Source organism: Musa acuminata, chromosome BXJ1-6 (genome assembly GCF_036884655.1).
Source record: "Musa acuminata AAA Group cultivar baxijiao chromosome BXJ1-6, Cavendish_Baxijiao_AAA, whole genome shotgun sequence".
NCBI lineage: Eukaryota > Viridiplantae > Streptophyta > Magnoliopsida > Zingiberales > Musaceae > Musa > Musa acuminata.
Window position 1 is genome coordinate 15,401,337 of NC_088332.1, and position 122,085 is coordinate 15,523,421.

The window sequence follows — 122,085 nt, forward strand, 5'->3', positions numbered from 1 at the left end:
ATTTCATAGGGGAGTTGGTTTGTAACTGACCCGAACTGCCTTCTAGTTTTTTGAAAATATTTCTTCGAATATTCTATAAGGGAATCGGCTTGTAATTGACCTAAATTGCCTTATGGTCTTTTATGAATAGTCTTATAAATATTTTGTATGGGAGTTGGTTCATAATTGACTTGAACCACCTTTTGGTCTTCTAGGAATATCCTTGTGAATATTTTATCGAGGAGGTAGCCTCAACAACTTGATAATTGACCCGAGCTATCTTTTGGGCTTTAGGTGCTTTGAGCATTCTTCGCTTCATACCTTTGTTGTGAGTTTCGTCGAGTGTGGGTTAAGTTTTTGTACCTTATATATCTCGAGTATTTTTCTAGGTTCAGTTTTTCACTATAGCAGATTTCTTCTTACGCGGGTTGGGTATGCTTGACTCACGCACCTTAGGTGCCTTCCTCGCCCATTTTTTTATCGTAGCAAATTTCTTCTTTTGTGTTTTCTTGTGCAGGTTGGTTGTGCTCGACTCACATATCTTGGATGCTAGTTATATGTGTCCTGCAAGCCAATCACGTGAGTGATAACACATGTGACTTGATATGTAGTCATAGGTGCCCAGTAAGCCAATCACGTGAGTGATGACACGTGTGACTTGATATAGAATCTTTTTGCTTATTATATTTTAGCATATATCACTTTATAACTATTGCATATATGCATATATATATATATATATATATATATATATATATATATATATATATATATATATATATTGTGATGTCCTTGGACCTATGCAATGAGAATCGGATCGTGTTGAGATCACGATAATGAGACTGATTCACCTTTAAACACAGATCCTTAATAATCACAATCATAGGTTTCTCGAGAGGGTTATCGAGATAACCCGACAGACTGGTGTGCTGTATACCCATCCATATAATGGATGCAACTAGTCTCATAGCTACTCGTGTAGGGATACAGTACAAGTGCTCATTGGAGAATAAGTTCACTGATTGATCCGCTTATAGAATGCTGGATGGTAGATGATGCCTTATTGTCAGATAGTGATTTTGTGGTCCCAGCGGTATATCTGGTCCTTAGACTTAAGACACCAAGGATGTCGTGTATAAGTGCTCCACTCTTTGATACCGGACTTATAGGTTTGGAAGTCCCAGATCTAACACAATCAGTCTTCGAGAGTGGTAGTCAATCTTACGAGGGCTATTGAGAGTCGATAGAGGATTATCCACTCTCGGTGTCATCAAAGGAATGTCCCATGTGTTCTTGCTCAGACAAATCCCTAGCCAGGGTCATTTGGATTGAGAGAGAAAGAGTTCTCTGGAAGAATCCGGTTAGAGCGAGACTCGAGTAAAAACCATATGGGTCTGACAGCACCATGCCTGGTATATGGTCTTTGGGATATTAGATGGATGAGAGACTATAGGTACATGGTAATTGAGGATAAAAATAGGTCTAATGGATTTGATTCCCCTATATCGTCTAGGGACTGTGGCGTAGTGGCCTAGTACGTTCACAGTCGATGAATCGAGTGAATTATTATGAAGATAATAATTCACTAATTCTGATAGGTATAACTCACAGCTAGCTCAATATTGGGCCTAGAGGGTCACACACATATGGTAGGCGTTGCGATGAGTAGAGGTTCGAATATGAGATCCGTCGGAGACCCTATCTTATTGGATATCTAATATACCACTGAATTATTAGATATCATGGACGAGAAGATTCAATAAGAGCCCATGAGAGATTATTGGATAAATATCATTAATCTAAGAGGCTTCGGTAGTTGGAGGAAATCAGTGATTCATAGGCTAGAGCTTTTGCTTTCCTCTCATATTCTTCTCCTCCTCTCCACCTCAAAGTAGGTTTGGAGTTTTAAGGAGAGATCACCGCTAGAGAGGAGCGCGTTTTGACCTCTTTCACCATCTCCTAGAGATTTGTAAGAATTTAGGGATATACAATCTTCCTAGGTAATACAATCTACTCTATACAGTTTTAAGTTTTACAAAATTTAAATTTTTGACATCAAAATCGTTGACGCAAAAGGGCAGCAATAGTTGCCCTTGCTGCCCTCGATATGTGTGTGTGCAGCCGCCAGTAGCGGAAGCCGGCAGCACAGCGCCGGCGCAGGCGCTGCGCCTGTAGAAGCCGGCCGGCGGCCAGCATGCAGTAGGCTTGCGGCAGGCGGGGCTGGCAGTCCGCGGGTGCCCCACCCGCGGGCGCTGCCTGCGGCCACAGCGCCCGCAAGGGCAGGCGGCGCCGGCAAGCAGGCCGCCTGCGCGCAACATCTGTTGCTGCGCGCAGTTGCAGCCGCAGGCAGTCGGCCGCCCGCAGGAAGAGCCGCCTGCGGTGCGCAGGCGGTGGCACCCTCGGGCGCTGCCTGCGCGCACAGCGCCCGTAGGCGAGCGGCCCGCAGGGGCGGCCGCCACCTGCAGCGCCGACCGCATGGGCAACCGCCCGCACGGGCGGCCGCTGTGGGAGCAGCCCCCGCGGGCAGAACCGCCCGCAGGGGCGCTCACCCGTGGCGGCGCCCAACCACCCGCGGGCGAGCCGCCCGCAGGCAGGGGCGGCGCTCCCGCAACCCACCGCAGAGGTGGCAAAAGACAATTTTGCCCATCGAAATTTAGGAAATTCTAGTTCTATCCTTTGTCTAAATTACGAAAATACCCTCTCATAATTTAGAAAATTAACGGCATGTTCCTGATTTTAGAAAATATTAATTAATTAAAAAGTTTAATTGATTATTATTATTTATTATCTAGTAGTCCTACATTATGATGATTTATATATGTGATGTATAATGTGTGAATAGATGATCATGGACCGTGTGATGTGTATACTTGTGATTATTATTATTGAGGCCTACGAGTCTCTATTATATTCTTATTTATTGCCGGGCCTATGTGCCTATGATTAAGTTGTAATCACACGAGGAGGCGCAGCGGGAGAATGGATGCGATAGCGGGACCCACGAGACGAACGATCGTGATGCATGGAGATGCGTCGAGATACCAACGGAATCGACGAGCACGAGATGGACGATCACATGGCATGGAGATATATCGTTGCATACATAGATCTTGATATGAGTGATTAGGCCTATTAGCTCAGGTTTGATCACATTAGGTTGTGGTCCATGATCATCTGGTGTGATTGCTCATGTGATGTGTGATTGCTTATACATATACTAGATATGTATATATATTTGCATGCGATGTAGATATATATTAAATATGTATATGTGTGACATGTCGAGACCAAATCATAGAAACCCCTCTCTCGATAATATTAAGTCGGTAAACGTGAGGTAATTAGATTGACCCACGTGGCCTTCCATCGTTATAGGTAGGGATCGATTCCCAATGTAGGTTGAGTTGGTCGAGTTCCTCAAGGCTCACCTATATTGTGATTCGCTATCTTGCATACAACATAGAGATGTCACCGGTGACCTAAGGACATGGTATGCTTGGTCGAGTCCCTTAAGTGTATATCATCGAATCAGACTCATCTTATAACGATGGTGTTGACTTAATTGAACATCATAGTTGGTCGAGTTCCTTGAGACCATGGTGATTCGAAGGCCGAACAAGACGGGAATCACAAGGAGTTGTGATCGACAAGAATTGTCTACCTTTTAGGCTTAGTGTGATTGGTCGAGTCCCTCGAGGTTACACTAAGATACTGATTGGATCCTGATCCTCACTAGAAGCCTACCAGAGACTTCCGTTTCATGCGCTAAGGGTGTTACATGACACACTAGTAAAATAGTGGAAGCAGATTAAGATAGAAACTCATATCTTGATTGTTTAATTTTGTAAAATCTGCATGTTATTTATTTCTACCGCATATTTATTTTTAGAATATGTCATTTTCAAATCTCTTACATGGCATACTTGAAGTCAACCACCTCACTGGTCCAAATTATACGAATTGGCTCCGTAACTTGAGAATTGTTTTTACGGCGGAAAAAATCGTGTACGTCCTTAATATAGTGATGCCTATACCCGAGAAAGGGGCAAGCAAGTATGAGATTGCTCGCTACGTGAAGTATATTGATGACTCCACTCTTGCTCAGTATTATATATTGGGCTCTATGACTCCTGAGTTACAAAGACAACATGAAAAGTTGGATGCTAGATCTATTCTCCTACATGTCTGCAAACTATTTGAGGAACAGGGAAGGACTAAACAATATGAGATATCCAAGAGACTCTTCCGTGCTAGGATGACTGATGGGATACCGGTTCAGAACCATGTCCTAAAGATGATTGAGTGGATAAAGAAACTGACATGTTTAGGAATGATCCCAGAGGATAACTTATGTGTGGATATTGTGCTTCAATCCCTACCAAATTTCTTTTCACAATTCATAATAAATTTTAATATGAATAAGCTTGAGGTGAATCTCCCGGAGCTCCACAATATGTTGAGGGAGGCAGAGAGTACTATCAAAAAGGAGAAGCCGGTTCTCTACACTAGTGAGACCATAAAGAAAATAAAAGCAGAAAAGTCCCTTAAGAAGGGCAAGAGCGAGGACAGACCAAGTAAAGCAAAGGATGCTAAGAAAAACCCAAAGGACAAAGGCCAATACTTCCACTACGAAAAAGATAGGCATTGGAAGAGGAACTGCAAAGAATACCTTGCAGAAAGGGTAAAACAGAAGTTTAGAGAAGCTTCAGGTACATTCATGATCAATCTCCAATTGTCAAATTTTTATAATAGTGCATTGGTATTGGATATTGGCATTACTTATCACATCTGCAATTTGTTGTAGATTCTGGTAAAGCTGAGGAGATTGGCGAGAGGAATATTGCATAATGGTTTGTTTATACTAGACACTACTCCATATATCATGAATGTATGTGTGTCCAAGAGAAAATGAGATGAGGTGAATAGTGCATACCTATAGCATTATAAGCTAGGTCACATTCATGAGGAAAGGATTCAAAAGTAACTAAAGGATGTATATCTAGATTCATTCGACTATAAGTCATATGCAACTTACGAGCATTGCCTTCATAGAAAACTGACCAACTCTCCATTTAGTAGAACTGGAGAGAGAGCCACTGAGCCGCTGGAACTCATATATAGTGATGCATGTGGACCCATGTCAACTCATGCCATTGGTGGTTACTCCTACTTCATTACATTTACTGATGATTTCTCAAGGTATGAATATGTGTACTTAATGAAGTACAAGTCTGAGATATTTGAAAAATTCAGAGAGTATAAAACTGAAGTGAAGAAATAGACTAGAAAGAGTATAAAGGCTCTTCAATCAAATCGAGGAGATGAGTATTTAAGTACATAGTTTACTCAGTTCCTCAAGGACCATGAGATATTATCCCAATGGACACCTCTTTATATATCTCAGTTTAATGGTGTGTCTGAAAGGAGGAATCGTATACTGTTAGATATGGTACGGTCCATGATGAGTTTCGCTGACCTACTCATCTCATTCTGGGGATATGCCCTAGAGACTGTAGCTTACTATCTGAATAGAGTTCCAACTAAATCGGTAGAGTATACACCATATGAGATATGGAAAGAGAAGAAACTCGAACTTAAGGTTGTTAAGATTTGAGGTTGCCCTACCCATATTAAAAGACACAACTCTGATAAATTGGAATCAAGGACGGAGTGGTATAAGTTCCTAGGATACCCCAAGAAAACTTGTGGATATTATTTTTATCATCTCGAGGGCCAAAAGGTCTTTGCAGCTAAGAGAACGATGTTCCTTGAGAAAGAACATATTCTTGGCAGAGATAGTGGGAGCATGATAGAGTTGAGTGAGGTTGGAGAATCTAGCTCAAGCACCACTCTACAGCTCGAGTTTGTTCAAGTACCTAATATACAAGTTTCAACTTTATGTAGGTCCGACAAAGTATCTTATCCTCCTGAGAGATATGTGGGACATATTAAAGGAGAGAATGTTGAGGATATTGATCCTCAGACCTACGAGAAGGCTATTATAAGTATAGACTCCGGGAAGTGGCAAGAAGCAATGAATTCTGAGATGGATTCCATGTACTCCAATAAGGTTTGGAACCTAGTTGATGCGCCCAAGGGTATTGTACTCATCGGTTGCAAGTGGATCTTTAAGAAAAAGATCGGAGTAGATGAAAAGGTAGAGACCTATAAAGCAAGGCTAGTGGCTAAGGGGTATCGTCAAAGACAATGTGTTGACTATGACAAAACCTTCTCACCCGTAGCAATGCTAAAATCCATCCGAATTCTATTGGCTATTGCAACACACTATGATTATAAGATCTGACAGATGGATGTGAAAATCACATTCCTCAATGGGAACCTCGAGGATGTGTATATGATACAACCCGAGGGATTCGTATCTAAGGACTGTATAGATAAGGTGCGCAGGTTGTTTAGATCCATTTATGGACTAAAGCAAGTTTTTCGAAGTTGTAACATAAGATTTGATGAGACAATCAGATCTTATGACTTCGTTAAGAATGAAGATGAGCCTTGTGTGTATAGGAAGGTAAGTGGGAGCGCTATCACTTCTTTGGTATTATATGTGGATGACATCCTGATCATTGGTAATGATGTAGGAATGTTGTCTACAATAAAGGCTTGGTTAACTAAACACTTCTCCATGAAGGACTTAGGGGAAGTATCTTATATCTTAGGGATTCAGATTTATAGAGATAGATCTAAGAGAATGCTTGGCTTATCCAGTCCAGGTATATAGACACAATTGTTAAAAGGTTTGGCATGAAAAATTCAAAGAGAAGTTTCATATCGATAAGACATGGGATATTACTTTCTAGAAGTATGTCCCCAAATACTCCTGAAGAAAGGGCGAATATTGATAGGATACCCTATGCATCAATAATAGGATCTATCATGTATGTAATGCTATATACCAGGCCTGATATAGTGTATGCTCTGAGTGTCATGAGTAGGTATCAGGCGGATCTAGGCTTGGAGCACTGGAAAGCAGTAAAGTGTATCCTTAAGTACTTGAGAAGGACTAAGGATCTTTTACTAATATATGAAGGTAATAGCCTCAGGGTTGAAGGCTACACGGACTCGAGTTTTCAGTCTGATATCGATGATAGCAAGTCAAATTCAAGGTATGTGTACACCTTGAATGGAGGAGCAATGTGCTGGAAGAGTTCCAAGCAAGATATTACTGTTGACTTGACCGTAGAGGCGGAGTACATTGCTGCAGTAGAGACAACAAAGGAGGGAGTCTGGATGAAGAAGTTCATCACAGATCTGGGAGTTATGTCAGGCAACGAGGAGTCGATTCCCTTATATTGCGACAACTACGAGGCGATTACTTAAATAAGGGAACTCGGGTCTTTTCAGAAGTGTTCTAAGGATGTTTTAACTTATTAGAGAGATCATGACCCAAGGAGATATAGTAGTGGAAAGAGTTCCATCCAAAAATAACATTGTAGATCCACTGACAAAGTCGTTGTCTCTGATTATCTTTGAGCGTCATAGGGGTCTAATGGGGATTTGGTGATTGACTTTAGGTCAAGTGAGAGATTGCTAGTAATATGTGTCCTGCAAACTAATCATATGAGTGATAACATGTGTGACTTGACACGCAATCTTTTTGTTTATTATATTTTAGCATTTTATCATTTTATATCGACTATTGCATATATGCAATATATATATTGATGTCCTTGAATCTATATAATGGGAATTAGATCGTGATGATATCACGATAATGAGACCGATTTACTTTTAAACACATATCCTTAATAATCTCAATCATAGATTACTCGAGAGGGACATTAAGATAACCGGACAAACTAGTGTGTTGTATACCCGTCTATATGATAGATGTAGCTAGTCTCATAGCTACTCATGTGGGGACACTAGGGATATAGTACAGGTGCTCATTGGAGAATGAGTTCACTGATTGATCCGCTTACGAAATATTGGATGGTTGATGATGCCTTATTATTAGACATCGATTTTGTCATCTCAATTGTGTATTTGGTCCTTAGACTTGAGACACTAAGGATGTCATGTATGAGTGCTCCACTCTTTGATACCGAACTTATAGGTTTGGATGTTTCAGATCTAGCACAACTAGTTTTCGGGAGTGATAATCAATCTTACGAGGGCTATTGAGTGTCGATAGAGGATCATCCACTCATATTGTCATGAGAGGAATGTCTCATGTATTCTTGCTCAGACAAATCCCTAGGCAGGGTCATTTGGATTGAGAGAGAAAGAGTTCTCCGAAAGAATCTGATTAGAGCGAGACTCAAGTAGAAACCGTATAGGTCTGACATCACCATGCCCGATATTCGGTCTCTAGGATATTAGATAGATGAGGGACTATAGGTATATGATAACTAAGGATAAACAAGTCTAATGAATTGGATTCCCTTGTATCGTTTGGGGACTACGGCGTAGTGGCCTAATACGTTCGTGGTCGATGAGTCGAGTGAATTATTATTTCCATAATAATTCACTAAGCCAAAAGAAGTTCTGATTAGTATGACTCACGTCTAGCTCGATATTAGGCCTAGAGGGTCACACACATATGATAGGCATTGCGATGAGTAGAGGTTCGGATATGAGATATCCGTCGGAGATCCTATCTTTTTTGATATCCAATAAGCCCCTGAATTATTGGATCTCATGGACGAGATCCAATAAGAGCCCATGAGAGATTTATTGGATAGAAATCTAATAATCTAAGAGGCATGGGTAGTTGGATAAAGATCCAATACCCAATAGGGGAGGATCCATTAGGGTTAAGATGACAAGGGACATCGATAAATATGAGGAAATCAGTGGTTCATAAGCTAGAGTATTTGCTTGTCTCTCATATTCTTTAGGCCTGGAGTTTTGAGGAGCATCGTTATAGCCTTGCTGTGTGAATCACCGCTAGAGAGGATGACGCTTGACCTCATTCACCCTCTTCTAGAGATTTGAAAGAATTCAGGGATATACGAACTCCCTAGGTAACATAATCTACTCTATATGCAGTTTTAAGTTTACAGAATTTTGGGCACCAATCTTTACACGACAACGAACATCTTTTTGGGAAATTAGGGGTTTTATTTACTATAATGAATTTCTTCTTATACGTATCGAGCATGCTCGACTCACTCACCTTATGTGTCTTCCTAGCCCGTTTTTTCGTCATAGTGGATTTCTTGGTGGAATGATCCCAAGGAGGTGCTCTATCTTGATCAAGGAATGTGATTTTATGGTGAGTGGGAGGCCGCCTTGTCTTGATTGGGGTTTATGAAGTTGTTGGCTAGATCCCACAAGCGATATTAAGAGTATCTTTTTATATCTTACTTGATTGATATTTTAATAAATAAAAGAGAAATAGGAGAGAGGGAGAGAGAGAGAGAGTTATGTGAGCATGGAGACCCTTGATGACCCTTTTAATGCTAGACGATAGAGGAGTATTATCTCTTATCCTCTTTGGTTAACATCCTAAAGATAGAGGAATTTCTTTATATTTTCTCACACCCTATGGTGGATGGAATAGATTTTTTTTTTTTCTATTTTGACCATCAATCAATTAAAATACATACATTAACCTCCAATAATCCGAGGCCAGGTAGAGGAGCAGGGGACTAAAGGCTTATAGACCTATAACATCATCTTTATCATCAACAACATTTTTTGACGTCCACCTCGAAAATATAAAATCATATAGACTCATCCAAAGTGAATAATTCACTTTCCAAAGTGAATAATTCACTTTCGTGCTCACAATGATAAAATTTGACAAGACTATTATACTTAACATATCTCACCATCTTAATTATTAACATATATTCTCAGAGATTGTATTAGGTTCAATTGTGATTTGAATATTAGCAAAACGAAGTGATTCCAACATTTATTATTATTTTTTTGTTTTTTATTGTTATTTTCTAAAATGGAGGACACGTTGGCTAATGAAAAGAAGAGCAAGCAGGTTTCGGAGCTTTGCATTGGATTGCGGCTTCTCTTGTAGGGGCGTGCAACGCACGTGGCCACTTTGAGAAAAGACGATCCATGTTAAGCGGTTCGGTTCGATCAAATGGCTTAATTTACCAGAGCTCACATTGCCTCGTTAACCCTGACCCGTATGCATCATATCCATCTGTATCGGGTCAAAAATCTCACGATCCGATCCATCGGATTCGGATCAAAACTCCCTCAAACCGGATCGGGTTGGAGGCAGCGCTCGTGGAAGTGCTGCCGCTGCACGCCATCTCAGTCCTCTCTGGCCCCACAAGAGCAGTGGGTCCCCGTGGTGATGGCTTGGGACATGCACCTAAAAGAATTAAGCCTTCACTTTTGCTCAGCTTTTTTTAGCATAAGAAGTCCATATCACTCACTAGAGGGGAAATGTAGCTTTCTTGATTCCTGTGTACACAAACTGTGGTGGCTGGTGGCAATACATCAAAGGTTTTGTAGACCAAGTTGCTCATGGAATCCGTCATCTTGACGATGATGCCAATAGTTTGCAGTTTGCAATTTCAAATGATGTCATTTGGTTCCTCGGATGACACTGTTCGACAGCCAAATTGAAGAAATATTACTTTTAATTACTTGATTTCTCTCTCTCTCTCACTCACTGCTTTTATTTGTACCCATTCTGCTACAACAGTTGAATTTGATATTTACAGTAAACATAAAGAAAAAAAAATTGAATCCGCTATCTTTTTTTTTTATAAATATTTTACAGCACCACTTTGAACTAAAGGAGATAAGATAGGTTGGATGTTCGAATCTATTGTTTCCATCATCTAGAAACAGTCATATGATTGGATGGCTTATGTAGCTAACAAATAAGTGGATTTATATTAACACCTCCAGATAAGGATTCTACAATGGATTAGATCTTTATTTTCCTCCACATAAATATACGTGTTAGAGGCGACAATGTTGCGTTGGCCACTTCAAATCATGATAATGATGGTGATGGAATTAATATCAAACCAATCTTGAGCTGTCCAGACTGTGGAAGCTCTATTACAAGTCAATATGTTGAGGCCCATCACTTGAATCATGGAATGACTAAGGAAAAAGCTTCCGTGATGAGGCAACCCATTTCAATATAGATGATGAAAGGGACGACCAACATATTTGATTGAATTCTATATGAGTTACACATCTGTGCAAGGTAGAAGAAGATTTACAATTGGATAAGGAAAGAATAAGAAAACATAATGCCACCATATGCCGATCGTTTGGTTGGTCACGAGGACTAGCATCCCTGTAGTATTTCTTCATGTTCGGTGGATGGATGCAATATTAGGTTGGTAGGCCAACATGTAGACCTTCCTTTCAAAGGTTTGAACTACCGCATGCAATTATTTCAGGAGCGTCATTTGAATTAATAGAATGATCATTTATCTTCTCCTTCTTAAGAAGGAGAGAAAGAAGCCAGGGGAGTAAATTGATCAGGCTCTTCAAACAAATGTGGCTGGCTAATGTCTCCTTTAACATGTTGAAGGTTTTACTTGTTTGCACTGAAAGAACAGATTCCCTAGTTTCATTATATGTTTTCTAGACATATCTAAAGGGTCAAGTTAACTGTGTGACCTGATACTAAATGGTGTCATGCTTGGATCATTTGGAAAACTTTTGAGACCATAAGAAAGCAGCACATATTAGAATTGGAGGCTGTGATCCTAAGATAGATGGATCTTTTAACATGTTTTGCCATGAAATGGCATGTCGTGGTACAAATTAATCAGCAACATGCAAGCTATATTTAGAGACATATAAATCAAGACTAAAGCATTATTAATCTGTGAATTCATTTGTTCAAAGGGTCACAAGGTTCCAAGTCCTGAGTAACCCAAAAGATAACTAATAAGTTTTATGATTGCTACAAGATTTTAGACGTGACAGTATCTCTAAATTTAGTATAAGAAGACCATCTCTACATCCAGAAAAATAAACAAAGGGCAGATAGGTTGCAAAAATATGAAGCAAGCAAAAGCAGTGTCATCCATGTTTAGAAGGCCATCAATTTTGATCAGCAACTCACATCTTACACAGAACAGGTTGGTCTCTCTTGGTGATGTATTATTAGATGTGCACAGAGCCTCCTGATTCTGGACCTAATCACATTTGATGTTTCTGTATATCCTTCTCACAAACATGGTAGAGCCGAGATATCCCACAGCACCTACAAATTTAAGTGAACACGACTTTAAATACAGTGGAAGAGCAAAACTCTTGACAGGTAAGAACTGACGGATGATTGAATAACAAATACTCACCACATAGTATACCTAAACCCAAACAAAACATCAATGTGTAACCAAAATAGAAGCTGGTCTGGAAAAAGCCTGACATCTTGGTCTTCATGTAGTAGTAATACACAGAGTAGAGATACACATACACAGCTGTTGAAGCGGCAGAGAAGAATGAAGTCCACTGCCAGTGATAGTTCTCAGCATTGAGCAAGAAGTATGTGCCAACAATTGTTACACACATAGTGACGATGATTAGGATCAGGAAAACCAGCAACATGAATCCATAGACATAGTACACCTGACAAATATGACCGTAGCAGAGAGGATTGAGAGCAACTCATATATTGGTCTCAGATGAGGTCAAGTTAATTCATATGAATATCTGGATAACATGGAGAATCAAAATAAAATGGTCCAAGTAACAGATGCCTAGACCAATAAGAATTGAAATATACAAGTAACCAAAAGCTAATAGTAGATAAGACAGCAATTGTTGATATAATAATCTATTTCTATGGAAAACAAAGACCTTAAGGCAAGGGATACCTTGTAATTCCAAAAGGATGTGAAGACAAAATACATCTCGATGAATATGCTACCAAAAGGAAGCAACCCGCCCATAAGTGAGATTATGGAGGGTGTAAGATACCATTTCTTTTCAGGAATCAGACGAGGAATTGTTTTCACACGGCAAGGATTGTTTGGAGAACCACTCCAGTTTCTACCAACAACAGTGCCAAGAAGTGCCAGTGGAAATGAGATGAAGGCCCAAATTATAAACACAACTACCATAGTGCCAAATGGAATAGCAGCTAGTGAACCATAAAAGATAGCAATTGTGTTAAGTATAAAGCCAATCCCAAAGCACATAAATGGGAACAAGGATGCAGCAAGGATCATCGACTTTATCCAGCTTTTACCTGAGAAAAGAAAGCCATGCATCAAACAAACAATAACAGCAGCAAAGATGAATGAGCAATCACACCAAAGAAATACACAATAGATCATGCTATATATATCGTGAGAACACTGTACAGTGGGAAGCTTGTTGAGAATCATACCACCATTTTGTGAATAAAGACCGCCACTTACATAGCCTGAAATGAAAGATGTAAGAGCATAGCACACAATGAAAGTAGTAGCAATAGCTCCTCGCCTGGCCAAAGAACATTTAACTTTTGGTAGTGAATCAACAATGACGAAAGATACATATGTTACTAGAGGAAAATGAAAAAAAGGTGAGATAAAAAACTAAACAGAAACAATGATCCACAATAGGACACAACTTGCATTAAAAAACATCAGATTGATGGATCAAAGTTTAGTAAACAGGGTGCAAAAGAATCTGCAACCAGAAGTCATTCCTTGAAAAAGGTATTGATTTAGCTGAGGCATAAATAGGCTTAGAAAAGGCTCATTTTATAATCTGTGTTTTTTCTTCACAACTTAAGCTCATATGATCAATAAAAGAAGCCCATCTTAAGTGACAAGATTTACTAGGGAGCAGCCAAAGCAACAAATGCAACAAGTCCAACACTCTATGATTCTTAAAAAACCTGTATAAGTATTTCAATGGTATTCGGAAATGTATGAAGAATACCATAGTTTAGAGATTTCATATTAAGCAGCACAAGCTCATCCTATAATAAGTAGGAAAGAAGATGAAAAATCCAATTACAACTCTTTTACTGTTTTCAAGGCTATCTTACAGAAACAAGTTTCAAGACTATCTTGATAAAATGTTAAACCAAGCCTTTCACACAAAGTATTTATTGTTTACTCTTTAAATTTAACTTTGGTGTTTGCATGGGCATGAGTCTCAAATTCAGGTATGTCTCCAAGCAATCAACTCTGCAGATCAAGATAAAGGCACACAAATGGAAACATAAAATTGAACAGACAATAACCATGTATTATCACAGAGTGGAGACAATTGAGAAGAGAATATTCAATAGCTTCTCTATGTTTTCTAATTTTCAGATCGCTTCTTTCATCATTAGCCTAGTTCCTGATAGTTAATAACATCAACATATTGACATGCAACTACCGATTTGTTTGAGGAAATCTCCTGTGTCGTATATGTGTATATATTATTTTGGAAGTCTAGGGGATTCTGATTGGTCTGTGGATAACAGGTACTGTGTGTTTGACAAGGACATCTTTTCAGGGGTTCTTGTTGACATAATTTATGTGATCTGGGACTCCTACATCTCACCCTTGAATATTCTCAACATCACATCTAAAAACACATTCCATCAATGATTGAGTAGAATCTGCCTTCAATCATGCCCTCTAAAGGTTAAGATACATAGAGATCTAACTTTTGGAAGTCATATGTTTAATAATCTAGTGATTGATTCTCTTTTTCTAAAAGCCAACAGCTGCTGAAATTATGTCAAAATCTGTTCTTTATCAGCAAAAGATTTACTGGATTACTGGCATGAAAATTTTCATATAGACATTGAAAAAATACGTTTACAGGGACATTTTTAATAAAGAATCCAGATACAAGGAAAAAACAATTATTACACAGAAATATCATTACAATATCAAAAATATAGAAAAAAAATTCCAAAATATAACATAGTAAGAATTCCAATATGTTATCCCACTCTCACTTGGGCAAACAACATGATTGAAAATATATGCTTAACACAATAAGAATTTCAAAACTTGTTATCAGAATCATAGAGTCAATAAAAAAAGGAACATTCAACTACAAATTAAGATAAAAAGTGACAAATACGTACCCAACATACAACATCCCGATTATTGCCAACAAAATGACCAAGAGGACAAGCATAGCCAACTGAGCACCAGTACCAACAACTGCTGAAAGAAGAACTAGATTACACGGGGGGCGAAAGACATCACCATGAACAAGCTTCCATCCAGACTCTTCACTCGCATCTCTTTCCTAATAATTATGCACAAAAACAATAATCAATAAATTGCCATGAAAAGTATAAAACTGTCTTCAGGCTTACTCATGGATATACAAATAAAACAATTCATTGACACCTCAAGGATTGTAAACTAGGCACACAGTCTTGAGTGCAACTGTAACTAAACACAATCAAAAACTCACCAGAGTCTCCAAATCATCATCTTCACGAGCATATTTTGCGTAATCGTTTCTAAGAGTTCGCATCAAAATCATTGATACAAGACCAGTGAGGAATATAACCATCATGAAAGAATTGAAAATCGAAAACCAGTGAATCTGCAAATGGTCAACACAAATCAGTTCAATAGTTGTAAGTAGAGAATATAAGTTTTCAAACATGTTATAACAAAACTAGCAAAAGCTTCTGGAAGGAAATGAAGACATCATAATAAATGATGTTTCAGAATCTAAGTTATGAATTGCACTCCAATTATAAATTACATTCCACATGACAGAGACCCAAATTTGAGAAAGAAAAAGTACCTGGTGCTCAAAGAAAGGATAATCCAAGTATACATCAAAACGTCGAGCAAATTTTACATCAGTTTCTATCCATTTCACTGAGTATGTCATGTCTAAGCTTTTGCCAGCTTCCAAGAGTTTAGGAGATTCTTGGGTGAGATTGACATGAATAATCTGCAAGGAGTTAATAAGGAGTTAAAGTATTATGGAGACTATTTATTTGAGATCCTTAACATCTAAAAAATTGCCAACCTGATCAGCATTGTACTTTACAACAATATCCTTGTGAGTGAAAAGATAGTGTCGATTTTCATTGGTCTTATCAGTCTCCCCAATGAAACCTGAATATTGGTAGTTGTATGTTACAAAAGAATTAGCATAGATATCTCCCCTTCAAGAAAAATGTGATAGACACATACCCCATAGAGGCAAATCATCTGAAGTCGTCATGTAGGCATGGAACAGGGACAAAGAAAAGTGAAGAGTGAAAATCAACAGATAAGCATATGAAACAAAACATCAGCAATCAATGGAGACTGTACTATGTAAGAATTAAGAAATCTTAAAAAATTAAATACATAACATGGTTCACAACATACCAATGAAGAATTCAAACCAATACGAACTCTCTACTGCATCTTTGAATTGTTTTACCTTAGCAGCATCAAGATTAATAGCACAGATAGAAGCCTTATCAACATTTTCTGAAAGAAACAAAATCACAGATTAATTTTAACCTTAAAAAAATTACGTTTAATCATATATTATTCTCATGGTACATGGAATAAAGAAAAATCTAAAAGACAGTCCACGTACTTCGAAACTTTATCTCAATCTGGCTATCAACAAGTTGATTACCACCTAGAACCTCCCCGAGCCCACCCCACTTATGGGCAGCATTCCCTGGTAGTTGGCAAAACGGAAGGATATAATAATTGTATGTCTCTTGAGGATTGTTATATGGCCCAACCTTGTTTACCCAAAGAGTAACATGGTCATCGTTTTGGTACTGCAAAATAAAATGTAACTAAATCAGACAATTTGCGAAGGCAATATTGCATCTCTTCTTAAATATAATACAAAAAAACAAATCATATATATATATATATATATATATATATATATATATTGAAGCAAAAAATACTCTAAATTCTTTCAATGATGTTGACACGAGATTTTTCAGAGATAATATAGATACAGCTTGACCAAGAAATCAAGATTCTAAAAGAAGAGGTCAGCTTTAGAGACACATTTTTATAATACAAGAACGGAATTCAGTATAAAAAAACTTGTACAGTCACATGAATAGGTGAACAATAGAGATTATTTATAAAAGTGAATGACTTGAGTAACAAAATTGGAGATTTTATAAAGAAACAGCACAGCATCTATGGTGTAAAGAAAAGTAGTTCAAACAGTGGTCATGATTAGATTGACATGAGTACTAGAAATACTCAGGGTAAATTAAATGAAATTAAACCAGAATATCAGCATTAGGTACTATTTGACAAGAGAGTACATTTTCCTGTGAGGAAATTTCTCAGAGAAAACTTTTGCATAGTGTTAGAGTCATTTGTGTGAGAACTAAGAAAATCTGATATTTGTTCCATCTATAACAAACATGTTGAGAACAGTATCTAAAAGTTTCAATATCCTAGCTAAATAAACCATAAATATATAGACCTTATGTAGCTGTGGATTTACAAAGAATAAAGGAAAACAAATCAAACAATTGTTTCATCATTCCACCATAAACTGATAATAATCTAATGGACAGACACCCCAACCCAGGTAGCTGCATTTATTATTTGTGCCACCATTCTAATTAAGTCTCATATTATAGAGCTCAGGAAACTCTTCAAACAATGATGAGTATGTTTGATGTAATGCAAAATTGCTTCCTCTTTGCCAATGTAAACAAAATTGCACTTAATTTTTAAAGGCAAATATGCTTCCAATACTTTCAGGTCTGGTACCCAAATAAACGGGATCGGCAATGGGAAAAAAGGGCTTAAGCCCAATTTTCATTTTTGTATATATACTTAGCAATATGTGTACACTTGCCGAAGGTCTAAATCACAATGATAGAACCACTATAAGTGCTACCAATGGTTCTATCCAATGTTTGATGTTTTGCCTTAATCACTTTGACACGGGCAATATGTATTGACTAGGTATGAACCGGTATGTGGATGGGCCTATTTCGTACAGTCTGGATCGAACCATTTAAAAAAAATTAATAAACATGTTCGTGAGCCCTTTTTCCTCATCCTGCCGCCCGTCGCACGCTATGCGCCACCGACAGGTACACTTCCTCCTCCTCTTCCTCTTCCTCTTCCTTCTTCCTCTACTTCTTCCTCCACTTCTTCTTCCTCCACTCCTTCCTCTTCCTCCTCTTCCTCCACTACCCTATTCTTCCTTTCTCCTCCTTTTCTTCCTTCCTCCTCCTCCTTCCTCCTCTTCCTCCACTTAGTCTTCCTCTTCTACTTCTTTGTCTTCATAACATCAGTACGTACCGATGTACCCTGTCCAAGTACCAACCAGTATGTTATGTTTTGATATGTACCGATGTACCACATACCGACTGATACATACCGGTCTGGCTGAAGACCAATACAGGTCCAGTACCAATATGGGTCTGGTGCATGAAATTACTACTCTTGGTTCTATCACAAGCATATAAAAAGATTTCTAACAACTTCCATCCAGGTTAGATTTCCCTCCATTCTGATTCCACCATAACCCACCTGAGTTTTAAGATATCTTTACCACAGCCATATCATTTGTCCTTGCAGATCACCAAAATATCTCAAATGATTCTCCATTTCATATGATAAATTGACCCTACATCTCTAACACATTCTTCCACACTTGGTACCTCCAGTTGACCAAATATTCATGCCAATTCTTATTCTTGCCACAGACACTTGTTTCATTGAACATTCTCTATATAGGTAAGTTTTTAGATTTTATCCTTGTTTTTGAATTTTGATTTCTATTGCAATATGAAAAAGTTGCAAGTAGTAGTGCTATGGCTAAAGATAAACCAAAAGCATTATTAAATATATTTTTTTTACTTTGCCATCACATGATGTGTTGTATCAAATATCAGTCACTGAATGATTTATATTAAAAATGGTGCTTTTCAAACTGTACATGTGATAAGGTCCAGACATTTACTTAACGATGTATGAACTCGTTTCAAAACATATCATAGAATTTGTGATAGAAGAACCCCATTCAAAGTTTCTCCAAGCTCGATAATGAACATAAGAAAAGCCTCCAACTTATAACCGAGGGCTTGAGAAAACAGCTTTTCAAAAATTAGAGCAAGAGATCTGGCAATTGAAGCATGCATTGGTAGTAAGAATCCTAATAACATTAACAGTGAGAAGAAATCCTAAGTATGAATCATTCAGTTCAATCATGTGGATCAATTTCCATTATTTGGCAAAACCTAGTATGCTTGTCCTTAAAAAGTTCAATATCCAGGCAACTAAATGATAGATAACTGATGTTACCGAGAACCAATAAAAAGTTTAGACAAAGTGACAATGGAGGCAACAAAGGACTCTGCTTTCCAAAAGTTGACTTTATGGTGATTCAAAAATCACTCAGAAAGAAAGCTTAAAAGATTACAGGTTCTAGATCCTGTGCAGTCAGTACAATTGAAGAAAACAATCATGACCAAACAACATTACCATTCAAACACAGAGTGTAATGACCTCAATATATGTCCTAGCAGTCTTCATGCAGCTTGATGACTGCCATTGAGATGATAAAAATCATAAACAATACGTATCCAAGAATAAAAAGAGAAGCTATAATTTCTGGGAGCTCTTCTTCAGCTCATGCTAAATGTGATAAAGAGAGAAATTAGATTCTCTTGAATACATGAAAAACCCCTTGTGCATTAGAGTATAATTCTCACTGTGATTATCTACATAGATCATCTGTAAATGTTCTTCGACACTTAAGGTGTAAATCATCCACATCCGTGATTTCTCCCAAACACCACAATTACCAATTACGTTCTTCTCTCTAGTCAGTTTAACCAAATAAAAAGAAAAGGTGAACTAAGTTAGATCATGCAAAGGCAGTTCGAAACATGATTAATAGATCATCTCAAAGAACAAAAATCTATATGCATCTTAGATCTATAGCACGAAAATCTCGGAACAGAAGAGCTAAATAGATACAACAGAGCTACTTTATTGCCGTCGCATCAAGAACAAATCTAAGTGTAATGAACAAAACGGTCAATTTTATGCTCGGGAACAACAGATCGATCCATCTGCGTCACTTAGAGTGATTCCGTGGCAAGCACTAACAGGAAAGACCAATACGGATCAAGCTGGGCAGGAGACGCAGCGTGGGTAACCGATTCGAAACAGGAAAATTGGTTCTAAACATCTGCGTTTCCAATTGGCAAGATCCATGGTTAAAGAACGATCTAGAAGCGCACCGTATGGTCGGACTCCGAGGCGGACGCCGGGGATGCGGCGGCTACAACGAGGAGGATGAGGAGGAGGGGGGCGAGGGATCGGGCGGTGAGGACCATCCTCGCGGCTGGATCTACGGAGATCGGAGGGCGAAAGAGGTCCTTCCGCCCCTTCTCGATCTCTCTCCTCTATCCGCACACGGGAATTCGGAGGGAGGTTTTTGATTTATTTGGAGGAATGGAATGCACTAAAATATGTTTCACCTCACTGCGAACGTACCCCTGAATCTTACCTTCATCGGTATTGGTTATCATCAATGACCCACACCAACTGAGTTTATTCTTCTGTCAATGCGGTAGGCACGGGTCAATACAAGAAGTACGCAAACTCTTCCGTGTAAACTAATTGGGTTATTGCAGCGAAGTCGGCGACGGTCTCTCTTGGAGGACACAACAGTATCATTCGTGAGACGATCCATCTGACCACGGTGATAAGCGATCCCCCTTTCTGATGCAAGTGGCGAAGCCGAGTCAACGGTCAAAATCTTTGACGTTAATTACATTTGTGGTGAGGTGTAGGTCCGGCTCAATCGCCCGCTGCGTGATCCAATCTGGTTTGGCCCCATGATGATCTGATATGGAACCTTTCGCGAACCCCCGTGATTGTTTGCGAGCACCGCAGTTCCTACTAGTCCATCGCTCAAATAGGATAGGAAAGAGGTACAGCAACAATAACCACTCATTAATATCCCAACGACCACTTTGGGTCAATTCAGCGTTGCACGACAATCAAAATCCATAAATGCCAACAGCAAAGCAAGCCCAACAGAATGGTAAGTGTTTATGCACCGTTTCTTTTCTCGTTGCCTTCGTGTCATTGATCAGATAGTCAATATGATACCTGATTCTATCCCAAAAGTATGGATCATCTTAGAAGCCCAAGCAAACTCCGTGCAAGGTTAGGGAGATAGGTGGACTCCCGAGGCTATGCTAATTTGTGATGATCGACCCGTGATCCTTTCGAAATATGGTTTATCTATTGAAGGAAGTTTAGAGTCTCTTGAGGTGCATTTTGGTCTTGTATGGTAATGCTCTATATTGTCCCGAGATACTCCTTAGATGCATCAGGTTCTGCATGATCGGTCAACGTCAGGGGATATCTCGACCCAACCCATTCGATGCTTAAGTCAGTATAAAAAGTAGAGAGAATTTAATAAAGCTGAAGAAAGTTTAGATTGAGTATGTTTGTGGTTTCGAGGACCGACCTTTATACTTGATTTGTTGGTGGAGGGTAGTCGATTGCTCATCCTTCCTTCAACTTCTCGTACGGTCAATGGTCTATTTATGTCAACGATTAGTGAATACATTTTCATATTAGTTATGTCAAAGAAGGACGACCGGGGGTATGTCGTCTATCATAGTAGGGACATGCTTGAAACAGATAGAGAATGGGGATCGATGTCAAGTGCCCAAAGAGTCAGGCCACGTCATCAAAAATTAATGATTCCTACGATTAAATGTCCAAACCCTTCCGAAATCATGGCCGAGGGTGATCGTTGGTGATCGATAACACAACCTAGGGGAAGTTTAGAGGTTTTATGGTGCAATCATGGGGAAGTTGACAAGTCAGTCTGGTTGCCATGTACCGATGGTCAACTCGTTCGACTTCCCTGAGGATCGTCCTCCAGTCGACGACCACGTGAGGGGATGGTGCGAGCTCTTGCATGCATGTTAACTCCAAGTGGTGGCTCATGATCGGGTGGATCAAAAGTACATTGCATGTGCCATTGCTTTTCCTATCACTCTTCACTTTATTGACATATAGTCGAGGGAATACATTTGAGAGGAACAGAAGGGCGGTTGATAATAGTGTGCCAAAACCTGGTTTGGTCATATTAAAAACACTTAAACTTAGAGTCAAATAAGGATTTGCGTTATACATCAAAGTATACATGAATAACAGCGGCATGAACCTTATCACTCATTTTTAAACTACGAACGATATAATATATGAACACTCGAAAACTCATCTTCAGAAAATATATCACAAGTCAGCTTGTATGATTAATAGGCCACATGCGCATGCATTTCCTTATTTGTTTTGCTTCTCATCGAGTGTCCCCAAAAATCGTAAAACTTTGTTGCTTCTACTTCTTCGATGGTTTATAGTTTTATCCATATTAATTCTATTAAGGCAAGAAGTAAAAGTTGGTAAAAGTCCAGCCATGTGGTCGCCAACAAGGAAGGTCAAGGCTGATGTGGTATGATGCATCAACATGATATCTCGAACTCGAATAGGACAATCGCATGCTCCCGCGCTATCTGGCGTTGTACAAGACAACGCCACAAAGCACAGAGCCACTTCGGAAAGCTCGAAATGACGCTGCGCAGTGTGAATCCATGCCGGTCGATCAATGCTCGCACAAGAGGTACATGCCAAACCACCCAAGGGGTCGACTACCATTACTCGTTCGTAAGTATAAAAGCCGAACCTCTGATTGGTGCCAAAAGGAAGACTCGAACACTTCGACTCCACTTAACTCCACCCAGCACTGACTTAATCTTCTGAGGGTTCGAGTCAAAAATTCTTCCCTCCCCGTCTCTAGTATTTGTGTACAAACATGATAAATAAATAATAGCCTGCTAAGGAAAAGACCACACTCGGGTGACATAGTTTTGATCTGACCTGATCCGACGTCGATCTGTTTGGCTCAAGCCTCCGTGTGGGTGACCGTACGCACTCGGGATCAAACCAAGCCATGACACCTCGACCCCGACATAAAGTTCCCCAATAGTAGTTATTATAGAAGAGAAAAATCAACTGGTTCTTATGCTATCGAATATTGATGTAGTACTTAGCACATATTTCTCTCTCTTGTCGTGGAGCTTCTCTCTCCTTAGCTCATGGCGATTTGGGATAATATAGCCCCTAGAATTCCTCCTCGCCTTTCGCTATGTTCGCTCCCCAACCACCTGCTCCTCCTGTCATTGGCCCTAGTGCTGGTGTTGTTTCTTACCTTTAAGACCCCTCTGTTGCAGCATCTTTGTAACAATCTGAGTTTATCTTCACTAATATCTACTTGGCTTTATTTTTTAATATTATTTTTTTTTTCTATTTTACACTACTCTCTAATGGTTTTTTATCATGGTCTTTTAAGTGTTTCTACTTTATATTCTAGTTTGCATAATTATATTTTTATTTGATTTCAAAACTTTTGGACTGAGTATCATGAACTAAAGATATTAATTAGGGATAACTAGACAAAAACAGTTGGCATAATGAACCCTTTTATAAGATTTTCTTTAACCTTCAAAAATTAGACTTGTTTGAACAAAACTTGTTTGGGTAGGCTTGAGGACCTGCATACTTTCACCCAGATAGAGATCCCTTCTTTGGAAGTCAGAGACTCTTCTATGGGCTTCACTAATTAGGAAACTATTAAGTTGTTGTATTTACAAAATAAATTATTGTCGACACTAGCCAGATTAATCTCCCGCCGTCGAAAAAGTCTAGGTGGGTTGGTCAAGGTGATGGTAAATTGTTAATACCATATACTATCATAGCCTTGTGTTCATATGTCTTAGAGCCAATTCTATTACGAGTGATTCTATCACCGAGCAAAAACTTATTATGAATGAATTTGTCAACTTTTATTGTAATATTTGGAATCATGAGCCTATTTACTGTTTTATTATACTCCTCCTAATTGGTGCTAATTGGGGTATCAAGCAATGTTGAAAACTTTTCTATCTTAATTTTTCTTGGTTTTAGTAGAAACTTAGACCTAACAACTATCTTATCAAATTTTATTGAGCATAATAGGATATTATCCAAGAGCCTATAATGAAGGTTTTTCAATAATTTCACTCTACTATTAATCTTTCCCAATTGGACTAATATTCACAGTTTTCATTCCCAAAAACCAATACCCCAAGAGTAATTAAATTCTTGTAAAAGTTTCGGCCAACCTTTTCTTAACTCACTTATTGTAAAGAGTAATCAACCTTTATCTTTTTCAATCATAATATCCGAAATAACATCGTAACCCAAGAAATTATGTATTTTATATATGATTCGAAAGATAAAAATCTATATATTCTCATTTGACTTGACCCCGAGTAGGTTTACGATCATCAAGAGACTCTTGCGAGCCATTCACAGAATGTTTATTAGTTAACTTTTCTAAGCATTAATTGTATTCATTGGATTATGTCTTGCATAACTTGCCCTTCTTATGCAAGTTTGATTAATGGAAAGCTTCTCACTTTTTAGGGGCCAACAAGATATTGGATAGGGATATTGTTTTGCCAAGCTTTAATGGTCTTATCACTCCTCTGTCTTAAACAATTTCATGAGTTTTATCATCTGCTTGCTTTATACTGATAATATTCTCCTATATTTTAGGGCCAACAAAACTACTGTCTCTTGACTCTTTTCAAGTGTTAGTTGAATTCTCCAATCTATCCTTAATGGCATTAACAAACATATTATGAGGTTTTTGTGGTAAAAAGCTGAGGGGTTGCATCTACTTGTTATTGCTTCTAAAGCTAGTGAGGAGTTAGGAGATAGGGATATTAATATTTCTAAATATATTTTACAATCCAAACATATTGAAACAATATCTCAAGAAAAAGAATGATGGTATTTGAGTCCATGTTTAAGATAAATATGACATCTTGAACCCGTGGTCGAGTAGATCTAAATCTAACATGAATTGGAGTTGAAAGGTTATTTCTCTAAACCTTCCACCAGCTTAAATCTCAAGTCCTAGATATTGTTAATAATGGAGCCTCTGCTAATCTTTTCACTCATACTTAGATTTTTGATACTTTCTTTCATTTTAAGTCTACTTATTTTATTGTTAACAATGTAGAGGAGCTCCTAATTGATCATGCTTAAAGAGGTGAGCGTAGTGTTTTGCCCAAGTACTTGCTTAAGTCCAAGTGTTTTGTGTGTCAAGCGAGCACTCAAATGTAGATGGGTTTGGGTTCGTACCTAGTTTGATTATGAACTAACTAATTTGTCCGAAACTCACCCCCTAAAGTTTATCTTCAAAGTAAAATCATATGTCCACTGCAGTTTGTAGCTTTCTCCTCTGCTGATAGGGGTAATAATGACGACATGACATGTCACGATGTCGGCCTCACATGGGCGCCACTCTGCCCGAGGAGGAGGGCAATAATGCTGACTCGACACGCCCTGATGTCATCCGCTCTCAGATAACGACTTCATCGTTGTCTGACCCCGCGCGCTTGACCGAGGCAGAGGAGGACGACAACCAACCCTCGCCCATATCCTACGGCAAGTCGGTTCTCTACGCAACGTCAATAGCAATGTCAAACGCCATCAGAGGTACGATCCTGCCTCCCGCAGGCAGGCATATCAGGTAATACTAAACTGCCCTATAAATACCCCCGAGTTCTAAACGAGGGGGAGGACACTTCTTCACTAGAAAAACTCCCTTCCACATCATCTGACTTGATCGTCGGAGGGGTCGGGCCAAGCTTCCGACCTGACCTGTGTGCAGGAACAAAGGCGAGGTCCCTCCTTCCCGGTGCCGCGGCGAGGCTTCGCTCCACACGCAACGTCCCGCCCGGACCATTGCAACCGGCCACCCCGGCTGTCCCGAGGAACGCCGCGCGAGATCCCCCCGCATTCGGACCCGAACCAAGCCGCGACGGCCCCGAGGCCACGACATACAGTTGTTTCCCGCAACATTTTGGCGCTAGAAGGAGGGCCGAATGTCGAGCGATCAGCAGATCCACTCTGGCGAACCCGCAGCCATGGGGTCGCGTCCGATCAACACCCTAGAAGAACATCCCCTGCATGATGAACCCGGCGAAGAACGCCCTGCCACGACATCGGAGCGCTACTGGCGGCTATTCAACGACCCGGGTTTGTCGCCACCCGACGTCCCCGTCGGCCCACCGCCTGTTTCGCCCGAAGCCTTCCACGATCTCGCTCACCAAGTCCGAGCACTGGCGGGCATGATGCAGACTATCATCCCGCTCGTCTCCCAGCCGACGCCCCCACATGCAACCCAGCCTTTGCAACAGCGTGAGCCCCTCGCCCGGACACACGCGTCGCTCCCCGAGCGCCCTACTTCGCCTCGAAACCAAACAGCCCAGCTCGGGGACCGAGAGGTGGAAGGCACGTCGAGTCGTCCGGAGCCTGAGGTGCCATCCGCGGACTCGACGAACGCCCTGCGAGCCTAGTTGCGCCTCTTCAATCAACGCCTCGACGAAGTACAATAGGAGGTTCGCAGGTCAAAGGGGGAGCTCGGAGTGGACGGATACCAAGGGTCACCGTTCGCACCCGAAATACAAGATCAAGTGATTCCACCACACTTCCGGCTCCCATCCCTGGACGCCTATGACGGCGCCACTGACCCCGCGGATCACGTAGCTGTGTTTCGCGCCCAAATGGCGCTATATGGGACTTCTGACACCTTGATGTGCAGGGCGTTCCCAACGACCTTGAGGGGACCGGCCTGTGCATGGTACATCGGCCTGAAGACCGGGACCATCTCTTCCTTCGATCAGCTCGTCCGAGACTTCGAGCTCAACTTCCTCGCCTACGCCCGTCCGAAGCCGTCCGTGGCGTTGCTCCTCGGACTCAACCAAAGGGAGGATGAGCCCCTCTCCCACTTCGTGAACCGTTTTACGACGCAAATCCGAGGACTCTCGGACGCTCACCCTTCTCTATTGATGCAGGCATTCATGATAGGCCTGCGGCCCTCCAGGTTCTTCTGGTCTCTGGTGGAGCGACCTCCCATGACGGTACCCGAGATGCTCCAACGGGCGAGCCAGTTCGTCGTCGCGGAGACGTGGATGGCCGGGAGACGCGAGGAGCACAAGAGGATCAAGTCGGAGCCACCCCGGCAGCAGCAACCCGCTGCGTCTCGGCGTAGGTTGGACAGAACCGACCCGCCGGCATCAAGGCCCCCTCTCCCAGCCTTGAACTCATCCCGAACGGAAATATTCCTCCACATAAGGGAAAAGGGACTGCTCAAAGAACCTTACCCGATGAGGAGTCCGCGGGCGCTGGCGGACCAATCGAAGTACTGCCGCTTCCACCGGCAACATGGGCATGATACTGAACAGTGTCGGGAGCTAAAGAGGCAGATCGAGGAGCTTATTCGTAGGGGACACCTCGGCCAGTACCTCCGACCGGACAAGGAACCTTCACCACGCCCGGAGGGTCCCATCGAATGACACATCGACGTAATAGCTGGCGGCCCCACGTCTGGTGGGGATTCCATGACCAGAAGAAAGGCGTACGCTAGAGCCGCTTCGGTCGAAGCTCCCAGACACGGGCCCGAGCCTAACATCACCTTCCCGGCCGGGACATCCGAACAAACCGAGCACGACGATGCGCTCGTGATATCGGCCAGAATAGCCAATGCGCAAGTAAGAAGGATCATGGTCGATACTGGGAGCTCGGCCGACATACTCTACTTCGATGCCTTCCAAAAGCTCGGCTTAGCTGGAGATAACATGAAGCTGATATTCTCGGCACTCACCGGATTCACCGGTGATTCAATCTCGCCGCTAGGGGCGATCACTTTACCCTTGACCCTGGGAGCCCCGCCGAGGTCGAAGACGGTGATGACCACCTTCCTGGTAATCGACCTCCCCATTGCATACAACGCCATTCTCGGCCGGTCGACCCTCAACAAAATCAGAGTTGTCGTCTCAACCTACAACCAAACTGTGAAGTTCCCGACCCACGCCGGGACCGGAGAGGTCGCAGGAAGTCCCCGAGAATCCAGGCGCTGCTACTTGACCATCGTTTCGTTACACAAGAGGGCCAGGGTCGAACCACCGTTGGCGGACCCCCGGGAGACGAAGAAGCCAGCCCCCCATCCTGAGCCGAGGGGGTCCACCATCGACGTGCCGCTACTAGAGGATCGGCCAGAGCAGACGGTTAAGATCGGGTCGGAGCTACCCGAGCAAGAACGAAGACAGCTCGTCGGCCTCCTACAGAAGAATGTCGACGTCTTCGCCTGGTCGCCATCCGACATGACGTGCGTCGACCCGGAGGTCGCACAGCATCACCTCAGTATTTCACCCGACACCCGCCTGGTAAAACAAAAGCCCAGGCAGCAGGCCCCTGATCGGTAGCTGGCCATACGGGAAGAAGTGGGCCGACTTCTGGCGGCGGACTTCATAGAAGAAGCCAGATACCCACAATGGCTATCCAATGTAGTCCTCGTCAAGAAAGCTAATGGAAGCTGGAGGATGTTCGTTGATTACACCAGTCTCAACAATGCATGCCCGAAGGATTGCTATCCCCTTCCAAAAGTCGACCAGTTAGTCGACGCTACGGCCGGACATGCCCGCCTCTCGTTTATGGATGCCTTCTCGGTATACAACCAGATCAGAATGGCACCCGAAGACCAAGAGCATACGACCTTCCTCACCGATCAAGGGGTCTACTTCTACAAGGTCATGCCCTTCGGATTGAAGAACACCAGGGCTACATACCAGAGAACAATAAACAAGATGTTCGCCCACCAGATCGGGCAGAACATGGAAGTTTACGTCGACGACATGATTGTCAAAAGCCAAGAGGCGGGAGCCCACCTGGCCGATCTGGCCGAGGCATTCGCCACGCTGCGCAAGTACGGCATGCGGCTCAACCCCGCGAAGTGCGCCTTCGGCGTTACCTTGGGAAAGTTCCTCGGGTTCATCATACACGAAAGAGGAATTGACGCCAACCCGGAGAAAGTCCAGGCGATCATCAATATGCAGTCACCTCGGACGATCAAAGACCTACAACGCCTTAACGGGAGGCTTGTCGCCATGTCCCGTTTCCTTGCCCGATCAGGTGATCGCTGCCTCCCCTTCTTCAGAGCATTGAAGAACACGAAAAATTTTCAGTGGACGGAAGAATGCGAGGAAGCCCTCAAGCAAATGAAGCAACACTTGGCCAACCTTCCCCGACTTGCCTCAGTCTCTCCGGGGGAGAAGCTAGGCATCTACCTGGCTGCCTCCCAGCACGCAGTCAGTTCCGTCCTGGTCAAGGAAAATTCCGGCGAACAGCTTCCAGTCTACTATGTCAGCCACGTCCTGAACGGGCCCGAGGAACGATACCCACCAATTGAGAAGCTGGCACTTGCGCTCGTGATGTCCGCCCGGAAGCTACGCCCCTACTTCCAGGCTCATCCGGTGGAGGTCATTACTGACCAGCCGCTTCGGTAGATCTTGTCTAAATTTGATGTTGCAGGACGTCTTCTCAAATGGGCGGTGGAGCTCGGCGAGCATGACATACAATACGTGCCCAGGACCGCTATCAAAGCCCAGTCCGCGGCCGACTTCATCGCAGAATTAACCCAGATCGGGGACGAAGGTCTCGAACAACCTCCCTAGGCCTGGGTCCTGCACGTCGACGGATCGGCCAACTCAAAAGGCGCTGGCGCGGGGCTGGTGTTGCAAGCTCCCGACGGGCGGTCGTTCGAGCGTTCCCTCCGCTTCGGGTTCCAGGCCACTAACAACGAGGCGGAATACGAGGCGCTCCTAGCAAGACTCAGGTTGGCCCTCGAGATGCAGGTGGTCACCATCCGCGTCCTCACCGACTCGCAGCTGGTAGCCGAGCAACTCAGCGGGGGATACGAGGCCCAGGACCCGACCATGGCGAAGTACCTGGCATAGGTAAAGAACCTGACCGCCAAGTTCCCTCATTTTACATTATCTAACGTCCCAAGGGGAGAAAACGAGCGAGCCGATGCGCTAGCTAAGCTGGCATCGAAGCCAGCCCCCGAAGTCGGGCCTGAGGTCAAGGAGCTCCCTGCCCGTGCCATCGAAGTCGCAACGGCAACCTCGGGCGGCGCGCCTTCCACATGGGTACAAGAATTATTACGCTTCAAACGGGACGGGACTCTTCCGCCCGACGAAGCGACGACTCAGTGCCTGCGTCGCACGCATGCGTGGTATACTGAGGTGAGTGGACGGCTCTACAAGCGGTCCTTCACATACCCCCTCCTACGGTGTTTGGAGCCCGACGAAGCTCGGACAGTTCTGGCTGAGGTCCATGAGGGAATCTGCGGGGAACACATCGGCGGGCGAACCCTGGCACACAAAATACTTCGCCAAGGTTACTACTGGCCGACCATGTGCCGGGATGCGAAGGCCCACGTGCAACGGTGTAGTTCGTGCCAAGAACACGCCCGCACACCCCGGCAGCCCGCGGTCCCGCTCACCCCCATCGACTGCGCATGGCCGTTCGCGCAATGGGGGCTGGACCTGCTCGGCCCTTTCCCCCCAGCCTCGGGACAACGAAAGTACCTCGTCGTAGGTGTGGATTATTTCACAAAGTGGGTCGAGGCCGAACCATTGGCGACGATCACGGAGCGGCAAATAGAAAAGTTCATATGGAGGAACCTGGTGACTCGGTTTGGCTTGCCCAAAACCATCATCACCGACAATGGGCCCCAGTTCGCCAGTAGGAGGTTCCGGGAGTTCTGCGCGAACCACGGAATCCAGCTAAGGTTCAGCTCGGTGGCTTACCCTCAGACGAACGGGCTAGTAGAGGTAACCAATCGGTCCATTCTGGACGGACTCAAAAGAAGGGTATCCGCAGCCCGATCGGCTTGGACGAACGAGCTCCCGAGCGTCTTATGGTCGCTACGCACCACCCCCAAGACCGCGACTGGAGAGTCCCCTTATAGCCTCGCGTTTAGAACCGAAGCTGTCCTGCCGCCCGAGGTAGCCATTGCCACCCTTCGGACAGGAGGCTATGACGAGAAGGTCTCGAACGAAGGACTTCGAGCCAGCCTCAACGTGCTCGAGGAGCGACGCACCGACGCACACGTGAAGGCTCTCTCTTATAAAAGGGCCGTCGCAAGGGTCTACAATAAGAAGGTACGACCCCGACCAATTAAGTTAAGCGACCTAGTCCTGCGAAAGACCGAAGTTAGCGACCCGACCCGAGCGAGGGGGAAGCTGGCCCCCAAATGGGAAGGACTTTATCGGGTTATCGAGGTGATCCGACCGGGTACATACCGGCTCGCGATAATGGATGGTTCTTCTTTGCCGAGAACATGGAACGTCCAGAACCTTAAGAAGTTTTTCATTTAAATGAAGTTATTCGTCTAAGGGAAGAAGTCTCCGTCTAAAGGAAGGAAGAAGAAAGCGACACACGAGAGGAGAAAAAGTTTTTTTATTCAAGAAAACAAACTTACAGGACTCAACTTACAGGACTCGACCCCGACTTACAAAACCAACTAGCAACTTAGAAAACAAAAATACAACACCTTTATTACAGTGGAACGTCCAGGCGGTCGTCGAAGGGGACCTCCTCGGGCATGTCTACCCCTTGATCCTCGGGGTGGGGAGTGAAGGGGTCCTCCTCCACCTCAAGACCAGGGTGGCGAGCGGGAAACGGGACGTGGCGATTCGGTATCCATACTCAAAGGACACCCGCCCCATCCGCGTTTGCCCGAGTACAAACCCCTCGGACTTCTTGTACGCCTCGAGGAGCTCGTTGTCTCTGGTGGGTCGAAGACGGGCCTCCTCCGCTAGTGCCTCCGAGGCTGCTCTCGTCTCGGCCTTCGCCTCCTCCAGCTTCTTGCTGAGGGCGCTCGCCTCCGTCTTCAACAGGCGGAGTTCGTTCGCTCCACCCTTATTGTTTTCTGGAGCTCCTCGTTTGCTTTCTTGGAGGCTTTGAGCTCCGACCGGAGGCGAGCCACCTCCGCCTCAGAATCCGCCACGCGCTTCTCGGCGGCCGCCACAGCCTCTGGGCCGTCCCCGGCTCGGACCTCCTCGACCTGGCGGTGAAGCTCGGCGTTGCAGTTGACGAGGCCCCCGATGACCCGGCCGGCGTCACGCACCCTGTCCATCAGGGCCGTCGCATAATGGAGGCCCTGCAAAAGGAGAGATGGGTCAAGAAGGTCAGCGTCGGACAGACGAAACCAAACAGGAAAAGAGGAGATGTACTTACCCAGGTCAGTGATTGGGCGGACTTGTTGAGCAGCACCTCCGAGGGTAGGACGTACAAATCCCGAGCCATATCGGGGTGAAGCGCGCCTCGGAGGAACGCTGCGGAGAGATCCCCTTCGGCCCACACTCTGTCCCCCCGGGACAAGCCCCCCCAGCGGGCTGTCACGGACAAACTTCGAAATAGGATGTTTGATGTAATGCTTATGTATGTCCGTGTCTTTTGGCATGTTCATGCCTTGTACAACATGTAGAGGGACGACCGAAAGCTTAATAGTCCCATTTTAGTTGGGTTGGTGGCCTCTTTAGGCTTGTAAATAAAGGTTGTGTCATGTGGACACGTACGAGAGATTTTCGATCTGTAATGGACCATTTTACCCTTTGTTGTGCCACTGTTCAGAGCTTGTAAAGTCTGTTTGTAATTTGCATTGTCTATGAAGTGTTTTTCAGAGATGTTTGCTTGTGAATCCCGATTGAGGCGTTCTCTCTAACTCGTTCTCTCTTTTGTTGGTCCTAAGGGACAATGGGAGGCTTCGGGGAGGCTGACCTTTACGGACGGACACGCAAGGGTGCCGCACGACTTAGGCAAAACCAGCTAAGTCCTTGACAGATGGTATCAGAGCGGGACAAGCACTCATAGAAACACTTAGCATGCAAACGTGGGGGACCTAGCGGGGCTGCATTGAGGGCAGTCAGCATACGCGTCACCGTTTGGGGAAAAACGGGCATGGAGATGTAGGGAAAAGGAGTCACTTGGAGGAGCGTGCATCTGACATAGGCATTCAGAGGAATGGCCAACCCTTCGTACAAGAGGCACCACGAGAACAGGCAAGCTTGGAAGAATTTGGAGCGCACAAAGTTTGGGATGGCTGAGTTTGAGCTGCAGCTCAACGTTGACAACTATACTTGATGGTGCTAAAGGCAAGCGAGGCGCTTGGTAAAGGATGAGACCATCCAAGGTGGAATGAGTTGCTCGACGACCAAAAGAGTTATGCAAAGCTCACAAAGGTGAGGGGAATTGCTAACTCGAAGAATTTGGTACTCATGCATGGGCTTGTATGCGGACGATGGAATGTTCGTGGCCATCCCAAGGCGACCGAAACTCGGCGTCATGGAGCATTGAAACTTTATCTTCGGCATGTGAAGGATACGTCCGTAGAAGGCTGAAGTGTGCAACGAGTTCAGCATGTTGCTAGGCCTTGAGTGGTGCAGCGAGGGCTGTATTGACGTGGAGTCGCAATCTAGCAAGTGCGTTTGCAGGAGGCAGAACAATGCATAGTTTGTTCAGCAGATCGGAGTAGTCTAAGGGGATGGTGGTCTCCGAAACGAAGAGAGATGCTGCTCCAATGGGACAGTTATCCAGGAGGGATAAGTCCCAGCTCTCCAGAGGGAGAATCATGTGAGACGAACCTCACATGTTGAGGAGGAGTACCTCAACAAACAATAACTCCACGAAGCTCGATGGACTGAGCAAGCAGCGAGGAGTCGTCACATGATCTTGCTTAAGAGAATGCATTGGTGGATGCATTGCGAGATCAAGTGGGGGACCGACCCAAAGCAACTTAAATGAAGGCACACTTGGAGTCGATATGGAGATCGAACTCAAGGGAGGGCTGACCCGTGGAATGGTGGGCGTGAGGGCTACCATCGACTCAATGCAAAAACGAGGAGCGGAGCAACTTGGGTGTAACTTGGCGAAGTACCCAAGCCGCATGAAGGGAGCCATCATAGAAGTTGGAACATGGAGCAGAGGCGCAGTGCTTTCCTTAGACAGAGGTCAAAGACATGAACTCTTGTAGAGGCAAGAGTAGGATCATGTTGTTCCATGGGCCATTCATTCTATCAGAGAGGACTCATCTTGCATGGTGCCAAAGATGAAGGGAGCTTCTGGGCACATGCACCTTATCTCGGAGGAGCATTTGATGGAGGAACTAAGGTGATTCAATTTACAGAGGCGAAGTTGGGTTCAGAAGGCCTTAGCACGGGGCAAGATGACTCAAAGGTGGGTACTCTTGAAGAATATGCCATAGTGTTGCCATTCAAGTTATCATGAAGGAAGCAGTGCGCAGCGGAGATTGTGTTGGTAGGGGCAGAGGCCCAGGATCCAGACAATGGTGCACAAATTACAGTGAAGTAAGTGGACTTTGGGAGCTACTAGGCGACGGACTATCCTAGAGCGGTGCTTCATCTAGGTGTGACCCAAGAGTGGGTGGATGAAGGTCGATTGCCAAAGGAGCGAACAAAATCGAAGGTGGAAGAGACCCTGCGATGTATTGGCAGAGGCCACACATGGAGGGTTCACAATTCGAGTTTATTCCACAAGGATCAGAATGCAATGGAGATGTCACCAGGAGGCGACATGGTGCAGCGGATCGTGGTGGGATAGTTCGTGGTAATGCGATACACACAACATAGTCCCGTGAGGGACTAGATCATATGGAGGTATGATCGGGAGCTACTGGAAGCTCCACTTCGGTGAACAACACGACGGTAAGAAGGGCTATGGATTCAAGGAGTGAAGGCCATGGTACCGCAGAGGCGGGTCTTCCGTGCGTGCATCGGATGAAAATCTTGGTCATCAGCATATGGGGGCTGAGTTCCACTAAGGGAAAAGTTTGAATGCAAGTACCAGTGAGTCAGTGAGTCCCATGGGAGGGACTTGATCATGCAGAGGTATGATCGAAGCAGCTGGAGAGTTGGACTACTCCAGAGCTCATATTCGCTTAAGGGAGCCCTGCAAGTCAGACGACAAGACCGAGTAAGCGAACGTTGCTACCAAGGAAGCTAAGGAGAACATAATCGGTGCAAACTCTACAACGTGATGGCAGAGGCCATGCATGGGAGTTGCAGTCTGTCTTTCCATCGACCAAATGGATTGCTTGGAGAACACAGAGGTGTTGAAGCAGGGGGTCGAAAGGGGCGAGGAAGCAACGACGAGTCCAGAGGGACTTAGCTACCCAAAAATCAAGCAATCAGTTAGAATGGAGGTGGACTCGGAGGAGTGTCACGGAGGCATATCTACTGATTATGAAGAAAAGGGATGTAGATGCGAGGCGACGGATAATAGTGCCATGGGCATGGCAGCGCCATGGTACCATAGAGGCGGGACTTCCGTGAAAGTCATTGATCCCTTGCTCTCATGAAGGGAGAGTGCTTGGTCGTGAAAGGGGCCGAGGAGGTGGAGCATACAGAGGCAATCTCCAAGTACCGAGACAAGGCTGAAGGGCAGAGGCCGAGGAAATTCGTAAGACCGGTGTCAATGTGCTTCTCATTAAGATAGCTGAAAGTGAAGGACTTCGGGTCATGCAAGAGTGCATAACCAAGGAACGAAGCAGGCAGTACGCAGTGCTGTACCTTCGCTACTTAGGGGAGTAGGCTACAGGGTTGATGGAGAAGACGGTACAATCCCAGAAGTGACCAAACCTATGAGAGAACTACTCCAAGTTAGGGTGAAAACTTCCTACATTCCAGAAGTTCAATGGCATTAAGAAGGTGAATCACAGTAGCTAACTCAATACAAGGAGTGCAAACACTTCAAGTGCTTCAGAAGTGTGAGCAAAGAGCAGGCGAAGGCCAGTAACCAGCTCGATGCATGGAGTACAACCTCGAGGAGGCGGGCGAAGTCAAGTAACCTTTACCTTCTCAACTCTTAAGAGAATGGGCGAAACCGAGTACCCCAATTCTCTTATTTATCCAGCAGAGGAGCTCTGCATATGTTCAAAGACCCTTTGAAGATAATGGAAGATAATAGTTGTCAACTCCTCACCAACGGTGATCAGTGCTACTGAGACTAGATTGTCCGCTTCATTTCCCAACGAAATGCCAATCGAAAGCGAAAGTGATACGAACCTATTTGGATGTGACAACTAAGTGAAAGAAGAGTCAATGAGCAAATTTTGTGGAGAAAGGACCCAAAACTTCAGAAGTTTGCGAGACGATGCTCGTTAAAGCTCCAACAAGCATCCACCCAGTTCAAGCAGCATGAGGAATTTGAGAGACTGGCGTAGTAAGGATGGTCTTTTCCTTCATCTGGGGGATCCGCAGGAATCAACAATGATCAACACAACTCAGCCAACCCCACACCAGAGTCAGAGTCATTGGTGAGTTGAAGCAGCATGGCGGATCAAAGGTTCGACTACTCAAAAATAGCAACGGAGAGCAGCCAGGAGTCAAGAGACGCATTGTAGCTGGAGCAGAAGATTGAAGACTCAGCAAAGGCGAGGAGTTGCAATGGCAACAAAGGCTTCAACGAGGACGTTGAAGGAATAAGTGGGGGAGAATGTCACGGACAAACTTCGAAACAGGATGTTTGATGTAATGCTTATGTATGTTCGTGTCTTTTGGCATGTCCATGCCTTGTACAGCATGTAGAGGGGCGGCCGAAGGCTTAATAGTCCCATTTTAGTTGGGTTGGTGGCCTCTTTAGGCTTGTAAATAAAGGTTGTGTCATGTGGACACGTGCGAGAGATTTTCGGTCTGTAATGGACCATTTTACCCTTTGTTGTGCCACTGTCCAGAGCTTGTAAAGTCTGTTTTTAATTTGCATTGTCTATGAAGTATTTTTCAGAGATGTTTGCTTGTGGATCCCGATTGAGGCGTTCTCTCTAACCCGTTCTCTCTTTTGTTGGTCCTAAGGGACAATGGGAGGCTTCGGGGAGGCTGACCTTTGCGGACGGATACGCAAGGGTGCCGCACGACTTAGGCAAAACCAGCTAAGTCCGTGACAGGACGACCGGGGGCTTGCTGGACTCCACGAGTGGGATCTCGCTCACCAGCCGCATCAGGAACGACTCCCCGTCCCCGGCTGGCAGTCGGCACAGGTCGCGTACGGAGATAGGGTGCGGACCCTTCCCAGCCGCCCGCCGACTAGGCCCGGCCACGCCCCGACGGGGGCCCGCCTCAGGCCCCTTCAAAGGTGTTGTCTTTGCCTTCTTCAGAGGGCGCCCGGCCTCGACCTCCAACGGGGCGTCCTCCGAGCCGGGTTGTGGGTCGACCGGCGGAGCTGGGGGAGGAGCTTGCGACGCCTGACCCCCCAGAAGCGATCGGAGGTTCACCATTTCTGTAAGAGATAGAGAAAATGTTAGTACCAAAAATGAACCACGCGAACACCCGAACCAAACGTCACTAACGTACCCAAAGGCATTGGGCTGAGACCCGCCTCGACCAGCCATCGCTCGGTCATGTTTTGGATGGCCTGCGACCTGGGGAGAATCTCTTTGAGCCTCCCCAGATCTTGACGCTTTGCTTCGCCCAAACATGGGGTGGTATTGTCGATCGCCCTCGCGGACCACCGAACCCCAAAACCCCAGTCCCGTGCACGGCAAATGTAAAAAAACCTCCCCTTCCACCCTTTATTACTGGAAGGGGCCCCTCCGACTCGAAAGCCCGTCCGGGCAGACAGGAAGTAACCCCCCGAACCCTTGGAAAGGCGGTAACAGGAAAGAAAGAGGTTGAGGGTGGGTGTGATATTGGCGTAGTGGCATTCCCCTAGGAATACCACTAGGTAACGCCAAGAGTTCGGCGCCACTTGGGATGGCGAAATCCGCTAGAAAGACAGACAGGACACAATGAGGGGATGAAGGGGAAAGTGTAGACCCGCCTCCAGGGCATCCAAAGTCAGCGCAAAACCCTTCGGGACAGGGTCGTACGCCTGTTGTCCCGGCTCTGGGGCACTAAGGATGTGATCCTCCGGGATGCAATAGCGCTCCTGGAGTCCCCCCAGCAGAGATCCACTCACGGTGGAGTCAATATCATGCAGCCACATCAAGGCCTCTAGGGCACGCGCCGCTTCCCCATCATAGGATTCTACGGGGGGCGTCGAAGGACGTCCCCCCTCAGCCACACGGAAAGGGGAAGAAGGGGAAGGAGGAAAGGACGACATCTCAACTGACCTTAACAAGGAGGTGCTACGGAGAAGGGGAGGACGACGCAGGAAGCAGAAGATTGGAAAGGGGACAGCAAGGCCAGAAGAGGGAGACTCAGCAGCAAAAGATAGAAGTAAAGCCGGGCGTCTGCTATTTAAAGGAGATACGCCACCAGAACCAATGCCCCTTCACCTCCCGAGAGTGGGCGGCAGCCCACCCGTGCACGTGCGTAATCGCCACATTGCATCGGAAACGACCAAAAGGCGCCCCGCCTTAATGAAAGCCTGACGTGGCAACCCCGCTGAAGCGGCAGCTGGCTGGCGCCTCGATCTCAATGCCTGAAAGCGTGCGACAAAAGCAACCAGTCCCCTCAGAAAGGAAATCAAATACGATAGCTTTCCAACTCCCGCTACTGCTAAGTAGGCAAGGAGGGAAAGAAACACAAGTAGCTTCTCGGGTCGTCAAATCGTGCCGTGCTGCTCGGCCGCATGATGCCCGAGCCCACACCTACGCGGTCTATCCGCCTGCGTCGTGCTACTCGGTCGCATGACCATCGCGACCACGCCTGCGCGGTCTGCTCGCCTGCGTCGTGATCCTCGGCCGCATAATGCCCGAGACCACACCTGCGTGGCCAGCCCGCCTGCGTCGTGCTCCTTGGCCCCATGTTCCCGAGACACACCCGCGCGGCCAGTACACCTGCGTCGTGCTGCTTGGCCCCATGCTCCCGAGACACACTTGCGCGGTCGGCCCGCCTGCGCCATGCTCCTCAGCTACAGGCTGCCCAAAGCCACCTCCTCGGTCGCATAATGCCCGAGGCCACCTCCTCGGCCACATAACGCCCGAGGCCGCCTCCTCGGCCGCATAATGCCCGAGACCACACCTGCACGGCCAGCCCGCCTGCGTCATGCTCCTCGGCTTCATGCCCCCAAGACACGTGCGCGGTCAGCCCTCCTGCGTCGTGCTACTCGGCCGCATGACCATCGCGACCACGCATGCGCGGTCTGCCCGCCTACGTCGTGCTACCCGGCCGCATGGCCCTTGCGACCACACCTGCGCGGTCTGCCCGCCTGCGTCGTGCTACTCGGCCGCATGACCATCGCGACCATGCCTGCGCGGTTTGCCCGCCTGCGTCGTGCTACTCGGCCGCATGACCATCGTGACCACGCCCGCGAGGTCTGCCCGCCTGCATCGTGATCCTCGGCCACATAATGCCCGAGACCACACCTGCGCGGCCAGTCCACATGCGTCGTGCTCCTTGGCCCAATGTTCCCGAGACACACCTACGCGGCCAGCCCGCCTGCGTCGTGCTCCTTGGCTCCATGTTCCCGAGACACACCTGCGCGGCCAGCCCGCCTACGTCGTGCTCCTCGGCCCTAGGCTCCCCCGGACACGCCTGCGCGGCCAGCCCGCATGCGTCGTGCTCCTCGGCCCTATGCCCCCCGAGACACGCCTGCGCGGCCAGCCCGCCTGCGTCGTGCTCCTCGGCCCTAGGCTCCCCCGAAACACGCCTGCGCGGCTAGCCCGTCTGCGTCGTGCTCCTCGGCCCTATGCTCTCACTTGACCGCCCGAGACGAGCTCGACCTCATGTCGCTTGAGACTATTGTGGCACCGAGGGACAAAGCCATGCCTCGCACTCCCCCCAATTCCCGTAACCGACACATAGCTTCTTCTTGGGGGGGGGGGAATATGATAGGGGTAATAATGGCGATATGACATGTCATGACGACGACCTCACCTGGGCGCCACTCTGCCCGAGGAGGAGGGCAATAATGCTGACTCGACACGCCCTGACGTCATCCGCTCTCAGACAATGACTTCATCGTTGTTTGACCCCGCGCACTTGACCGAGGTAAAGGAGGACGACAACCGACCCTCGCCCATACCCTGCGGCAAGTCGGTTCTCCACGCAACGTCAATAGCAATGTCAGACGCTATCAGAGGTACGATCCTGCCTCCCGCAGGCAGGCACATCAGGTAATACTAAACTGCCCTATAAATACCCCCGAGTTCTAAACGAGGGGGAGGACACTTCTTCACTAGAAAAACTCCCTTCCACATCATCTGACTTGATCGTCGGAGGGGTCGGGCCGAGCTTCCGACCCGACCTGTGTGCAGGAATAAAGGTGAGGTCGCACCTTCTCGGCGCCGTGGCGAGGCTTCGCTCCACACGCAACGTCCCGCCCGGACCATTGCAACCGTCCACCCCGGCTGTCCCGAGGAACGCCGCGTGAGATCCCCCGGCATTCGGACCCGAACCAAGCCGCGATGACCCCGAGGCCACGGCATACAGTTGTTTCCCGCAACATCTGCCATCGTCTTTATCCGTAGCTTCCTCCACTAATGCCATCTTTATACGCATCTTCGTTTGCTATTTTTTTTCTTTATCTTCCTCAAAATTTTTAATATTTTAATATTATAAAATATCTTACTTCACTTAGCACTGAAATTATGATATCTAATTTTTTTAAAAACACTTACTTGCAAGAAACCAGTGAGAGAAGTATTTTTAACCATAAAGTATTCAAAAATTATATCAAAACTGACTTTAAAGATCTTGCGGACATTTTTAAAGAACATATATATATATATATATATATATATATATATATATATATATATATATATATATATATATATATATATATATATATATATATAAGGATTCGAATGTATTTCAATAGCAAAGGAGAAATAATAACAACTGACTCGATCTAATATCTTTTTGACATTTCATGACACGTGTATATATGACTCCACCAATCACCATATAGTAAGCAATCAAGGAGATAGTATGATCCAACATGTTTATCAAATTAATATAGTTTAGTAGTACAGTAAAAGGTCAATACTAAGAAAAATATTATATTATTTTGGATCAATCTAAAATCATTGATTAAATCGGTCTGTTTATATACCCAATTGAAAAGAAAAAAATTAATTTAAAAGGGATATTTTTCTCCGTAAAATTGGAGAATTGAGGGTCGTATTGGGATAAATGACGTCATGGTGAGAATTAATATTCTTCTTTTGAAGGGCCTTTTGGTAAAAGATAGTTCAACAACAACAAAAAGCGTGCCTCGTGATCCTTCCGCCCCGTCCGCCCCAAAACAAATCTCACGGCTTCTTCCGCCTTCCGAGACTCGCACAAGCCTACACCGTCGACGGGCTGCTCGGCGCTGTTGGATCTCCAGGCTTTCCCCCCCGTACATCCTCCTCCTCCTCGAAGTAGACAACGCATGCAAAGAGCAGGAAGACGAGATGGCGATGGAGGGCGGCGCAGGGGAGCTCCAATGCGTTGGGAAGCTGGAGATCGCGAACCCGAAGCCCGTCGGGTTCCTCTGCGGAACCCTCCCCGTGCCGACCGATTCCACCTTCCCCCTCTTCCAGTCCGCCCTCCTTCCCTCCCCCCATGTGTACGCCCTGCCCGCTCTCTCTCTCTCTGCCTCTCTCCTCTCTCCCCTGTGTTAGTTTTGTGATTTTCCCCCGGTTGGTGCAGAATTGGGGCGCCTAGGTATCAGATGCTGCCGGCCGAGACCGATCTCAACACCCTTCCTATTCTGTCCAACCTTCCTGAGAAGGTCTTCCCGTCCGCTGCAAAGATAAACGAAGGTTCTCTTTCTTGTCTCTCTTTGATCCTTTTTACTCGAAAGACACTGTTTGAGGAGAGCGGTTGAGTTGAATTTATACTGAGATTGCCACAGGCCCTAGCAGGAAACAAACCGGATTGTTACGTTTATCCACGGACCCTCTTTATTCATTTGATCTCCTCTTTTTCTCCCTTCCAACAAAGGTGATGTAAATCGGATTCTTATATCTATCCACGGTACCTCTTTATTCTTTGATCTTCTTTTCATCTCCCTTCCAACAAAAGTGATGTAATTCGGGAAGGGAATCAGGCAGCCAAAAGCTTCAATAATTGTTCATTCTGACACATACCAAGTCAGATTTGGTTGGAGGATTATCCAATTATGCTCTCCTGATTTGCACTCTGATATGCCTTTTTAATGAAATTATTTCGTAGCTTAAGAAACTGGTAATATGAATTGTTGTTTGAGAAGTCATTTGAGTGAACAATATATGTTTTATGTTAAAATTCAAGCTTCTTGCTGCCAAAGAAACTAAATAAGAAGAAGCCATGTGGACACTAGCATAATTAGGAAGTGGATACTACTCTTTGGTTGTAATTATTGGCATCAAGAAAGAGTAAGAAATAAAGCATAAGCTATTAAGTTCCCAAGGAAATGTGGAGGTCAAAGATGGTGTTTGTCTAGTTTAAGCATTAATGAAGTTGTTATGTATACAGTGCTAAGTGAACATACATGTCATGAATATCTAGAAGGGACATCACCATCGTTACATTGATATATGGTCATGAGAACTGGTTTGAGGAGGTATGAAACATATGCACATCCAAGTGATGGATACGATCAGGAGAGATGATGACTAAAGGTTTGCGAAAGAAAATAATATGTTTGAATTTTTTTTTTTGTAACTTTTTGTTTTGTAGCATTTTATGGATGATAAAACAAAAAATGTCAATTTCTAATATCATCGCGATGAGTTTAATTAATTATTGGAAGTGTCCATCTTATCATTTAAATTAATAATTGTAGGATAGATGTGTCTGAATCAACTCAGTATATTCAACTTGTGGATAGAATTTGAAATGGGTTTTATTCTGTAATACTTCTCAGTGAAAGAATTATAATTAGGATGGTATGGTTTTTTCTCTCATGAAAAAGAAAAAAAAGTGTCCGTCTTCCAAGCACTACAATCATATGTTTTTTTTTTAGTGGTTGTTGTATAGTTTGGTAATTCCCGTTGTAGAGGACATAGAGATGCATGGAAGTAAAGATAGTATCAGAATCTCCAGGGAAAGAAAGGACAAACTCCTAATGGTGGTTAATATGCATAGTGATAGTTAAGAATAAGTATATTAGTGAACTGGGATGTATCCCAACTGATATCACAGAGAGAACAAGTCATACTATAGGATCGGTACATAAAGGGAGCCACATCTTTATTATATCAGTTTAAACTTTAAACAAATACCAGTCAATCCACATTTTCCATGGTAACTAGCAGCCATATCTTTTTTGTGCGTATGGATTGAGATATCGACTGGTCGGAGAATTTAACACTTACTAAACTCTGCATGTGCTACACCTGGAGAGAAAGGAAAGCAGCAAGGGCTTCCAGCAGAAGGAGGACAAAGAAGTAAAGAATCCAGAGGCTTCAAAAGAGGGAAAAACAGCAGATAATGTTGGCCTCACATGATGCATAGACGCATAAGGATGATATTGTCCTCACTCCTCACATGGAGCCCAAGTATGTTAAATGGCAAGAGCATTAGGGCACACTGATGATGTGCGGATTTATCAGCAGATTTGGGAATATGGACCAGTTCCTTTATTGGATGCCTACACTATGACAAAAGAGAATGCTGATGATGTTAGGGAGTTAGATGATATGTCGTTTATATATAAAGAGGTTATTTTATTTTATTTTTACATTTGTAATTTTTTGTGATCCTTTTGTCATTTCCTTAATGGATATCTTTTTTCCAACACGTTAAGATAAGTTCCTAAAAGGATCTATCATAATCATGCAGAGAGCAATTTTTCTTTCTTATTTTTCACCTTGGAATTTTTCTTTCCTCAGAAAGTTGAAATGATGCTTCTATCTGAAGAACTTGTTTATTCCTGATGCAGTGACCATTAATTGAAGGGATGTGGATGCCACATTGAGATAATATACCTAATCCAAGGATTAATATATATGGAATAGTTAATAAGTAGAGTGGCTAGGATTATTTTGAAGAGTAAAAAGATGGATTATCATGATCGCATGGATGAAGTCTTAAAAAAATGGGAGTCGTAGTTCACATATGTAGAATTTTTTGATAATTATTTACCTGCAGAATATTAATCAGATCGGCACAATTTGCTTATTGGCTTATTTACTATGGATGTGTATGGCATAAAGGAATGACATCAGAGAATTGGATAGTAATAAGTTACCAATTAGGTACTCTTATTTCTTGTTATTATTCCTCACTAGCTGTTAGTTTCTTAATATTTAAAACTGTCTTCATTTGTTCTCATTGGGTAATTTTTAGTTCACCATAATGTTGTTCTATGTCAAGAATGCAATTGCTTCAGTTTATACTGCTCTCTATTGCCAACTTCCGAAGGCTGAATCCTGTTAGTCCTCAAAATGGGTTTTAAATTATTTTTTCATGGGCTACATCCATTAGTGATTTTAATGATCACCTTGCTACTTCTTTTGGTGTCCTGCCAAGAATTTGCTTGGAATTTGGAAATGGTTGAAATATTTCAGATGTGCTGTCAAATGCATGTACATAACTCCTATGAAGTACTAGCTGTTCCATAGATGAATCTTTAACTATTTGTGTTATTCTTGAGATTTTTGTGCAAACAACAATAACAAACCTGCAAAGTCCCAATAGCAAGGTGACAAGAAATATATTATAAAAATGGGAAAAGTACTGGGCACTTGATGGAAGCCCAATATGAACAGGATGAGGATATTGTTATCTCATAAAGTCTTGTAAGCCTTTTCTTTTGTTAAGAATTGTCTTTTTTTCACTTTTTTCCCATAATAAAATTACCTTTTAGTTTAATTAATCTCCCGGGAGGTTACTTTTCTTTGAACTTGGGAGGCTAAGGGCTAAATTGTAACACAGTCACTTGACATCTTAGGCATGCTCATCATGTTCGATCCTATCAGCATCAATCCTAATTTATATTTGTTTCAATCTTAATCTGTATTCCTGTCTGCCTAAGATTTGATCTGTATCTGGCCAAGTCCAACATCTGATGTATACATGTATTCATCATAGTCCAATATTGATCCAGTTCTTCCCATGTCAGTCTTAAGAAATATGATTCCATAATTTGGTATTTGTCTAATGTTTGTATCTCTTCATGTGTCTGCTGATTAAAAGTTGAGTTGATACAACTACTCATTTCCATTATCCTTCCTACCTGGAATGAAAGAACGACAATTGATTCATCAAGGTTTAATTACTGAAGCACTTCCCAACGGTATGTTCCAGGTCTGCTTCGAAAATGAAGATGTAATTCTAGGTTATATTTCGGGAAGGATCTGGTGCAGTTTTATAGGTTATATTTCGGGAAGGATCTGGTGCAGTTTTATAAGGATACTACCTGGGGATAGAATCAAAATTGACAGCATCTATAGGATAACTTCCATTTTGACAGTTAGTTGTTGGTTTTGTACGATATCCACGATCTCGCCTGATTTGTAATCCAATACATAAATCAATTGGTTCTGTCAGGTTAGCTAATATGTTGTGTTGTGTCAACTATTTCCACGGAAGGTGGTGAGATGATATCTTGAGCGGTTACATATTCAGGAACCCTGTTTTCATGTGTCTGCTGATTAAAAGTTGAGTTGATACAACTACTCCTTTCTGGTATCCTTTCTAGAATCTGATTCTCCTTCACTCCTGCCTAGTCTTGGAGGTTGAGGAAAGCTGGCTTAATTTAGTCTGTCCAAATACTTGATACGATGTACATGTACATATATGTAGGAGTAGAGAATGCGATCTACAATAGAAATTAGATGATTTCTGATTAAATTTTCTGATTTTGTTTTGTTTTCAGGACAAAGAAAAAGATAGAAAGGGTAAAAATGGGTTGAAAGGAGTATGAAATTGTTCTTAAAGGATTTGTGTTGGTTTTGATCATTCCTGGGAAAAACCTATTACTTTAGGTGTAACTAGACTCTAAATGGTTCAGTTCTGACTGATCTGATGAAAACTAAGCCAATAACAAGTTTGACATAGGTTTAGTTTGGACCAGGCTGACATCAGTCCATTTTGGTGACTGTTGGATGTATTGGCTGCCACTGGAAGCCTGAACTATTTTGCTTTACAAAGCTATTTCTTTACTCGGTATATCTTTATTCTTATTATTAGATTTCCTGTTATAACTTCAGGGTTTCATTTGGAGAGCAACCCAATTAGTCAAAATTTGTCGCGGAAATGTGAGGCTCTCGCTGTCTCTGGTCTGACGGAGTATGGAGATGAAATAGATGTAGTAGCTCCGGCTGACATTCTTAAGCAAATTTTTAAAATACCTTATTCAAAGGCTCAATTATCTGTCGCTGTTCATCGTATTGGTGATACACTCATCTTGAACACAGGGTAAGGTGTTAAAGAAATTGTTAAGGTTCACATATACTATAATTACTATTGGTCTTTAACTTTGCTTTGAATAGCCCTGATTTCGAGGAAGGAGAAAAGGTTTACAGAAGACAGAGCAATCAATCTAGAAATTCTGATCCTTCAATTTTGTTAAACTTTGCTATGCACTCTGTGAGAGCTGAGGCCTGTGACTGCCCACCTAGTTACAAGCCATCATCCATGGAGCAGTCAAGTTCCACAATCCTACCAGGGCATTTTGGACATAGAGAGGTTCCTTTTGTATCTTCAACAAACACTCATGTTAGTAAGTCTCAGTTTCTTGATCAAAATTCCAGTGGCACTCGGAAACCTTCTCAAGGGAATCAGGATGCATATTTTTGGGGTACCAAGCAGAACAAGCAGAAAAATAAAACATCAGATCCTATTGAAAAGTCTTCACAAGTTGGTGAGAAGCCGAGATTTCCAATGCAAGAGTCTGATAAGTTCAAAAGATTGGGTAATAATGGTTTTCTAAGGGTCTTGTTTTGGCAATTTCACAATTTCCGAATGCTTTTGGGCTCTGACTTGCTTTTATTCAGCAATGAGAAATATGTTGCAGTAAGCCTACATCTCTGGGATGTCTCAAGACAGGTGATATACAAGTTACTGAATGCTTGTTTAACCTTGATTTGGTGGCTTTTGTTTTCACTCTAGTTCATTCTGATAGGTCACTCCATTAACTTGGCTTGAAGCATGGCTTGACAATGTCATGGCAAGTGTGCCTGAGTTAGCTATCTGCTACCATCAGAATGGTGTTGTTCAAGGCTATGAACTCCTAAAAACTGATGATATATTCCTCCTCAAGGGTATATCTGCAGATGGCACACCAGCTTTTCATCCACAAATTGTCCAACAAAATGGGTTGTCAGTGCTGAGGTTTCTTCAGGATAACTGCAAACAAGATCCTGGTGCATATTGGGTAAGATGCTGAAATTTATTGTATTATATTTTCTAATATCTGATCCTCACTTTGATGACTTCATTGTACTAGCTTCATGGTTTTATATTTGTATTTTTCTTGTCAGCTCTATAAGGGTAATGGAGAAGATGTGATACAACTGTTTGATCTTTCTGTCATACCAAAGAAGCACTCAACTGATGATCATGATGAAAGTTGTAGTTCTTTGTCATCACTGATGGACAAAGGAAGAAGGGATTCATTGTTTTCTCTTGGAACACTTCTCTATCGTGTTGCTCACAGGCTGTCACTTTCAAAGGTACTTGAATTAAAGCTTTTACTTAGGTCAGTTTTGTGTTTGCTAATGTTTTTCTTAAACATTCCTTGTTGTGATTGTGTTCTGTAGGCACCTGATAATAGGGTAAAGTGTGCAAAGTTTTTCAAAAAATGTTTGGAGTTCCTTAGTGAGCAAGATCACCTAGTACGTTGTTTTGCCCATCAGTCACTTTCTTCAACATCTGTCCAGTTTTCTTCTTGATTTTAAATCATTGCACTAACCTGATATATTTTCCTAATCATGCAATTTATACATGCTAGGTGGTCCGTGCATATGCTCATGAACAGTTTGCGAGACTAATTTTAAAATGTTATGAGGAACTTGAACTAACATTAGAACCATTTCTTCCAGAATCAGAAGTTAGTGTTACTAACTTAGAAGATGAATCTTCGGTAGAAATGTTTGTTTCAAAGTCCCAAGATAAGAGGTTGTCTGATGATGTTAAACATGAGAATCCAAAAGAATCTGGAATGGAGAAACTCGAAACAGAAACATATTCAAATGAAAATGTTCAGTCATCTGCAACTATGGAAATCGAGACATTAGAAAGCAAGGTTAGTTCCGGAATACGTGATAGCTTGGTTATGTGTCAGAACATAAGTTCTCCACCTATGGTTAGTACGGTTGCTGATCCAATCTCCTCCAAGTTAGTTGCAATACACCATGTGTCCCAAGCTATCAAATCTCTCAGATGGAAGCGTCAGCTGCAAAACACTCAAGGGGATTTGATTGACCATGGAAGCAGGATTCATGATATATCTTCCTCTGTCAATTTTTCTTTATGTTCTTGTGGTGATGCTGATTGTATTGAAGTTTGTGATATTCGTGAATGGCTTCCAAAATCTAGAATTGATCACAAAATGTGGAAGCTTGTTCTTTTGTTAGGAGAGTCCTATCTATCTCTGGGTGAGGCTTATAAGGAGGATGGACAATTGCTTCGGGCCCTCAAGGTTGTAGAATTAGCGTGTTTACTTTACGGGTCAATGCCTCAATATCTTGAGGATGCTCAATTCATATCATCTATGACCAGTAGCTCATCATGTCAGCTAAAGCTTGATAGTGGCAAAGATTCGACTTATGTAGTTGCAGATTCTGCAACAGATTTGGAACCAAAGCTCTTTGAGGATGCTTGTTGTGATGGTCAGTTCTCTCCAACTAACTTATTCTGGGCTAAGGTATGGACACACATTGGGGATGTATATGTGGAGTATCATAGAAGAAATGGTAAAGACATAACAGTTCAAGCAGAAAAAAATACATCAGGAAGTGAGGTTCGAATGTCAAATGAAGTTGTGAAGGAGGTAAAACGTCTGAAAAAAAAACTAGGACGGTGCAAGCAAAATTGCAGCACTTGTTCTTTGATGAACTGTAGCTGCCAGAGTGATAGGGCAAGCAGTGGAAACAGCGCGAGCAGTAGCACCAGAGATACTCCCTCATTTTACAACAGAAAACCCAGTAGAAAATCAACAATAAAAAACTTGCCATTTTCACCTTCTGTACAAACCCAAAATAATAATAATCCATGTATGGTAGGGATATCAAGTGTTTTTGATGGTGACCAGTTGCAGTATGATGTACCTGTTGGATCGAGAGGAGATGAGGAGCCCAAGGAAAGCTCTATATCAACTGGTGTTGAACACATCAATCATGATAAGGATATTTGCACCAAAAATTCTAAAGAAGCAATTGTTTCTGAACCATGTAGTACTGATTCATCCAAGGCAAGAAGTGGAGGTGTCTTTAAGTTTCTTGAAGGTCCTAAGCCTGGAGATGTTGAATATAACTTATCTGCTGCTGTCGGTTGTTACAGAGAAGCTAGTAAAGCCATGGACGGACTTCCTAGTGGCTTAGGAGAACTTGGTTCTGTCTTGAAGAAGTGGGGATGGGTCTCCAATGAACTTGGTCGATACAAACTTGAGAACAGGAAATTGGCTGATGCTGAAATTGCATTTGCAGATGCCATAAAAGCATTTAAAGAAGTTAGTGATCATACCAACATCATACTGATCAACTGTAATTTAGGCCATGGCAGAAGAGCATTGGCTGAAGAACTAGTTTCCAAGATGGATGAACTTAAGAAGTATGACCTACTCCAAAATGCATATAAGCAAGCTATGAATTCAGCTAAGTCCGAATACACAAAATCTCTGAAACACTATGGTGCTGCAATAATGGAAATGAACTTGGTTAGTGAGAAGGTTGATACTTTTCTATGCAATGAAGCACACACACAATATGCTAACACATATCTGAGGTTTGGAATGCTTTTGGCAAAAGAAAGCATTTCGACTGAGAGTTATGACTCTGGACACATTGATGTCTTGCTTAGTGATGAAAAAAAGGAACAAGAAAAGCATGTGATATCAGCAAGCGATGCTTTTAGGGAGGCTTTGTCGACATATGAAGCCCTTGGTGAGCTGCGTAAACAGGAGGCTGCTTTTGCTCAGTTCCAGCTTGCCTGCTACTACAGGGATTTATGTTTAAAGTTCTTGGATTTGGACCACAAACAAGTGAAAGACTCTAAAACTGAAAACAAAAATCGACAGAAGGCAAAATGGTATGCCTCTTTAGCAGAGAAGAACTGGCAGAAATCTATTGCTTTCTACAGTCCGCAGACATATGCTGTTATGTACTTAAATATGCTTATGGAGCAATCATCCCTTTCTTTGCGCCTCTCAGAGTCATTTCATTCGAACACGGTATGTTATCCTGAACCCTTTCTTTTACCATGTTGCAGTATAGTATTTTGTTGTCATGGACATGCTGGAATGGTGTTTGGGGTTAATATTAAGTTCATAAAACATTTGGAGAGCAAAAAGCTATAGGATACTCTGCCGTGCTAGTGCAGTCATGATGTTTGATCAGATTCTGTTTTTAAGCGTATCCTTCTTTGGCTTACACAACTATTTATCAGTGTATAACACTGGTATATAGCTCTAATTTTTACTTGTTAAATTTTAGTTTTCGGATCATCTCCATTAAGATGTTTTACAAATTGTATCTACAATATCCTTTATGGGTACAACTCATAGTATTTTGCTGACAAGAAGGTTCAGATCAATATTCTAGCTCATCTGAATTAGTTAGTCTGAAATATGATGAAGGCAACAAGAGATGATTATCTTGTGACTCATATATCTCAAATCTTTACCTATTCTGTAGATGTTGGAAGCTGCACTAGTACACCTACTGGAAGCTCGCCATGTTGTTGAAGCTGATAATGATCAGACTTCTGAGATCAAAGAGAAATTCTGGAATCAGTTACAGGCACTCCTTAAGAATATGTTGGCTGCCGCACTCTCAGCTGGTGCAAATAAAGCTGGAGTTATCGGTCAAGCACCGCATTGCAGTAGAGGTGGAGATGCTGCCAAGCTGAGGGAGATGTATAGGCTCTCATTGAAATCAACCAGTCTACATGAATTGCATGTCATGCACAAGCTATGGTTATCATAAATGAGATTTTTAAGTCAAATTGGCTTGTTGTGGCAGGTAATGTCTCTGCGCTTATGAACTCTTGACATGGAGTTGCTCTCATTTTCTTTGGTCACCCAAATGGGTCTTTCATCATATTTTCTATTGGCTTTCAGCTTCTCTTTTCTTCTGAGTTAATAGATACTGATATTGCTGCGGTAACCTTCCAACAGTTCTTTGTTTGTTATCCTTCCGGGGGATAACCTGCAAACTAATTTCTGCTTGTTCTTTCAATTTGACCTGGAGAACTGGCACATCCAGTTAGCCTGAAAGAAATGATATGGCATCTATGCAGCTGATGGTTTTACCATTGCACCACCCGAATGCAAGAGCAACATGGCATCTTCCTCGAGAATCAAGCTGACCTTGGTTGCATTCTTTTTTGGTATCAAGAAAGCAAGCATCTAAGCCTTATTATCTCCTTTCTGGAATTATCAGGTGAATGTCTGGATCATTGTCTACGTAAATCGGTCATTATCAACTTATGTTAATGATGTGAAATGTTTTATCCTCATGCATTTCCTTTTTCTTTTCCATGCAGGAAATCTTGATTCAGTTCTCATCCCCTCTTCATCTCTATCGTCACATTCTCTTCACCTGTGGCTACGTGTATTATGGTGAAATGACAGAAAACAAGGAATTATTCACCTGAAAGATCTCATATGTACATTATCCTCTAATTGCAGAACACAGATAGCAATTTTGGCATATGTAAATTAGAAGTAATACCAATGAAATTATTGGGAAAATCTCAGTTATGCATGCTAGGATGGATCCGAACATGAGATGTGGATATTGCTATGCATAATGGATCCGAAAATTATTAGATCCAGTATTAAGGACTCACATCTAAAACTTGTCTGAATCGTGTGGTGATTGGGCAGATATGGTGGGCGCCAAGCCGGGCTCCGCTCGCTGCTGCCCGTGGCAGACAAGGCTGGTACGTGCTAAAGAAGAAGAGAATTGTTTCGTCCCACTACTAAGCAACGACTTTAGCTGCGGGTTCATATCTACACATCCATCATTTCAAGCCGGATTCAAATCGGATTTTGGACTTATAATACGTTATCGGAAGTAGAATGTGGATCCATAACATGCACTGCATTTACATCCAAATTTTTGGATCCGGATTCGGATTATTAGCCGCTTCATCGGCAGCCTGGTCATGTCCGAAGTGTGACCGTCAAAAACAAGCTCGACTGCTTCGTCTGCTACCGTTCAATTTACTTCTTTCATCGGCTCATAACAGACAATAAGACGGCCCGACGCGTAGAAGCCGAACAAACAACGAGGATGGCGTCCTCCGTTTGGATCTTCGCTTTACCTTGTTGATTGTTCTTATTGAGATCCCTCCGAGAGAGAGAAAGGGGGATGGAATCTCCGCCGGAAGACGACTTCTGCTCCATCTGCCATGATAACTTCACCCTCCCATGCCAAGCCAATTGCTCCCATTGGTTCTGCGGTCAGAACTCGCCTTCTCTCCCTCCGATCTTGAGCCCTAAGTCTTATTCTTGACTTCTTTCTTAGATCGTTGTTTTTGTTGTTAATTGGGTTTAATTGCAATGAGCCCCAAGTTTGGGACACAGTCGGGATTTTGCGCTAACGTTGGGTGGTGGATCCGATACATTCGTTGATTTCATTGGGTCGCATCCTATGCTATAAATTCTCTGATTCTTGGCTGTTGGATGAAGAATACTTATGGAATCCCCTCGTATCGGACCTAATAATATCTGATAATTTTTTGAAATGCACTTCGCATGGGGCTAGATGTGATTAAAGTTTCGGAATGGTTGTCAAGACTTGTATAATTAATCAAGATGCTTTTATTTTCCATTTGATTTGTATGCAAGGATATGAGGACCGACGTGTGTTTGAAACTGTGGACATTTACGACCTTCTAATTGTTCAAAAGAAACTTGCATCGAGTTTTGTGCGAGTAAGACCTGAGAATTCTGGTGGTGCTTGGCCATGCATACTTCTTGACCATGTGATTTTGGCATGTGTTATGTGAAACATATGCAATACGGACAGTCTCTTCATGCAACATGTTGGAGCCAATAAATTTTGAAGTGTAAAAAGATGAGGAACTTGTCATTTGGATGATTATATTCTACAATAGAATTTTTATGACCTTTTCACAAATAATTATCATGTATAAGTAGTGGTGGTTCAACTTGGAAAGACTAAAATTCCAGTGTTCTTCAAGAATGTCATGAAGAAAACTTTTATCACATTCCCCATCCTTGTCAAACATCATGCTATAATTTGGAGTGCCACATTCTTGTTTGTTTCCTAATTATTACTCATAAAACCAGTTGTATATGTTAAAATAACTGTTCCAAAACCTGTTTATTATCGTGTTGCATTGTAGTGTAGGTTCTTCTTCACCATTAGCATCATCAAGACTATGCTTTGATATAGTTCAGATTAATGCTCCACCTTGCAAGGTCATTTGTAAGTTGTCATTTTCAATCTGTGCAAGTTATCTTCATTGTTCTTCATTCTCTGTTGAGGCTTTCTCAAAGAATTAATGGTGATATTTTCAGTTCTACACATGCTTTTTCTATAATAAGCATGCCAGGTTCCCTGTCACATAGTTTCATATGGTGTCCCATAGAGATTTTACATGGAAGTAGTGAAGATCATGATATTTTCCAGTGGCAATTAGAGAACATTCCTTATGATCTTTCATATCAAAAGTGATGCCAAATTTGCTCAGATTATACATGTAGCATACAGCTTTGAAGATTAGCATTATCATCTACCACAAATATCTCAAAGATAATGGATGTACCCTTGATTTATGTTTAGCTATGATAAAAGAATTAAGGCTGGTTTTCTTGATCCCAAGTTAAGTGCCAGTGGTAGAATCAGTTTGTTATTCTTGTCTTAATGTCTTTGTTGATTGATTAGTTATGATAGTTTTCAAGACTACTCCCTGTGCACTCTCAGGGCATTGTATTCTGCGCGTGTGGCATCATGGATCTGCCCTTCAGCCATGCAAGTGTCCTATTTGCCGTCGTTTCATAACTTTGCTAATACCTGCTGATGCTGCTGTACAAGAGCGCCAGGACACAGGAGCTAGTCAAGTCCTTGAAAACATTGAGAAATACAACCGTAAGTTTGGTGGAGGCCCGTCCAGTATTATACAGGTAAATTTCCTATCACATATCTATCTACTTATGGAGTTCTTCAGGGGGACAGCAAGGAAGTCATTCCCAAGGTGATCAATATACATGCTGCCTAACAAATTTTGCTTATGTCATTATTGGAAATCATTTCTTGATGAAGTGTTCAGATGAATATTTACTGGTGCTGAATATTCATCTAAGCATATTAAGTCAAATGCATGTTTTATATGAATCTTCGTTCTTGATAAAGAATTGAATTTAAGAAATTTACTAGGCCAAGTGCAGCAAAAATTAATTCCAGCTGGGGAGGAAGGTTCCCAATACATCTACTCTATGCAATATTTGTTCTGTCAGAATCATATCAAAGAGAAATTGTTACATTATTTACCTATTTGTCTTCTATTTTTACCATATGAATCCTGTTCCTACGTAGAAGCATCGGAGCCGACTGTACTTAGCGCATTTAGGGCTTTCTTTATCTGAGTATCTATTTATTGATTGCTTTTTCAGTTCCTATGGTACCCTAGCATTGATATAACTGAAAGTGAACTTGTTAAAAAAGTTAACTATTTTGGTTTCACAGAGGTTAAGGGATCTTCCATTCTTCATGCGAAGGCTGTTAAGAGAACTGATAGATACGCAAAGGTCACTACTGCCCCTTGTCCTCAGGGCACGAATATTTTTTGCTGTAAGTAACAGACTACTCAGGCAAAGTGATGCATATTCAACAAAGCAGATTCCTGTAAATGTTTACTTAAACAAGGAAAATAACTATGATAATTGGTGCTCGTACATCTCATGACTTCTGTCAAACTTAGTTTGTTGCATTTGGTTGATATTTCCTGGTTGGATAAACTTTTGGGCAATCATGAAATGTCAATTTCTAACTAGTAGGCACCAATTTTTAGTTTAGGTATAAATTCTATAGGCTTGAGCTTGTCCAGAAGTAGAATCAGACAGTCCCTGCAAATAATATAAATAATATGTAACAGGCTTAGAATTTGATTCCTACAGATTGTTAAGCAAATATAGAGTAACTACACGTTAATTTCAATGAACATTGTCAATAGACATGCCTCATGCTCGCTTTGGTTTACTTTTGATGATATACTAAAATGTGATTGTCGGTCTTTCATTTTATGAGGCAATTTATTCAGATTTTATTTTTGCAGATGGCAGTAAGCACAATATATGTGCTGAGTCCAGTGGACATTCTCCCAGAAGGTAATTCCACATCTGCATGATTCTCGTGGATATTTGCACTTGTACTGTTTTGTAGTTAAATAATTATTTATCATGCATTTTTCAAACAATTAATGTTGGCTCTTGGTACAGGAGTATTTGGATTTGTTGGTCTTCTGGATGATCTCATTGTCTTGCTGGTTGTTATCCTCCATCTTGCTACAATATATCGATCGGTACTTGTTTATCGCCATGGAGGTTATTGAATGGCCATCTCTGGCCAATTTATACGCATCCAGTAGAACTTATTGCAAGTTTTCTCTTGGGATTCACATAATTCATTTCAGCACAGCAATTCGTCTCTGAAAGTTCATTCACCTTTTATCTATCTGGTAGCTATCCTCTGCAGTTTCCTAGTATGTTATTACCACATGTAAAAGTGTACTTGCAACAGGAATTGTCATGTAAATATTTAGTACAGATATTGTGTTACTTCTTTTGTTCCTAGTATGTGGCATTCTCTATAAAGTTGCAGGCCTTGACGTGGAAATACTCATCGTGGCAGCGGTTCTTAACATTATCAGCAACTATCATATCATGTACCACTGAATTTGTGTTATAAATTGTTCAAATTAAAAAGAAAAAGAATTTTTTTTTCAAAAGATTTATCTGAAAAGGTGGTTTTTTTAGTTATTTTGGTAGTTATTTTTAAAGATCGAGTCTTTTGAGAAAATATCTATAAATAGATATTTGAGGGTAAATTATGTACACATCTCTAATTTATCTTTGAAGATTCTTTATTGTTTGTCATATCTACTAAAACTATTTGCATCAAACCCATAGTAATCTTATTGAGAAGAGGGTACAAATATCGTTTTTAGAAAAGTGTTTATACACGTTTCAAGTCTAAATATATTTCCTATAGTATTCTTGATCTTGTGTTTGTTATTTGTTTCCATAGTGTTTTTATCATCTTCTTTGTCTTCTTTGTCGTATTTTTCCAACAATCTAAAAATGATATTTTGTGAGTTTATACAAATTCACCATAGAGGCTACAAATACCATCAAATTATTGAATCAAGATTTTATTCGTTTTGATGGAACGAATTTTACCCATTGGCAAGATAAGATGAAGTTCATGTTGATTGCTTTGAAGATTTTCTATGTGCTTGATCCAAATCTTCAACCAATTCCTGATCTAACCGATGATGACACTGATGAAGTCAAGGCTGAACAAAAGAAGAGAATTGAAGATAAAGTCAGGTGTAGAGGACACATTCTCAATGCTCTTTCGGATCGACTTTATGATCTTTATACGGTGGAATCATCTACAAAAATAATTTGGAATGCTTTGGAATTCAAGTATCATGCCGAGGAGGAAGGTACAAAGAAAATTTTAATTTCTAAATATTTTGGTTACAAGTTTGTGGATGACAAGTCAATCTTGGAACAAGTGCATGAGTTGCAAGTCATTGTTAATCAATTGAAGGCTGAAAAAATCGAACTTCCTGAACCTTTACAAGTAGGGGCTATAATAGTCAAGTTGCCTTTATCTTGAAAAGGGTATAGGAAGAAGATTTTGCATGAGTCCAAGGATATCACTTTGGATCAAATTCAAAAACATCTTCGAATCGAGGATGAGAGACGAGAGTGAGAACTCTTTTTGCAATATAAAAGCAAATACTGTGAATCAGCCTAAGAATTCCAACAAAGGCAAGCAAAACAAAGAGAATCATTTTGGCCCCAAAAGGGATCAAAGAAAATTTAACAAGCCAAAGAGTGGAGGCTGTTTTGTTTGTGGAAACCTAATCATTTTGCTAGGGATTGCAGATTTAAGAAATGTTAGAAACCGGAAGTCAACTCCGTTGAGGGAGATGATAATATAATCGCTACGGTGAGCGAAGTGAATGCCATATTTGGCAAGGTTTCTGGTTGGTGGTATGATACTTGTGCTACCATCCATGTTTACTATGATAAGACACTCTTCAAGACTTACAAAGAAGTCACAGAAGGGCAAGAGATTCAAATGGGAAATGAAGTTCGTTCTAAGGTGATTGGTAAGGGAAATGTGGAATTCACTTTTACTTCTGACAAGAAAGTCACTCTTACTAATGTTCTTCATGTACTAGATATGAGTAGAGATTTAGTGAGTGAGAATCTCCTTGGCAAAGCTGGAATTAAATCTGTATTTGAATCCGGAAAGTTAATTCTATCCCGAAATGGAACTTTTGTTGGAAAAGGCTATTCCGTTGAGAGAATAGTCAAATTATCTATTGTTGACAATGATTCTAAATTTAATAAATATGTTGCTTCTATTTATATTGTTGATTCTTATTCATTATGGCATGATAGATTAGCACATATTGGAACTAGCACTAGTTAAGTGTGGCTTAATAAATTATCATTATGATGATCTTAATAAATATGAAATTTATGTTAAATTAAAGATGATGAAGAAACCCTTCAAAAGTGTTGAAAGATATACTAATTTGTTAGACTTAATACATTCTGATATATGTGAATTAAATAGCATATTAACGAGAGGAGGTAATAGATATTTTATTACTTTTATAGATGATGTGCCTAGATTCACGTATGAGTACTTATTGAAACATAAAAATGATGCTTTTAATGCTTTTAAGGCATATAAAACAGAATTTGAAAACCAATTGGGGAAGAAAATTAAAGCTTTAAGAAGTGATAGAGGAGGAGAATACTTTCCTAATGAATTTAACTTGTTTTGTGAACAACATAACATAATTCATGAATGTTCAGCCCCTAGAACACCTGAGCAAAATGGATTAGCAGAAAGAAAAAATAAAACTTATCTAGAGATGATTAATGCTATATTGTTGCATGCTAAATTATCTTATAATTTGTGGGGAGAAGCTTTATTGGCTGTATGTCATATCTTAAATAGAATTTCCTTTAAAAAGAATAAGATCTCTCCATATGAGTTATAGAAAGGAAGACAACCTAACATTGGTTATTTTAAAGTGTGGGGGTGTCTTGTATATTGTAAGAATAATGATCATCAAAGGACAAAATTGGGATCTAGAGGAATCAAATGTGTATTTATAGGCTATGCCTCAAATAGCAAAGCATATAGACTTCTTAATTTGAAGTCTAGTATCATAATAGAATCTTGAGATGCAGAGTTCTTTGAATATTTAATGACTTCAAGTAATAATATTCATCCTCCAACTAGTGAAGAGTTATCAATGGAGACATCTCAAAAGGTCGGTGAGTAACCTAATATTCCTTTGATTGAACATCAATCAAGTTCACAAAAGATTAAAGAGAAATCTTATGAATTAAGGAGAAGCACTCATGTACGAAAAACAAAAACATTAAGATCGGATGAGATTGATTTTCAAAGTATTTCTTTTTATCTTGTAGAAGGAACTAATGAGAGAGTTTTAAAAATAATTCCTCTTATTTTACAAGGGGAAGATGATCCTAAATCGTTTAAAGAAGCTATGGCCTCTCGTGATGCTGATTTTTGGAAAGATGCTATTAATGATGAGATTGATTCTATTATGTCAAACCACACTTGAGAACTTGTCGATTTACCTTTTGCCTCTAAACCTATTAGTTGTAGATGAGTATTTTGTAGAAAGTATCATACAAATGGTACTCTCCAAACGTTCAAAGCAAGGTTAGTTGCTAAAGGATTTCGACAAAAGGAAGGAATAGATTATTTTGACACATATGCTCTTGTAGCTAGGATCACATCGATTAGAATTATTTTTGCTTTAGTATCAATTTTTTATCTTTATGTTCATCAAATGGATGTCAAAGCGGCATTTCTAAATGGAGACCTCGATGAGGAGGTATATATGGAACAATCCGAGGGTTATGTTCTACCGGGAAATGAACATAAAGTGTGTAAACTTATTAAGTCATTGTATGGTTTAAAGCATGTTCCAAAACAATGGCATGAGAAATTTGATACAATAATTCTTTCTAATGGATTTGTTCATAATGTTGTAGATAAATGTGTTTATCTCAAAACTTATGATGACTATATGGTGATAGTTTGCCTTTATGTTGATAATATGCTAATAGTGAGTAACGACATGAAAGGTATTGTAGAAACAAAGAGGTTTCTACCTTCAACATTTAAAATGAAAGATCTTAGGCAAATTGATACCATACTAGGTATCAAGGTAGAAAGAAATAGTGGGGGATATGTTTTGAGTCAAACTCATTACATAGAGAAAGTACTGAAGAAATTCAGTCACTTAAAAATTAAAAAAGTAAATACTCCGTTTGACCCAAGTATCAAATTAGTCAAGAATATTGGAATAACAGTGGCTCAATTAGAATATTCATATGCTATAGGAAGTCTTATGTATGTAACGCAGTGCACAAGACTTGATATAGCATTTGTAGTTAGTAAATTGAGTAGATTTACTAGCAATCCAAATGTAGAGCTTTGGAAGGCTATCGAAAGAGTTCTTGGGTACCTTAAATGGACCAAAGATTATGACCTTCAATACTCAAAATTTTTTTCTATTTTAGAAGGATATACCGATGCAAGTTGGATATCGAGTTTTGGAGATAACAAATTCACTACTAGTTGGGTGTTCACCTTAGGAGGTGGTGTTATTTCTTGGAAGAGCAAAAAACAAACGTGTATAACTCACTCAACTATGAAATCAGAATTTGTTGCTCTAGTAGATGCAGGAAAGGAGGCTGAATGGTTGAGGGACTTTCTATTAGAAATTTCATTGACTTCTAAGAGTGTGAATTCAATTTCTATACTTTGTGATAGTCAAGCCACTTTAGCTCATACATATAGTGAAATATATAATGGAAAATCAAGATATATAAGTCTTAGACATGATTATGTGAGAAAATTAATTAAGAGTGGGATTATTTCACTCACATTTATGAAAATAAGTGAGAATTTGGCTGATCCATTCACCAAACTATTGAATCTCGGATTTTGATGATGAAGTCAATTGTCATTTGTTATCTAATCTATATGTTGAGATAAGTGTGTAGGATTAACTACGATGAAAGTAAGATATCCAGCAGGAGTTACGCCGGAATCAAGACAATGATCATGTTGGGAGTTCAAGAGTTCGACGGAAGTTCGGACAGTCGTCGGAGGTTCTACGGGAACAAATCCGAGAAGTCCATGAGCTTGCCAAAGAAGCTCGTCGGAACTCGCCAAGTAGATCGTCGCAAGTCCAGGAGTTTGCCGGAAGTCCGCAGGAGCATCACCGAGGGTTCATCGGATGATCGACAGAAGTTCGTCGGAAGCTCGTCGGAAGAAGCGATTGATGCACCGGAGTAAGTTGCAGTAAATGTCTTAGGAAATATCGTAGTTAGCACAATGATTAAGTTGAAAATGGGAGGTGATCCCATTAACTTAATCTTGGGACAATTGGGCTCCTGAAAAATTCAAATTGGGCCGAATGGATCAACCCATTCGGACCCTGATTTCTGCCAGGCGGTTGAACCGCCCCAGCCAGGAGGTGGCACCGCTTGAGCTCGGTCTTCGAGCTCAGTCAGGAGGTGCAACCGCCTCAGTCAGGCGGTGGCACCGCCTGAGCTCGGTCTTCGAGCTCTGGCAGGAGGTGCAATTGCCCCTGACAGGAGGTGGCACCGCCTAGAGGCTCAGTCTTAGAGCGCTGCCAGACGGTGCAACCGCCTCAGTCAGGAGGTGCAACCGCCATATCCCGGAATTCCGGGAATTGACAGTTTTTAGCTTGAAATTCAAACTGGGTTGGGGCCTATAAATACCCCACACTTTCAGCACTGAAAGGGCACCCAGAAACCACCGAAATTCTGATTTTACTTTGTGATTTTTAGAGCTCAAAAGTGTTGTATGAGTTGAAAGTTCTTCTTCCTCTTTTCTTCCAAGTTCTAATCTGATAAGAGAGGAAAGAAAATTCTGTAAGAGTTATCTCCTAAGCCCGTCAAAAGGAGTGAAACTGTAAAAGGGTGGTTGGTCTTCGCCTATTGAAGGAAGGCCTCTAGTAGACGTCGGTGACCTCGTCGGTGGAGGAAGCCAAAAGTGGATGTAGGTTAAGATTGACCGAACCACTCTAAATCTCGGTTTGCATTTACTTTGAGCATCTTATCCTTACTGCAAACCTCCTCAATAGTTTACTGCCTTCTGCACATTTACGATCGTGTTTTAAAGTTTAGTATTTTCCGAATCAGCGTTTAGACGTAAATCAGTTTTATCGTACGAACATCATATTTCAGTTTGCGCTTACATTTTAACTTTCATCATAACTGCAAACTGCCTTCATAGATTTCCTTTAACTACTTCTCGCTTGATTACAAGTTAAAGAGATTTACGAATCGACTTTTCTACCGAAATCGCTTTTATCGTACGAACACCTTTTTAATCGTCGAAAGTTTTCCGCTGCACTAATTCACCCCCCCTCTTAGTGCTCTTGATCCTAACACAAACCTCTTATAAGAGAAGTTGTAAGATCAACATCAAAATAGATGGGGCTAAAACTCCTTGAATAAAAGATCCACCAATGATAGCAACCCTACTTAATATTATGAAATGAGTAATAAAGAGTTCAAAGGGTAAGAACAAGTCATTGATACGTGGAGTGGTTCAGCACTTTGAAATATTTTACGAGTCCCATCTAAAGATGTTAAAGTGATGGTTGTCACCGAATGAGGGTTGAGTTAATTATACTCTTAATAAAGTTCAGTCAAGTTAGGACAAGTATATCAAAGAGTGACAAAGATACTATAAGAACTTCACCTATATGAACTTAGAAGTGGTGTCGCTTCGACTGAGAGTTGGAGTTTCTCTCATAAAAGTTCATGAATTTGGATGAGCCCAAGGCCATATTAGGGCTAAGCGAGAATTTATGAGAAATACAAAGATGTTGTATTTATGTGTGTGGTACCACTGGTGTTGTCATTAGGAATAACAAATTGAAAGTTTTTTATGCTATTTGGGGTTTCGACTTCACTTTATGATGCTTACAATAAGGTAATATTCAAATCGAAAGATATATTATTTATTCATAAATACTATTTAATCACTTTTTTGAAAATTTTAAATTTGAATAAGTGGGGGATTATTATAAATTGTTCAAATAAAAAAAAAATTATTTTCAAAATATTTATTTGAAAAGGTGGTTTCTTTTGTAGTTATTTTGGTAGTTATTTTCTGTATCTTTTGAGAAAATATCTATAAATAAGTATTTGAGGGTAATTTATATACACATCTTTTTCATACTCTTCTTCTTTACTCTCCAAGTGATTGAATTAGACATTCTCTAATTCCTCAAGATTCTTTATTGTTTGCTCAATACAGATCTTCTAAAGGTTTGTCATATCTACTAAAACTATTTGCATCAAACCCATAGTAATTTTATTGAGAAGAGGGTGCAAATATCATTTTTAAGAAAACGTTTATATACGTTTCAAGCCTAAATATATTTTCTATAGTATTCTTGATCTTGTGTTTGTTATTTGTTTCCATAGTGTTTTTATCCTCTTCTTTCTCATATTTTCCCAACAATTTATTTCTTTATTTCCAAGGTATCCTGGTTCTTGACTGAAGCTGCCTGTGATGCAGACTATGATGAAGGTGCGGTGAGACCAAACATACAAACCCACGACGATGAGCTCACCGGACTCATCAGGTTTGAGCATCCTTCCATGTCATTTGGAGTTGTTTGTACTACCTTCTCCCACTATCTTTTGCTGATCTACGTAGATAATTTCCAAACTTAAAATATATTTTAAAATATCATTTCTCAAGATTTATACTCTCTTTCAGATTTGGGATTGTATACGGATTCCAATCTCACATTCTAAGCTACCTACCGTAAATTTCTCAGTTCTCATGGTGCCAAAAGTGTTCGAGTAAATGTAACGTGCCCATTCTTCCTTTCCTTTTGTTCCTGAATTATGAGTTCATGCAGGTGTGAAGCATTCGATAGCGTGCAGGGATGGCTAATCGGGCGAATCAGAGAACCACACGGCACTTGACCCACGCAAATATCATGTTCGCATGGAGAGCAGTCTACTATAAAGGCGAACACACGGTGAGCTCTTCCCTACGTCCGAATCGTCTCCCTTGCTCTGTTATACTTCCTCTCTCATGGCGAAGTCTTCCATCGCCTGTGCACTGCTTCTCTTCTTACTTCTGGTGGAGGTGAGTCCATGTGTGTGATTATAACATATACTTGGGTGGGGATAATCCACAATTTAAAGGAACTTGCAATCTCTTTTAAGACTTGCAGCAAAATTATGAACATGGAAAACTGATGTAGCCTAAAATTGAGAACTTTTTTTGTTTGCTTTGGGTATATATACAAGCGCAACAAAATTTGTCTACTGCACTCTGTAGCCGGATCTATGAAGTCATGATTGGTGTTAACATCTGTGGTAGTGTTTGGGTGTCTCTGCTCTTTGATTGAGAACTGGAGAATTATGTTGCGGTTCAAATGCACTTTATTATGTGATTCTGCACTTGTAATACTTACCTCTCTCGTGCTGTGTTCTGCAGATGGATATCTCAGCTGTCGCAGAAAAAGAAATCAGTAAGTCAATGCACATTTCTAGCACATAGAGAGATCATCAAGTAACACAATCAGATGATCAGTGACCTCGAATCACGGTTGGTATTGCTGCAGATTGTGAGGCGAAGTGTTCGCACCGTTGCTCCAAGGCATCAAGGCACAAGATGTGCATGAGAGCTTGCATCGACTGCTGTCACAAGTGCCACTGCGTCCCGCCCGGTACATACGGCCACAAAGAGGAATGCCCCTGTTATGCTCACATGAAGACTCGCCATGGTAAACCCAAATGCCCTTAGAAGCTAAACCCACATAATCCTATAACTAGCAATATTGCTCTCTAATCTCGAAATAAAATAGCCGTACTGGTCTATGTGCTACTGAGTGCCACTTCAATGTGTGATCCTAATCTGTAGCCCTAAATAATTAGTAAAGTCTGGTCTTATATACTCTATGTGAAAGATGTTTGACACAAAACTACAGAACAGTGAGGATTAACTACAACACAGTAAATAACCTACTTATGTGGATTTCTGTGCACAAAAATGAGTTGAGCAGCAAATGTTATGCACCGTATTTATTGACAATCTAAATTGGACGGGAAATAAATGCAGATCAAGTAAAAGATGAGTGTGTGCGTTGTGTGAGCATGCCCTCAGAGCACTGGTCTCCTCATTCTTTCCTCTCTGCCAGATGAAATAAAAAGGGGCAACTTTATTAAAATGCATGATTCTAAGAAACTTGGTTGATGTGTTGCCTTTTCTCAGATAGCAGCATGTTTGAATCTATGAATGTGTAAAGAAAAACACATACCTGATGTTGGATTCAGATGCCAAGAATAAACAGGAACCTGAAAACTCACTGTTCGGGCATGGGCATCGGTCATGATGCTCGTTCCGACTTGTACCCCTTTGTTGCTCCTGATATATTCTCTGCAAAGGAAACATAATCTGGGAACAAAAACAAGCAGCCATCTGTAGGTTCAGATGCAATAACTATTTACTGATAATACCAGAGTCCCTGCTGATTTGAACGATGAATTGGTAGTTGATACAAGCACAAGTTTTCATGGAAAGAGACAATAAACGTAATAAAAGAACTTTGTTTATCTTTAAGCCAGCAAGCAAAATATCGAATCCATGAAAACCTTTACTGTAACTCCATTCCATAATATTGGAACATTCTTGGAACTGAAAATGAACTTGAGAGTGCAAATTAATGGAGCATCAAGTAAAAGTCGTACGGAAACATGAAGGTGATCATATTCATCGATCACTATGATCAGAACATAAACTAAGCTAGTCTATTCATACAGCACAACTTACATAACTGGATAATGTTGTTCCGAGCAGTTCATCATCCCTGCAGGCTGGAACTTAATTTTCTCCATTCCTTTGAATGGAACTGCAAGAGCCAGTAGCAAGGAAAGAGAATGTGCTTTCAGAGACTTCATATGCAGAGTGAGGAAATTCGGCGAGCCCCCAAATGTTACATGCGTCCAAGGTCATGGGGGAGAAACAACCATGGCCATCATCAACTCCTTTTATATCAGGACTTTGGGCATCAAGTGAGGTGTTCCCACTGAAGTTATAGCCCATATTCCCTGGCATTCCACTTGATGCTTCACTGACCTGTGCTTTATCTGATGTTACTAAAACCTTAGCATCATCCATGGGAATGGCCGGTGCATGGCCTTGGAAGAGAGCAACATGACCAAACAACTTATCCTTTCTCGAAAAAGTTGTCCCGCATGAGCAAATCCACTTGTCCCTCCCACAGTGCTTCTCATGAGTTTTCAGGTCAGCAATGATTGAAAATTTCTTGGTTCTGCACCTACTGCAAGTGTAACTCTTATCGCAGTGGCTTCTCTTGTAATGGTTCTTCACGCACAGAATTGTTTTGAGAGGTTGGAACTTCTTGTGTTCCTTATTCCGCTTGCAACCCACAAAGGGGCAAGAATATCTCCTGAGGGGTTGTGGTTCTATGCTTGCTTCCTTGCTAGGCTTAGCAAGGGCAGCTGGACTCTTATACTCGTCGCCATGACCTCTCATGTGCATTCTTAGGTTTGCATCTCTCTTGAATCCCTTTCCACAGATCAAACAGAAGTGAGTATGTGGAGCCAAAATCTCCTCCTCCTCCAATTGCAGAACTTCATAAGAACCAGGTGGGAGGTTCTCTCCATCCATACCATCATCATTATCCTTTGTGTCATGGTCTTCAATTGGAATGGGCTCAGATGCGTCAACCCCAGAATTATTTGAACATTTGATTAACTCATCTTCGTTACCACCACAACTATTCAAATCTTTAACCAACGAATCATACTGAGAAGCTTTAGCTACCTCCACAGGCAAGATCTCATGTTGTTTCTGATTACTGCCTGGCCGACCAACAGCAGGATTAGTTGACAGGAGAGCATTCTTGATGTCAGGAAGAAGAGTGCCAGCAGTCGAGATCAATTGAATTATGATATAAGTTAGATCAGCTGTAACAAGCTGCTGCTGTGCTGCTAACTCATTAGCTTGGTCAAGGAACTGATCTTCATGACTAATTATGGAACGGACAATATCCTGAACTTGGTGGATCTTTTGCTCAAGGAATGACAGGTTGCTCAGCATCAATCTAGGGTTCCAATCCATGACTGGATCATCTACTGGAGAAGGTTCATGTTGTTTTTTGGATTTTGTCTCTCGGTCAGGACCAAACAAGCCACTGGACTGGGTTACCAAAGGTGGAGAAAATTCCAGGAAGGATCGACCATGTCTATCACCACACCACAAATTTGTGGAATCAAATGGGGCGAATGGCAGGTCTGGTTTCCGATTTCTCGGAGACTCACTCATCATTGAGCAGGAAGATTTTGATGATGCTTCCGGAGGTCTTCTTCGTTCGGGAACCATCTTAGCTCCTCTCTCTATGAAAACAAGTCCATACCATCAACTCTAGTTTTTGACCGAGATTTTTGTCAGTAAACCAGGTCCCAGAACAAACCTGTAGCAGTAACCAAGCAACAAAATTAGACAACCACATCAACATGGAGTTGTACAATGGAAAGTGTAAGGAAAAGAAGGAGAAAGTTAAGAGGAAATGAAACACTTTGATAACCATAACGTCATGAAAATTATGGTTTTAGGAGAATTTCTATTACTAATCAACAAACAAGAAACAACAGACCCAATGGATATACCTCAAGCTCGTATTCTTTCTACACAGACAAACAAAAGACCATATCTCCATAACCACACCATTAAGATCAGCCAAGGTATTAGGTCGTTCTACAACCAAAGAAGAAAAAGCCAGTACTGGTTATCCAAGTCCACATTTTTGATGTACTTTCTAATATCTTTGTGTTGAATCAGATGATGAGATCTTTTAGTTTCCAAAAATTTCTGTAAGTTCTTTCAAGCTTCAAACCATTCCCTTTTGTTTTCCTTGTTTCTTCATATTTTTATCAGGAAAAAAAGAAAAGATTAGGCCTTAAGAATACAACTTTGATGGATTCCAACAATATCACTCAATATGAAAAGCTAAAGTTGAAGAAAGGAACTATCTTAACAATTATACGAACAAAAATCCCCCTTTTGGTAATTCTGGAGGAAGAATAACATCATGTACAAACACAACATGCAAGAGGGCAACTATTTCCACATCCCCAAAATCTCATCTCTTCCAGATTCTGTTAGCAAGACACTATCAAGAGAAGTGAACATCGATGATCAAGCAAGAGTACTATGGGTGCATGTTCCAAGGAAACAGCTAGCTCGTCAATCTACCAAGCAAAAGATAGTTGGCAGTCAAATTAATCTAATCCAAACCCTCCAAAAAGCCTTTTAATCGGAAATCTCACAACATCCAGCAACAAATCAGCCAAAAATCTCAAAATCTTCGAAAAGGGACACCCCCAAAAATCTCTTTTTTCCGATTCCACCATCACCAAATCCCCCAAAAGGAAGAGAACTACAGTTACAAAGAGACCAAGCGAGCTTAGAGCAGCACACAGAGAAACCCCACCTTCCCTCGTGCAGCTCATCACCTTCGATCCATCTCCGAATACACAAACCTATTTACTGCGTCCAAGTCGCGATCCAACTCCACCTCCTCGTCCATAGAAGTCTCCGCTCTCTCCTCGCTTGACCTCGCTGCTTCCTTCGCTACCAAATAAATAGGACGGAGAACTGGTTTCTGGTGTTCCTCCATAACTATCTTTATTAACCTACTCCATATTGTAATACAATAATAGAACATCATATCTTTTAATGTTAGAAAAAGGAACCAGTTAACAAATATAACCAGTGGAGGACCAACAGAAGCAGACGGCCGTCGCGGTCGGTCACTCACGGTCATTCTTTCTTCTCTCTGCTCAAAGCCTCTGTGTGATTGATGCATTATCACTCATCATTAAGGGCCCAAAAACTCAGCCCATCAACCAAAAAGGATTAGATGATTAGGAATCATCTGCTACAGATTACATGCTCGTGCTATTGATTTGATCTGACAAATTGATAGTTGTGATCGTATTTGGTTTCTCATGAATGTCCAAGAAAGCTTGCTGTGCTTAAATTGTAGTGTTCTACTTGCACTTGAATAATGTCTGTATCAGTAGACTTATTTGGCCTTCTTGACAAAAGCAAAACAGGGAATACATGATTGGGGTTACAGAAAGCCTGAGGAGGATCACTGGATCATTTAGGTACAGTGTTATACCTTAATGATTCTTTTAAGACCATCTCTCTTACTTACCTGGCTTGCAATCTAAAACAAAGATTTTTTAGTCTGAAACACTGAGAAACGAGTGTAAAGATGAACACCATGCAAGGGGGATGTTTAACTTCAGTGAGAAATATTTTAGATCAATATGAACAGATTTGATGAAGGCCTTTAAAATGGTATGTCGGTGAAGGTCATTGTAATGTTCTAGTGGCTAATATTCTCACTTGCAATGTCTCCATCATGTCGAAGTTTTCACACAGTTTTCTCATGCTAGGAATATTTCTTTCATGGCAACTCTGCATTACTGAGCCATAGAAATATGCAAAGTATCTGCCAGGTTCATAGCCAGAGAGCTGCAGCAGATCTGCACATGAATTGCATGAAGAAGATGGAAAACCTTTGGGATATTATACTTTCACACTTTGTTAACCTAAGTGAATGTAAATCTTTGTTCAGCTTAAGTTTGATGTATAGATAAAACAATATAGGACTTTGTTTCTCTTCAAGGAGGCTTCCAAATGTCTGAATAGTTAATGGTACTAACACTCTTGATCTTGTGGATGATGCATGCAAGCAATAGAAGAGAGAGAGAGAGTGTGTGTGTGGGATACAGAAGGAGAACACTTGTGTTATGCTGGAGTTAAAGAGCCAAACTGTGGTCCAGGGCAAGCATGGAAAGAGTGGATAAACATAGAAAGAACAAGATTCTATATGTCTAGTTGTTGCTTGATCCTCTTCTCTAAAGGAAAGAGTGGATAAACCTGAAAGTGCACTTTGTATTGATCCAATGTCCCAATTCAATTGAAATGATTCCCTGGTGGGCCTTACTGAACAAGCATCATCAGTGTCATTAACTGTGATTGAGCAAAACATGATTTCATCTTGGATTAAAATTGTAGGTTGAGATTAAACTTGATATTTTTATGCAGGAAAAGTGTAGTTTCCTTTTCTCTGTTCAGCCTACTCCTTGCTAAAAGAATTAGCAACTGAAGCCTTGTACACCATGTCTACTTTAAATTGTATTCTGAAGAATTTCTAGAAACTTGTAGGAGGAAATCCATCAATTCTTTATCTTGAATTGTTTTCTGATGAATTCCTAGAAACATGGAGAAGGGAATCACAGAATTCTATATGCTTAGTCATGGCTCCTCTTGCTGTTCATGACACTAAACTAGAAAGCATGTGGAGTTGAAGTGACACAGGCAGGCATTGCCTTCCAGTTCACCAAAAGCATAAACAAGTGTTAGTGTTGTAAACCATGACAAACAGGAACATGTGCCATTCTGGGATTGAATGGTAGATCAATCACACTTCACAGCTTTGTTATTTGATACTTTGGCTTTTGCTGCAGCTAGATTGGTTTGATTTGTTTAAGAGAAGACAGATTGCCTTCAAAAGATCAGACTTTTGGACTGGTAGAAATAAGTTCATGTCCATTAGCCATTAGACTGCATCCAACTCTGGACTGATATCAAAATACTGAAGCAACAAGAGGTGCAATTTTTCCTTGATCCTTGTCACTCTCTCATAGGTGGAAGACTGACATTTGCTGCTAAGGTTGATGCTTGTGTGCAAATATGTGGATTCCCCTCAATCCTTGCTTAGAATTAGCAGCTGAAACAAAGTTTCAAGAGCATGCATATTTTTAATTTCCTCCAAGAATTTGTTGAAGTTTGTATCTGTTGGAGATGGTTCCTTTTATTATTGTTATTACTACTACATTGAGTATAAATTAATGGACTCCATAACTTATGGCATTTGCTTGACTTGCCAAGATAAGACAAGTTTGTCAATGGAAAAGGCAACAGCAGAATATTTTCTTTTATTTGCTGAGATTAGATTGGAATCTCAACCAGAAAAAGTAGCAAGAAAGAGCCAAAGAGAATGGAGCAGAGAGGCAATGGGTGTTGTCATGATGCCAATGATCTGAAGATAGGATCAGATTAATTTGCATGGTATAATCATGCAGAAACACAGAAGAAAAAAAGAAGACCAGTAAACTAAATTTTCAGCAATTTTCATCATCAGAAACTACAGGAGGATTCATCAAAGTATGCACCTGAATAGTGACTTAAAACAATCAAGTTTGTATCCAAACTACAACCTTAAAGAGCAGAACGTTGCAAGATTAATAACAAGATTAAGATGCAATGAGTAAAAATCATTATCAAGTTAAGCTGCTAGTGTTGCAAATCTCCATAGACTGATCTGAGCTTTGTGTTCATCAAAATGAATCATAGAGACTGCCACATTGTAGACACAAACCCAAAATAAATGTCCACTTGAATGTGGTATGTTTGCATCACAATGGCATCATATTGAGACCAAATTAAATCAGGCTTACTGGTTAACCAAATGTGAGCAAATTAAGACCCAAGTTGAAGTCTGACAGATTTCATGAAGCATGTTTTCAGATTGTGAAGGCTGGGAACAGTGCTTGGAGTTAGTCCAAGTGAAACTTACAAGCCACTCCTTTTTGACTCCTGGTTCTTCTAAGAGGAGTCAAGCAAAGAAAATAACAGAATTTTGAGGAAGAAATTAAGAGCTAATTCTTTTTTGATGAAGAAATGATTTGAAAGAAAGAGAAAGATATCAAACTACATTTGAGATGGAGATAAATATAGGACTAAAATAGTATTATATTAATAAAGGATTAAAAAAAATCAGATGATATATATTAGGTTTGATAAGATTAAAATATTTTATTTTGATGGTATCCATCCTATATGATAATCTTAAGAAATTTGATTTTGTTTGAACTTGAATACCTATAAAAAAAGATTCCAACATAGCATTAGAAATGACACAAATTTATTGTGTGAATAGACATAAATAATTAAGAATATATATATATATATATATATATATATTCTTACTATTAATCAAATTATCTTGGTTTCCTTTTCCCCCTCCATCTTGTGCAGTCTATTTCTATACAAAATATTAACTATATTTTGTGTGGAGATTCAGCTTCCAAATATATATCAAATATCATCATAATATTTTCATGACATAAAACAATTACAAAAGAAAAAATATTCAATGTTATACACTTTTTAGTTCCATTTCAAATAAAAATAAATGCTGTGAGAACATAATATTAACAACTCTTCTTTTTTATTTATTTGTTTTAATACCTTTTGTGAAACAAATTCTTGGATGGTTATAATAAATTGTCTTCATAAGATCTTATTCCTTCAAGGAATAAGATCTTTACGATATCTTTGATTTCTTCGATGTCTCCGTGCCTTACGATTCAACCAATGTATCACCAAAAGTGACTAAATGTCTAATAAGTATTTTTCAATCTAACATCTATTATTATATGTACAAAATCTTCAAACAAAGTGGGGAGGGTAGAGGTGGAGTAAGCATTTCTTTCTTATTCTCTCTCCCTGCGACCTAAATCGACTTCCTTCATCTCTTTCATTACTTTTCGTTCCTCTTTGGCCACCAACCCGCAATCGATGGCTACTACTTCTCTCTCTCTCTCTCTCTCTCTCTCTCTCTCTCTCTAAGAGAATAATAGAGGTATTTAAATGGATTCGAATTGAATCAAATTATTTTTTAATTTGATTTAGTTTATCTCATCAAATCCAAAATTGATTAATCTGATTTAATTAATCAGTTATTTAATTTATAATTTTAAATAAATTTAAATAATATATATCTTTCAATTAAACTAAGCTGAAATCTTTATCCAATTCGATCGACATAATAATATTTATGAATTTGAGCCCATATCATTTGTAAAATTAAACTTTTGAACTGGTTTGATTAATTGATTCGAACTGAATTGAAGGCTTCGGGTAATAAACTCAATGACACTGATATTTCTTAAATTAAAATAGGTTTAGCTCCATTCAAATTAGTTAATCAAATCAGAAAAGAGTAATCCTAAGCTAAAATTATTTATCACATTTAAAACTAAACAATTAGTGAATTAGTTCAAACCAAATCGATTTTGGATCGATTCTACTTAGTTTTTTGATTGAATTCGAACATCCCAGTGATAGGGCGTATTTTGGCCCTATGTGAACCATCGAAAGACGTTGCAGACCGATGTGACACTGTGCACCTGGGGTGCACGTCACGTCAAGCCCCAACGGTACGACTGTACAGCCTGACCACCCCAAGAGCTGGGGGCAGTGCCGTCTGCTACTAGGGCAATGTCGTCTGACACCCCTCGAGCACCCCGAAGACGTCATCTCGTCAGAGAGGTTGTTCCGCACCCAAAGTCAACGGCCATGCTAGACCATGGCTCGACTAATTCCCGCACGCAGGTATAAATACCCTCGACCTGATCCAATTTAGGGTGAGAGATTTAGAACGAATTTAACTTGCTCATCGGAGGGGCCAAAGTCGGGACTTACCTGACGAGGGCCTTTTTGCAGGGAGGAAGTCGTCGCCGAGCTACGAATGTCTTCTTCACGCGGACGGCACCCGGTACACATAGGAGGGTGGCCCAACGAGTCAGACCCGATAAGTGTTAGCCCGCATCTCCCATCTCCAAGAGGCTTCCACACCATAAGGAGGATCTCCAACCATCCGAGGGGATGAGAGGACACATCTTCCCACGAACAATGCTCATATCGGCCAGCTTTGGAATGCTGGCTCGTAGTGAGGCTCAGGCCGACCTTGCCACTTCAACCGGTGCTTGACTCGTTTGAGGGCTACGCCAAGTTTCAGTCTCGTCCTTCGACCAGCTGGCCGAGGAATTTGAGCAAAGCTTCCTCGCCAACGCATGGCCCAGACCCTCCATGGCCACTTTGCTTGCACTATCTCAGCGCGAGGACGAGTCGCTCTCTCAGTTTGTGGCATGGTTCGCCACCGAGATCCGAGGTTTTCTGGATGCTCACCCTTCTCTAATCTTGTAGGCCTTTCTGATGGGTCTCAAACCTTCAAGGTTCTTCTGATCGTTGATCGAGAAGCCACCAGTGACCATCTCTAAGATGCTTCAATGCATCAACCAGTACATTGCCGCCAAGGCTTTGGTGGTGGGGAGGCGCGTGGAAGGCAAGAAGCCAAGGATGGAGCTCTCTCAAGGAACGACCTTGGTGCTCCCGATGCCTCCCCGCCGGGGGCCCAACCAACAAGAGCTGCTGCTCCCAAGACCCCCACCTCTCCCCCTAAACGCATCACGCACCGAGATCTTCCTCCAAATCAAAGAGACAAGCCTCTTGCAGCAGCCTCACCCTATGAAGACCGCCCGTAGAGACCTTCCTCTATATTCAATTCGGAGTCGAGCTCACACCTCGGTCCCCAGATTCTATTCGGAGCCGAGCTCACAACTCGGTCCCTAGATTCAATTTGGAGCCGAGCTCACAACTCGATCCCTAGATTCAATTCGGAGCCGAGCTCACAACTCGATCCCTAGATTCAATTCGGAGCCGAGCTCACAACTCGGTCCCCAGGTACAATTCGGAGCCGAGCTCACAACTTGGTCCCCAGATTCAATTCGGAGCCGAGCTCACAACTCGGTCCCCATATTCTATTCAGAGCTGAGCTCACACCTCGGTCCCCAGATTCAATTCGGAACCGAGCTCACAACTCGATACGCAGGTCCAATTCGGTGCCGAGCTCACAACTCGGTCCCCAGGTCCAATTCAAAGCCGAGATCACAACTCAGTCCCAAAATTCTATTCGGAGCCGAGCTCACACCTCGGTCCCCAGATTCAATTTGGAGCCGACCTCACAACTCGGTCCTCAGATTCTATTCGGAGTCGAGCTCACAACTCGGTCCCCAGGTCCAATTCAGAGTCGGGCTCACAATTCAGGCCCCATATTCAATTCGGAGTCGAGCTCACAACTCAGTCCCCAGGTCCAATTTGGAGCTGAGCTCACAACTCGATCCCTAGATTTAATTCGGAGCTGAGCTCATACCTCGGTCCCCAGATTCAATTCGGAGCCAAGCTCACAACTCGATCCCCAGATTCTATTTGGAGCCGAGCTCATGAGGAGTACATTCGACAGCCACCGAGGGTATTTCACCTCGGTAGTAAATCCTGCCTCTTTAAGGCGGTCGATCTCGTTGCTGATCGCCTTCTACCGGTCGGGAGTGAACTTCCTCGGCCTTTGCTTCATCGGCTTAGCCTTGGGGTCGATGTTGAGCTGGTGCTAGGTCACCCCTAGGTTCATCCCGGGCATCTCCCTAGGGGACCATGTAAACACATCGGCATTTTCCCTTAGGAAGTCGATGAGCTGGAGCTGATTTGCTTCTGGGAGTGTCGTCCCGATTTTCATGGTCAAATCGGGCCAGTTCCTTTTCAAGGGCACCTCGATGAGTTGCTCAGGGGGCTCCAAGCACATCAGTGCCATGGCTCCTTCTCGGGGATCCGGGACTTGACGGGGGCGTGACCTCTTCGGGAGGGTAACCGCTGTAAGATAGCATCGCCTTGATTCTCCCGGATCGCTTCGAGATTCCCTGATCCCTGCCAAAGTTGGAAACTTAATGGCCCGGTGGTAGGTGGACACCATCGCTTTCAACTTGTTGAGCGTCGGTCGGCCGAGGATGACGTTATAGGTCGAGGGTAGATTGACTACCATGAAGGTAGTCATTAATGTCTTGGCCCTCGGCTCTTCCCCGATGGTGACAGGAAGGATGGTGGTCCCGAGAGAGGAGATAGAGTCCCCCGTGAACCCAGTGAGAGCTGATGCCATGGGGGTGAGGTCCTCCTTGGTCAAGCCGAGCTTCTTAAAGGCATTGAGGTATAGCACGTCAGCAGAACTCCCGGTGTCGACCATTACTCTTTTGACCCGAGCATTGGCGATCTGAATGGAGATCACCAAAGCATCGTCGTGAAGGGAGCGCTCGACCTCTCTAGCTCCAAAAGTGATTTCAGGCTTGAGCTCGGGTCATGGACGTTTCTCGACCGCACTCCGGGCGTAGGCCTTCCTCACCATTGAGCTGTTGCCGCCTGTTGCTAGTCCTCCGGAGATGACGTCGATCTGTTTTTTTACGGGTCCCCTGGGGCGTGGAGTCACTTCCCGGGGTTCCTTGAGATAGCGCTCGAGGTTACCTCTTTGGATCAAGTCCTCGATTTGATTCTGGAGGTTGCGGCAGTCTTTCGTGTCATGGCTGTAGTCTCGGTGGAACCTGCAATATTTGGACCAGTATTTGTGAGTAGCTTTCATGGGGTTGGGTTATCGCAAGAGACCCTTCTTCTTGATTTGGAGGAAGATCTCAGTATGAGATATGTTCAGAGGAAGAGGCGGGGGCCTCGGGAGCAGCAGCTCTTGTCGGTCGGGCCTCCGGCGGGGTTGCATCGGGGTTACTGAGGTCGTTCCTCGAGACTGTTCAGCCCTTGGCCTCTTTCCGTCCATGTGCTTTCCCACCACTAGAGCTTCGGCGTCGATGTACTGGTTAGCACACTGGAGCATCTCGGGGATGGTTGATGGCGGCTTCTCGATCAACAACTAGAAGAACCTTGAAGGCTTCAAACCCATCAGAAATGCCTGCATGATTAAATAGGGATGAACGTCCGAGAATCCCCAGATTTTAGTGGCGAAGCGTGCCATAAACTGAGAGAGCGACTCGTCTTCGCGTTGGGACAACGCGAGTAAGGTGGCCATGGAAGGCCTGGGTCGTACGCTAGTGAGGAAATTCTTCTCGAACTCCCTTGCAAGCTGGTCAAAAGATGAGACCGAGGACGGGCACAGCCGACTAAACCACGCTCGTGCCAGTCCCCTAAAGGTGGTCGGGAATGCCCAACACATCAGGGCATCGGAGGTGCCATAGAGGGCCATCTGAGCCCGGAACGCGGCAACGTGCTCTGTGGGATCAAAGCTGCCGTCGTATGTCTCTAATGTCGATAGTTTGAAGTTGAGGGGCACAAGCTTGTCCTATATTTTCTGAGTAAAGGGGGATCCACTCGAGGTGCCTTCGTCCAACTCACCTCGCGACTTCTAGAACTCGCGTTGGAACTCGTCCAAGCGTTGGTTGACCCGGGACAGCTGGATCTTGAACGAGTCATCTGTTAGGATCAAGAGCACTAAGAGGGGGGGGGGGGGGGTGGGGTGTGAATTAGTGCAACGGAAATCTTTCGACGATAAAAAACGTTCGAACGATAAAAGCGATTTCGGTGTGAAAGCTGATTCTAAGATTACTTTAACTTAAGATCAAGCGAGATGGCGTTAAAGTCAATCTATGAAGGCAGTTTGCAGTTATGATGAAAATTAGAATATAAGCGCAAACTGAAATACGACGTTCGTACGATAAAAGCGATTTCGGTATGAAAGCCGATTCGTAAACCACTTTAACTTGAGATGAAGCGAGATGCAGTTAAAACAAAGATATAAAGGCAGTTTGCACTTATGATGGAAATCAGAACGTAAGCGCAAACTGAAATATGATGTTTGTACGATAAAACTGATTTGCGTCTAAACGCCGATTCGGAAAGCACTGAACTTTGAAACACGTTCGTAAAAGCACAGAAGGTAGTAAGCTATTGAGGAGGTTTGCAGTAAAGATAAGATGGTCAAAGTAAATGCAAACCGAGATTTAGAGTGGTTCGGTCAATCTTGACCTACTCCACTTTTGGCTTCCTCCACCGATGAGGTCACCGACGTCAACTAGAGGCCTTCCTTCAATAGGCGAAGGCCAACCACCCTTTTACAGTTTCACTCCTTTTGACGGGCTTAGGAGACAACCCTTACAGAATTTTCTCTCCTCTCTTTAAAGCTTAGAACTTGGAATAAAAGAGGGAGAAGAACTTTTGGCCTTGACAACAATTTTGAGCTCTAAAAATCATAGAACAAGATCAGGATTTTGGTGTATATGTTGTTTCCTTTCAGTGCTGAATGGGTGGGGTATTTATAGGCCCCAACCCAGTTTGAATTTGGAGCTCAAAACTGTCAATTCCCGGAATTCCGGGATCTGGTGGTTGCACCTCCTGACTGGAGCGGTTGCACCGCTTGGCAAAGCTCGAAGACTGAGCCTCTGGGCGGTGCCACCTCCTGTCAGGGGCGGTTGCACCTCCTGCTAGAGCTCGAAGACTGAGCTCAGGCGGTGCCACCGCCTGACTGAGGCGGTTGCACCTCCTGCCAGAGCTCCAAGACCGAGCTCAAGCGGTGCCACCTCCTGTCAAGGGAGGTTGCACCGCCCAGTCTCGCTCGGAGACTGAGCCCAGGCGGTGCCACCTCCTGGCTGGGGCGGTTGCACCGCCCAGTCTCGCTCGGAGACTTAGCCCAGGCGGTGCCACCTCCTGGCTTGGGCAGTTCAACTACCTGGCTGAAATCAGGGTCCGAATGGGTTGATCCATTCGGCCCAATTTGGGTTTCTCAAGGGCCCAATTGCCCCAAGATTAAGTTAATGGGATCACCTCCCATTTCCAACTTAATCATTGTGCTAACTACAATATTTCCTAAGACATTTACTACAACTTGCTCCGGTGCGTCAATCGCTTCTTCCAGCGAACTTCCGTCGATCATCCGATGAACCCTCAGTGATGCTCCTGCGGACTTCCAGCAAACTCCTGGACTTGCGACGATCCACTTGGCGAGTTCCGACGAGCTTCTTTGGCAAGCTCATGGACTTCTCGGATTTGTTCCCACAGAACCTCCGACGACTGTCCGAACTTCCGTCGAACTCTCAAACTCCCAACGTGATCATTGTCTTGACTCCGGCGCAACTCCTACTGCATATCTTACTTTAATCGTAGTTAATCCTGCACACTTATCTCAACATATAGATTAGACAACAAATGATAATTGACTTCATCATCAAAATCCGAGATTCAATAATCTCCCCCTTTTTGATGATGACAATCAATTGATAATGGAGTTAACCTTAACTCCCCCTATCTATATGCTATACTTGAGATAAGTCATTCTTGAATTCAAACCCTTTGAATTCAAGAAACATATTGATAAGTTAAAATCATTTAAACTTATCAATACTCCCATCATGATTCCCATCATGATGTATCTCTCTGAAGATGATGTCAAAGCTTGACATTCATTTTCAAATCTTACATTACAAGTTTGAATGATGGCAATAGTAGCAATTCATCATATTGTAAGATATCAACATGTAAAACTGCGAAGTAAGATTTTGATATCATTATATTATGCACACATTTCAAATGTTTTAGCAATTATAGCATTTCATCACATGGTAAGATATCAATACGTAAAATTACGATGCAAGTTTTTTGATATCTTGACATGATACAAACAAGGCATAATGCAAATTATAGCAATCATAGCATCTATTCATATATCTCTTGGTGATGCAAGCATGGCATTAATACTCATATATTTCTCCCCCTTTGTCATCAACAAAAAGCATGGTAATTGTGATAGCAGGAGAACAATAAACGAATTTTAAGCATAAGTGTGATAGTTGTTCATGCCTTTACATGTTATTTTCCAAGCATATAAAGGAAAGCATGATACATAGATTGCTTTGAATACTTCTTCCTTTTTATTTGTTATAATCTTTTTGCATGAAAGAGGAAGGCCATTTGTGATACCAGCTATTTGTGAGATTACTTTGAGTGAAATTAAAACCGATGAAAGATTAAATCATGAAGTTAAAGTCGATGAGAGATTGAATCATGCTTCATTTTTACAGGTATCAAGATATGTATGTGAAACAAATCTTTGCAAGTAAAAACACTATCATCCATATTTTAAGATGGAATTTATAAGCAGGAATCATTTCATCAATTCCATTTCAAAAAAATATTTTTCATATAATAAGTGTACAAGAAAATCCGATTTTTAGGATACCAATTGTTAAGCGAATCCGAAAATGAAATTAACACTTTCATGCATTCGGACAAGACTATGCTATATAATCATAAAGACAAAACATGCTTATTGTTATGGAAATTTTTGTATTCAACACATAATTTTCAAGTGATTTGATCATTCAATAAAGTCCAAAAAATAATTTTAACTAGTTTATGTGTTCGAACACATCAACATTCCTAATTCTCTTCTTATGAAATCAAATTGTTCTTCACTTAGAGGTTTTCTAAAAATATCAGCTAGTTGATGTTTAATATTATGGCAATATAATAACATGACGCATCAACTGCATTGGTATATCATTTTCACAAATCATGGAAACCAAGACACAAGGTTTTCAAAAACATTTAGTTTCGATGTAAAATCTGACAGTAAGTAACGAGATTAAATAATGAGTGATGTTTGTAACTCTGCTCATAAATAAATACATCAAGTAACCATATCAAAGATCAAGGCACAAAGCATTGTGATCATAGTGAGTAATATAAAGAGTTTACAATACACATATAAGCTCATTCAGGAGGTGGAAAATTAAAATGCCTAAATAAAGAGTCAAATTGTCGATGAATTTGCTACAACTCAGATAGGATTTGATCTTGTCGATGTTCAAGCCGTTCTTGTCTTTGTTCAAATCGGTCCATCCGAATCTTAATATCTTCGATAGATGATGCAGGAGCTTGCTCAAATGAATGTGTTTCCTCAAAGGGACAGATCGGAGGAGATTGAGTACCCCTAAAGAGTGGTGTTTCCGGTTCTGGTTCAAGTTGAGGGGGATCGGTTCTTCTAGGCATTCTAACCCAGTTACCGTTTCTATAAACACATCTTAATCGGTGAAGTAGATTTTTATTTATTATGCTAAACCTATCTACTTTTATTACTTCTTCTTCCGGTGGTATTGGAATATCATAGGCTTTCAGTATTCTAGTGATTATACCACCATATGGGAGCATCATGTCTTTCTTAGATAGTTCTAATATGTTTTGCTGGATAAGATAACCAAGACAGATGTCATGTCCTTTCATGATCCAATACATAGTTCCTAATTCTAATTGGCTTACTTCATCATGATGGTATTGTTTAGGGAGAATGATGCTAGTTAGGATATGATGAAGTACCTTAGTGTTTAGTGGCAGTAGATGTTCACAACTTTTAGGAACAAATGCTAAGTTGGGATTGGCAAAAATTGTTCCTAAGGCTTCAACATATGTTGTCCCAACAGTTTCATCATCCCATGATCCTCTAAAGTAGAGTCCTCTATTTTTATGGGAATGCTTATCATATCGCAAATGAATTTATCCGTAATGGAGATGTGTTGTCCTAAGAGATAGGTAGACATTCTTTCTTCTTCATCTACTTGTATATTGTTGTAAAACAATCTAACAAGTCTTGGATAGATGGGTTCACTAATTTGTAAATTATGGAGTAGATCTAAGTTTGCAAACCATTGGATTATCTCTAAGTCTCTTAGTTCATTTAAATCTACATGTTTTCCCTTATTAACACTCCTAAGTTCGAAAGAGGAAAACTTTTCAGCATGATATTTTGAATCGAAAAGGGTAAGATCAAAATCTTCCACTAATCTCCTCTTCCCTCTGTCCCTTGAGGATCTTCTAGACCCCATAACTACTGCTATTTAAGATGATAGTAATGAGCAAGAGTAAATGAATCAAAAATAAAATTTAAGGGGTTCTTAGAGAATACCTTAGTGAGATCTTCAATAGAAGGAGAGATTGTTGATCTTTTGCTTCAAAATGAGAAGTATTTGGGATGCTATGAGGGGTGAAACAGAGATGACGAAGCTTTGGAAGAGTAAAGAGGGGAAGGGAGGGAGTTGGGGTCGGTTCCACCGCCGGCCCTAGCTTGGGTTAAAAAGAGGCAAAGTTGCGGGCGGTTGCACCACTAGCTGGGGCGGTGCAACCGCTTGCAACACGTGATAGCCGGAGGTGCTACCTCCAGCTGGGGCGGTGCCACTGCTTGCAGGCGGTGAGCACTTGTTCTGACTGCAGTGTGATCTGATTTGAATGTTTTTGAGTTAAGAAGAATTTTCATTTAGAGCAATCAACTTTACTTACGTAATTACGTAAGAATTTTCATTGTAAGATAAGAAATTTTGCATGATCAAGATAGATCTTATGACGTGCATACTCTAAATGTCATGCACATGTTTGTGACAGATTGTTCAAGTCGGTAAGCCTTGCAAATTTATGACAAACTTAGTAAGTTCATGATATAGTTGGATTCGAACGGATGATATCAATAGATTCGAAAATCCAGAGGATATGTGAAGTGAGAATCATGGGTTTCCAATAGGATTGTATCTATATCGCATTTGTAATTTTAATTTTCTAATCCTCTTCTGTTATTTAGGCTAGAGAGCATCGTGGCTTCTTTTTGGATCTCGGGTCATGAATATCGAGAATCCAAAGAGCAGGATATTATTTCTTGCTCCCAGCTTATGATGTTTTATGTTTTTACAAGAAAGGATGATCTTTAAGTACCCATTTGCTTTTGGGTGCCTCAAAAATAGATCTACATTGTTTATCATGTTGCATAGAATTTATCATGGTTCCTTTTGGAACATAAATTAATTTGTTCGGACTAATTTTCTTGAATGGACAATAATGCGTTTTGTGTCCAAGTTTGCAACAAAAGTTGCATTTGCTTTGGTGTCGAACATGTAAGATGGGGCCTTTTATGAAGGTGGTTGGATTTTGGTGAGGACTTCTCACAAATCCGATTCCACTTCTTTTGGGAACGTGACCCTTGTTTGCAAGGATCATGTTCAAGGACTTGCTACCAACCTCGAATTTCTTCACCTTAAGTAGCAAGTTTTCCTTTTGGAGAGTTTCTAGATCATGGCATTTTATGCATGAACCTAAACTATCATGATATTCAGCTTTTAACTTATCGAAATTACAAGTAAGACTATCATGCTCCTTTTTTAGCAATTTGTATTTTCTACTAATAATCTTGCATTCATCAAATAAGTCATGGAAGGCATTTAATAATTCATCAAATGATAAATCTGCATCTATTAAATTCGTTACCTCATCTCCGATGGCCATTAAGGTGTAATGAGCAACTTGCTCGGTGTTGGACTCCTCTTCTTCGGACGCGCTCGAGTCATCCCATGTTGCTTTGAGCGCCTTCTTCTTTGATGTTCTCTTTTTGACTTGGGGATAATCACTCTTGTAGTGTCCCGGCTTTTTGCACTCATAGCAAATAACTTGGTCCTTCTTGGGTTCAAGTTTATTTTTTGTGTCATTCTTAAACTTGTTTCTTTTAATGAATTTTTTAAATTTTCTTGTTAGAAGTGCCAAGTCATCGTCACAGTCCTCATCACTTGAGTTTTCTCTCAAGTGGTCTTCTAAAGTTCTAAGTGTCATATCCTTCCTGTTCTTTGGAAGGATGTCTTCTTGCTATTCATGAGCTTTGCAAGTCATCTCGTAGGTCATTAATGACCCGATTAGTTCTTCAAGAGGGAAGTTATTTAGATCTTTCACCTCTTGAATAGTAGTGACTTTAGGATCCCAACTCTTAGGAAGGGATCTTAGAATCTTATTTATGAGCTCAAAATCCGAAAAACTTTTTCCGAGTCCTTTTAGACCATTGACGACATCCGTGAAACGGGTAAACATGTCGCCAATAGTCACACTCGGTTTCATCCGGAAAAGTTCGAAAGAATGTAACAAAAGATTGATTTTTGACTCTTTCACTTTACTTGTGCCTTCGTGAGTCACTTCGAGTATGTGCCAAATATCAAATGCGGTTTTACAAACCGAAACATGGTTGAACTCGTTTTTATCAAGCGCACAAAATAAGCCATTCATAGCCTTTGCATTAAGAGCGAAAGCCTTCTTCTCCAATTCATTCCAATCGATCATTGGAAGAGAAGACTTTGAAAATCCATTTTCGACAAGATTTCAAAGTTCAAAATCCATAGAAATAAGAAAGATCCTCATTCGGGTCTTCTAATAGGTGTAGTCTGTCCCATTGAACATGGGTGGACGTGTAATAGAATGGCCCTCTTGGTTTCCGGCGTATGCCATCTCTCTTGGGTTTTAATCCGTTTGAGAGTTAACCCCGCTCTGATACCAATTGTTAGGATCAAGAGCACTAAGAGGGGGGGGTGAATTAGTGCAGCGAAAATCTTTCGACGATAAAAAACGTTCGAACGATAAAAGCGATTTCGGTGTGAAAGCCGATTCTAAGATTACTTTAACTTAAGATCAAGCGAGGTGACGTTAAAGTCAATCTATGAAGGCAGTTTGCAGTTATGATGAAAATTAGAATATAAGCGCAAACTGAAATACGACGTTCGTACGATAAATGCGATTTCGGTATGAAAGCCGATTCGTAAACCACTTTAACTTGAGATGAAGCGAGATGCAGTTAAAGCAAAGATATAAAGGCGGTTTGCAGTTATGATAGAAATCAGAACGTAAGCGCAAACTGAAATATGATGTTCGTACGATAAAACTGATTTGCGTCTAAATGCCGATTCGGAAAGCACTGAACTTTGAAACACGTTTGTAAAAGCATAGAAGGCAGTAAGCTATTGAGGAGGTTTGCAGTAAAGATAAGATGCTCAAAGTAAATGCAAATCAAGATTTAGAGTGGTTCGGTCAATCTTGACCTACTCCACTTTTGGCTTCCTCCACCGACGAGGTCACCGACGTCAACTAGAGGCCTTCCTTCAATAGGCGAAGGCCAACCACCCTTTTACAGTTTCACTCCTTTTGACGGGCTTAGGAGACAACCCTTACAGAATTTTCTCTCCTCTCTTTAAAGCTTAGAACTTGGAAAAAAAGAGGGAGAAGAACTTTTGGCCTTTACAACAATTTTGAGCTCTAAAAATCATAGAACAAGGTCAGGATTTTGGTGTATATGTTGTTTCCTTTCAGTGCTGAATGGGTGGGGTATTTATAGGCCCCAACCCAGTTTGAATTTGGAGCTCAAAACTGTCAATTCCCGGAATTCCGGGATCTGGCGGTTGCACCGCCTGGCAGAGCTCGAAGACTGAGCCTCTGGGCGGTGCCACCTCCTGTCAGGGGCGGTTGCACCTCCTGCCAGAGCTCGAAGACTGAGCTTAGGCGGTGCCACCGCCTGACTGAGGCGGTTGCACCGCTTGACTGAGGCGGTTGCACCTCTTGCCAGAGCTCCAAGACCGCCTCCAAGACTGAGGCGGTTGCACCTCCGCTCGGAGACTGAGCCTAGGCGGTGCCACCTCCTAGCTGGGGCGGTTGCACCGCCTAGTCTCTCTCGGAGACTTAGCCCAGGCGGTGCCACCTCCTGGCTTGGGCGGTTCAACCGCCTGGCTGAAATCAGGGTCCGAATGGGTTGATCCATTCGGCCCAATTTGGGTTTTTCAGGGGCCCAATTGCCCCAAGATTAAGTTAATGGGATCACCTCCCATTTCCAACTTAATCATTGTGCTAACTATGATATTTCCTAAGACATTTACTGTAACTTGCTCCGGTGCGTCAATCGCTTCTTCCGGCAAGCTTCCGGCGAACTTCCGTCGATCATCCGATGAACCCTCGGTGATGCTCGTGCGGACTTCCGACAAACTCCTGGACTTGCGACGATCCACTTGGTGAGTTCCGACGAGCTTCTTTGGCAAGCTCATGGACTTCTCGGATTTGTTCCCGCAGAACCTCTGACGACTGTCTGAACTTCCGTCGAACTCTCGAACTCCCAACGTGATCATTGTCTTGACTCTGGCGCAACTCCTGCTGCATATCTTACTTTAATCGTAGTTAATCCTGCACACTTATCTCAACATATAGATTAGACAACAAATGACAATTGATTTCATCATCAAAATCCGAGATTCAACATCATCCGTCGAGTCGGACGATATGGTGTCAGGCTCGGAGCGGGGCAGAGTGATTCGGCAGGGTGCGGGTATGCCCTGCTCGGGCGGACCTGTCGGGTCCATTGTTTGCTCTTGAGCTTCCCTCGTCCCGACCTGCTCCCTGCTCAGCCTTTGCCGTGTTGGGTCGACCGGGGGAGACACTAGCCGTACAATCTGGGGGATGAGTGGGGCGATCATCTGCATCATCCCCGCCATTGCCTATACTTGCTTGGTCAGTTGAGGAATGCCTCGGGCAACACAGTCGAGGGTCCTGTGATAAGTCCGGGGGGCGACAACCCCAGGTCATTGAATAGGCGCCAGTAATGATCTAGTGTCGAGGCCGGGATCTCCCCGTCTCGAAGGATGGGGAGGGGCTGATCTCCGGGCCCGACAGAAGGGTGGCCGGCTAGTGGTTCTCCCTCAGGGAGAGCCCCTATGAGATGCTCCTACGATATGACCCTCCTTATAGCACCAAAAATATTGATGAACTGATGCGCCATGGCTGATGAGTCAGCACGCCCTGGTTCACGGGTCAATGTTGTGAGTCTTCGGCCGGGTGGACTGGTTGCCGAGGTCGGTCGTGCCCTCTGGGCGGGGTGCTGGCGTCGAAATGTTGAAAGCGCCTCTTTCGATCGAGATGGTCTCGCCTTGGGGAGATCTGCTTTCCTGCACAGAAGGCCCCCGTTGGGTGTTTTCTGACTGTGGCCCCTCCGATGAGTAAGTCAGTGGTGGGTTTCTCTCTCTCTCTCTCTCTCTCTCTCTCTCTTTTGCCTCTCTCTGGGCCGGATGCCGGCTATGGGTTTTTATACTACTGTACGAGGGTCGGTCATACGTGGGTTTAGCATGGTGACCGATCCTCGAGAGGTGAGATGCTACCTTTATGCGGCCGCCGTCCCGGAATGCACGGAACGGCGCCATGTGGCATCGTCCCGGGCTTTCCGGGATGGGACGTACCGAGCAACGCTTTGGTACGGATTCTGGCTTGGCGCGTGAGGATGCTCCTCTTGCTGACTTGGCTGTAACATAGCATGGCGTCGACCGTGACATGACCTAGATCCAAAATATACCTTATCACCGTTCATCCCTTTCCTTTGAAATGATCACTCATGCATGCATGCTCATGAGATCGAGTTACAAGTGGTAAGCGGTCAATTTGTTTGCGGCGCATGGTCATCGTTAGTGCCTTCACCCATTCAGATCTGTGTGGGGCGCGGTGGTGGATGTTGATGGAACCCCAAACATTGTGGTGCACTCAAAGAGAATGCATTGTAGGACATCTAAGAAGGTTCGTTCTCTAGGGCTTACTACGTGCTTCACGTACCATCTTCTTCAACCTGTGGTGGTCCGCAGGTGAATTGGCAATGGAGGTGGTGGACTCTTGCGTTCCACCTGGTTTCAGATTCCACCCCACCGAGGAAGAGCTCGTCGGATACTACCTTGCGACGAAGGTGGCTTCTCAGAAGATCGATCTTGTTGTCATTAAGGATGTCGATCTCTACGGAATAGAACCATGGGATCTCCAAGTTTCGTGATCTCTGTCCATGGAGAACTTACTGTAAGATTCTTATAGTAGCCTTAAACTCTCTCTCTCTCTCTCTCTCTCTCTCTCTCTTCGATCGATATATAGACAGGTGCAGGCATGGGCATGACGAGCAAAGGGAGTGGTACTTGTGCAGCCACAAGGACAGGAAGTATCCAAGTGGAACTCGCACCAACAGAGCCACCGCTGCTGGATTCTGGAAAGCAACGGGGCGAGACAAACCGGTGATTTCGAGCTCCCGATTCATAGGGTTGAGGAAGACTCTTGTGTTCTACAAGGGAAGAGCTCCAAATGGGAGGAAGACCGATTGGCTCATGCATGAATACCGTCTTCAATCCAGTGAACTTGCATCTTCTCAGGCAAGTCAGTCGACTGCATCATTCTGCACTTGGTATCATGCTCATTCAATTACAGGAATTGCAGGAAGAAGGTTGGGTCCGTATGTAGAGCATTCCAAAAGCCAACACCTACTCAAAGGCCATGCGCCAGCAATGTTAGTGCTACCTACAACAACAGTCTTGAAACCACAGTGAGCATGAGAGGCAACTTTTGTGATGAGAGAGCTGTTGGGTATAGCATCATTCCACGGGCGGAGATTCTTGAAGGTGATGTTGTAGGCAGTGATGAGACGAGTGCCGGTAAGAAGAGAAGCAACCGTAATGGGCATATGATGGATTGGAAGGTTTTGGACAAGTTGCTCTCCTTGTCTCACAGTCTAATGAATCAAGCACAGCATGTTTTCTTCCATAGATTGATAGCTCATGATGCCGACATTAATGGTCTCTTCAGCTGTTATGTTGCTAATAAAGCATGGTAGCAAAGTCAAAGAGTTCTCCCATGCAATCATAAGTAGTAGGAATGTAGTGATATGAAACAAGCCCTGATTGATTTCTGAGTTTGATGAGAACTTGGTTTGTACTGCTAATAAACCTTGTAATATGATGCACTCATGTTTTGGTAGCCAGTAAGATCAGCTGTATGAATGTGTTTGACATGTACAATAATTGATGAAAATAGTTAATCGAATGATTTCTTGGAGAAGAATTAAGAAATGCACTTTGAGCAAACAAGCTTAACTTAGATTCAAAGATTTGGGTGGGCATCACAATATGACAGTTGAAGTTTTTGGATTGTCTTGATATATGATCTCATATGTGTTAACTTAGATGTTAACCCTTAATACAGGAACTCCATGATTAGCATAGTGAAAATTGATCATATTGCTAATATATTCACAGATGAGAGATAAAAAGAAGCATTAAAAAATATAATGTACATATACGTATCATATCATAACTATACTACTGGTGTCTATAACAATTGTTACTTTGAAATAAACATCTATCGAGATGCATAGTAACTTCTAATATAACCCATACACAGCATTTATACTATTAGCAATTCTAATGTAGTTTATAATCTCCATATTCTCTGAGATATCATTCTTTTTAAGCTGCTCTGTAAACTGTTTATATATACACACACACATATACATATATGTATATATGTATACATATATGTATATATGTATACATATATGTATATATGTATACATATATGTATATATGTATACATATATGTATATATGTATACATATATGTATATATGTATACATATATGTATATATGTATACATATATGTATATATGTATACATATATGTATATATGTATACATATATGTATATATATATACATATAAAGTAAAATAAACATATCATAAGAAATACTTGGCTTCAAGTCTTAAAATAACTCCATAAAATTCTTGAATTACTACACAGACATACTTGTAAAATAAACGGGTCATCCATCAACACAAGCAGCAGAGGAGTAGGCAAGATGGTTTGTATCTTACATCAATGAGATCCATACTTACATGTCAATTGATGTGGAACTCTCCACTAGCATGGACTGCCTTCACTGTCTTATCATACTCGTCATCCTCTTCTTCTTCTTCCACCTCTTGGTTCTCTTCCTTATTATCCTCTTCTTCAGAATCGACCTCGGACCACCCAAAGCCGGAAATCGACCGAGATGGCTTTGGAAGTGTCCTAGCTTCTGTTAATATCTTCCTGATCTCATCGATGCTCTGGGTGGAGAAGGGGGGAATGCTGTTGTCCCTCCTGTAGTACACTGCTTGTGCTGCTTCTGTGAGCTCCCTGGGGAGATTCTTCAGGAACCAAGGGTGGGTTCTTATCTCCCTTATTTTGATCCTCTGCATAGCATTACATTACATGCCAATCCAGTCATACCATTCTTCTACAAGTAGAGCGTGGAAAACATTTCAAAGAATTACCCTCATCGGATTGGCGTCGAAGATGCGGGAAATGAGTTGCCTGCAGTCTTGTGATATGTGAACATAGTCTGGTATCTTGTACTGCACCGACATTATTCTCTGCAATCACAATGGTTATTGGGTTATGTCAAGATAAATCAAAGAATTCTAAAGAAAAAAGATCAGTTTGCAGTCTTACTCTGATGGTCTTCCTGATGTTCTTGGGATCGTTTTGGTCCTCAAAAGGGTAGGCTCCCACCAGCATGACATACAGAGTTACTCCACATGACCATACATCTGCTTGCTACACATTTTTCTAGCACAAAATTAGATGCACAAGTAACATGTTGCTTAAGTCGAAAACACAACAGGCAAACTGCTGTGAACTGGAATATACATTAGGAAAGACTACACCATGCAATAGCAGTCATCTACTAGGCCACTTCCGTTTGGAAGAGAAGGTTGTCAGGAAAGAAAAAGACACTGCAGATTCTACAATGAGATACCACTCTCGTTGTTTATTGGGAAAAAGAAAGTGTGATGTGTTGCAAACAACAGCATCTGCGAAATTGGAGATGAAAGAACAACATGGAGTAGATGAAAGGATAATGCAATCAAAAGAAATATGGAAGAACAATTTGTCTTGTTCTTGAATTGATGCATAGCCATACAACACAACATTCACAATAACAAGTCAACCGCAACTGATTCATTCCATGAACACAAATCCACAAGCTAGACACAGGCCTATAAAAATCAACCATACTCTTTGGTACTTTGATGTAAAGTTTATCACAAAGATCACCATTTACTTTGATCGGTCTACATCACTGTATGTATACTTCAGTTTGTAGGACAGGAGATCAAAGTACCCCAAGACCATATTGATTCATCTACCATTATAATGAGCCAAAATAATCCATCCGAAAGGCTAATTATTTCTCTTCCTTGTCCATATAAAACATTTCAAGCAATTATCTTTCAGAGTAGCTTCTTTTTCTTGCAAATTAACAGGTCAAAATATCATTTTGACCAAGTATCCTTTGACAGTCAGGTGTTTTCATCAAGGACCATCCAATGTGACAATGTCCATCCAGTAATTGATGGGACAGATTCATTCCCGTCAATAAACGAAGAGGAGGATTCGAACAAGAGGACCAACCTCGTTCCCCCCCCACCTCTTCCCACCCAACCTCAACGGCACCAGACGTGGCCCCCAAGCCACGTGCCGGGTCCTTTCCGGCCCATTCACGAATCTTGAGGCGGGGCCCCTCTGTTAAAGGGTCCAGATCCGTGCTTCCCCGCTCCCCAAGACGCAGTCCTCATTGACTGCATAGTATCGACACTATCGATGGAGACCATATGCTGGTAGTGATCAAGTAAACGAGGGAGGAGGAGCGGGTCACCTTTCCGTCGTACTCACGGGGGGAGAGAACCTCCGGGGCGATGTACGCGGGCGTCCCCACCGTCGATTTCGGCCTCGAGTGCAGCAGCGACGACTGCGACAACGGATAGAGATTCTAATGGTACGTGTTGATGTTTTGAGCTGCTAATAATCGGGAGAAGGGGAGCACCTTGGAGTAGCCGAAATCGCAGATCTTGAGGCGCGGCGCCGGGCTGCCATCGAGCAGGGTGTTCTCCAGCTTCAGATCCCGGTGGCAAATTTGCTGAAGGGTTGTTTTACGTATCGAATATAGTTGTAAGTTCATATTAATCTTCGATTTTGGGGTTAAAAAAGCAAATTTTAGGGTAATTTTGTACCCTGAGATGGCAGTAGCTGACACCGCAGATGAGTTGCTGGAAGAAATATCTCGCCTGCAAGAGGAAATCGATACTAATTCTCGAGTTAATTTGTGAAGAAGACGATCGAGAAGGGTAAATTCGGGAACCTCGTCTTCACTGAATCTTCCGGCGTCGCAGATCCGCTCGAAGAGCTCGCCGCCTGCGGCGTACTCCATCACGATCGCCAGATGCGTCGGCGTCAACACAACCTGAAGAGAGAATTCCGATGCCAATCAAAAAGAAAAGCGAGGACAAGAGGGGGGCCGCTCTTCGATTCGAGGGAATCCCCAGACCTCCTTGAAGCGGATGATGTTGGGATGACGAAGCGACCGGTGGTTGATGATCTCCCTCGCCACGTTCTCATCTATCTACTTCCCCAAAAACCACGAATCAGAAAAAGAAGGAGACGGGAAAGAAAACCAAACCAATCCGATCGATCGAGCGAACGAGCAATGGAGCTCACCCGTTGACCTCGCTCGATGTGCTTCATGGCGACGAGCTCCTTGGTGTCCTTGTGGCGCATCAGCTTGGCCACACCAAAGTTACCAGATCCGATGTCGCGCACCACCTCGTACTTCTCCATCCTCCTCTACCTTCCCTCCTCGCCAAGCTCGAACGCCTTCAGCTTTACCAGCAACAACCACAGTCGTCTCTGGACTCGGGGGAACGCTGGTCTATGCTTGGTGCCCGCTTCCCTACCTTCCTCATGATTGAATATTTTTTGGTACCCCACATGTTGGTCCTGCGCGGGGCCCAGAAACGGGTACGGAACATAAGTTACGCTACTAGGCGGCTACGATTGCTTCCTTGCTGCGCCAGTGGCGATTGGACGAGTGGCGCGAACAATTCGGATTGGGGAACTAATGTAACATCTTTATATATATATATATATATATATATATATATATGAGCATCCAAAATTGAAGCCAAACACGAAATATAATATCGGATTCCTCGAAACCTAACGTCTTGTAACATTCGAGTTGATGTCGGATTGCATATGAAGGTTGTACGAGACACCAATTACATTAATTTTAGTTAAAAGCATGCTTTTGTACCACCAAGGAATATATTATTCTATATATATCACTGACGAATTATTGCACGTCACTCACCCATAGAATTATGTCGGACTCCTCTTCCTATTCAATAGCCAAAACTAGTGGAGTCATCAAATCACATGCCACCACTCTTAAAGACTATATTGGAAGGCAGACAAATCGCCACGTTTGATCTTAGTCATGCTCACTCGATTCTGCGTCCATCTACGTGTCTTTTGCATGATGGAATCCTTATTTTACATGTGTGGCTTTGTCCGATCTAAGCAAAAAAAAAATCACAAGAGGATCTCTTTATAGATATGTAATAGAAAGGTGATTAGATATGTTCATGTTTCATTTATTTTATGATATTTTCTATTAAAAAAAGGGCATTAAAGAATGCCCTTTTGGCCAATCATGCCATACAATCCTCGCCCATGACAAGCTAACCTTGTACTTAATATGACTGCTTTCATACATCACAAGATAAACATTATGTAACAAGACATTGAATCAAACTTTGTGTTCGAATAAACTGAGTTCAGTCAAATTAAGTTAGGTATGGTCTTTATTTGTACATATTCTATGATGCTGTTATGAATGCTGAAGAAAGATTATATGTAAACAAAACAAGTCCATATAAGACAAATGATTATATGGTGAAACGGATTTACCTCCCCATCACAGTTAGACAAGAACACACACAAACATTTATGTGCCAAATAGATGTACCTCCGGGTGGTGTCATGAGTATCCTCGATCGATACAGTGAATTAAACGTATAAGCTTATTGAGATATTTCTTTTTATTTTATATGAAATTTTTGGTGAGAGAAAATCACATACACTGTTTCGAAAGTCACCTATTGTCGAGGATTGATCGAGTAGGCGGATCAGGATCTTCCTGGTTGCAAGGTTTCTTCTCGAGATTGGATTATCCTAGTGTATGATCCTGTGCATGATAGGTCGGCGTCGTGGATTGTCCAATGTAATCCTTTCGATGCTTAAGTCAACGAAAGAAAAAAGACAGTAGGATAAACCGTATGACTGATTTAGTGTATAAAGAGTCTCACTTTTAACATGAGCTGATTAATTCCTTTTTATATTTGATCTCTAAGTTTTCTTATTGAATGACGTGAGAAAAGATTAGATGAATTGTCTGATTATTTTCTGATTTTGATAAGGTATGATAATTATTACCCATCATTGATGCAGGATACATCCGAAAGCACTACGAGAGATTTGGAACCATACTTATATGTTAGCTTATGTAACAAATGAGTTGGCATGAGACAAAATTATATATATATATATTATAAGGATGATATTTATAGATAAAAGAGATGGTTTTCGTGACTAAAATCTTGATAATTTAAACTACAAAGGCAGAAACATTTGGATCGGTTTAAACACATCGGATAGACTTTAATATATGATAGAAAAGGATTTCATCCAAAACTCACGATAAGGGAAATGATCGAGGCATTCGGACCCTTTGGGTCCCACTGGGTACCATTTGGGTACAGTGCCTGCGTGCACCATGAAAAATAGGAAGGAAAAATCTATAAGCCAAGATATGGGATGACGTGGCAAGATTTTAGTAGCTTCTCGGTCAGTGGGCCCCGCGGGAGCTTGTGGAGGCTGCCGCGTCCACCTTGGCGGCCAATACGTCGGTCGTAAGTCCACGTGTCGACTCGTGGGCGGCCAGCCCAGATTTCGTGCGGCGCGCTCGGGCTCTTATCAGCGCCCGCTGCTCGCCAACCCGATTCCCCAAATCGGGCATCCAAACGAGGGGCACCAGGTCCGGTCTTGTTTCCGCCCCTTGCCGGCCATGGCGACGGCCGCAGCAGCGTTGTCTCTCCTCCCCGTTTCGCTTCGGCGCCCGCTGACGTCCTTCTCCAAGAAGGTAGCTCTCCGTCTCGAGAGGATTCATCCGCTTGTTCATGTTTGTTTGTCGAAGCTTCGGCATCCATTTGCCAAGATTGCATCTTGGTGAACATCGTATAATCTTCGCCTCCACAGTGTGCTGTGTGATCGGAGAAGATCGCTTGGCTTCGATCATAAATTTGTGGGTTTTGACAAACTAGGAAGTCTAATTTTTTGCAGACATGATGGTGTCAGAGCATGATTTGAAGACCAATTGAGATCATCATTTTCTGAATCCTTTTGTTAATCTTGTAAAAAGGATTTCCTCCAAAAGAAATGCATTTTGTAGAAAAGGACATAGACATAGTTCTTCTCCTCAATTGTAAGTACTGGTGATAAGGTAGTTTTGTCGTTAGAAAGCATACATCTCCTCATGCTTTTATGCCATGCTATTGTAGTTGCATTTTCACTGAAGTCTTGAACCTGTCTAAAAGTTTCAGTTGTCATGTCACCAGACGTTTGACTAACCAGCACAGTTCAGGACTGTGACATTTAGATTGTAAATCATGGTATTCTAATCTAGCATGCAGAATCCATTTTTTTCCTATTGAGACAAAACTGACCTACACAATGAACTAGTGATCCAGCATGCTGAAGTCAACATTTTCTTAAATATTTTGAAGGTTTTTTTTTTTGGCAATATCTATACTAAATTGTATTTTATCTTCGAAATGTTTAGCTAAAAAGCATCTTCATCCAAGGAGATGTATTTTACATGTCAAAACCAGCATCCTAAACAACTGTTCATTTATGGTACCTTAATGGTTTCTCTACTTGGAATATCTGTTTCAGATTAGCTGTGAAGAGTTATTTTAATAGGCTTAGGTTTTCTACTGTTTTTCCTAATTTTGATATATTGTTGAATCAAATGAGTTGAAAGAACACATGCATTCACCTGAACTACTCTTTTTTGTTTTTGCTGTGTTGAACTTGTGAAGGGTAATGGTGGCAGAAACGGAATAAAGGTTTTTGCTGTGTTTGGAGAAGAAGAGAGAGGTAGCTTGGAGAAGAGGAGCACTTGGGAAGCCATTTTTGATGTGGAAGATCCTAGGCCTAGAGTGCCACATTTTAAGGGGAAACTCTTGGATATGAACCAAGCTCTGGAAGTAGCCATGTTTGATATTCAATATTGTGACTGGAGGGCTCGTCAAGACTTGCTAAGCATTATGCTTCTTCATGAGAAGGTGCTTATGATCCATGTTTCTTGAACTTTCCATGATATTTTATACACATTTAGAGTCACGCTAGCACTATACTAATCTAATCACGAAAAGGTCTTCGTATCCTGGATGACATGTAGGTCATGCTGCTAAAGCTTATCTCCTGGATGACATTGCAAATACACATCCTTTTAAGTCAATAATGACTTCCTTTTTTGCTCATGTTTGAAATTGCCATTTTCAAGATTGTAATCTGAGCTTCTATTAGATTACCAACAAATAATACAAGACATTCTGGTAATGCCTGTTAAGAATCGAAAAAGGCCTTTGGCATTGTAGCTAAAGCATTCATATATTCTGAGCTACTATCTCCTTGACTAAGAACCTGGAAAACATATCTAACATGAAGTAATGCATACCAGATTTATTCCGATTGCTTTATTTCTGGTTAAGCAGGTGGTCGATGTCCTTAACCCTTTAGCTCGTGAGTTCAAGTCAGTTGGCACCATGAAGAAGGAACTTGCAGAGTTGCAGGAAGACCTTGCACAGGCCCACAGGGAGGTATGGGAGTGTTTCTAATTGCATCCTGACTAGTTTCTGCTTGGATAAATCTTGATCATCATGATAACTACTTGCATAAATGTATCAGGTTCATATATCAGAAGCAAGGGTAGGTGCAGCATTGGACAAGTTAGCATACATGGAAAAGTTGGTGAATGAAAGACTATTAGATGACAGGAGATCAGATCAATTTAATTCTGAGGCACAATCTCCAAGCATTTCTTCGTCATCCATAGAAACCTCACAAAATAAGTTGCCCAGAAGAGGACTAAATGTCTCTGGTCCTGTCAAATCATACCACCCTAACTTGAAAAACTTTTGGTATCCAGTGGCATTCTCATGTGATCTAAAAGATGATACCATGGTAAGTAAGCCCTTATACTATATTAAGAGAGATAACCTTGGCTCTGGTTCTGCTTCTGTTCTCTGCATTATGACTTAAATGCTTTTTCAGATACCAATAGATATTTTCGAGGAGCCATGGGTCATATTCAGAGGAAAAGATGGTCAACCAGGCTGCGTTCAGAACACTTGTGCTCACAGAGCCTGTCCTCTTCATCTAGGATCAGTGACTGAAGGCCGTATTCAGTGCCCTTACCATGGTAAGTTAGAGAAAAACATACATATTTCATTGGATCAGAATTTGCCTGTACCATCAGTGGGAGCCTTAAAGTTGAAAATATGCACATAAAATTTAATGTTTAGAAGTTCATATAAAGAATTTTGGTTTTCAACTCTTGATACGGTCGGCATTCTTATTGTAACTGTAGACACCGTTCCATTATATTCTCAATCTGAACATATTAATAATATATTGATTCCAAAATAATGTAAGACATTAATTTTTTTTATTCTGGATGTTTTAATGTTGTATAATATGTGGAGTTGCACCTGTACGGATTTGCAAGCCCAGAACATCTGCCAGACTTTATAGGAGCAAATGTTTCAATAATATCATTTTGATTTCTTTGCATGAACCATAGAATAAGCAAAATTTTCTGGTTTTCTTTCATGAAATACACACTGGATGTATTCTTTTGTAGTATACATTCTCATCTGCTCAAGCAAGAAGCAAGGTTTTCGCATGGTTCATGGTTCTTTAAATTTCAGGTTGGGAATATTCAACTGATGGGAAATGTGAAAAAATGCCATCCACCAAACTGCTTAATGTGCGGATTCGATCATTGCCATGTTTCGAGCAAGAAGGAATGGTTTGGATTTGGCCAGGTGAAGCACCTCCTATGGCTACTATTCCTTCTTTGAAACCTCCCCCGGGCTTTAAAGTTCATGCAGAGGTATAGATTTGAGTTTGATGATATGGTGCATTATTTCTCTGGAAAATGTGCTGCGACTTCTGAATACTGTACTTTCCTAATAGTTTACCCTGTGCTTGGTTCTAATCTTGTTTCATCTGCACAGATTGTGATGGAGCTGCCCATTGAGCATGGGCTTCTTTTGGATAACCTCCTTGACCTTGCTCATGCTCCATTTACTCACACCTCAACATTTGCCAAGGGATGGAGTGTTCCAAGGTATCTTTTGCGATTTAAATTGAAGCCAGAAGCCAATAGAATCAATAAGAATGATACCGGAGTAGTTTTGTGGTTGCATCAACCAAATCGAGATGCCAAAAAGAATCACTTCCTTTGTGCAAAGAATAATTAAAAATAGAAGAATATGTCACTGTCAGAAAGATGATCCTATGCTGTTGTGAGTCAATGAACTTGATCCTTTTACCATTGCAAAGTGATGCGCTGAACATAATTTATGCTAGTGATTTTCACAAATTTTGTTACAATCCATTTTTTCCTTGTAATCTTGATGGGAGAGGATTTCCGCCTAGTTGGGTTAGTATTTAGGTGTAAGATGTGCACAATTTCATCAATCATGATGCTCTAATGTCCTCCATGGCGATGCAATTATGTCCAAGGAAACTTGAGCTTATACTTCATGTAAACCGGAACTCCTTCAAACATAAAGAACTATTCCATCTTTTTCAGTTCACTAATCCTAGACTAAAATATGATCTGAAAATGTACAGCTTGGTGAAGTTCCTCACACCGGCATCGGGCATGCAAGGGTACTGGGATCCTTATCCTATCGACATGGAATTTCGGCCTCCTTGCATTGTCTTCTCGACAATCGGAATTTCAAAGCCTGGAAAACTGAAGGGAAAGACTACTAGACAATGTTCCACACATTTACATCAACTTCATGTATGTTTGCCATCCTCTAGACAGAAAACAAGGTTGCTGTACAGAATGTCACTGGATTTTGCCCCATTTTTGAAGAACATCCCCTTTATGCACCTCTTGTGGAGACACTTTGCTGAGAAGGTGAGTCTTACAACCCAAAATATGCCTTGCTCCAATTAAATTTCCAGCAATCGAAACATCTGAGATATGTTGCTTTTAATTGCAGAATGCAAAATACCTACGATAGAATTACTAAGACATGAAAAGCTATATGCAAAATGGAAGATATTATGTGAAGAACATGATAAAATTTTTCCATTTGATCATCTTCATGAAGTGTTAATTGTTTTTTCAGCAGCATCAGTTTTCCTCCCATAATTTAGTTGTGAATCCATGCACGCCATTGCTAGATGATACCAATAAAATTGTTTGCATTGAAAACCTAATCCATCCTATAACAAATGTAAGAGACAAAGACACTATGAGATCATAACCTTCTCAAACCTATCATTTCATTTATGATTACAAAATAGAAAATTTGAAAAAGATATCATATCAGCAGCAGACATGAAAGCACTTATTGCTTAGTTAGGGCATTTATCTACTTTGTAAAATCATAGTCAAAGGAAGAAAGGGAGGTCTTTTGTTTCTTCTTCTTTAGGACTGATATGGAAGAACATGAATAGATGCACCACGATGCACCTCTCTTCCAAGCAAGAGACAGTTGTATATTTAAGATGATCCATTGAGGTGCATTTATGCAGCAAAAGCTCCTACAATCCTTTACATTCTTCTCATGCTATTTGAATTCTTAAACCAGGTGTTAAATGAGGACCTGCGGCTCGTGATTGGCCAACAGGAACGGATGCTCAACGGGGACAATGTGTGGAACTTGCCGGTCTCATATGACAAGCTTGGGATACGATATCGTCGGTGGAGAGATGCACTCGAGAGAGGAGCTAAGCAGTTACCATCCCCCAAACAAGATGAATATCTCTGATGCCCAAGAAGTCCCTTTAAGATATTACTCTTGTCTCCCCCACTGCCATTTATTAACACAATGAATTGTTGATGGAGGTCTAATAGCCGTGATCTCTGTGAAGCTCAGTATGAAGGAGAAACATCCAAGTACCACACACATTCTGAAGCAGAAGCTGATCTGGAATGATCTGGCTGTTCTTGTGAAAGTGAGCTGTACATTAGTTCGGATTCCAAGGCATGCAAGAATGTCTTGATTGTTTTTTCATGTACATTATCTGTAACATTTTTGTATTCTTCACCTCCTCTCTGTCATTGATGTCTGCAATCTGCTGTATTCCAAATTAAACTATTGTGTGGTAATATCCTTCAGTCTTGCCAAAATTTTAAATCCCTGCACATACTCCACTAGTCCTTTTTTATATGTCATTATTCATTAATCCTTTATTATATTTTTCTCCTGGAAACAAGGCATATCTAAGTTGCAATATAGCTCTGGTCATCAACCACAGAAATAAGCACCTTAAATGGAGTATACTTGCAGATTTGACTGAATATTTTGACCAAAATTGTGGTGTCATCTCTCTGTGTGCTTTAATGAAAATTACAGTGTGGTGCTCTAAAATTATTCAAAGATAATATTGAACCGAAATTTCATATAAATTGCTCTTATATGATCAATCTGTTCATTTCATCAAAGATTTTGTTGTTCCTTTCTACTTACCCACTAGCATATAATGAAGCAAAAATATATGAAGAGAAGCCAATCTCTTTCCATTTAGTAACTTCAATTTACATAAGAAATAATGCAAGAGGAAACATTAAAACAAAAATCTACCTGATCCACTTAAGTCGGATTCGGGTATGCTTCAATTTAAAATTTGGATTTGGTTACTTGATAGCTAGTCATATTCGGGTTAGGATAAAATCCACGAGCATCCGATTCGCTACTGTTTGCTTCCCGATGCAACATGTCATGAGTTGGTCCACTGGCCGTCTGATTGACCACAATCAAATTGATGGCTGCAAACGTCGAAACCGTTATGGAATTTTACGGTTCTAATGGAGTCATGACTGGAGAGGATCCAGATCCGAACGAGTCGTACACCACTGCGGAACTGGTCTTCCCATCAGATGCCGTTCATCACCGTGACACGCGTTTCACGTGCCCACGTGTCCGAAGACAGAAGAAGAGTGTAATTAGTAAAATGAAATGACTAACACACCCATAGAGAGATTGTATTTCTTCGGGTATAGTTGTAATTTTAGGAAATTAGAAGGGTTTCTCTTTGTTTGTCCTCCGATTCCTGACCCAAAAATAATAGCGTTTCCGATCACCAGAAGCCATCCGCTCTTTCTTCTTCTTCATCTCCTCCTCTCGAGAAACTAGGGTTCCTCAAATCCCCCAATTCCCCGGAAACGATGTCGACCTTCAGCGGCGACGAAACCGCCCCCTTCTTCGGATTCCTCGGAGCCGCCGCGGCCCTTGTCTTCTCCTGTAGTTTCTCGCAGTTCTTCCGCGCTTTCTATGTTTTGATTCCGTCGTCGAGCTTCTTTCGATGTAAATTTGGTTGGTTTATTGCTCTTCGCAGGCATGGGGGCGGCGTACGGGACGGCAAAGAGCGGCGTCGGGGTGGCATCCATGGGCGTGATGCGGCCGGAGCTCGTGATGAAGTCGATCGTGCCTGTCGTCATGGCTGGAGTGCTCGGGATCTACGGTCTCATTATTGCGGTGATCATTAGCACCGGGATCAACCCCAAGGCCAAGTCGTACTACCTATTCGATGGGTATGCGCATCTCTCTTCCGGACTGGCCTGTGGCCTTGCAGGACTTTCGGCTGGGATGGCGATTGGCATCGTGGGCGATGCTGGAGTCAGGTAGTTCTTTCATTGTCTATTTGGCCTCTCTAGATCTGAGAATGATCTGCATAGACTTTTTCTGGTTCGATTAGCAAACTTTATTCGCTATTTCTGTGTGTGTTACTATTGCATCTTGATTATTTATTTCTCAAATACGTGAAGATATATTGCCGTCGTTAGCTTGATCAAGAATGCACATCGTTAATCAAGAGATATCCGAAGTGCTCCTTGAATTTGTTCGTTGAAATTGCAATGTGGCGTTCACAAGAAGTTTATATTAAAGCATATTAATAAAAAAATGGAAAACGAAGAATAAGAAAGAAAAAGAACAAACAGCCATATGTCAGGACCTGTTGTTTGACAAGGAAATACATGATGATCAATTGTCAAGGTTCAATGGGCTGTATGGTTTTGTTACTGACCTAACATAGTTTTGGTAGTTTCAACTTTATGGAGTTGAATTATGGTAGTTTGGTACAAAATATAGTTAGGGGAAATATAAGAAAATTTTATGAACAGGTAAAATGCTGTATTGCTAACTCAAAGGAAAAAGTGAAACAATATGTTGAAAAAAATGTGTTTATTTATAAAGATCTACTGATATTGAATATTGTGTTTTTTGTTTAAAGTATAATACCTCGATTAGTCTCACATCAGAAGCGAGCAAGATTAATATTGACTTATAAGGGTCTGATGAGTGTATTACTATTAACTTTAGCTTAAGCATTTTGGATAGTGGTTTAGGTCAAATGAAGTTGATAGGTAAGTTAGCCCATCAGGTTCGGATCGTAAAATTTGATATCAGAGCCGAGCCAATCTAGTATTTGGGTATGGTAAGAGGGTTTGAGTAGGAAAGAGCTATATGTGGTTGGAATCAAATGATTCGTCATGACGTAGAGTTATCACTGGGTTACGCCTCACATGCATCATGCTAGGGTTTGATATGAGTTATGTTAAACCTTGACGATGATGTCAAGCCCTTGAGTTGGAAAATTGTAACACTCCACCAATTAATCTCACATCGGAAGTAGGCAAGACTAAGGTTGACTCATAAGGGTCTAATGAGTGTATTACTATCAATTTCAGCCTAAGCATTTAGGTCAGTTGTTTGGGCCAAACAAAGTTGATAGACCAGTTAGCCCATCAAGCCTGAGCTGTGACGCAAAGTGTATAGGAGCATCTCTTATCATGAAGTTCCCCACTTCAGCCTAAAGTTGTTGTCTTAATTTTTGTGTTTCAATTAAAATTTAGTTTCAACTTTGTGCCCTTTGAAAGAGTTTAAATTCTGAACTCAATGGGAGTTTTTCAAAGTTGATCCAAATACGTTGTTTGAAACTCAAACACTTGTTTGATCTTTTAATATTTTATCATAAAATGGTAATTGATTTTCACATATGGATCTTTTTAAGTTATTAAACTAAATGGTTAGAACTGGAAGAACTGGAAGGTTTCTGGAATTTTCTTATTAGAGCTAATGGTTTGATTGAGAGCCATGCCAAAAGCTAGAGACAGTTTCCTTGCAAAGAAGATAAGGTGTCTTTGGCAAAGTGTCAGAATGTTAATGCTTTAATATGTTGATCTCACAACATTAGTAGAACTCAACAGAAATATCTGTAGGCTGTTGAATGACTTTCATTCAAACCTGTGAATCTGTATTTTCAGTGCCAACTGAAAGTCTTTTGTTTGTGGGAAAGTTCTTAAAACAGTTTCTGGACAAATAAGAGTGTTTGTCATTTTACCCCTCTGTCATAGTGAACTCATGTTATTTCTCTATGAAAAGTAGAGTTGTTGATTTAGTAGTCTGCTGATTGAGCTGGATCAGGATAGTGAAGGAACACCAAGAACTTGTGACTCAGATGTTTGTTTAGGATGAATGTATATGGTATATGGTTTACTGTTTAGCTGAGAATAGAATATCTTTAAAGACCATAAGGTGAGATGTAACTTTCATGTCAATAGCATACATGATTTTTAGACACCTGGTCGAGGAGTTGTCCCAGTTCAAAGGCACTAAATTTATGTAAATTTATAGATCATTCTGGACAATATTTTGACTTGATTAGAAATGTCAAAGCATAATTTTAAACAACATTTGTTGTACTTATTTCAGTCTTTTAATAATTGAGGCAATGAATTGGCTGGGACATCTATTGTTGCATAATTTAAAAAAAACTGTTAATCATTTTGACATTTTTATCTTCTATCAATGCTTATATGCTTTTGATGCATATTTTTTTGACATTATTTTTCAATTTTTGTTTGGTCATGTATTTATATGCCAAAAGCTATTATTCAACTTTGAAGATGAGTTTGCATGGTCCTTTAAGTATTTCAATCTCAAATATTACAGCTTTATTGTTATGGTCATGGGATTGACCTTGCAGGCATCAGTTTATATGTCTAAATTTTGTGACAGCTACCTAATAATCACAAAGCTTCTAGGTTATGAGATGAAATCCAATATTATGATGGCATGTTTTGAACACAGTTAAGTTCTACCCTCATGGACATGGATGTAGTGATGACTTACGAGTTATGAAGTAGAAACAACATAAAGGTCTCTGTATGTGGTGGGTCAATGCCAGGTTTGAGATTAGGGGAGCCGACTTGGTACATGGGCACTGTCCCTGTCACAAGGTGGGATAAATTTCCAAAGCTTCTTTCTTATGTTTGATGCTATTAACCCTCTGTCTGACAAACATTTGCGTTGTCAATGAACTTGGATGTTGGTACAATTAATGGATCCTCCAGCTCCTTTGTGAATCATGGTTATTATTCTTGATGTACCTGGTATTTCTATGTTTGTAGATTTATGCTTATTTTGTTTGCACTTTTTTCCTATAATTCAGCTGTTGTTCATTGTTGGCCTTTGGTTGTTGTAAAGGGGGAAAAAAATCATTTTATGTGTAATTTAGGCTTATTTATTTCTATGCCTATACGGTAAAAGCCAAGGGGTTTCTCTGTCTGCTTTATTCTCATGTCTTCAGCTGTGTATTTCTTATGTGAAGTATTTGAAAGTTCACCCTTTAATGATCGTGCCCGACTCATCTTTTAGTTAATTAATCTAGTCTCCTGTTATATAAACTCGACTTATTTTGCCATTTACATCTGTCGTAGGGCCAATGCTCAGCAGCCAAAGCTCTTTGTGGGAATGATCCTTATTCTCATCTTTGCGGAAGCTCTTGCCCTCTACGGTCTCATCGTTGGGATCATCCTTTCCTCTCGGGCTGGTCAATCTCGAGCAGAGTAAGATTGGACCATACACTTTTATGGAAAATTACTGCATATTTTTGTCGACCTTTGTGATCGTCACGTAATTTATTCCAGAACTTCCTACGGATAAGAGTCATTACAGGACTCACGCTATATCCTCAATAAGTTGGCACTGTAATCTTGTTGTACTGCAAGTTGTAGATGACGGCAAACGCCACGCCGTGCCTCCATTCCGTGAGGACTTTGAAGTAAATTTAAATGATTTACGTTGCCTCCTTATAGATAATTCAGCTGATTTCAAGTTTATTATTGTTTTTGCCTGTTTGGTTGCTAATAGAAATGACCTCCCAATTTGATGGACGTTGTGTTTGTTCCTGTTATTTGTATATAAACTGATAAATGTCTCTTCTTGACCAGCATTAGACAATTTTTAGATCATCTTTTTTTTTTAGGTATAAATAGAAAGTGAAGACAAGACGAGGTACTCATATCCTTAGATTCATCAATATTATAAATATATTTTAAAAGAATGTTTGATATTCTTTGTTTTTATTTTTTTTGGGAAGATCTCATTTTCTTCTTTCTTTTTTTTTAAAAATAAATACTGTATTCAATTAAATAATCGAGACATTAGAATGAATCTTTACGAGAAACACTTCCAAAATAATAATAACAACAACAACAATAATAATAATAATAATAATAATAATAATAATGATAATAATAATAATAATAATAATAATAATAATAACAATAATAATAATAATAATAACAACAATAATAATAATAATAATAATAATAATAATAACAATAATAATAACAATAATAATAATAATAATAATAACAATAATAACAATAATAATAATAATAATAATAATAATAATAATAATAATAACAATAACAATAATAACAATAATAACAATAATAATAATAATAATAATAACAATAACAATAATATAACAACAACAACAACAATAGTTGATACAATGAAAAGTAGATGCTGGTGATCTTCCTAAGGTATTTCTCTTCCCTGGCCCAATCATCATTCAACCAATCACTCATACGAGAGAATCTAAAGTCCAGTTTCGATTGAAGAAAGTCTCGATAAGATCTACCAAAGCTATAGGAGAATAAGATGTGCTTTGCTGAGTCTATCCCAATGCTGCAAATACTATATTGGTCGACATAACGATCGATGTACGATGCTTAAAAGCCATAAGGAGATGGGCAATTCGTCCAAAGGAGTTTTCACAAAAAAAGTCTCCGAGCTTCAAGCCATCCCAACCCCTCTCTTGATCAACTTATTGGTCTCTTAAGTATCTATAAATACTCTTACAAGTCACAAGTCCTTGAGGATGAGAGCTCCAAATCCAGCTTTCATTATCGAACTCAAGGGCCAAATGAATACCTACTATTTTACCAACCAAGAAAGGATGAAAGGTATCTTGCAAAAAATAGAGATTCCAGATACTGTTTATAATGAGATCCTTAGCATATTATAAGTTGGAAAAAAATTAGAGATTCATGGGTCACCCAAAAGCCTAATATGCTATTATGATCGATCCTATGACTCTTCCAACACTCTCACAAATATAATAAATGATTGATGTAATGTCTTTTCAAATGGGAGAAATCTTTCTAAGAGAATTATTTGGCTATTAAGATTCTAGCCCTAAGAGAATTAAACTTATTAACAACATATAAGATACATCTAACATTTAGTGCGTACCTTACAAGGCTAATATCTCTCTTCCTCAGCCCTCCTATTCTCCTTAGTTACTACAACATGATCCCAAAGGCTAATATCTCTCTTCCTCAGGCCTCCTATTCTCCTTAGTTACTACAACATGGTCCCAGCTGATGAGTCTAACCTTTCGATGCAAAGATAGAGTTGCCCAAAAAGAAAGAATTATTATATTTATTAGTGTTATTGGCAAATTTGTTAGTGGTCGAACAATTAACGATGGAATCAAGAGGAATCGAGTTGAGGATGGAGTTTATCGATATCACTTTTCCATCTTAGGACAAAAGTCTCTTTGTTAGCCAAGGATTTTGCCTATAGATCTATCAATAATTTAAGTCTAAATGTTAGGATGAATTCTATAAGAAAGTTCCCAAGTAAGGAATAAGCCAAGTGCCTTTTGATGATGCCAAAGGATATTATAAACTCTATGCTTGACATGTGACAGACTATGTTTATGGAAGAATACAATAAATTCACCCTTATTAATGTTAAGACCTATTAGGGAGAATACAACTTTAAGGTGTAGGACAAGTTTTTACATGATTTGGGTGTGATCCTTATATAAATCATGATCTCATCTACAAATACAAGGTGGGAAATCTTGATACTTTTGACCATGAATAGTTTGATTCTATTATTTTCGACATTCACCTCTAAGAGAATAGATAAGAGTTACTGAACATCTCTTTGACTTCTAAACAATCATGAATTATAGTTGTTCATTGAGCACCTAAACTTAGGAGAAGCAACATAAGCTAAAATCCAATAAATAAATGACGAAAAGTTCATTTTGCGATGCTAGATAAAACAAACCAAGAAAGAGAGTCAAATGCTTTTTTGTAAATATATCTAGATCAAAATGAGAAAATTTTTATCATAGAAATTATATATAGAATTAGTCAATTCTTAAGCAATAGTACTATTATCATAAATGCATCCTGATTAATGAGCTTACATAAAAAAGATTTAATGCAATTATCTAGCACTTTGAGAGGAGCTTCTAGATAACATTGCATGAAGCTATAGAACAAAAATCAATAATTTTAATGAGGCTATCTTTCTTGTGGATGTAAATTAAGTTTGTTTCTCTTCCAGAATCATAGCAAATCTATATAAATACTTATATCCACTCACTTTTGCTTAAATCTATATTTTTAAGGGCATCGTGGATTTCAATGATGGAAAAACCTTTCGTGAAACCTTCTTATCAATCTCTATTGATCTAGGAGAGGGCCAAATAACTAGATTAATCCTCAAGGTTTTCCTAAGATCGATCGTCCACAAAATAGAATATTAGTAACCAAAGATATAGTTGAAAGTATTAGAATCAGGTCGACAATTCATATTATCGGTGTGGAGGATCTTAACAAAGTTGCAAAGCTTCTTGATTCGAACCATGTTATAGAAGTATTTTGTTTTTCTATAATAGTCCTCTTACAATTAAATCTAGACCACCATTTGATCTAATGTGCTTGTTGTAAAGCCCCCTAAGATATTTTTGGATCTGGGAGGTACTTAATGTCTTTGATCTAGTTTGAGATCAACACAAGGTTCTTCTCAATGCTGCTAACATGGGATTTATCTCAAACTGTGAGCTTAGAGCTAAGTTTCCTTATGTTTCCATGAAAGGAATTCATAACATTAAAATTGAAGTCACAAGAGAATTAGTTATCATGAATAATAGGGGTGAGACCAGGATATTCTAGCTAATGAGACTCAAAGCGAAAATGTTTCTTACCCCTCGTACTAACCATTTTAGTCATAATTATAATAAGTAATGGGGCATGATCAGAGACAACACAAGGAAGATGAGTGATAGGTACATCATTAATATATAAAAACCAATTATTATTAGTACGAACACAATCGAAATGAGCTGAATTTCAATATTATCTAAATCTATTATTATATCATGTGAAACAAGATCCATGAAACCAGACTAATAGTATCATAAAGTTTTGAAACCCAAAAATCAAAGTATTAAAAAAAAGGGACGTCCACCTAGTTTATCTTCAAGACTAATAATATAATTCAAATCACCACATAACAACAATGGAATATCATATAGATTCAAATTGTTAAGATACAACCAAAGTATTGAAAAATTTACGGGCGACATCACATGCAATGGAAGAACATAAACAAAAATATTAGATTTTCACAAAAATATTTCATCGTCATGTGAAGATTGGTGCACAAAAATTCACGAAACTGAAAACCATACGTGAGATGGTTGTGTTACTTAAGGAAATCGTATTTCTCTAAATTCCTGCAGATCTATGGGAGAGGATGAAAGAGGTTAACTATCCTTCTCTATAGCGGTGATCTACACGGTAGAGGCTACGAAGATACTCATCCACTTGCTACTCAAATCTCCATATGCTCCAAATATAAAGCCTATTGAACTTTCCCCTCTCTATGTAGATTCTGATGATATATATTTATCAATAGAAAAAAAGTCCACTTAAAGTATGATTCTTCAAGAGATAATATTGATGGGAGGAACTCTCCTAATTATTTATCCTAGACCCTTTGCTCTTGCCTATAAATAGACAGAACCTTTAGAGATTATAAAATAAGAAGAAGAGAGGTTACGCATCTCAATTGAGGGATTACAATCTCTCTCTCAAGTCTTCTCCCTAACCATCAATTTAGGTGATCCTATGAAAAGATAGGAAGAGAGTAAAGAATCTAGTTCTTTTGCAGATTGACAACGATCTTGGATCTAAAGACGGTATCCTTGTAGATCAAAATAGAGATCTCTTTTTCAGATGACATCAAAAGGTACGTATCATAAAATCATATCTAATTATTTTATTTCAATCTTGGCATAAGAGATTGTTTTCGTATTTAATATAGTATATTATAAATTTTATGCTTATAATTAGTATTAGAGCCTAGGTTCTTAAGATCGAATATATTAGATCTATTATTTTTGTTTACGATGCATGAATGATCCCTATTCTCCAATAATCGTAAAGTAGCAATGGTCGTCGTCGACCTTGTTGTGTACAACCAGCCAATCTGCTGGTGGTAGAGGCTACGTTGGGCAACGTGTACGTCGCAGCAGCCATGCAGCGCCCATGCATCGACCGCACGCGGGCATAACCCACGTCCATGTGACGGTTGCATAAAGGTAGACAGCCACGACAACGGTCGTGCATGGGTAGATAGAGCCCACGCGGTTGCCACGCGTGGGCAGGCCGTGCTCAAGTGGCTACCGCGCACAGGCACAAGCCGCACCAAGTTGGCGGTCGCACGTGGGCAGGAGCCACGCACAGGTGGCAGCCATGCATGGGTAGGCCACGCGTGGGCAACTGTGCCCAGGTGACGGCCACACACCAACAGGAATCACTGCAGTGGCCACGCGCGGGCAGAGGCAGCCCCACGACGATAGTGTCGCACGAGCAGGCAGTGACGACACTACAGATAAGGTTTTAGCATTTTTATTGTTTTGCCCTTGAGGTTAAGGTTTTGCTAACTTATAGTTCTGCCCTTTACAAATCTCATAATTCCAATTTATATCTTGTTAAATATTTATAGTTTTACCCTTATGAAATTGAGAATATCTAATTTATATTCTCAATTATAAAATTAATAAATATGATTTATTATAATTATGATTGAATTTAATCATGATTATATTTTGATTATTTGATTAGATTTAATTTTGATTAAAAAAACTATAAATTACGGTTCACTTTTATAGTTTTCTCAAATGTATTATTGATTATATTTTTACATATGGCAAATAAAATCCAATTATTGTTCTTGGATATTCATTTGGTTATTCACATGTATATATTTGAAATTATGAAATAATATTTATCTTTCATATGAATGCATGATTTATATGTTATCATTGTTTTTATCTCAAATTTTGATGATGAAACCAATTGATAATGTTATGATCTAATCTGCATTTTGAATTATGTAGGACTAGTTTCGATCAAGATAGGCAAATTGATTGAAGCAGGAGGAATCGAATGTTGGGCCAGAGTGGAACATGTCATAAGATTGGACGTCGAGTTGGAGGATCGGTCGACATGTCGACAGAAGGCTTCTTGTCGTGAATTCGGGCATCGGGCCAAGAAGAGCGGAAATTGTGCCAAGAAAATCGGAGTTGCGGAGGTCAACATACTGATTAGGCAATACGCCAAAGGAGAGAGCGATGCGCCGAATGATCGGGCGAAGCGTCGGAAGAACCAATGACATGCCAGACAACAAATGATTCGTGCTTTGTAATAATTTATCTAGATCAAGTTAGTTTTTTGTCTAATTAAGTCGGTATTGGGGTGAAACAATGCCAAATCAATTAGGGGCCATTTGGGTCTGAATCAGGGCTAAATTAGGCCTATTGTTTGGGTCATTCAAAACTATATCAGGCAGTGGTACTGCCAAGCAGTCTTCAAGACTGTGTCAGGCTGTAGTACCTCTAGATTAAGCGGTGGTACCGCACAGTGTCAGTGTTGCAGGTGGTGGTACCACCCAGCATAGGCGATGGTACTGCCAATACCCGAAAGACCCGAGATGAGACTAGTTTTGGCTCCAAGTTTGAATTTATTTGGAGCATATAAATACCCCTCTTATCCCTATTTAACATACACACAACTAAGAGCAAAAAGAAAAGAAAATATTATTGTAATTTTGTGTGAACTCCTCTCAAACTCTAAGTGTTAGTGAAGTTTTGTTGGGATGGGGGTCGACACTAAGAGGGGGGGTGAATTAGTGCAGCGGTAAAATCACATCAGTTTAAAACTTTCATTCGATAAAACCAGTTTCTAACATAAAATTGTTTCGTAAATATCTTAACTTGAAACACGTTCATAAATCAATTGAAGGCAGTAAGCACTTAAAGAGGTTTGCAGAAAGGTAATAGCAAGAATAAAATACAAACCAAAGAACACGACAGTTTTAGAGTGATTCGGTCAACGTGACCTACATCCACTTTCGGCTTCCTCCTCCGAAGAGGTCACTGGCGTCCATTAGAGGCCTTCCTTCAATAGGCGAAGGCCAATCACCTTTTACAACTCAATTCTCCTTTTACAGGGTTTAGAAGATAACCCTTATAACCCCACTCACTCCTCTCTCAATCTATTCTAACACTTAGAACTTTGAGAGGAGCTCACATAAGATTGTAGCAACGTTTTTATACTTTTTTACTATCAATACTTATGTGCTTTAACCAGGGATAAGAGGGTTATTTATAGGCTTCAAGTTGATTCAAATTTGGAGCCTAAAACTTTTCCATCCTGGGTTCCCCGGGCACGGGCGATACCACCGCCTACGTTGGGCGATACCACCGCCTAGGGGCAGTGCTGGGCGGTACCACCGCCTGGCACCCTGCTAGGGGCGGTACAATCGCCCAAATTGACAATACCACCACCTGACATAGTCTCGAAGACTATGCCATGATGGTAAGACTTCTTGGGGCACTATTTGGGCTTCTTATTGGGCCTAACACAGTTCTTACATGGGCCTAGCTGGCCCCTAATTGTGTTGGCCCAAATCCAAGCCCAATTACATGCTAACTATGAAATCCTAAGACATTTGCTAAGCTAAACAAGTCCCTATTTCTATTCTTCCGGCGAGCTTCCGACGAACTCTCGGCAATGTTCTTGTGGACTCCGAGCAAGCTCCTAGACTTCACGACGATCTTTTTGGTGAGTTCCGATAAGCTTCTCTCGTAAGCTTCGAGACTTCTCGGCTGGTTCCTCCAGAACATCCGATGAACATCCGGACTTCCGACAAACTCTCGAACTCCCAACAAAGTCGTGTCCTTGACTCTAGTACTTCATTTTGCTTCATGCCTTGCCATCGTAGTTAATTCTGCACATGTAAAAACATACTTTGATCTAGACAATTAATACTAAGCATTAATCATGTTGTCCGGCATGTCATTGGTCCCTCGATGCTTTGTCCGATTCTTCGGCGCATCATCCTCTCTTGCGGCCTATTGCCCAATCGGTTAGTTGACTTTGCAACTCCGATATTGTTGGTGCAATACCCGCTCTTCTTGGCCCGACGTCTAATATTCTAACATGTTATCCATGGCCTATTGCCCGAATCCATGGCCCGAAGCCTTCTGTCAATACGTCGACTGTTCCACCGGCCCGACGTCTAATATTCTAACATGTTATCCTCCGGCACAATATAATTTTTCCTACTTTAATTATCTCATCCTGATCGAAGCATCTTGTGTCACTCAAAACGTAGATTAAAGCATAAACACATATCAATTTGTTTCATTATCAAAATACAAGATTCAACAAGTTTAAGAGAGGAGGTTGTGGGGTATAAAGGTTCTCTCCTAGGTTTGTCAATAGGAGAATAGAGTTGTAAAAGGGTGGTTGATCTTCACCCGTTAAAAGAAGATTGTTAGTGGATGTCGGTGGCCTCGACGGAAGAGGAATCGACGAAGTGGATGTAGGTCACGACGATCGAACCACTATAAAAATCTGGTTTGCATTTCTATTTATGCAATTTACCTTTACTACAAACTACCTTACTTGCTTTACTTTCTAATTACACTCTTACGAATGCTTTCAAGTTAAATACATTTCCGATATCGATTTTATCGAAATAACGATTTTTTGAACGGACATCATTTTATTCACTACACTAATTCACCCCCCCCCCCCCCCCCCCCCCCCCCCCTCTCCCTCTTAGTGTCGTGATCCTAACAATTGATATCAGAGCCTGGGAGACTATGTTTGGGTGGAACCACCACTCAGACTAGCGGTACCACCGCCTGATAGTCTCGGAGACTGAGTCTGGGCGGTACCATCGCCTGATAGTCTTGGAGACTGAGTCTGGGGTACCACCGCCTAAACTATCTCGGACACTGAGTCTAGGTGGTACTACTGCCTGACATAGTCTCAGAGACTGTGTCACCGATGGTTCCACAAGTTTTGGTCATTGTTTGGACCTTTTACTTGGCCCAACATAGCTCAAACTTGGGCCCAATTGGCCCTTAATTGAGTTTGCCCAATTCCAACCCAATTATGTCTAAAACCTACTTTGATCTACACAATTATTATAAAGCTAAATCAACCGTTGTCCAGCATATCATTGGTTCATCGATGCGTCATCCGATTCTTCAGCGCATCATCCTCTCTTGCGGCTTATTGCCCAATCGGCCAGTTAACTCCGTAATTTCGATTTCCTTGGTGCAATTTATGCTCTTCTTAGCTCGATGTCCGATCCCATGGCCCAAGGTCTTCTATCGATACGTCGACCGATCCTCCGGCTCAACGTCCAATCTTTTGACATATTCCACTTTGGCCCAACATGATTCTTCTTGCTTTAATTATCTCTCCCTAATCGAAGCTTCTTGCGTCACTCAAGACGTAGATTAGATCATAAACACTATTAATTGGTTTCATCATCAAAATATGAGATTCAATAATCTCTCCCTTTTTTATGATAACAATCAATTGATGACGAAGTTAACCTTAACTCCCCATATCAATATGTCATATTGATAGAACCTTGAATTTAAGTCAAAATAAATTTAATCATGAACCAGACTTGGCGGTGGTACCACCCAAACACAATCTACAAGATTGTGTTAGGTAGTGGTACTACCTAGACACAGTCTTTAAGACTATGTTAGGCGGTGGTACCGCCAGACTCGGTGGTGGTATTGCCAGACTGAGCGATGGTACCGCCCAGCATAGGCGATGGTACCGCCAGGACCCGAGAAACCCGGGATGTGACCTTTTTTTGCTCTAATTTTGAAGTCATTTGGGGTCTATAAATACCCCAGCTATTCCTGCATGGAGTAGCAAGAATTGAGTATGAAATTAAGTTGAAAAATGAGAAAAAAACATATGAGAAAAAAAATGGGAAACTCTCTTAGGATTTAGGATCACTTCTTCATAGTATTTAGAAGTTTGTCTAAAAGGAGAAGTGATGTCTAAGAAAGAGATGTTGTAAGGGTTGTCTCCTAAACCCGTGAAAATGAGAAAAAGTGTAAAGGATAATTGATCTTTATCCGTTGAAAGAAAATCGCTAGTGGATGCCGGTGGCTTTGACAGAAAAGGAATTGGGAGTGGATGTAGGTCACAACGACCGAACCACTACAAAACTCGGTTTGCATTTTTATTTATGCAATTTACCTTTACTATAAACTGTCTTACTTGCTTTACTTTCTCATTACACTCTTCCGTACGCTTTCAAGTTAAGCATATTTTCGATACCGTTTTTTATCAAAATGAAGATTTTTTGAACCGATGTCGTTTTTATCTGCTATGGTTATTATTCTATTATTGAACTGCATAGCATAAATTAAATTAAAAAAAAATTGATGAATATTATTTGTAACTCATCTCCTCAAGTTTTATCTGACTTGTAGCCGCTAAAGTAGCCTAGGATGATAGACTTTTGTGATGTGAATTACAATAAAAGTTCAATCATTTATAAGATATTTTAAATTATATTTTATGTTATTATATTAGTCTTATAGCCACCAAAGTGACCTAGACCAATAACTTATAAAATAATATTAAGGAATTAGTCCTAAATAATATTAAGAAAATAATATTCGTAATAACACACATAATTATGATATTTAGATAATCTCAAAGGAAAATCTACTTTAAATAATTATGTGATGGGTAGGATGATATTATTTTAGATATCCTTGCGGGTTGTATATCTAAAGATAACAATAATATTCCATAAGGATGGTATTAGTCCTCCATAGATGATCTTGAGTGAACACTAGATATGTCAATATTTCACTCAAAGGTATAATATAGATGATATCAATAGTTCATCAAATTTTTTAAAAACTTAAAGCATTAATGTTATTTTATATTTTACAATGGTACTTCCTTCCATGCATTCGTATGCTTCTAGTGTCCCTATACTCTTTGGATTAAATTATTCAGAATGATTAGAGCATGTACAATTTACAGTAAGTGTATTAGATCTTGACTTAACATTACTTGTTGAAAAGCCCGCAGATTTGATTGATGAAAGCACTATGGAATAAGTTAATGAAATAAAGGCTTGGGAAAGATCTGATAGGCTTAGTTTAATATTCATAAGAATGATGATTTAAAATAACATAAAGACTTCCTGATTATAACTAGTACATAGGAATATTTAAAGGTTATTGAAGATATATTTAAATCTACTAATAAGTCATTGTTGACACACTAATGAAAGAACTAACTACGACTCTATATGATGGCATTCGAGGAATTCAGGATCACATCCTCAATAGGGCTGATAAAGCTACAAAACTTAAAGTATTGGGCATGAATGTTGATGAGTCCTTCCTCGTGCAGTTTATTCTCAATTTCCTTCCTTTTTAGTTTGGCTCATTCATGATTCATAATATAAATAAGGATAAGTGAGACCTGAATAAGTTAACTAGCATGCGTGTTTAGGAAGAATTAAGATTAAAGCATAAAAGCTCATATAATATCATGACTACTACTCAAAGAGTTGATAATAAGAAAAAAAAATTAAAGCATTATCTATCAAAGAAATTTGTCGAGTTTGAAAATGTTAAACAGACTAATAAAAAGAAAACTTTTATAGTAAAATGTTTCTTTTGTGGCAAAAAAGAATATGTAAAGAAGGACTGCATTAAACGTAAGACTTGATTCAGAAAGAAGGGTATTAATTCGACCTTTGTATGTTTCGAATCAAACATTACAGAAGTTCCTTCTAACACTTGGTGGATTGATTCTGGTGCTTCAACTAATATCACTAATAATATGCAAGGATTTCTTTCAATCCGGAAACCAAAAGAACATGAAAGATTCATCATTATGGGAAATTGTCTTAAAGCGAAAGTGATATCAGTAGGGACTTATCATCTTCGCTTAGAGATGGGTCATCTAATTGATTTTGTTGACACATGTTATATTCCTACTATTTCTAGAAATTTAGTCTCTCTATCTAGAATTGATGAGTTAGGATATTATCTTTCTTGTGGTAATGGTAAACTCAATATATTTTATGATTCAATAAAAGTTGGTTATCAAATTCTATGTGATGGTTTGTATAGAATTAATCTGAATCTTGAGTTTAAAAAGGCATTATTGGCCTTGCAATTAAGTGTTTGATTGAAACATAGTTTCAATAATGAAAGATCTTCTATATTGTGGCATAGATGAATGGGGCATATCTCCAAGGAAAAAATTGAAAGATTAGTGAAGGATAATATTTTGGAACATTTAGACTTCACTGATTTTGATGTTTGTATAGATTGCATTAAGAGAAAGTAAACTAAATATATAAAGAAAAATACCACAAGAAGTAAAGAACTTCTTGAGATTATTCATACTGATATCTGCGGATCACTTCATATTCCTTGTTTTAGTGAAGAAAGGTAGTTCATCACATTTATAGATGACATGTCCAGATATGACTATGTTTATCTAATACACAAAAAGTCTCAAGCCATTGATATTCTTGAAGAATACATAAATGAGCTTAAGAGATAATTAGATAGAAAAGTTAAAATTGTTAGATTTGACAAGGATGGTGAATTTTATGACAGATATGATGAATCTGGTCAAAATATTGGTCCTTTTACTATATTCCTATAACAACGAGGTATTTGTGCTTAATATGTATTCCAAGTGTGCCATAGCAGAATGGTGTTGTTGAAGGGCGAAATCGTACTCTCATGGATATGGTTATAAGCGTGATGAGTTATTCCTCTATATCTGAGTCGATGTAGGGTGAAGCTCTTAGGACATCTATATACATCTTGAACAGGGTTTCTACTAAGTCAGTTTCATCAATCCCATTTGAGTTGTGGACTGGTAGGAAACTCAGTTTGAGACATTTACATATTTGGAAGTGTCATACAGAGATAAGAGTATTCAATCCACATAAAAAGAAATTAGATTGAATAACTATTTTTGGATATTTTATTGGTTATCCAAAAAAATCCAAGGGATATAGATTTTATTACCTTAATCATAGTATGAGGATAGTAGAATCTGATAATACAAAATTCATTAAAAATGACAAAATCAATGAGAGTAAAAAATTTCGAAGGATCAATTTTGATATTGAGATTCGGGTTAATTCTCCAATATCATCTCCTATTCGAGAGATCGTTGTTCATTAAATTAATGAGAGCATTGACGAGGGTGAATAACAAAATAACATCGAAGAACTCTTATATGATGTTGATGTCACCGTTGATCTTGTAGAACATGTTGAATCTCAGATTTTAATGATGAAACTAATTGATTGTGCTTAGATGTTTAACTGCATTTTGAGTGATGCAGGTCTACTCGATTAGGATTAGACAGTTAACGCAGGAGGAATTGACGTTGCATCGGAGGAGATCACGTTAGGATATTGGATGGCAGAAGGCTTCGAACATCGGGCATCGGGCCAAGAGCGGAATTGCGCTAAGAATATCGGGGTTGCAGAGGTCAACTATCGATTGGGCAATAAGCCACAAGAGAGGACGATGCGCTGAAGAATCGGACGAAGCGTCAACCAATGATATGTCGGGCAACAAAATGTCAATTCGCGTTGTAATAATTGTCTAGATCGGAGTAGAGTTTTGGATTGTGTGTGCAGGATTAACTACGATAATGATGAAGACATAAAGCGAAACAAATGTCGGAGTCAAGCGCGAAGGATTTGTTGCAAGTTCGAGAGTTCGACGGAAGTCCGAAGGTTCGTCGGGAATGCTGCCAGAACTAGCCGAGAATGAGTAGGGAGCTTGCCGAAGGGTTTTTCGGAAGCTCGCCGGAAGGTTCGTTGGAAGTTCGTGGAGCTCGCCGAGAAAGATCGGAGCTTGCCGAAGAAGCTCGTTGGAACTCGCCAAGATCAAATCATGAAGTCTAGGAGCTTACCGGGAGTCCGTCGGAAGTTCGTCGGAAGCTCGCCGGAAAAAGTCTTGACTTGCGGACTTTGTAATAGCTTAGGAAATATCTTTAAATTCGTAGTTAGCACATTAATTAGGGTTAGGATTAGGTGTTAATCCTATAACCCAAGTAGGGACCAATTGGGCCCGAATTCAGACTGGTTTGGGCCAAGTTTGGAGCCCAACTAGTAAGCTGAAATAGTGTAGGCGGTGGCACCACCAGATTAGGCAGTGGCACCGCCTAGAACTTGAGAACTGAGTGGTGGCACCGTTGGACTGAGCGGTGGCACCGCCCAGCACCCGAGAGGTCGTGCGGTGGCACCGCCACCGACAAGCGGTGGCATCGCCAGCCTCGGAAACCCAAGAGAATTTAAATTTTGGAGCCCAAATTTGAATCCTCTTAGGGCCTATAAATACCTCTCACTTCTTAGCAGAGAACACAACCTTTGAGGAGTAAGAAATTGAGAAAAAGCCTTAGCAAAGTCTTTAGCAAGTCTTGTTTTTCAATTGCTTGAGTGTTCACCTCCTTCTTTCTTGTTGAAAACTTGTAAGAGTGTGAACCACTTGTAAAAGATTGTAAGAGGGGTATTTGTCCTTCCCCTTCAAAGTGATTTGCTAGTGGACGTTGGGAGCCTCTTCGAAGAAGGCTTCGTAAGTGGATGTAGGTCATTTGACCGAACCACTTTAAATTGGCGTGTTCATTGAATGTGTGAGTACTTACCTTTCTGCAATCATTGTCTACACAATAGCAAGTTTCCGATTTTTACTTTACTCAAGTTACAATCAAAGCGAAATCTCCTCGTATTTACGAATTTGTTTTCAAACTTACGAGATTTAATCCGCTGCACTAATTCACCCCCCCCCCCTCTTAGTGCCGCTCCGATCCTAACAATTGGTATCAGAGCCTGCTATTTCTCAATTCGGATTTACACCCGAGAGAAATGGCTCTTCGTGGCTTTCAAGAGGGCTTATCGGTTGTTCGTCCACCGTTGTTTAACGGATTGGACTATACTTATTGGAAAACTCGAATGAGAGTTTTCTTAATTTCTATGAATTTGGATTTATGGAATATCGTTGAAAACAGTTTTCAACTTCCCTCTAAACCGATGAACGAATGGTTAGATTTGGAGAAGAAGTATTTTTCTTTAAACGCAAAGGCTTTGAATGCCTTATTTTGCGCTTTAGACCAAAATGAGTTCAATCGGATTTCAACGTGCGAAACGGCTTTTGATATTTGGCGAATACTTGAAATCACGCACGAGGGAACTAGTAGAGTCAAAGACTTGAAAGTTAACATTTTATTGCATGATTTTAAGCTTTTTCGAATGCAACCAAGCGAGACTATAGGCGACATGTACACCCGTTTCACGGATGTCGCCAATAATCTAAGAGTTCTTGGTAAATCTTTTTCGAATTTTGATCTCATAAGCAAGATCTTAAGATCCCTTCCAAAAAGTTGGGATCCTAAAATAACCGCAATACAAGAGACAAAAAATTTAAAGGATTTTTCATTAGAAGAATTAATCGGGTCATTAATGACCTATGAAATGATACTTTTGGAACATTTTGAACCCGATGAACACTTAAACCACCTTCCAAAGGACAGGAAGGATTTGGAACTCCGGACAAATGAATATCACTTGAGCAATGGCTCAAGTGATGAGGACAATGATGAATTTGAACTTCGAACACTAAATCATAATAAGTTCATTAAAAAAAATCTAAAATAAACAATGAACCTGAACGGAGGAAGAGGCCAAAGAAGAGGAAGGCACCTAAGGATGAATCAAGAACTTCCAAAGGTGAAATGACGAATTAGGCTTTGACAAGCTTTGACTACAAGGTAAGTAACTCAACTATATTGAATTATTTTGAAATTACTTGATGTTTTCCATGATGCATTTTCTTTTCTTTTTTTAATAATTATTTTTCTTGAAAATTGTATGTTTTATGTTAATAGAATAAAATATTAGATTTAAATAATCATACGTGCTTCGGAAGCAAGAATATGTATTTTGATAATTTCCATATTGACTTTCAATGACGATGCATGGTTTTTATATGGAAGGCTTGATGATTTTTTTATGAACCTTGTCTTTGGTTTTCAAACATGATGTATGTTTTTGACATAAGAACAAAACTTGAGCATGCTAATATAAAGTCAATCACATAAATTAAAACTAAAAAAGTTTTAGTTATCTATAAGAATCATTCAAAATTATATTCAATGAAACCATTGCATAATGATGTAATGAAAATATTAAACATTTTGAAACTATGTTTTAGTGTCATGCATAATGATCATGCTTAATAAATTTCGAAATTATGCATGATGAATCTTGTGATTTATGGATTATTGATTTTTACCATAATGAAAGTGCCTTATTAATCTTTGTTGTAATAAATATTACACTTTCGGTTTTAAATATGATACATATTTTTATTTGGTATAAGTGAAATAAAATCATATGAATTGAAACAACTAAAAAGAGGAAAATAGTTTTTCCTTGAAAAATTATTTTTCTCTATCCTATTGTTCTTGATGTTTATTACGATAAATCTATGTATACCATTTTGAATCTCTTGAAAGTAATGTTGAGATTTTGATGAATTTGACGATTTGAATTTGAATGAGTTTGTATTCAAATTATGATCTTGATTTCTTGGATTTATTACTTGATTTTCTTTTAAAACAATATCTCTTCTTTGTACTCCTATGATTTTTCTTGATATTTTATTTAAAGAAGATATTTGATAAAATGAATCATGTCTTTTGTAATTCAAGAGGTCTTATCTTTCATGACATGATGCCATTGGATTTATGGCTTGTATGCTTTGAAATAATTAAAATATTATACACTATTTTGTTCTTCCCTTATTCTTTCTTGTTTACAATGATAAAATGGGAACAAGTTATGATCATGCATGGCATGATGCAATTTGATAGATTAATACCATGATGATTTGAAATGTTTATGATTTGGAATGATACATATGTTTTTTATTATGATGATGTATGTGATGTATTGCATATAATGTGTATAATGAATACTTTATTATCATACATGAAAATAGTGATAAATATTTTGAAAATAAATGTTTGTATCATGTTAGATGATTTTATATTTTGTGCATGATGAGTTATAGTGATGATTGAAACAATGATTGAAATAATATGCTTGATGATTTATTTTATGAAATTTATCTTTTCATCTTAAATGTTGACACTTGTTTTATTAAAAGTAAAGGCATACTTATAAGAAGCAAATCACATGAATAGAAATTTATAAAAATGAAATGCGATCTTCTATCTTATCGACTTTTCAATAAATCTATGCTTGTCATATATGAATTTACTGAATGTGACTTTGAGGATGATTTCGGATTTCACAAATGCTTGATTCATACTTATGACATGAGACACATTTTAAATATGAATCATATTCAATGCTTCAATTATGTTATATCTCCCTTAATTCATTTTGTTCTCCTAAATTTATTTACCAAAGAGGAGAATTTTTCGAATGAATGAAATGATACAAATGAATCACTTATCGATATATCTTTTTGAAATATCCTTTTAATGTGATGTTGATAATTTGAGATGCCTGACATAATTGAGTCCTCGACTTACTCTTTATATTGCTTGAAAATAGATGTTTAAAATCTTGCTTGATGAGTTATTTTATAAGATTTTGCCTTTACGTCTTGAACTTTCATGCTTATCTTGATTTGGCATATAAAGACTAAGGCATGCTTAGATGAAGAAGAATCACTTAAAAAATGCTTTTCCTATCTGATCAAGATTAATGATTTCATGATATTTTGTGAATCTCGAAATTGATTTTGATGACTTGATTATGAGTTTCAAGTTAACGATTTGATTTGAATGAATTTTATCTAAATCATAGTCTTGATCTTGCAAAACTAGAATCACAAATAATATCTTTTGGTATTCATGAATTGATACTCACAATATGAAAGTATTGGTATTCATGACTTGAATTTGATTGAAACATTGCATGCTTAAATTAATCATTCTCCTATGTTTCAAAAATTCTTTAAATGTCTTATGTGATGATTGAAAATTAATTTGCTTTATGATGAATCATGAATCATGACTTGATCTATGATATTGATATATTTTAATCATGATCCTTGTTGTATAATTCTTTTGCTCTATTAAAAAGATTTATCGAATGAATCATGTCCTTCTTGAATTTTCTTGATATCATGACATGATTTTGTAATATGACTTGTATAATGATTAAAAAATGTTAGCCATTGATTTCTCCCTTCTTTTTGATAATGATAAAGGGGGAGTTCGTTTACTAGCCTGCATATTTCAAAGAAAGGAAAATTTGCTAGCTCAATCATTTCATTAAAAGAACTTGCTATCATGAACACTACCAATGAATTGCAAATCCTGCAATCTAAAGAGAAGCAAAGAATTGCTATCTCGAAAGAAGCAAAAAATGTAAAACTTAGAAAACTTGCAATATAATTGCTCTTACCATGCTTTGTATCAAAAATAGGTTGATATCCTTAAAAGCATCACATTAAATTTTTTAGTGTATTGCAATGTATCACATGTATCGCAAATTGAAATTTTTGAGACTATTATCATATCATGTTTAACAATTGATATCTTTCATTGATATGATAAATTATCAATCTCATGATGTATCGCATAATGATATCATGATTTGCGATTGTATCATGTGATCCTTGGTGAATTTTCACATTGATATCCTTCATGAAATGATTTATTTGCATTATTGTCTTGTATGCATCATGTGATGATTGAAATATTGATTGATGCAAAGTTGATGTAAAAGTCTAAATCATTGGTTCCTCTCCTTCTTTTTGACATTGACAAAGGGAGAGAAAGTTATTGCTAGCTTGCACACTTGAATGAAGAATTTGCTAGCTCGATAATTGTAATGAAGAAATTTGTTATATCAAACATCATAAATATTGTTACTTGCAAAGACAAGCAAAGTGCAATCTTGCACAA

General features: G+C 40.8%; 8 protein-coding genes, 1 non-coding gene and 1 pseudogene across 11 annotated transcripts; 7 read left to right on the top strand and 3 right to left on the bottom strand.

The window, feature by feature from the left end:
* Positions 1–11,736: 11,736 nt before the first annotated feature.
* On the bottom strand, positions 11,737–20,282 carry LOC103988159 (transmembrane 9 superfamily member 1). 2 transcript variants are annotated; one of them, XM_009406701.3, is made up of 12 exons: positions 20,090–20,281; positions 16,441–16,633; positions 16,224–16,328; positions 16,044–16,061; positions 15,877–15,965; positions 15,646–15,798; positions 15,304–15,438; positions 14,966–15,132; positions 13,277–13,371; positions 12,762–13,135; positions 12,240–12,513; positions 11,737–12,145 (listed from the first exon to the last, which is right to left on the bottom strand). In XM_009406701.3, the coding sequence occupies exons 1-12, from the start codon at positions 20,183–20,185 to the stop codon at positions 12,078–12,080; spliced, it is 1,767 nt and encodes a 588-aa protein (XP_009404976.2). In that variant the 5' UTR covers positions 20,186–20,281; the 3' UTR covers positions 11,737–12,077. The 2 variants fall into 2 exon arrangements, with proteins under 2 accessions (XP_009404976.2, XP_009404975.2); XM_009406700.3 differs by having other exon boundaries at positions 12,762–13,371; positions 20,090–20,282.
* A 6,206-nt stretch (positions 20,283–26,488) lies between these two features.
* On the top strand, positions 26,489–27,280 carry LOC135677463 (uncharacterized). The gene has a single exon (XM_065189823.1). The coding sequence runs from the start codon at positions 26,489–26,491 to the stop codon at positions 27,278–27,280; it is 792 nt and encodes a 263-aa protein (XP_065045895.1).
* Positions 27,281–40,967: 13,687 nt separating this feature from the next.
* LOC103988160 (uncharacterized) lies at positions 40,968–51,569 on the top strand. 2 transcript variants are annotated; one of them, XM_065187736.1, is made up of 11 exons: positions 40,968–41,279; positions 41,363–41,475; positions 45,850–46,057; positions 46,132–46,687; positions 46,764–47,015; positions 47,122–47,313; positions 47,401–47,475; positions 47,592–50,030; positions 50,494–50,820; positions 50,976–51,240; positions 51,344–51,569. In XM_065187736.1, the coding sequence occupies exons 1-9, from the start codon at positions 41,125–41,127 to the stop codon at positions 50,782–50,784; spliced, it is 4,281 nt and encodes a 1,426-aa protein (XP_065043808.1). In that variant the 5' UTR covers positions 40,968–41,124; the 3' UTR covers positions 50,785–50,820; positions 50,976–51,240; positions 51,344–51,569. The 2 variants fall into 2 exon arrangements, with proteins under 2 accessions (XP_065043808.1, XP_065043807.1); XM_065187735.1 differs by having other exon boundaries at positions 51,098–51,240.
* Positions 51,570–51,712: 143 nt separating this feature from the next.
* On the top strand, positions 51,713–55,622 carry LOC135676490 (uncharacterized). Its single transcript, XM_065187737.1, has 5 exons — positions 51,713–52,264; positions 53,755–53,954; positions 54,517–54,621; positions 55,106–55,157; positions 55,269–55,622. The coding sequence occupies exons 1-5, from the start codon at positions 52,174–52,176 to the stop codon at positions 55,379–55,381; spliced, it is 561 nt and encodes a 186-aa protein (XP_065043809.1). The 5' UTR covers positions 51,713–52,173; the 3' UTR covers positions 55,382–55,622.
* A 7,516-nt stretch (positions 55,623–63,138) lies between these two features.
* On the top strand, positions 63,139–64,082 carry LOC103988162 (uncharacterized). The gene is made up of 3 exons (XR_010514314.1): positions 63,139–63,264; positions 63,619–63,652; positions 63,746–64,082. It is a non-coding gene; the product is annotated as an uncharacterized LOC103988162 (transcript).
* A 737-nt stretch (positions 64,083–64,819) lies between these two features.
* LOC135676491 (zinc finger protein STOP1 homolog) lies at positions 64,820–67,792 on the bottom strand. Its single transcript, XM_065187738.1, has 2 exons — positions 67,640–67,792; positions 64,820–66,619 (listed from the first exon to the last, which is right to left on the bottom strand). The coding sequence occupies exon 2, from the start codon at positions 66,526–66,528 to the stop codon at positions 65,005–65,007; it is 1,524 nt and encodes a 507-aa protein (XP_065043810.1). The 5' UTR covers positions 66,529–66,619; positions 67,640–67,792; the 3' UTR covers positions 64,820–65,004.
* Positions 67,793–86,308: 18,516 nt separating this feature from the next.
* Positions 86,309–87,304, top strand: LOC135677464 (NAC domain-containing protein 30-like; annotated as a pseudogene).
* A 900-nt stretch (positions 87,305–88,204) lies between these two features.
* LOC135676492 (serine/threonine-protein kinase SAPK7-like) lies at positions 88,205–91,256 on the bottom strand. The gene is made up of 9 exons (XM_065187740.1): positions 91,005–91,256; positions 90,835–90,909; positions 90,649–90,750; positions 90,521–90,574; positions 90,334–90,426; positions 90,166–90,258; positions 88,959–89,063; positions 88,781–88,879; positions 88,205–88,699 (listed from the first exon to the last, which is right to left on the bottom strand). Exons 1-9 carry the CDS (start codon positions 91,122–91,124, stop codon positions 88,364–88,366), a joined length of 1,077 nt encoding a protein of 358 aa, XP_065043812.1. The 5' UTR covers positions 91,125–91,256; the 3' UTR covers positions 88,205–88,363.
* A 2,085-nt stretch (positions 91,257–93,341) lies between these two features.
* Positions 93,342–98,799, top strand: LOC103988166 (chlorophyllide a oxygenase, chloroplastic). The gene is made up of 9 exons (XM_009406710.3): positions 93,342–93,486; positions 94,445–94,690; positions 95,123–95,227; positions 95,316–95,591; positions 95,682–95,829; positions 96,338–96,522; positions 96,647–96,759; positions 97,269–97,563; positions 98,243–98,799. The coding sequence occupies exons 1-9, from the start codon at positions 93,412–93,414 to the stop codon at positions 98,420–98,422; spliced, it is 1,623 nt and encodes a 540-aa protein (XP_009404985.2). The 5' UTR covers positions 93,342–93,411; the 3' UTR covers positions 98,423–98,799.
* A 916-nt stretch (positions 98,800–99,715) lies between these two features.
* Positions 99,716–103,779, top strand: LOC135676493 (V-type proton ATPase subunit c1). Its single transcript, XM_065187741.1, has 3 exons — positions 99,716–99,898; positions 99,993–100,278; positions 103,378–103,779. Exons 1-3 carry the CDS (start codon positions 99,823–99,825, stop codon positions 103,508–103,510), a joined length of 495 nt encoding a protein of 164 aa, XP_065043813.1. The 5' UTR covers positions 99,716–99,822; the 3' UTR covers positions 103,511–103,779.
* Positions 103,780–122,085: the final 18,306 nt, after the last annotated feature.

Excerpts from the sequence above, each read along its gene's own strand:
- LOC135677463 (XM_065189823.1), top strand. The coding sequence starts at position 26,489 with ATGGCGCTATATGGGACTTCTGACACCTTGATGTGCAGGGCGTTCCCA.
- LOC103988160 (XM_065187736.1), top strand. The coding sequence starts at position 41,125 with ATGGCGATGGAGGGCGGCGCAGGGGAGCTCCAATGCGTTGGGAAGCTG. Across the intron at positions 46,688-46,763 it reads TCTGGGATGTCTCAAGACAG|GTCACTCCATTAACTTGGCT; the intron begins GTGATATACAAG and ends TCATTCTGATAG. Across the intron at positions 47,016-47,121 it reads AAGATCCTGGTGCATATTGG|CTCTATAAGGGTAATGGAGA; the intron begins GTAAGATGCTGA and ends TTTTCTTGTCAG.
- LOC103988166 (XM_009406710.3), top strand. The coding sequence starts at position 93,412 with ATGGCGACGGCCGCAGCAGCGTTGTCTCTCCTCCCCGTTTCGCTTCGG. Across the intron at positions 95,228-95,315 it reads TTGCACAGGCCCACAGGGAG|GTTCATATATCAGAAGCAAG; the intron begins GTATGGGAGTGT and ends TAAATGTATCAG. Across the intron at positions 95,830-96,337 it reads TATTCAGTGCCCTTACCATG|GTTGGGAATATTCAACTGAT; the intron begins GTAAGTTAGAGA and ends TTTAAATTTCAG.
- LOC135676491 (XM_065187738.1), bottom strand. The coding sequence starts at position 66,528 with ATGGTTCCCGAACGAAGAAGACCTCCGGAAGCATCATCAAAATCTTCC.
- LOC103988159 (XM_009406700.3), bottom strand. The coding sequence starts at position 20,185 with ATGGTCCTCACCGCCCGATCCCTCGCCCCCCTCCTCCTCATCCTCCTC. Across the intron at positions 16,634-20,089 it reads CCTCGGAGTCCGACCATACG|TACCAAAACGATGACCATGT; the intron begins GTGCGCTTCTAG and ends TTTATTTTGCAG. Across the intron at positions 15,799-15,876 it reads TAAAGTACAATGCTGATCAG|ATTATTCATGTCAATCTCAC; the intron begins GTTGGCAATTTT and ends AACTCCTTGCAG.
- LOC135676493 (XM_065187741.1), top strand. The coding sequence starts at position 99,823 with ATGTCGACCTTCAGCGGCGACGAAACCGCCCCCTTCTTCGGATTCCTC. Across the intron at positions 99,899-99,992 it reads CGCGGCCCTTGTCTTCTCCT|GCATGGGGGCGGCGTACGGG; the intron begins GTAGTTTCTCGC and ends TGCTCTTCGCAG. Across the intron at positions 100,279-103,377 it reads GTGGGCGATGCTGGAGTCAG|GGCCAATGCTCAGCAGCCAA; the intron begins GTAGTTCTTTCA and ends CATCTGTCGTAG.
- LOC135676490 (XM_065187737.1), top strand. The coding sequence starts at position 52,174 with ATGGAATCTCCGCCGGAAGACGACTTCTGCTCCATCTGCCATGATAAC. Across the intron at positions 52,265-53,754 it reads TTGCTCCCATTGGTTCTGCG|GGCATTGTATTCTGCGCGTG; the intron begins GTCAGAACTCGC and ends GTGCACTCTCAG. Across the intron at positions 54,622-55,105 it reads GGGCACGAATATTTTTTGCT|ATGGCAGTAAGCACAATATA; the intron begins GTAAGTAACAGA and ends TTATTTTTGCAG.
- LOC135676492 (XM_065187740.1), bottom strand. The coding sequence starts at position 91,124 with ATGGAGAAGTACGAGGTGGTGCGCGACATCGGATCTGGTAACTTTGGT. Across the intron at positions 90,427-90,520 it reads TCAGCTACTGCCATCTCAGG|CAAATTTGCCACCGGGATCT; the intron begins GTACAAAATTAC and ends ACAACCCTTCAG. Across the intron at positions 88,700-88,780 it reads TCGACGCCAATCCGATGAGG|AGGATCAAAATAAGGGAGAT; the intron begins GTAATTCTTTGA and ends AATGCTATGCAG.